This window comes from Pseudochaenichthys georgianus, chromosome 6, assembly GCF_902827115.2.
Source record: "Pseudochaenichthys georgianus chromosome 6, fPseGeo1.2, whole genome shotgun sequence".
NCBI lineage: Eukaryota > Metazoa > Chordata > Actinopteri > Perciformes > Channichthyidae > Pseudochaenichthys > Pseudochaenichthys georgianus.
In genome coordinates, this window is record NC_047508.1 from 15,464,019 (window position 1) to 15,585,119 (window position 121,101).

General features: G+C 42.1%; 1 protein-coding gene and 1 long non-coding RNA gene across 3 annotated transcripts; one reads left to right on the top strand and one right to left on the bottom strand.

Annotated features, from left to right (window-relative positions):
- Nucleotides 1–1,103: 1,103 nt before the first annotated feature.
- Nucleotides 1,104–62,249, top strand: kcng4a (potassium voltage-gated channel, subfamily G, member 4a). 2 transcript variants are annotated; one of them, XM_034084236.2, is made up of 4 exons: nt 1,104–1,355; nt 8,339–9,087; nt 9,188–9,829; nt 60,542–62,249. In XM_034084236.2, exons 2-4 carry the CDS (start codon nt 8,980–8,982, stop codon nt 61,427–61,429), a joined length of 1,638 nt encoding a protein of 545 aa, XP_033940127.1. In that variant the 5' UTR covers nt 1,104–1,355; nt 8,339–8,979; the 3' UTR covers nt 61,430–62,249. The 2 variants fall into 2 exon arrangements, with proteins under 2 accessions (XP_033940127.1, XP_033940128.1); XM_034084237.2 differs by having other exon boundaries at nt 8,342–9,087.
- A 30,920-nt stretch (nt 62,250–93,169) lies between these two features.
- On the bottom strand, nt 93,170–96,964 carry LOC117448398 (uncharacterized). The gene is made up of 4 exons (XR_004552331.2): nt 96,633–96,964; nt 96,367–96,474; nt 95,715–95,869; nt 93,170–93,249 (listed from the first exon to the last, which is right to left on the bottom strand). It is a non-coding gene; the product is annotated as an uncharacterized lncRNA (long non-coding RNA).
- Between the last annotated feature and the right edge of the window lie 24,137 nt (nt 96,965–121,101).

The following is a 121,101-nucleotide window of genomic DNA, read 5'->3' on the forward strand; positions in this document are numbered from 1 at the left end:
TTCCAGTGACAGTTGGCCAACTTCATAATCCCCGAATGTCGACAAGCGCTATGGTGCCAGCGGTGTGCATCACTTTTTAGTGTGCCCGTTTCCATTGTGTTTTGAGCTTCTTGCAGCGTTTTGTTTATACAGCACTTTTAGTATATCCCAGCGCATGTATCAGCAAGTCGGTGAATGTTTTCTAAATGCTGCACATCTCTCGTCTCTTCATTTGCATGTGTTTGCACATTTGTGTTTTTATATTTGCATCGTTGTTAATAGTGCAGTGTGTTTAATGGAATTGTTTTGGGTTGTTGTATGTGCCCCTGTCATCCAATGTATATTTTCTCCTCAGATAAGATAAAATAAGCCTTTACTGATTCACAGAGAGGAAATGCAGGTGTTGCAACAACAAATAAAGACAAGTAAAAACTTAAAAAGTATAATCACAAATGAAACACAAAGAAAACAAGAGCAATTCAACCCCATAATTTAAAGGGAGTTAATACATAGGACAGAACACATCTCATAGAGAATAACCAACTCAGTTTACAAAATCCATTTATTTTAGTACTGTGCAAGTCCCAGGGAAAATGACAATGTGGACACTTTATTACTGCATACTTTTTTCAGACTAACATATTAGAATTAAGTTTAAGAGTTATACAACGAGACATTAACTGACTGACTTTATGGTGTTTTTAGACATGTTTCCATTGTTTCTTTATATTTCTACTTTCAATTGTAAGTGTATGTAATGTAACACTTGCTTGGACGGTAATGGGGAGGTAACCGCGCCCCCTATTGCGCGTGAAGTGATCAGGGCAGGAAACTTGGTTGAGAGCATCTCCTCAGTGTCCTTGAATTTCAGATTATCTAAAAGGAAAGGAGAGAAATCGAGTGCACGCTCTCTGCCCATTTTTGGTAAAATGCCACCTTTGTCTAATCTGGAGCTCAGACATTCACATAGACTACTCTTGGTCATGTGTGTCACCTTTACGCAAACTTGAACTCTCCTGTGTTGTGCACCGCGGCTCCGGCTCCCCCCTCCCCTGCTCCTCCCCCTCCCCTGCTCCTCCTCCTCCTCCTCCTCCTGCAGCGCCACTAACCGAGCTGTACCGGGACACTTTTCAGCGCACCAGACCTGTACCCGCTTCCATCTCTGGTATGTTCAGACTCCGTGCGCGCCCTGCACCGGCTCGGATGATGGGGAAGCCGGAGAGGTATATCTGTTATTATCACAACATGTGGCGGTTGGAAATGATCGTTGACACCCTGATTTAGTGTAGAATGATCGGAGGGACTGCAAGGCGGCACAGGGATTTCACAGCGAGCTGATTTGGCCGTTATGAGGGACGTGTGCCGGGCTCAGGATGGTAAGATGCACTTCATAAGTTTCTGGGGGTTTGAAGGTATTTGTCTGAAGTTGTAATGTTGTCCCACTACTTAAAATAAGGAATGCTGTTTTCTTTTCATCTCCACAAATACAGTAGAATAATAAAGATACAGATAGACATTTGATTTAGCAAAATGAGAAAGCAATAATGGTAATAGGAAGGGGTTTAATGATGCCCTTTAATAACATGTGACTTTGAATTAAGGTGTACCATGTTATGTTTTCTATTCACTTCATCATAGAAACACAATGAGTTCATGAAAAGCACATTCATTGCCCATTATTAACCAATCGTATTAAGGTCCAAGCTTGATAAGGGAAAATAGTCCCTGTGTGTGTGTGTGTGTGTGTGTGTGTGTGTGTGTGTGTGTGTGTGTGTGTGTGTGTGTGTGTGTGTGTGCGCGTGTGTGCGTGCGTGTGCGTGTGTGTGTGTGTGTGTGTGTATATATGTGTGTGTTTATTTTTTCAAGTTGAGAGAGAGAGGGAGACGGAGAATCCATAAGAGACGCTCTCTACTAGCTTCTGACAAATGCAGTTTGCCTATGAATATAATATAAGCTCTCAGACTGAATGCATGATTCAATCACAAACTAAATATGTAGAAACATAAAGACATGTAGGAAAGAGAATTTATTTGATATTTGTATGTGCCCATACAAAACTTAAAATGTGATTTTATTTGAGATTCCAATCAAATTAATATAAACTGCTGAGGGGGCAATTTGCAGAGGACAGTATAATATAACAAACACATAATTAAAAAAGCAAAGAAGCAAAGTTTAGTTCCATACTATTTTGAATGGTTGCCCTGTATACTCAACTGTAAATGAAAAGTGGGCTGGGTGCTTTTGGAAAAAGTGGAAAAAGCAGGATGGCGATCAACAATGAGGATGGGTATTTAAAGAACCTTTATTTTAGTGGTTACAAGTCAACATCTTTCAACCACTCTTCTTCGCCAGGACTAACTGACAGTGTTGGGTGTAACGCGTTACAAAAGTAACGGAGTTACAGTAATATATTACTTTTTGCTGTAACGAAGTAATGTAACGCATTACTAATGCAATGTGGGTAATATATTACCCGTTACAATGCTCAGTAACGCAGTTACAACACATTTTAACCCGAAATTAAATGGTGTTTTGTTTTTTAACAATGTACTAACATAGCGAGACATTCCGACACCAGACAAATTGTGCGGGTAGATTAGTAAACCTGGTGTTTACTCTTCAGGCTTCGAGCCGGGATCTTCGGGCAGTTGCATGGTATGCAGTGCACCCTCTATTCCAAAAAGAGAACGGTGCGAAAAATACTAACAACAAATTGTGTCAGGTGCGCGTGACCTGCTCCGCTGCGCGTGCATCATTTCCAAAGTGCTTCCACAGCAGTGACACACATCTGTGGATAATCATTTATACGAAAATGGTTAAAGCAACCATCACTAAACGCCAGAAACACTGCATCTACTGCAGACAGTAGCAACGGGTCAGATGGGAACATCACGTTACCCTCCGCTGTGGACACTAGCTTACTCCCGCCTGACTCGCCGCCCTCAACCCCGGAGCAGCACTCTTCGTTGCCCGAAACTACGCCGCCCCTCTGCGGCCCGCAGGTGCCAGGATACCACGGCAAACCAGAGCCTGCCCAGGTATATCTAAACAAGTACCCGCCTGTACAGTGGGGTTAGGTGGTCATTTTGCAGCTCGTGGTATACAAATAGACAAGGGCTAGAATATGTGAAAATAGTGCCATATTCTGCCATGCCTGTAGAAATGTTGGGTCAAATATAATGCATACAATAGCACAGATGCCTTCACCACGAATGGCTACAAAACTATCTCATATCCCAAGCTTATCAACAAGCTAATGTTGCAGCTGAAATGATCTCCAGGTCACAAATTCAACCTCACATGATGATGTGATACCAGTTTTCAAGGACAGTAAATGTTCTCTTCCCAGAGTATATGATGGGACCAAAGTGATGATTTAATAGGCTACATGGTTTTAATAATACTTTTGCTTTTCAATGTTTGCCATTTCAAACCATGAGCTGGTTCAAATTATATTTGCCTTGATTTACAATATGTTCTCATTTGTTTTATCAGTACAGTTTTGAAGCTGTTGTGCTTTTCTTTGTCACAGTCCACTTTGGACTATATGAAATATTTCAGGATTGCACTAAAAGTGCACTCACTTGAAATGTTCTCACTTGCTTGGTTTCAAAACATAACAAATGCCATAATCTGTTCATTGGGGACCATCAATGCTATTTTTCATTGCTGTTGCCGGCCACTATTGCTCATGTAAACCTACTACTGCTGTAATCTCAGATTCACCCCGAGTCATTTTGTTCTGGAACCGGGCCTGTATGGCCATATGCTAAACACACTACAGAGCCCATTCCGTGTTCTGTTAGTGTTTACTTCCTCTCTGCCTTCTTCTGGTGATTTATCTGACGTCCAGCGCTCCGTCTTTTAACCTCTTTTCCTTTCTCTTTCTTGATCCTCCTTAGCAACCTTCATTATAGTCCTTGACAGTGGTCTGTACTGCTGGATTAACAACGTGTCACATGTTGAGAATTTACAATCAGAATCGAGTATTCAACTAACCCGTGTAATACAAGTTGTTAGTCGCCTTAAGGGCCTACACAGTTGTTATGCTAAACCACATCGCCCTTCATTGGATGTATAATGAGTTGCACTAAACTACATTTTAGCATTTAAAATACCGAGCCATTCTTTTGCGGTTATTTTTGGTGAAAGTAACTAGAAAAGTAACTAAAGTAGTGTAACTCATTACATTTCAGAGACAGTAATTTTGTAATGTAACTTATTACTTTCAAAAGAGAGTAATAAGTAATATGTAATATATTACATTTTGGAAGTAACTTGCCCAACACTGCTAACTGAGTACTTTTTAAATGTATATAGGTTCGAAGTAATGCATCTTGTAAAACGTTCCACCTTCACATGTTATTAAACTCTAAAAATAAAATAAAAAAGCAAGTTTACTCTCCACTTCCTCTGTTATCCTCGCTTCACAGTCTATTACTTGTGTCCAGCGGAAAACAGGGGGAGGTATAGCAAAGCTGATAACTCAATTAAATTTCCCACCGCGAAAAAACGGCCACATTCACGGGGAATACAAATCGATTAATACATTCTTTATCATGCTCTTTCCTCCACCCGGTGAGATGGAAATGAGGCACAGCCCTTGTGACAAAGGTGATGTATTGGTTCCTCCAGTACAGGATCCTATTCTCCTGGATCTGAATAAGTGAAGCCTGTTGGTGCGGCCCAATGCTTCAAACTGTCGCTGCTGTCCAGTCACACATTCAATAAGCCTGTGGGTACAACTGTAAATAGTCAATGAGCAGAATAATCGCAATACTGATGATAATATTCCTGCTCTATATAAGCTGTTGTGAACAGAATATGTAGTGCTACTGTACTTATGACACGCACATACTCTGTATTCGTCTTACAGGACATCTGTGAGTCACAGCTGGTCACAGTGACAGATGAGTGTTGTATGGGTGCCTGCCAGTGGTGGAATGTAACTTTACATTATATTCAAATACTCTACTTAGGTTCAATTGAGATGTGCTATGACTTTACTTGAGCATTTTATATGTTATACAACTTTTTACCACTATTCCACTACATCTTAAAGATTAATATTGTCCTTTTTACTCAACGCCATTGATCTTAATCAATTGATCAATAACATTTTGTTTATTTAGGCCACTATTACAAATTACACATTTGTCCGGAGGGGCTTTAAAAAGTGTACATATGTCACCCCCTGTCCTTAGATCCTTGCAGTGGACCAGGCAAAACTTCTACAGAAACCTAATTACTTAGGAAAAATGGAACATCGACATAGACAATTCAAATGAAAACAAAATAAAATGTGAATGTTATATTTACTTATTTAAAACTAAGGGCATTATGCTCTGGATGCTGAGTTAGTACAATTATTTTATGGAAAATAAGTGCTTATAAAAGCCGAGGTGGGAAAAGTACTCTGATTTTGTACTTTAGAAAAACTAGAAGTATCAAAGTGTAGGAATACTCTGTTACAAGTAAAAGTCCTGCATTCAAAATGTGACTTCAGTAAAAGTACAAAAGTATTGGCATCAAAATGTACTTAAAGTGGACCTATCATGCTATATTTTAATAATATATTGTAGGGCCATACCTATATAAAACATGTCTGTGAAGTTGTTTTTTTCAAAATACCAAACAGATCATGCATTTTAGCCATGCCTCATTTTGCTCTATTTGCTCTATTCCAGCCCTGTCTTCACAATGGCTTATTCTGTGGCAAATGAGCTGCAGCTGACCTCGCCCCCCTGCAAAGGAGGGGGGTGAGGCATGAGCGTCATGTTACCATGCTGTTACCATGCTGTTACCATGCCACACAACCTCTCATTCCCCTGATAGGTGGAGAGTTGCCCATATAGGCGGAGCTCCTTGTTTCTGACGTCAGAGATATTTCAAATCCGTATCAGTCTGTATCAGCTCCGTTTTTTTAGAGATTTGGGTATGGAGGAAAAGAGAGAGGGTTGTTTTTTCTGACACTTGGTGAGTTCCCTGACACACCGGGGACACATATTCATGTATAAAAGACCTACAAAAGTGCATTATGCATGATAGGCCCCCTTTAAAGTACCAAATGTAAAAGTACTCATTATGCAGATTAGCCCATTTCAGAATCATTTATATCATGTTTTTTTATTATAATTATTGATGCATCAATGCTGCTAGTTTTAATGACTTGGTATGCTGCAGGGAAGCTTTTGAATTTACTCCAGGTGGAACTAAAGTCTTATTTAAGTTTTGATTATATTTCACATAATAAATCCATATCTTCAAAATATAGCTATTAAATCAAGTTAAAGTACACGATTTACCTCTGAATTGTAGTGGGGTAGAAGTACAAAGTAGAAACAAATGGAAATACTCAAGTAAAGTACAAGTACCTCAAAATTGTACTTAAGTACAGTACTTGAGTAAATCTACTTAGTTACTTTACACCACTGATAAAGTAGAGAGGAGAAAGGTGAGCTTAAGCCTATAGCAGCACACAGCATAGGCATCATAACAAAGATGAAACTATGGCTGTATTTCTTAGCTCATGAAAAGTTAAATATTAAAGTTGGGGTAGGTCATTTTGGAGAAACCAGCTCGAGTGCGCTAGAATTTGAAAATACACAGCCGGGAAAAATCTGCCACTTCCTTACAGAGCCCCTTCTCCAACACACAGGAACACGCACATGACCAATGAGGGCACGAGATAAGTTTGTGCACAGATGGAAGGCTGACAGGCAGGTAGGCCATCCAGTTACTTTAGCCGGGCCGGCTCAGATGATTGGTCGTGCTTTTTACAGTACTACGGCTTCCACAGATGACATTTTTTTATGGATTTTTTGTCAAAGCACTTAAGATATTCATTGCTATCGGGATGTTAAGAGCGTTCCATGGAATATAACAAAAAGTGTATCTCGAGCCGGTTTCTCAAACTTACCTACCCCACCTTTAAGTGATATATGGTTCTCATTGGATTTTCTGACGATACAGAAATATGAGGATTTTTTTAGAATACGATACATGGCCGTAGATTTAACTCCTCAAAAATAACTACAGCAGCAACATTCAACAAAAACATGAATTCAGCAGTATTATTGCAAGAAAAACTCAATGACATACTTTTATATAAGTGAGGTTTTGAATGCAAGACTTTACATGTAAGTGGTGTATTTTCACAGTGTGATATTGGTACTTGGACCTTAGGTACCTGAATATGTATTTACAAACAAGTAGAAAAGTCTGTAATTGTCCTTAGAGATTCTTGTGTAGAAAATCTATCATTGCTTTTTTTTCACAAAAAAAGCTGGCAAGAGAAAATCACAGGGTAGACATCCAAATATTAGTCAGCTTTATCGGGAGAAGCTATATACAAGAAGAAAGGAACAATGAGTCTCTAAGGATAATTCCAGCTGTTTCAACTGGGGTCTTATTCTTTCATCCTTTGCCACCAAACCACTCAATACAAAACACATTCTCACCCACTGCCTCACAGAGTGGCTTTCATCTCAGATGGTTGTCGAGCTGGTTGATTGTACTGCCACTCGTACAAAGTATTATATCTATAGATCAAAACACACTTCAAAAAGGTATGCATTGACATGTCATAGCAGCCCAGACACAAGTGAAATTGATAGCATCAACAATGGCTTCCTGGAATGCAGCCTGTGCTTTTTCTACTATGACCATCACAATGTCAGCTGTGGAAAAGGTCTATTGTCCTTTTTTTGTTGTTGCAGTTCTTACTTCTTTATAAGCTGGTATTTTTGTATGTAACTCTGCAATAGGAACATAACGAACTATGAGTTATTCACATAATAAATGACAAATACTGTGATAAGAGGACCCAGCTTGATATTAGCAACAACTATTTAAGGCTTTGATACTCAGCGGACCATTCTGGGCAACTGTAACATCTAATGATGCCAAAAAGTTTCAGGGCAATTGTAGTGCCAAGAAAAATATTTTGGACCCTCTGTTGCTTGGATCTCTGCCCATTTACAGCGACCAAAACTCAGTCTGAGTGTGAATAACACCACAGACCTGAATGTTCTTTTCTGCTTAATCTTTAGACTTTTAAATACCCATACTAAATAAACCATCCATGCTGGCTGTCTTAGATGTTGAGTCTAAATACCATAACTATCTGATCAAGTTGTGTGCTGACCATACTGGCCATTTATAGCAGAAGAACTGATGTGTGACTGGGATGAAGTGAAAGTGGAGGGTGGAGCCTACAGTACTGCAGTCTCATTGAGGTGTACTCTCTCTTCCTCACCCTTTTTTGTCTTTGCACACATCTCTTTCCTAGTCTTTGTCACGTCTAAACCTCAGTCATTCTCATAGCTCCATTCTGACATTTCTCTTTCTCTCTCAGTAGCTGCGTGCTGCCACTACGTCTCCAGGTCCTCCCTAATCCTGCTGCAGCAACACTGAGGATCCTGCACAGTCCCAGGACACCTCATTGACTCATCCAGCTCATCCTCTGCAGCTTTCAGCCACTGATCAATCCTAACCCACTCTCTATCGGGGCTCTCCTTTTCCAGACACTCACTATAGACCGGGATTACCCACTGATCTGATGCTGAAACGTGATACGCTGTCTATTGAAGACCTCTGATGGAAATGTCAAAACTCACCCACGTTGAAATGTGACAAAAGGATTCCTGGTACTCTTCGTTCCTCTCCTTTTCTGTGTTTTTCCTTTTTTGGTTGGAAGCCAAAGCCATATCTTATATGTCATTGGAGAACATCTTGTTATGAAGGGCTCTGAGGCCAAAAGGACTGAAAGATACAGAAATGTTTATGATCTGCTCGTCTACAATAGACCTGGGCTGTGGCAGGATCTCTTTTCTCTTGTGCAAGCTTTGACGTGAGCTGTTGGAGGTTGTGATTAAGGAAAGGACTGCTGTTTCCTGAGGCCAGAAAGTTGGCCTGGAGCAATCTGTAGACTTGTTCTGCCGTCGTTACCTGGTCTGAGCTGCCCAGTCCGGAGCAGCGAGCTTTCCAGATGCTGCAATGCCCATCATCAGCAACGCCAACCATGACTTCAGTAATCTGTCCCTCAGTGATGACAGCAGTTTCGACCGGATCTTCACAGAGATCCCCGAGACTGAGACCATCAAGGTATGAGTACGACTTATACTACAATCAAATATTTAAAAAAATTGAAGAATTGTTTCAAATAAGTTGTCAAAATGTCACCTTTTCATTGTCCACTCTCCAGGGTGTGTACTACCAGAGGGCTCAATTAATCCGTCGGCCGGAGGACCTGGTGTCCATCGACCACGCCCTGTTGGCGGTGATCAACGTAGGGGGAAACCGCTACACCTTCCCCTGGACCACCCTGGAGCAGTTCCCCCTCACACGCCTTGGACGCCTCTGTGGCTGCCGGTCTCCTGAGGACATCGCCAGCGTCTGCGACGACTATGACGAAGCCTGCAAGGAGTTCTTCTTCGATCGCTCGCCATCTGCCTTCAGGGTCATCCTCAACTTCCTGGCTGCGGGTAAATTGCGCATTCTGCGGGAGATGTGTGTCCTCTCCTTGCACGATGAGCTCACCTACTGGGGGGTGGAATTGACGTACATGGAGCGCTGCTGCAAGAGGAAGATGTACACGCGCATTGAGGAGATGAACGAGCTGGAGCGCTACGAGGAGGAGTGCAGGCAGAGGAACGCCATGCAGCGTATACCGGTGGAAGAGACCAGATACCGGAAGGTGATGAACTGGCTGAGAGATATGGTGGAGAATCCGCAGTCTGGCATACCAGGAAAGATCTTTGCCTGCTTGTCGGTCATCATGGTCGCAGTGACGGTCATCAGCTTGTGTATCAGCACCATGCCGGACCTCAGAGAGGAGGAGGAAAGGGTGAGTGAAATAGTGTTTTAATGTTCTGAAAGGAGTACAGGGCTCTGAACCAAAGTCAAACAGATACTAAAAATGTAATTATAATCCTTAAACTGTAATAGGGCCTATAAATATAGGTTTCTTTACTGGGATGCCTACAGTGACTGTCAGCGAGATTTATCATGAGTGGTGTGACGGATTACAGCTGTCAATTCTTACAGTTCTCCCTTGCTCAAAGACAAAGTCACCATTAAGCAACAGAGGTGCTCATAACTTAACATGACAAACTGGATGCTCATCATCTCCAACACTAACTTTGTTTCCTGGAAATTAACATTGAATTGTATCACCCTTATGCCAGTGTTTGTTATGAGTTAGACAAAAAACAAATGTGTTAGAGTCATGTTTTATTCATTTCAGATCGTGGGAGACATTCTGATGCTGCAAAAATGTGGTCTTAAATATTCGCAAATATTAAACTCCTTGTTGTGTCACCCTCTTAAATATCCCTGTGGGATGCTGCTGCTGTGTGTGTGTGTGTGTTGTTGTTGTGCATGTCCTTTTCTTTCTCTACCCGTAGCAGCGTGGGATAATGAAGCCAGAACTGCTCACTGAGGCCTGTCCAGTATCTGTCAGTAAACACTGGGGAATAAGGAAACTGGCTTACTCTACCTCAAACCCAGTGGCGAGCCGTCAGGGCCCGACTAAGATATTCTACAAAATAATATTTAAAAACATTAAAACAAATATATATACTTTTATAAATATTTATTTATAAATATTTTTCATTAGTTTTAACAACAAAATAACTTGATTTAATTGTATTTACAATAACATTTCCAAATAAATAAATCCTTCGAATCTGCCTGTTCAGTTTCTGTTTGAATGTGAAGAGTTAAATGAAAGAAGCTCCTTTAGTCGTCTCTGCGAGTTACTGTGAAGACGAGAGAGCTTGGTGGTCCTGCTGTAAATTCACAGAGGGCTCACTATAGTAACTGAATGAGAGAGTAATGTCAAATGACAGTACAATTGACCAATCATATCTTCCCTCTAAATGGGTAGGTTTTGTTATCGCGGACTTTATGACAAGTTCCGCCCGCTGTGAAGCTTTTCTTGTTTCCTTAGCAACAACAACTTCCTGTCAACAGCGTAAACTCGCCTTCAAAATAAAAGCATGCCAAATTACACTTAAGACATACAACTGCAACGAAAGTAACAAACACTATGCAATATCCTTTTCAATTTCAAAGAACACAAATTGGGTTATTTACAGGTGTTGTTTTGTGTGGTAGAAGGTCGCTTTCATTGATGCGTTTTTCACCCCGGGCCGTTGTTTTTATATTCCACTGAAGTATATACTGTGACGTAATAACTATAATAATTTTTCGAGGGAAGGGGGTGGGGGTTCAGAGGGCCTAGGTATAAAAGTCACGGCTCGCCACTGCTCAAACCAAAAACGTGCGCACACACACAATTGTACAAAGCAGTCAGACGCACTCACACTCGCAATAAATTGCACACACATAGAAGCACTGGCAGTCACTTGCATACAATAGTAATGATCTCATCCACTATAACCGACATGGCTGTCTCAGAATTTTGCACACATTTACTATTTAGTTTTATTTATCTTTTGAACTAATATCTTACTTCAGAACAAACACTTTTCATTTATGATGCGTTTCCTTATTACTTTTTCACCTACAGGGGAACCTTTTATCTTCACACAACTAAAACGTTTTCCATCTTATCGAATTGTGCCCTTGAATAATAAATAGTATGTATATGTGTTCTATGTTTGTGGTGCATGAAAACTGCACATACCTGTTCAACAGATGTTGAGAAGTCATCAGCAGCAGCGCCCCTGTATTGATTTTATTATGAGTAGTCACAGTCAGCCAAAAGATATTGTGTAGGAGGGTGATGTTGGAGAGTTTAGTGAGGCTGAGGAGTGCCGGTTGCAGAATGCTTGATGAGTGGAGCTCGCTGTCAGGGGGGAGGCCAGCCATTGGTGTCAGTCAGAGGAACACAGATGGACAGGATTGGACAGAGACTCTGGTTCTGATTCATTCTGTCAACGTGCAGGACTTAGATATGGACATTTTACAGCCTTTATCATATCTCTAAGAATGGTCCTATAGTTACAGTGGAGTCAGAAGCTCCTGTAGATTTATGTTCTGTTTGCTGACAGCAGTGACAAGGTTCATAACAAAAGGATCAGATCTACAGCGGGAGGGAGAAAGCGCCCAGATATTCAGACAGAGACACAATACAAGTGTTGCGGGATTGCAAAGAGATTGTATTTCTTGATGGAAATGTGGCTTGTAAATCACCCAGGAACACTGTAGCAGCCATGGGACTCCTCTCACTTTTACACACACACACACACACACACACACACACACACACACACACACACACACACACACACACACACACACACACACACACACACACACACACACACACCACACACACACACACACACACACACACACACACACACACACACACACACACACACACACACACACACAAACAAAGTATATTTAACCAACATATTGTTGTTGCGTGGTCCTTGCTAGTGAACTAGTTATTATGTTTTGAATATTGCAAGGTAGCTAAATAGCTTTCCAGTAAGATGACTTCCCTATTTCCCCTTTTTCTAATCTGTGATGTTCACATAATGACCTTTGACATTTTAGTTTTGGTAATTCACTTGATGACATTCACGGAATACTACTCTATTCAACTGTGATTTTGAGGTCATAATGCTGTTTAAAATGTTAACACATGCTAACAACCTTTTAATCAGGAACATTACGCCAAACAATCTCCCCAGGCAGTTTCTAGCAGACGGCTTGGTGTGTGTGTGTGTGTGTGTGTGTGTGTGTGTGTGTGTGTGTGTGTGTGTATGTGTGTGTGTGTGTGTGTGTGTGTGTGTGTGTGTGTGTGTGTGTGTGTGTGTGTGTGTGTGTGTGTGTGCCAGTTGTCTCCCAACCTTTCGAGGACATTGCAGGTTGTAAGGACATTTGGGGTAATTCTTGGAAATAGGATGGCAGCTCCTTCGAAAAGTAAACAACTCCATCTGCTGTGTTCATGTGTTGTCTCTGCATGCTCCTGAGTGTCAGACCAGCCTTGTGTATTCGGCTCCTGAACTCCATCCACACTGTCTGGCTAGCCCAGCCATGCAGGAGCTGCAGGACTCCTGTCATTTTTAATTCACATGGCCCCTGTTTGTTTCTGTCTCTTATCGGTTTGTGCCAAAATCCCCTGGTCCACTCATCATTCATCTCCTCCTCTGCCTGCCTTGGATAGACTTCTGAGTGTTAAAGGAAAAACCAAATAAGTGGAAGACAGAGGAAGACAACACATACTGGATATGTCTGAGAGAGCATTAGAGATGAAGTGAAGTTAATGTTTTGGTAAGATAATTAAAAAGGGGAAATGGATGAGATGCTGGTGAAAAAAAAAGGCAAGAGATAAACAGTGCTTCATTTCCCCCTCCTCCTGCTCCCCTCTGTGTATATCTTTGTAATGTGTTTCTGCCGTCCTCAGTCGATCCTTACTATCCGCAGACCCATTCTCACAGCGTTAGAATATATCCTCACAGATAAGGATGTGGTAGGAAGGGGAATGGGTGAATAGAAGGGAAAAGGGAAGGGTGGTTTGTGAGAACTGGGACAAACGAGGCCGGATGTCTTGACGGTATCTTAGCAGGTGATGAGAGGTGTGGTTGAGGCGTGGCCCTGCTCCTGAAGTTAATTGTGAGAACAAAATAAAATTGCTGTGGAAAATATTTCTGCATGGCATCAATAATATGGAATAATACTGAAGTCAGATGTATGCAACTATCCACTGCTGTGATACCATTGACCTTGATTTAATTATTTCCATGTATTTTCCCTTTATAGTCAAGGCTTCTTAATGTAATCCCTCTGTGTGTGTGTGTGTGTGTGTGTGTGTGTGTGTGTGTGTGTGTGTGTGTGTGTGTGTGTGTGTGTGTGTGTGTGTGTGTTTTCTCTCTTTACCATGAACATCTCACATTGCGATAGCAATATCCAATAGTTGATGAGACACATTTCCACAGTGACTACTGTCCTGACCCAGCGCTGACCCTGGTAATCACTGGGAGGATAGCATCAGTGTTTAGATTGGAAAGAACATGGTATATACAGTATTTTAAATCTCTCCGGAAAGCAGCAGGTCTCAGCACACATTGGTACCCTGCCTGAGTCTACAGTACATACTGTTTCTGTTCCAATGACATACACCAAAGGACATTGACTTTCTATCTACATTATTTCAGATTATAACTTTTCAGCAAAGCAGACATTTTCTCTGAATTAATTTTCATGCATTTACTGCGGACACTATAAATCAAAGTGTCGCTCAGATTCATGCCTCTAATATATTCACGCCGGATGATGGAGTATTTTTAGAAAGCCTCATCAGATTTGCTCTCCCTTCCCTAATTCAGTCATAGTCTGGCCTGGGGAGTAATTCAAGTGGCCGTTTTATGCTCTTAATGCCATGAATTGGAGAGGGATTTGCTGTTCAATAATTACGTCCCAGGGCATCAATCACAAGTCACTAGAAAGCGACTGTCGAGTAGAAGATTGTATGACTTCAGCTTCAGTTTGTGGGTTTTGATACGTTTTCTGATTGACCTTGTTCTCAAGTATAGCCTTGACATCTAACTGCCTGGACAAGTGATTAAAGAGAGGGCTGATGGCTGTTCTTTTATGAGACAAAAAAAGTGAGTGAGACAGAGATAATGTGTCTCTTGTGATGCCTGAAGCGGAGATAAGGTGTTTCTTTATGCATTAGAGCGGTAGCATGAGAAGTCTGGGTCATGGAGAAGGAGTGTAAGATAACAAGAGAACACAGTAAGAGGGAAGGAAGTAAACGATAAACCAGCCTTGAGGACTCCTTTCTATCCTCCCTGTCCTTCATCTTTCCTCCCAGAGGAGATGCTCCAAGTTTTAAGATGAGGCAATATCACCTGGGTACAGAAGGAGGAGATGACTCACATACTGTACAGTAAGCAGAGCATACATGCATTCATAACTTATTTGAGAAACTAGTCATATTATTTTTAAAGACAGCAATTAGCACAGAATTATTGTTGAATAAATATACAGGATGTTATACAACTAAACAAAGAATTGACTATTAAATAGATTCATTATAACATTTATTTTCTCTTGGAGAGATCAAACTGTCTATTAATAATTATAAGGCCAGATAGATCATAAATAAAGATATCTTTTTTTAGATTTATCTTATTTTCATGTTTTTCCCTCATCTGAACAAATAAATAGATGCTAAGCAAAGCATGAGGAAAACAGTTTAATTCTGTGATCTTAACAAGCTGTAAAAACAACCTTTTTTGTTGTCACATTTTCTGCCGATCATTGGAAAACAAGGTTTTGTTGGATCAGGATTAAACCAAGCATGTTGTACTACGTGCATGTCTTCTGCTGCTGTCTAAACAACAGGCACAAGTCTCTTGCACTTTATGTATTGATGCTGCTGTATTGTATTGCCATGTCATAAATACTTGGGTATTCTACTCTTACTCTTGCGCTTTTCTTGCATTTTATGTATTTGTATTTGCTATGTTTGTAAATTTCATTTTCTTAATGTTTTATGTGAGGGACTGCGGATGGAAAGTAGCTCAAAGCTAAATCTGGCATATTTACGCTTGGCGCATTTATTGTTTTAAGTGTTCATTAATGTGCAATGTCCCTACCACATAAACGATTAAAATAAATAAATAAACAACATGAACACTGGGAAACCTAATAGTTATTTGTGATAGTGACAGCAAATTCACTGCAGAGGTTAAAGAGGATGGGTGAGATAAATTGTCCATGGCACAGCATACACCATATTACATTACAAAAGCTAATTTCATTAAGATAAAATCATTTTGTAATAATGTGTAACACCAAGTCCATCAAATGATCTTCAATCACCGTCTTGTTCAACAGAGCTGCGGTGATAATAATAACCCGAAACCAATCACTATCTGGAATCCAATTCTCAGTGTAATTGAAATGTAAAACTAAGGATAGTCATTAATGATATGATCACCGAGTTATTTATAAAGAATGGGGGCTGCAATTTTACTGGGTGTTTTGGACATAATACAATCTTTATTCACTCTCCATGTGAGGTCATTTACAGACAGACTGCAGAGCTGTTTAATAATAAAGATAATCTAATGACCCCAGGGAGTTTTCTCATTTGCCGCATACAGTATACATTATTCTGATAAAGGCAGGAAAACATTTTCCATTATAGTTCTGCTTGTCATATCTCCAGCACCCAAATTCAGGCAGAGTTTGTTCTCTTATCTGTTGTGTTACACTAATGTCCAGCTACAGAGAGATTCAGTTTGAAAAGATCAAAGTGTTGGTTGAGATAAAATCTCAGTAGAATTTCAGCTTATGCGTGTATGCTGCTTCTGAAACTGTGCAGAATTATATTATGTGAATCCACAAAGCAAGTGTCCACATTTTGTGTCTCTGAGGGGGAGTTGTGATTTGGTGTCCAACACTTTTTACTATCTGGATTTTGAAAACATGAATGAATTTCCCCTGCAGCTCAAAACAACACTGCCAACAGTATGAAATAAGTGAATACTATTGGCGTGATACAATTGTATTGTAGGTCCTCCCAGCATATCATTTTATTTATTCAATTCCTGGGATGTGTAGTGACATAACAGGAGATGCAAAGAACTGTGTGTGTGTGTGTGTGTGTGTGTGTGTGTGTGTGTGTGTGTGTGTGTGTGTGTGTGTGTGTGTGTGTGTGTGTGTGTGTGTGCGTGCGTGCGTGCGCGCGAGTGCTCTCTTTGTCTTTCCATACACAGAGTCAGCTGGCTACATCTGCTGAGCCGAAAAGACAAAGCACCATCATCAATCATGAGCCTCGTTGGAGTGTGTTACATCAGGGGCAAAATTAAAAATGCATTCTTCATCTGCCATCTTCCCCTCCTCATAATTTCACCTCCCTTTAAAGAACACAAAGGGAGCTACGTGTCCAAGTCTGTAAACGATGTTGGCTCAGCGGGGTGGGACTAAAGCTGGCAGTCGGTCAGAGCCACTACATGTATAAGTCAAATCAAGTAAATAGGATTTTAGGCATGCTGGCAGCTGGAGAGGGAGTGTAAAATGAGAGGAAAGATAATGCAGATGCATAAAGCAAGAGAGGGGTGGTGAACCCATTGGAGGCCATTGGGGTTTTCATAATGTCTCACAAACATAGTTAGGGGGCTGACCTTACAGCTGCATATGACCTTATCATCAGGAATGTGAAATAGACCATTCAAGGTGATCAAGAGTCATGAAAAAAGTCCAAGATGTTTAAAATTCTGCTCAGGATTCGACTGCATAGAAGAGATACCATCTTTAACAGCCTCAAACCACAAGAGGTTCTCTATGATTGAACTATATGCAATACCAATATCCATTAAATCACTAAATCCATGTGTGTGAATGTACATGCACTAATAATTAGTATTCACATGTATTTCCTGTGTTTATGTCTGTGGGCCGTTCGACCGTATCAGTGTGGAGCAGATACCATGCCTATTGCGGCCTATCTGGTTACAAGCTGTATTCCCTCTGTCCGATGTGCTGCATGGCTGCCAAGTGGGATTATGGGAGAGAACAGCAAAGTACGAGGCGTTTATCCGGACCTTGCCAGAAAGGGATTGAACAGCACAGCACAGCATAGAGGAGCACAATATGGAGGATAACCATCTTACATCTGAGGTTTTAGTGATGGCTGTTTGTGTTACAGTGAAATAGTGATTGCGCAGTTTACATTGTGGTTGATAAATTACCGTTATGACCTTTTAAGCAAAATGGACATACCCAAATATTCATCCTTTTTTTTTACAAGTTACTTTGTGCTTTTTTAAAGATCATCATTAAAAATAAAGCAAACATTTATCAAGGACACAAAGTTCCATACATTTCAGCCATCATTCGTAGTTGTGAAGTTCTGCCAAAAAGGAAAGAAAGGTGTAGGAAAAGTGTGTCTTTATAAGGACTTAAATAAACTTAAGGCCAGTGGGCTGAATCTGCGCCCTATTGGTGAAGCCAAAATAAGACTTAACACAATAAACCAGTGACGCTGTTCGCCCACAAAGAAAAACATTCAGTTGCATGCATTCGTCTAAATGTTGTGTGTATTTTATATTTGGCCAACGTTAATGTAGATATTGTGAATCTTAAAAGCTCAAGCATGCGGCATCCTCTTTGTTAACCTTTTATTACACCCTGGGCGTAAGTTATTCCATCAGTTAAAGTTTGAAGAAATGCTGTGTAACCGAAAATGTGCATAAAGAGCTCAGAATGCCTGCGACAGAATACCTTAAATCCCTCCATGTTTTGACAGTTGGACAGCCCCGATTTTTGAGGTCTCCAAGGCCCTTTCTCATTTCATCAAATCCCCCTCCTCGACTCCTCGACTCCTCGACTCCTCTGTCCTCCGGTAGTGACCCGGAAATGAATTTTAGCACGCCATGTTGAAGGACATCTAATTTCTCTAAATGCACGTCGAGGACCGAGCATCGAACATCGAGGAGCCTCTCTGGAGGAGCTATAACCGAGGATACACTGATGGGTCCTCCATGGTCCTCCACGGCTCCTTCGCGGATGCATTTCCGGGAACAGAGATGTTTCAAAGAGTCGTGACGCACGGCCGGACTTATCTCAGCCAATGACAGCTCTGCATGCATCCCCTGGATATTATTTTAGAAACTGCTTTCATCGCGACGCGATGTTTACAGAGAGAACAGCTGTGAGGTCCTTGCAGAAAGCAGAGCAGTGTGTATAATATATATCACTCAGTATAACAGGCCTACTCTCTTTATTTGCTTTAGTTTAGTAGATATCTACAAACAAAGAGTCGATATTTTTCTAAAACCATTCAGTGCTTCACAATAAAATACACAACGGCTGTAGCCTGATTATGTGTAGTGTGTGTGGTACAGTGTGTGTGTAGATGCAGCGGACAGACAGGTCTCAGTTGGTTTGGTGTCCTCTGCTTACTTGTAATACTTGTAAATACAACTTTTGGCCCGTAATTTATTTTCCTCATTGTAGCGACCAGAGAGGGGGGGGGGGGGGGGGGGGGGATATATCCAGTCTCTGATAGTGTTACGTTATTATGAGTGCTCTGTTTGATTCTGAAATTGTATATTTAGATAAATATATACATGTGTGTGTGTGTATGTTTGTGTGTCCGCATCTGTAGCCTGTTATTGTCTCATTATACCGCACTGTGAATGAATCAAAGTAAATATATAAGTCATCATGAACACATCTGTCCATCAGACAGAGGGCTGCTGTGCCTCCTGTCATCATTAATGGACGTCTCTTTAAAATGACCGCTCAGAGGAGAGGAGTTCTCATTTCTCTAACCGCCTGCTGCTTCCCCTCCTCTCTCCTCGGTTCCCCTCCTCGGCTCCTCCGCTCGCATCTCCTGTTGGCGGGACTAAGTCTCGAGGATAGGAGTCGAGGAGGGGAGTTAGAGAAATGAGAAAGGGCCCAAGTGTAGAGGTCCGTGATTGATGACATTTAGCTCTCTGTGGACACCAATGTGATTGGAAGCAGCTGTGGAGCAGTGGCGCCTCCATAAATTGTTCATAGGGGTGGCCAAATGGGGCCACTGAAAATCTTGGGGTGGCCCACCAAAACCAAGCATTTAATTGTTGTAAAAGTGTAGACTAGATGAAAACAATGGCAAAGAGAATCACCTACTGATATACTTTGGTTTCTTATTTTACATTTTCTGATACTATTCATCTGAAGTGAATATAATACGGATAGTTAACATTTGACTTCAAACAACATTTAAAAGAACCTTGTTTTGTGTTATGTATACATGTGATGGTGATTTATTGTTTTTTTATATATATGCTAGTTGTTCTTTTCTTTTAAAAAGACAAATACAGCTTAATTTAAATAAGTTCCTTTATTGTAAGGCACTACATGTTCAGCATTCTCAACATATACAATACACAACAGCAACACAACATGTTCTTCAGTTATATTATGTCTCTAGGTTATAAATTGTTTTAGACTGAACAAAGCTGTTTGTGTCACACTGGGATCAAAGATGATTGACATGACTTTATTAAATCAAGTTTTAAAACATGACTATTTTATTTCAACAGGACCCAAAAACACAAGGGGTATAAAATGGTAAATACATACTGTGATTGAACACAAAAACACCATCTATTATTGACTTTTATAGCTAATTCAAAACATTATAAATGATACAAAACGTTGGGTTACGTATTGTAACCCTTGTTATATTAGCACAGGCTCCGCCCTCTACTGTACTCTATGGGTACTACCTTACCCTGCGAGCATTCTCCCACTGAGACTTCTATAGACGTAGCCGGCCTTGGGCGGGCCTACCTGAATGCGCGTGCATCACACCGTATAAAAGGAGGCCTCGCCTCCTGACTATCATCCTACACCTCTCTTCAGCGAGCGGAATAGGACAGACAGTGCCCTGAGTAGAGGGCTCCGCCTGTGCTAATATGACAAGGGTTACAATACCTAACCCAACGTTATATCTCTCACAGGCTCCGCCCTCTACTGGACTCTATGGGTACAGTGGGTGGAGCCGCGATGTATATGCGCACTGTCGTCCAACAACAACATTCCACCCTACTGCCCCTGACCGGCTTTTACTGTCAGCAGCTGCTGCCCCACATTCTCCTTTAACCCGGGTGTAACCGAGGAGAAATCTGGGCTGTGGCTGACAGAGCACACCCTGCTGCGCTTACCTCGCAGAAAGTGTGCTAAAAAAACAGTGCCGGGGGACCCCCCCCCCCCCGCCCACAGACGGATGGGGAGAGCCCCCTCGGCCCCGAATGGGCTTACTATACGCCTGCCTCCCTGAATCCCTAAGGATAACCGGGAGAGCGCCAGAGCCCATGCCCCACACTCAAACACTGACCCTGTGCAGAGTGTGTGGAGGGCTACCCCCCTCCGGCCTTTCGGCAGGAGGAGAGCAGCCCTCCAGCCCTGTAAGGGCCCAGCATGCCCCTCGCCCATCCCGGGACCCTCAGAGGGCCCAAGAACAGCGAAGGCGCATTACGTCCGGGGAGGGGGTCAGATGCCAACTGACCCACAACCCCCCCCCCCTACCAGTCCTGTGTTGCCCCCGCCAGCACAGATGAGGAGAAAGAGCCGGACATGTCCAAGAGATAAAACCTTATGAAGGGGCCTGGCGTCGACCAAGACGCCGCTGTGCATATATCCTCCACACTCACACCGTTGAATAAGGCTGTCGACGCAGCCACAGCCCGTGTGGAGTGCGCACGAACCCCCGTGGGGCAGGCTCTCCCTGCCTGTCCGTAGGCATGTGCAATGCACTCGCAGAGCCAGCCTGCCAGGCGTTTCTTGGACAGCTTTCCCGATCACCCCGCCCCCGAAGCACACGAACAGCTGTTCGGTGCGTCTAAGGGCAGCCGTGCGCTCCACATAACATGCTAGCGCACGCACCGGGCAGAGGAGGTGCAGTTTAGCTTCCCTGTCCCCACCATGGGGGGGAAGACTAAAACCCCCTAACTAAATAGCTCTTGGCCTGAACGCACTCCTTAGGCTCTTGGGCACAAAGGAGGGGTTCGGTCTGAGTGTCGCGCCGCTCCGGTCACCCCGAATCCGTAAACAGCTCGGGTACGCCGACAGAGCAATTAACTCGGACACTCTTTTGGCTGACGTTAAGGCAAGAAGCAAAGCTGTTTTCCACGACAATGCTTTCAGAGAGGAGAGCTCCAGAGGCTCAAACGGCCCCGAGGTCAGAGCCTCGAGCACTACGGGCAGGTCCCACTGTGGGGTGGAGGCGTGCACTACTGGGCGCAGCCTCCTGACCCCCTGTAAAAACCGCGACATCAGTGGTTGACTAAAGGCTGACCTGCCGCCAAATCCCTCATGGCAGGACGAGATGGCTGCTGCATACACCTTCACTGTTGAATGCGCAAGCCCTCTGTCCACCAATAACTGTAAGAAGGATAAAATAGAGCCTAACTCACAAGATAGGGGCTCTATTCTCCGCTCCTCACATCATCGCTGGAATCCTAGCTACTTTGGCCTATAACAGGCTGTGGTGGATCCAGGCTGTGGTGGTCCATCCACTTTGATAGTACAGCTGAGTTTCCATTCCCCATAACACTGTGTTAAAGGGCATGCCCTCAGCTGTGGGGCCGCAGCTATAACGCTGTGGTATTCTCTGGCGACCTTTCCCGCCGCAAAACTCCCCATGAAGGGAAGATTCGCCCATGGAGGGTCGACACAGAAAGGACCAATTATTTACTGAGGACCCTGAACGCACCGCTGCACGCTCATGTGTGAGCGCGCGCTTCCCTATAATGCCGTTCTCACCTTTATGGTGGACATCATTAATCGGAGTCCATATAGGAGTAGTGCGTTCTACTAAGGCCCCTGAACGCACCGCCACGCGCTCTTCTGTGAGTGCGGGCGCTGCCATAATGCAACTCTTACAACTCTGGTAAATTGCATTAATTGGAGTCTTAGCCCCAGGCTTAGTGTGTTCCCTAAAAGCAATATGCCGGCCATAATGCCTCTGTACACGTATAGCACTACGATAGCTTTGCTTGCGTGTTATCACTCTCATCTGCGCACTCCCACTAGCCTCCCCTCTTACAGGAGCTACGGCTGGGGCGGCGAGTGGGGAATCTGTACAGACATCATGTGTAAGTGTAGCATTGTGGAAACAAAGGACACTTAGACTTGGATACAGATCAACTTTTTCTTTATTTTTAAAAGTTTTCATGGGAATCTGTGCATCCATGGAAAAGCGTGGAGGAGCGCGTAGCGGGGCCGGAGGAGGGGCCAGCGGTAGCATCCGGCTATGCTGGACCCTTTCCTCCTCCAGGCGGCTGAAGCGCTGGGTGACCGAGGAGATCGACCCAAAGAGCCCCTCCGTGGACACGGGAGCTCCGAGGAGATATTCTCGGTCCTTCTTAGATAGAGCCGTGAGTCCCAACCACACGTGACGAGATGCCACTGTGGTCAAGGAAATCACCCGCCCTGCTGCAGCGGCCACGCCATGAATCAGATTGTTCATCTGACCTATAGCGCGGTCCGGATAATCTTTCTCGTCTTGAGACAGGAGGGCGGGGGCGACTGCCTGAGGGGTGATCAGGAAGAAGCCCAACACGCCGAGATTATTTGCTGCAACCGCCATCTGCGTACCGAGCTTGAGCATCTTGTCCAGATATTCTAGTGTGTCTCGGTCCCGGGGCAGCGGGGGCAGGGGCCGCCAGGCTCTCATCAAAGGGGGGCACACCCGAACACGCTGTGTCCGAGCGGCCCTCCACCTTGATGATACCTGCCATAGCGGCTACTGGGGCCTTCGTTTTAAATGGCTGCTGCCATGTCGCCTCCACACACCGCCATATATCAGGCAGCTGGGGCGAAACGAAGGTCGGCTGCGCTGGATGCACCGGGCCGTAAAACCCCTGTCTCAGGCGGCTTACAGGCCTCGGTGGCAGCGGTGGGGGGAGCGGTAGGCCTACACGCTCCGCTGCCAGGGTCATCACTGCTGGGAAATCTATCCGCGCAGACCTGAGAGTCGGACCTCCAGACACCGAGGCATCCTCGTCCTCCTCCTCCGGAATCGGGGTTGACTGGCCCCACGGAAGGGAGAACCGGAACGGCACTTCCTCCTCTCCTGAATCGCCCATCTCGACGACGTCGAGCTCCGAATCCTCCACCTCCTCCTGTGGGGCCTCCGCCGACAGGAAATGCTGCCCACGATGCTCACGCGTGAGCCGAGGAAGCATCTGTCAGGCTGAGCATGCCGGCGCCGGGCCCATACCGCTCACGCCGTGGTCAGGCCCCATACACAAAAAGCAGAAGGGGTATGGATCCGCCCCCGCGATCAGGTTTGGAAATTTCGGGCAGGTCCTGTGGTCAAGAACTGACTCCATTACTCTCTATTTTTTGTCTTTTTTTAAGCTCTGTGAAAACACTTCCGCTGCTGAAGAGAAAAGGATGATAGTCAGGAGGCGAGGCCTCCTTTTATACGGTGTGATGCGCGCGCATTCAGGTAGGCCCGCCCAAGGCCGGCTACGTCTATAGAAGTCTCAGTGGGAGAATGCTCGCAGGGTAAGGTAGTACCCCTAGAGTCCAGTAGAGGGCGGAGCCTGTGAGAGATATAACACCACCTTTTAGTATTAGACAGAAAATAGGTGATGAGACATATTTCTATTTTTTTTAGATTAGGCCACTGAATGAATTCCATTTGTTTTGAAAATGTATATTTATATTTTATAAACAAACTGGTTACCCTTTTTTTAAATTAGCATACAGAAAATTATGAAAACAAACTTGACTAATGGGCGGCTCATAACCTCAGAACACAGAAGAGGAAAAACTGCGTAGATTCTCGTTTCATTTGAAAGGATCTGCAGACCTAAAGTGTGTCGAAGAGTTTAATGATTAAAAAGGTCACAATCACATTAATAAAACTGTATTTAGGCAGGTGAGGAATTACACAGACAGGGAAACCAAAAAACACCATAGAGAGAAGTACTGAGAGGAGGAAAACACACACGCCAAAGCAACGGCAGCTTTAAACCCCCGAGATTAAGTACTGAGCAGCAGGTGCCCCCCCTCCCCTGCAGAGCCCTCTCTGATCATTGCAGGGCATCTCAACCTATCCTGCCAGGAAAAATTCAAACACATTGCAGCTCCACCTCGACGCAGCGCACCCTCTGTACCGTACCACAGCATTCCCATAGTATGTGCAGCTTTAAGAGCCAGTGCCAGATCTGTGTTTGTGTGTGTGTACGTGTGTACTGTATGTGTGTGTGTGTGTGTGTGTGAATATTGGATGAGAAACTTTAACTATGCTGGATGCATTTTGTAGAAGAAACGCAGGGTCCTCGTTTAGTGCATTGTGTACGTGTTTGTGGGTAGTTTATGTATTTGTGTGTGTGTATGTGTGTGTAACCTCCTGACAGAGGCAGAATAGAGACTCATGGAGTGTGAAGGGAACCCTATTCTTCAGATGTCAGGTCATCTTTTCTTCATCAGCTGATCTTGTAATCTCTATCCTTCTACACCGCTCAGCCACCTACCAATTGTCCTCTTTTCTATCTATCTATCCTCCCCGCCATTCCTCAGTCATTTTTCTCCATTAGTGTGTTTGCGTGTGAACAGGCTGTTGGTCTTTGTCAGTGATAGGAAACTCAGCCTCATATGGAAATGAAACTACTCCACACTCTGCTCAGTGTACAGTGTCAGTGGAGTCATTGGACATGTCTTTAATCATGACACAGTACATATCAAGTTATTGAATGGCTGCAACTGAGCTCTTAAATAAATACTTTAAGGAATGCACCAAAATGATCCATTGTAAATGTTATTGTTTTTACATGTGTTTTAATAGAAAATCCAAGTCTTAATTATAGAGGCTTTTGCTCAATACGTACCAAAAACAGGAATTTTACTGAAACTTGAAACACAATCTACTAACGCACCCTACTTCTCTGGTTTTAGCAAAAATGTATGTGTTTATTAAGTAGTGAACACACAACTCTATAATTGAGTCTTTGATGATACTGCACGTTGTGTGAGAGTTTCATGTTTTGATATAGTTTTGCTGTTGTTTTTCACGATAGCGAATGGAAACCACTATGAATTCTGGGTCGCCGCGGCCATCTTTGGAGGATAGCGTCTATAGGCATCAGCCATCAATATCTATCAGTTTTCCCTGGTCATCTGTCAGCTGTTTTGAAAAAAAATATATAAATTCCCTTACCAAGAGAAGCTCTGGGCAAAAACACAGGAGCATTATTTAAAAAATAAATAAAGTTATTAATGACATCTGTACTTATGAATTAAGAGAACAATGTAAAGTACTGTTATTGATGTTGTCGCCTTTCTTGTGTCTACACCTGACAGAAATTTCAAATTACCCATGTCAAATTAACAAATGGTTTGATACAGGACCTTCAAATCTAAACGTTTATAATTGTATAGTCAACACACTCCCTAAGCGTCCTGGAGTGACATTTGGTCAGTGTCCGTGGCGTCCAGTTGTAACGCTCCGAGGCTCCTTCAGCGTCATAAAGGGACGCAAATAGCTTTCAACTGATTGCAATGTATTCCCATCTGCGGTGGGATTTGACGCTCATGGAAGCACGGCATTCGTTTGTGTCGGCTGCCCTTAAAGGCAATGTGAGCGTCCATTCCCATTGGATAACGGAGAATTGTACACCCAGAAGTAAGTATTCCTCTTAATGTCAATTGATTTTACAGTGATATCTGCACTACTCATCGACTAAAAAACACCAGATTATCCTTGTTAATTACACAACATTGATTGGTTTAAATTGTGTGCAATGCTTTTGTATTTTTCACCTTCGATTCGGAGAAACAAATATTTTTTCGGAGTAAAGGATGGCAGAAGACACTACACTACCCAGAATCCCCAGCTATCGTTTGGACTACACCATGTGCTCTGTTTGACAAACCCCGTTTTTGTTCACCATTCATTCCAATGGCTGGCGTCTATGTCACGTGATCTTCAAATTTCTCCCTGCAGAAAAAGAAAACATGGCCGAACTTCGTTTTATTCTCGGTGGAAAATGCCTATTTTAAAGTTAGTTTAGCCATTAAAATGCGTTTTGATGTAATTTGATGCGAGAAATAGGAGTTGTTATTTCAGATTATGTGTGCAGTGGATGTACATGATCTTTAGTTTGCTAGTTATTACGAAGATTACTTAAATCGCGACGTTTTCATTGTTACCAAGGTGGTTGCTAGGGACGCTGCTATCGATATTATTTCTGTTATGTTGTGTAACTGTTTAATGGTGTTATCTTTATTGCTACCCCCTTCCCCGTCAATGTATAGTATTGGTCCACAGCGCAAACATATTAGTTTTAACAAAATCCGCATCTAAAGATAGCCTACGTTATTTTCCCCTGTGCAATTCCAGTCTCACATCTCACAGCACATCGTCATTAACAAATACCGGAAACAGACCGAAAACATTTTTAAAAAAATACTTTATTCCGAGTGTGCTTGCTTTTCTCTTTGAAAGTCATCACATAACGGCATTGTAATACACGGTTTGGCTGCATTAAATATTACATATATGCCGTAGTTCTGTATTTATAGAGCCCTGAGGAGAAGACTTCTAGACAAACTGAAAACGTGACGTGGATCATAAATATATCAGCCATTAAACAACATCTTACATTTATTTTCACACAATACGTCTCCTTGCAGTATCAACACTAATTCGGCTGACTTTTATATTTGATCCAATTGGTAGATAGGCTGTATTTACACCATAAAGGTGCACCGCTGATATAAAGGGACACCTAGTGGTTAAAGCATGTTATTGAATTTCATTATTTTTATTATTAGATATTAATAGGATCCCTATAAAGCAGAGTCGGCGTCATGGGGGGTCATTTGCGGGCCATGCCCCCCCAAATGAGTCACTGTGCCCCCCAGTGGCGTAGCCAGGAATTATTGTGTGGGTGGGCCTGGAGAAATGTAGGTGGGCCAGGGGGAGACATTAAGTGTGGGGTCTGAGCTGAAACTTCATTAATGATTGTAATGATTGTTTAATGCACCAATAGAACTTAAGCATAAATTAGCAGTGAAAACAAAAACATAGGCACGGCGGCCTCAGAATGTGTGTAAAACTGACATCCACATAGGGATGGCTATCGTTAAGGCTTTAACGGTACTACTACTTTTATCGATAGCGCTTACGCTTATGCTCCAGGTTCAGTACCAACCACATCATAAAGTACGCGGACGAAACAGCAGTGGTGGGACTCATCAGGGACAACAACGAACAGGCCTACAGGGAGGAGGTGAAACATCTGACAGACTGGTGTAACACCAACAACCTGATCCTGAATGTCGATAAAACAAAAGAGATGATTGTCGACTTCAGGAACAAAAAGCACCCACCACTCCACATCAACGGCACAGCAAGTGAAGACTACAGGCAGCACCAAGTTCCTGGGGGTGCATATCACAAGCAGTCTGACCTGGTCCACTCACACTACATCACTATTTAAGAAGGCACAGCAGCGCCTACACTTCCTGCACAGCTCCCCCCTCCCATCCTCACCACGTTCTACAGAGGAACCACAGAGAGCGTGCTGACCAGCGGCATCTCCATCTGGTCGAGAGACTGCAACGCCAAAGACTGGAAGTCTCTGCAGAGAGTGGTCAGGACAGCAGAGAAGATCATCGGAGTTTCTCTCCCTCCCATCAGAGACACCGCTCAGAAACGCTGCCTAACAAAAGCCCAGAACATTTTAAAGACCCCACTCATCCTCACCATGCTCTGTTCTCCCTGCTGCCCTCCGGCAAGAGGCTCCGCAGCATTAAGAGCAGAACAGCCAGATTCTGCAATAGCTTTTTCCCCAAGCCATCAGACTGCTGAACAGCAACATAAAGATTACATTACGCTGTGTAAAGGGCACATATTTGTTATATAGTATGTCTATTTTATTTATATGTATAGTAAGTCTTTATATTTTAAACGCACACTTTATCTTTAATTGTATCAGCACCACGTCACTATTATTTATTTATATGTACAATTTTAGCACGTTTTTATATTGTCCTGTTCCTGTAAGCCAGTACAACGAAATTTCGTTTTAATAGTACACTCTGTGTCTTGTTGAAATGACAATAAAGTATGTCTATGTCTATGTCTTATCGATCCGGTCCTTTAACATTACTTTTATCGGTTCTTTTGGAGAAAAAAAGAAGGTAAACTATCTAAACAAATTGTGAACAAAACTAACATTGCTTTTTATTTAAATTAAATACATAATATTTCACATCAAAAGAAACAACAATGTTTTAACAAATCATATTAAATAATGTGATGACAGAACTGTAAACAGAATAGCTGAAACTTTAACAAAATAAATAACTCAATTTCCTCTAATCATTAACCCATGTTTGTATAATGTAGTTAACTCGGTGTGTCGCTGCTAGCAAACATAACACCTGACGTGGAAATGTTCCTCGTGGATGGGGCTACAGAGCTACTAGAAAGACAGTGGAACCCGGTGCATTCCTCCGTCTGGATGTGGAGCACTTTTGCTAAATGTTTAGACAAATTGCTCGTGTTACCGCCCTCACATGATAAACTCTTATTCCACTTTTGATAACGAGTATTGTCCACATAGACACGGCTATAGTTTAACCACACCTCGGAGCGCGTTCTCTCCGCCATCTCCTCCGTGTGTGTGTGCATGTTGTAGCAGCTGGTGTGTGTAAACTGCCCCGCCCCCTCTCACACAGACGGGGGCGAGATCTCTTAAACGGAGTTGGCGACACTTAAACTGCAATGTAATGTTTGTGTAGCAATAATACATACAACATATATCGGGGGCACAGGTTGTTTATCCTTGACAGTCGCACAATGGGCACACACTGAGTGTTCTCATATTCAGCAAATGTGTACACGCTAAACTGCAGACCTCAAGATGAAATAATACTTTCATTCACTCACGGCAAAAGTTACTTTACTTACTATAAAAACTCACGGTAAAAAAATGCACTCCCTATTCCATTGTCATGAAGGTGGAATCTAACTATATCCAGAATACGTTTTATTGGATTCAGGCAAGAAAGATGTTTATTTCTGCTGTAAAGTTGGGCATTTTAACATGGGGGTCTATGGGAATTGCTCCTTTTTGCATCCATCCCCTGTCGGCCACTAGATGAACTGCAGTTTGTGGCACTTCCTTCTGGGCTTCCCGGCTCTGCGCTATGAAGCGCTGATTGGCTGTGGGTGGGCCAGACGTGCATGTGGGTGGGCCCAGGCCCACCCGGGCCCACCCACAGCTACGCCGCTGGTGCCCCCCCAACGCAGGGTGGGCAAGCCTTGCCACTTTGCCGTTTTTAAAAAAAAATCATATAAGTGAAAACGTTTCCACTAAAGGTTTTTTTGTGTGAAATAGGTCAGAAATAAAGAATACAAATATAAAACACAGCCTTTGCTGTGCTCACTGCTGCTCTCTGATTGGTGTGTTGCTTGACCAATGACCCCCGACCTTTGTTTTGTTATCATTACGTGGCTGTGTGTTTAGATGAAAGCCCGGTGGCAATCTGTTCATCTGTTACACTGATTATACAGTAAAGCCATCGAAAATCATATGATATACAGTACAGTACAAGTAGCCTACTTCTGGGTCTCTGTGTTTCATTCAAGCTCGGCTCTGTGTGTGTGTGTGGCACGAGCGCATTTTGTGAGTGCGCAATCGGTAACGTGGAATGTTGATGTTAGCATCTGGTTAGCTAGCTATGCTAACAGATATAAAGAGCTGTTTATACACCAAGGTGGAGGAGAGTCCTCTCCTGTCAGACTGAGAGGCTCTTATAACGTCAGCTCAGTGAGGTAAGGACTCTCTCAGTGTTTAGATAGTTAATAGGTTGATCTCAGTGGGTCTCAAACGGTTTGGTCACTATTTATGTAAACCAGTATTTGCGAGGAATACTTTTATATGATCATTATAGTTATTAAAGAATAAGAGAATAAATAAAAAAACGGGTATGAAATACTATAGGACAGTAACACAAGAATACAGTTTAAAAGGGGAGTGATTAGTGTGAAGAAAACTTCTGTTCAGCAATGCGATGAAAGAATGGAAGCTGGAATCTGCTTAATCAACCACTGAAGTTTATTGAGAGTCAAACGGCCGGAGCATTTTCAAGGTATCTCAATCATTGAATTACCCTGGCAACACTGAGGACGCAATGCAGGAAAACCTCTATATATTAAAAGGGGGGGAGCTGGTAATCGCGCGCTTTCCCTAATTAGTACCAGACATGCTGAAAACAAAGAACGGCCTGTTAAAGCCAACGTGCCTGGTCCACACTTCCCCCACAGGAAAGGCAGAGCCTCTTGACCTTTGCCCTGTTCAAATTACAAACAGGACACAAAGGAGAAAAGACTAAAAGTCTCCAAATGCACAGATCACATTAAAATATTCTTTAACAGATCCTTTCTTTTTTATCAATTTATTGATAACCAATTAACATTAGTCTAAGAATATTTCAGTCACTACTTAAATCAAATAAAACGTCCTCAGAGTTGTGTGGGTTCCTATTACATTAATTACATCAAAAGCAGAATAAGATTGAAACATTCAACCACAATGGTTGATACAGACAACCACAATAGAAAAATCATCTCTCTTCAGTGTTTGACTTCTTTTGTCAAAAAGCACAATTATAACACACATGCAATACAAAAATATAATAGTAAAATATATGTTTCAAAAACAAGATCTTTTATCATTTACCACTCAGTTAATCTCATTCATCAAACACAAATTCAAAATCAGCTTACATCTCAAAGATTTACTTCAAGGCAATTACTTATTAAAACACAATTAAAATTTAGGATTATAAGAAATCCAATTCATTTCATTTCAAACCTTTATTTATACAGATAAAATCCCATTGAGATCATTGATCTCTTTTCCAAGGGAGACCTGTTCAAGTAGTTCCACATGAAACATAAAAGCATAAACAGAACAACAAAAGGACATCTTGCAGCATCATTTACAAAATTATCCACATAAACAGGTACCAATAGCTTCTGATTGACTAGCATCCAACCGAGCTTTAAAAACATTTAGTGGCACCAGATTGTTCAGTTTCCATTTAATTTGCAGACTATTCCAAGACAGAGGAGCTGCGCATCTAAAAGCTGTCTTCCCTAAGACAGTCCTAGCAGTTGGCACATTTAATAAATCCACAGCATTCGATCTCAGGCAGTAGCCACTTACAATTCTCCGTGAGATCAGGGAGCAGATATAAGATGGAAGTTTCCCTAGCATGGCTTTGTATATAAAAATGTACCAGTGACTGAGCCTCCGTACAGTTAGTGAAAGCAAACCAGCCCTTGCATACAGGGTACAGTGATGGGTTAATGCCTTACAGTTTGTCACAAATCTCAGTGCACTGTGATACGCAGCATCTAACTTGACCAGGCAATTGGCAGGTGCATTCATATAGACCAGATCCCCATAGTCCAGCACAGGTAAAAAGGTCACAGTGACTAGCCTTTTCCTGGCCTCAAGCGAGAAACAGGACTTGTTTCTGAAAAAGAACCCTAGCCTAACCCTCAGTTTTTTTAGCAGGTTATTGACATGAAGTTTAAAAGAGAGACAATCATCAAGCCAGATACCAAGGTATTTGTAACAGGCAACAACTTCAAGTTTTGTTCCTTGCGTAGTTACAATATCTAAAACAGGCTCTGGTGTCTTTTTTGCTTTTGAAAAGAGCATTACCTTGGTTTTATCCACATTTAAAAGAAGCTTTAATTCAGAGAACTGAGTCTGAATAATGTTAAAAACAGCCTGTAATTTAACAACAGCCTCCTTAATGGTGGGACCTGCACAATACATCACAGTATCATCCGCATAAAAATGTAAAGTAGCTTCATCCACATTATCACCTACGCTGTTAATATATATGGAGAATAAAAGTGGTCCTAAAACAGAACCTTGTGGTACACCATTATAAATGTTTAACCACTCAGAAGACAGTCCATCAAAATGAACACATTGGGACCTTTCAGAGAGGTAGTTCACAAACCACCCCACTGCAAGGCTGGATAGGCCAATACTGAGTAGCCTCTGCTTTAAGATGAGATGATCAACGGTGTCAATTGAGGTATAAAATCAGAATCATAAGAGATCCAGTTAAAATTCCCAGTTAAGGTATACATTCACAGTGATGAATCGATCAATCTGTAATCTGTAAAGCTACAGTGTCCTCAATCTTTAACATTACTTTGCGTGTACTTCAGTATGCTTATTCCAGAGTAAGGCACTTAGCAGTACATACATTTTATTCAAATACATTTGTTCAAAATCTGAAAAGGAAAAATCAGACATTTTATTGTAACAACCTGAGGAAGGAAAAATCAAAACATCTGTACTTTATTCAAGGAACAATCAAAACATCTGTTCTTTATTCAAGGAAAAATCAAAACATCTGTTCTTTAATCAATTTATCAATCGCTGAATGGGGTTACCCATGGCACAGGAACTGTGATGGAGACCCATGGGTCTGGAAGCTCGGCGTCGTACATCAACATTGTGTCATCTACAGTTGAATACCCCACTAGCCTCTGTGGGGCTTGGAGGGCAGTCTTGGCAACCCTGCGTATGGCTAATTTAACTACAGTGATCAAACAAATCACTAGGATTAGCTCAACCAAGATAAACACTGAAACAGTAACAACACATTTAACCAACCCCGCTCCCCAGGATCCAAGGGTTCCACTTAAATCCCCAAATGTAAACCCATGAGTTTCATGCAATTCTTTTATCCCGTTAGCAGTATCATGAACCATATCCATAACTTCAGGTGTAGCATCAGAGACAAAAGAACAGCACTCTGTTCCAATCACCTTACATGTGCCCCCCTGGGCAGCTAAGAGGAGGTCCAGCGCCATGCGATTCTGTAGTGCTACTGTCCTAACTTCCTGCAATTCTTTGTGTTCAGCTAACATCGCTGTGTTTGATACATTTAGATGATTTTCCACTACTTTGGATAACGCCATGATTTCCTGCTGACTAACATAAATGCCGTACCAAGGCAAAAATAGGCTCGCTATCTGTTGTCCTTTTGTAATGGACCTGCTGTTCCTGTGTAGAGAGGGAAGTATCGCTGCAATCTCATTAGCCTCTACTTTACGGATTAAAGGAATTAGGTAGGCTAGATAACAGGTGCCATAAAAAATGTCAAAGGGCACACAGCCATAGGCTCGGTCCCCACAAACTAAGTAAACTCTCTGTGGGAGGGGAATTCTGGCTAATTGTACCCTCACTATGGTATTACAGTCGCTGTGTCCCACATCTGGAGAGGTGTGAGATCCTGCTTCATTCTGGAAACAGATGGACACATTCTTCCATTCATGTACTACAATTGGGGGAACATATATTGAACAGTCACGTGTAGGGGGATTGCCTAGGGGTATTGGTTGCGTACAGTCATGTATTTTAACCTCAACGGAGTCCACTGTTCTGGAGCCAAACCAGGGCACAACTGTCACTAAAGCTTTAACCAACAAAGATGCCATGTGTGGTTGTTTTGTGCATGTTGGACTTGTGGAATTAACCGAACAATTAGTTTGGACCAGAGCTAACTGGAATCTGTATTCAAAAGCTAGGTTAATGTATTTCTTCACATATATTAGTTTTAAAAACATCAATCGTTTGAAACCGTCAGGCAGGTAATTTGTATTTACTGTATCAACAATGAGAGAGACTATACCCTCATATTGTAACGGTTTATCAGAGTCTATTGGGTAGGAAGGAGTGCAACAGTCCTCAGCCTCATTGCTAATTCTGGATGCTATGTCATTCCAGCTCACTAAATCATAGTCAGCTTTCGTGAAAGGAATTGGGCTAAACATAGGAGAATGCATAGATTCTGGCATATTTTGGCACAGCCAACAGTTGCTAATATTGCGTTCATGCGCGTAGTCTAACATTAAACTTACTGCAGAATTTGTTTTAGTTCGTTTAAAAGGAGTGATTAAGGCCTTTTTTGAAAAATCTACATCACCTCCTGAGTGTTTAAGTGGAGTGGATAGAAAATTTGTTTTTCTATCTGGTCCAGACATTTTGCATGCAGTAGCACCTGGATTGGGAACCTGGTAATCTGGTTTCCTCATTCTACATGTTGCCTTATCCCTTATCAGTGTCTTAAACTGTTCTACAGTGCTACACCACAGTTCTGGGGGCATTTCTTCAATGGTTGAGAGCTATTCTTACCCCCTCTGATGCAACCCCGTCCCCATGGTACTGGTCCCTTGGATATATCTCCCACGTTGAGTAAACTAAGGACACAGGAAATACAATAATACAGTTAGATGGATCACATATTGAAGCTGGATAGTTAAAAGAAACAGTCTCTGATTTATGATCAGGGAGGGAGACAATCCCCCTGATTCTCCCTCCTTTTCTCTCTCTTTGTGTCTCTTGCACCATACTGAATGTCTGTGTGGTGATTGGATACAACCTGTCCTTGTCGCTAGGCACTGATTTGCCCGTTGGTGTCGTTTTACCAAGTCGTCTGCGCTCTTAGATAAGAGCACCTTATTTTCTTCCTCAGACGGGCGAGATCCCTCGCCACCTGTCGTTGGGATTTCCACAGCTTCATCTAGCAGGGCGTCCTTGGCCAGGTACAGAAGACCCAGAATGACGATGATGATGACTGCCTTCACACGCCAGCATCCGGTAGAGGAGAGAGACGACATCTGGAAGCGTGAATCCACTCCGGTCTCCCTTGTACTCTCAGGGCTGTTCTGGTCACTATTAACACCTGGAAAGGACCTTTCCACCTGAGAGACAGAGCATCTTTTTCAAGAGATTTGATTAGTACATTATCACCAATCTGAAAGGGGTGGGTGGGCTCCTCTCCAGGCTGGGGGAGCCTGTCAGCCACTTGCCTGTGAAACTTTCTCAACATGTCAGTTAGATATTTGACATAGTTAGTCATGTAATCATCTGTCCACAAAAGAGTGAGTTTGTGGGGTGTTACTGGGGGGCTAGATCCTGCGAACATTACCCTTCCCATCAATACTTCGTGTGGGCTAAGCCCTGTCGTTGCATTTGGTGTGCTTCTAATGGAGCACAGAACTAGCGGCAGCGCATCTACCCATTTTAGTCCTGTGGTCAACATTGTTTTAGTGAGTTTCTCCTTTATAGTCAAGTTCATTCTCTCAACCTGGCCTGAGCTCTGTGGGTGATAGGGAACATGCAATTGCCATTTGAACCCTAACACTGTAGCTAGACTCTGGGTTATCTTAGAAATGAATGCTGGACCTCTGTGACTGTTAATTCCTGTGGGCACACCAAATCTAGGAATAACATCTTTGAGAAGACACTTTACAACTGTTCTAGCATCTTCTTTTCTGGTAGGGTAGGCCTCTACCCATTTGGAGAACTGGCACACTATTACCAAAAGATATTTGAATCCTTGGCATGGTGGCATATGTGAAAAGTTAATTTGCATATTTACAAAGGGCCCCGAGGGGGGCGGTAAGTGTTCATGCTGAACTTGACCACTTCTTCTTCTTGTCTGCTGGCATATCATGCATCTATTTACAAGGGTCTGTGTAGCTAGTGTAATGCCTGGAGCAAACCATTGTGACTTTATAATCCCATTCATCCCTCCTTTTCCTACATGTGATTTGCCATGTGCAACATGTGCCAAAACATGGAGGAACGAACGTGGACAAACCATCCGTCCGTCTGGGTGGAGCCACAAGCTGGACTCAGCGTCAAGTGTACAACCTCGTCTTAGCCATAAATCTTTCTCCCTAACATCAGCGCGGGCTTGCATGTCCGCGACATCATTAAAGGAAGGCAAACAAATGGGTTCTGCGGATTGTGTCAGGAAACTGCTGCTTGTTTAGCCGCAGTGTCGGCTAACGCATTTCCACGCGAAATAGGATCATTCGAATTTGTGTGAGCAGCACACTTAACTACTGCTAGCTGTGTAGGGAGCATGATAGCGTCTAATAGCTCAGCTACTAACGCATGATGTTGAATAGGCTTACCGGCCGATGTTAAGAAACCGCGCATTTTCCACAAGACACCAAAATCATGGCACACACCAAATGCATACCTGGAGTCTGTGAAAATGGTTGCAACTCTATCTTTAGCCAAAATACACGCCCTCAGCAGAGCATACAACTCTGCAGCCTGAGCCGACGTGCCATTTGGCAAGGCCCGGCTTTCTAAAACCTCCCAGTCGTTCACAACAGCATAGCCTGCTAAGTGTACTGTGTCAGACGGCCTGCTCGCAGACCCGTCTGTGTATTGAATCATATCTGAATTAGGGATAGGAGTTTGCAACATATCAGTTCTAGGGGAAGAAGACATGTCAATCGTTGTGACACAGTCATGTGTTATTTCAAAATCTGGAGTTGGCACCAGCGTAGCTGGGTTTAGAGGGGGGGAGCGTTTAAGTGTGATGTGTGGGCTTGAAAGAATTATTGCTTCATAACCAGATCGCCTTGCTGCTGTCATATGCTGAGTAGCAGAGGTGTTCAGAATATGCAAAACTGCATGTGGGACATGTACTACACAGTCACTGGCCAGTACAATGGGAGAGGATTGTTTGATAACAATTGCAACTGCAGCCACTGCACGCAGGCATGAAGGCATACCGAGTACCACAGGGGAGAGTCGAGATGAGTAGTATGCAACAGGCCGGAAATTAGAGCCATGTTTCTGTACCAAGATGCCCGTTGCAAAGCCCCCCTTTTCATGGACGTGCAGGTGAAACGGCTGATGGTAATCAGGGAGCCCCAGGGCAGGAGCTGATGTCAGGGCTCGCTTTAAGTCCTGAAAAGCTGTGTGCATGTCCTCAGACCATTGAACAATGTTAGGAGCAGCCTGCAGAGTGGCAGCACGCAGGACAGAGTCCATAGCAGCGTACTCGTATATCCAATGTCTGCAATAAATTGCCATGCCCAAAAAAGAAAGCATGTCCTTCTTTGTGCGGGGTGGTGCCACTTTGTTCAAAAGACAAATCCTTGCTGGCGAGAGGAGTCGGTGCCCATCCCTCAGAATGTGACCCAGGTATGTGACCTCAGTCTGGCAGTACTGCAACTTAGCCAGGGATGCTCTGTGTCCGCATTCAGAAAGTATTTTCATGAGCAGAATGGAGTCGATGCGACGTGCGTCCATGTTGGGAGAAGCTAACAACAGGTCATCTGCGTACTGAAGCAAGGTACTACCTCCTGTAAGGACCAAAGTGTCCAGATCTCTCTTAACAGCTGCTGCGTACACAGTAGGCGATTCAACATACCCCTGTGGGAGGCGCGTGTATGTGATTTGTTTACCTTTAAAAGTAAATGCAAACAGATACTGGCTGTCTGGATGCAGAGGAACAGAGAAAAATGCTGAACACAAATCAATGACGGTATAATATTTTGAATCTGGCGGCAATGATGCAAGGATCGAATTAGTGTCAGGCACTATAGGAGCTGTCGGAATGACAATAGCGTTAATAGCTTGCAAATCTTGGACAAAACGCCACTCATCAGGGCGATTGTGTTTAGGTATGGGCAGAATCGGAGTATTACACAGGCTGGACGTATAGATTAATACGCCTTGATCGAGCAGAGATTGGATGACTCCTTCAATTCCGAAAATGGCTCTATGGGGTAAATTGTACTGTCTGATAGCTGGCAATCTGGCATTGGCTTTAAGTGTGACTCTGTGTGGAGGGGCTGAACAAACAAACCCCACATGATTCTTGTGTTTAGCCCATAATGTGGCAGGAACCTCATAAAAATCTGAAGGGGGTCCATATTGTGTGAGTGCAGGTGGCACTTCAGCACTCACTGGATCGGTTCGCAACCGAGTGTGAAGCGGCTGGGATGAGGATCAGCACCTCCAAATCTGAGGCCATGGTTCTCAGCAGGAAACCGATGGACTGTCCACTCCAAGTAGGGAATGAGTCCTTACCCCAAGTGAAGGAGTTCAAGTATCTCGGGGTCTTGTTCTCGAGTGAGGGATCAATGGAGCGTGAGATGGGCCGGAGAATCGGAGCAGCGGGAGCGGTACTGCAGTCGCTTTACCGCACCGTTGTGACGAAAAGGGAGCTGAGCCAGAAGGCAAAGCTCTCTGTCTACCGGGCCATTTTCGTTCCTACCCTCACCTATGGTCATGAAGGATGGGTCATGACCGAAAGAACGAGATCGCGGATACAAGCGGCCGAGATGGGTTTCCTCCGCCGGGTGGCTGGTGTCTCCCTTAGAGATAAGGTGAGAAGTTCGGTCATCAGGGAGGGACTCGGAGTTGAGCCGCTCCTCCTTCGCGTCGAAAGAAGCCAGTTGAGGTGGTTCGGGCACCTAGTTAGGATGCCACCTGGGCGCCTCCCTAGGGAGGTGTTCCAGGCACGTCCAGCTGGGAAGAGACCAAGGGGTAGACCTAGGACCAGGTGGAGGGATTATATCTCTTCGCTGGCCTGGGAGCGCCTTGGGATCCCCCAGTCAGAGCTGGTTGATGTCGCCAGGGAAAAGAAAGTTTGGGGCTCTCTGCTGGAACTGCTACCCCCGCGACCCGACCACGGATAAGCGGGAGAAGATGGATGGATGGCTGGATGGTGTGTGTGTGTGTGTGTGTGTGTGTGCGTGTGTGTGTGTGTGTGTGTGTGTGTGTGTGTGTGTGTGTGTGTGTGTGTGTGTGTGTGTGTGTGTGTGTGTGTGTGTGTGTGTGTGTGTGTGTGTGTGTGTGTGTGTGTGTGTGTGTGTGTGAGAGGAGCTGTTGCAGCTTCCAGCAGAGCATGGTAGTGGGCTGTCATGGCCCCCACTACCTCAGGATCACTTCCTAAAGTGACCGCTAGTGTGAGGTGAGGAATCGTGTCTGCAGCATAAAGAGCCTGCTGTGTGGTTGTGAGCCTCAGGGGCAATGCGCACCCCTGGGGTCCTAAAAATAGAAACTGCTCACAGTCCAACTGATCTGAGCTGTTGCAAAAACCTCTTACTAATAGCGCATAGTCATCTGTTGGGTTAAAAGCAGCTGTGCAGTGACAATTCAAGTAAAATTGTGCGTTTAAATCGTGCATTAAAGAGAACAGCTGTCATTGAGCATTTTCTCTTTATGCGAACAGATTTAACGCGGCTCTGCCGTAACGCACCCACAGCGGACTCACGATCCTTGGATGAGGAGTCCAGTCTGCATAGAGTGGTGCACCTCTGGACAGTAGTTCTGTCCCGAGGTACATCACTCCTGGTACATGCGTCGCTCTCAGAGAGAGGAGACGTCTGCCGCTCCAAGGGATCAGTTTGTGTGCCAGTGTGTGTAACTGGAGACAACGCAGTTCATGGCGGTTCATACACGATACTGTAGTCGTGTTGGTGTCTTCTGAGAGAAGGCAGAAAGCGTTTTAGGGTGGGGAACACCGCTAAAAGCTCCGGGTGATTTACGTGCGCCCGCTGGAGGTCTCTGCTCCAGAGACCCCTCACCGGGCGACCTTCGTAAATACCCTATCAGCCTGTCAGACATGCGTCCGTGGTGACCACCTTCCGTGAAAGGACAGCACCCGTAGGCGCGTCCCGTACTAGAAAAGTCGGGTGCGGCCAGTGGCGTACTGCCACTACGCATTTCATAATAACCAATACTCTCCGCACGCCGTGGAGCGTGGGGTTTAGTTTTATTATGAGACCCATGTTGAGCAGGTGCTTTACGAGGACATTTGTCTGCGTAATCTGACTCTGCTCGGCGGGCATTATAGATAAAACCCTCCTTTCTAGAATATGGGTTGACTCTCCCCGGGCTTGTGAATACAGATAGCCCGAGAAGCGAGGGGGGGTGACGGTGAGAGTCTGTCGCTCTGTGTAACTGTCTTGAGAAACCCAAGCAGATGTCGTGAGCAGGCTTGGAATTTCGTCATTTTAGGGGCAAGGCCATTTGGCCTTCCCGTTCACATTTTTTTTAAGGGCACAAAGGCCACATGACAGGGCACAAAGGCCACATGACAGGGCACAAAGGCCACATGACAGGGCACAAAGGCCACATGACAGGGCACAAAGGCTGTTTGGTTAAATTACGCTGGTCAATCAACATGACTCAAAAGTGTAGCACTAACGTCAACACCAGTCGTTTTACAAACGGCTGAATAGCAATAGTGTTTCTTAAACGTATACGTTAAGTTCAGCCGTAAACCACATAAGTCAGTCAGGGGTAGACAGTAAGGGTAACATTGTATTGTCACTGGCCCCACCATTGTAACCACTGGCCCGGAGCATTCGTCCACCAAAAATAAATCGACTAATAATGAAGAAAATTAACACATTTGTTGCAATAATTTATGCACTAACTACATTACTACTTGTACTACAACATTTTAATCATCAGTTCTTCCTCATTTTCCTCAATTGTTGATATTTGGTTTATTAAAACAATGATATTGTGGTCATTGTTAAAAAATGTCTGCTATTATTATGAGTATTATTATTTGTATAATTCACTTTCTGCCTTCCTGTCATTAGGAGTTAGACATGTAATGGCTATATGTAATTGATTTGATTAGAACCTTCATTATCCTAAACTGCTGGGACATTTCGCCAATACCTTTATATTGTCTACTCTTCACTTACTTGTAAGCATAGGTCGGCATTGATGTACAGAGCCGACAGAAGACCTTGTTTATATTGGCATCATATTGAGAGGTGCAGTGACGCGTCCTGAAACCAGGAAGTAAGCTGCTGGTTCCCTCCACAAAAGGCAATGGAATTTCTCCACAGGGTTTTGGAAAATAGCTGGAAATAAGGTCTGTGGAAAACAAACCTGTTTGATGGTTAGGTGGCGCGATAGTCTGTAGTGAAGAAGGAGCGCTATGGAGTCAGATTTGGGTCAATATTCTAGCGCGTAAAACAAGCTACTCACGAGCTGAAAATGTGCTTTTACACGCGCATAAAATGACCCTCGCGCGCAGATTAAACCCCCGCGAGCGGCTCTGCGCCCGCGAGTGGCTCTGCGCTCGCTCGCGAGAGAAACAGCCTTCTTGCTCGCTCGCGGGAGTGTCAGCCTCGCGGAGTCTGTCTACGCGCGCGTGAAAAGTTTCTGGCACTTTGGGGCGGAGCCACTGGACTTTGATTGACAGCTGCAAGGAAACCCGGGGTTGCCAGGTTTGATAAATGCCTGAACTACCAAGAGCCGAGGAGAGACGGCAGCAAAATCAGTTGGACGAGATTGAATGGTAAAGTTGTCCATATGTGTATATATAATTGTTGCATTTAAGTGATATATTGGTTGTAAAAATGTATTTGCTTGATACAAAAGGACATTCTTTATAACCAATTGCTTTATTATCACGCATTTGTAATATTTGTATGCTAGAACTTTTTGTATTCTTTTTGAAAAATAAAAAATAAATAGCTCACTTGTCATTCATTTTAATCCTTAATTATCCATCCAACACTGAAAAGGTGGTCCTTGTGAAGAGTCTCATCACTATATTCCCTCAGCTGAAAGTCATTTACAACAATAGTTTGTTGAATAGTTGAATAGTTTGTTTTAACCAAGGTATAAGGTTTTTTTAGGTGTGATTTTATGAATGATCTATTCTGTCAACATTTGATGAATTAGAAAAATATTAATGTTTTTAAATGTTAACAATTATTTTCTTAATGACATATTGTGCTAATGAAATCCTTGTAAATAAATGTCCAATGAATTTATTCTTGCATTCAATTTTTTTGAATAAAAACCATATCCACCACCTGGTACTTCGTCATTGACACACAATGTGCAGATATAACACAATCAAATGTTAATTCTGGTTAAAGAAATATAACACAAAATGTGCAGAAATAACAAATGAGTGTGTTCATCTTGGTTACACATTTATGACACACAATGTGTAAAATGTGCACATTGTGTGTTAGGGGCATGTAACACATTTTGTGTGTAAAAATGATTTACACATAAATAAACACAACACGTGTTGTCCCTGAGCACACTCTGTAGGTGTGTTGAAATTCAACACATGTTGTGTCATATTTGACACATCCCTTCTAAGAGTGTTCAGCAGACAGTAGCTAGCAATTTTCGACAGATACAGCCCACTCAAAAATATATTGTTTTATATAAAATACATTTTTATATATATATATATATATATATATATATATATATATTAGCTGTACACTTTACGAATATAATAGTTTTTTATGGACAATTTTACCATTCAATCTCGTCCAACTGATTTTGCTGCCGTCACTCCTCGGCTCTTGGTAGTGCAGGCATTTATCAAACCTGGCAACTCCGGGTTTTCTTGCAGCTGTCAATCAAAGTCCAGTGGCTCCGCTCCAAAATCCCAGAAACTTTTCACGCGCGCGTAGACAGACTCCGCGAAACTGACACTCCCGCGAGCGAGCAAGAAGGCTGTCTCTCTCACGAGCGAGCGCAGAGCCACTCGCGGGCGCAGAGCCGCTCGCGGGGGTTTAATCTGCGCGCGAGGGTCATTTTATGCGCGTGTAAAAGCACATTTTCCGCTCGTGAGTAGCTTGTTTTACGCGCTAGAATATTGACCCAAATCTAACTCCATAGAGCGCCCTCCCGCTCACGGGAGCCTGCTCGCGCTGTGCTCCGCAGCAAACAGCTGTTTGCTGCGGAGCACATCGCGAGCAGCAAACAGCTGTTTGCCTTCCCCCCCAACAATGACAACCGACTCACGAAACGCTATGTTGTAGCGTTGATAAACGAAACAATTTAACTAAATTGCTAGTCAAAATACCAATACCACAGGACATTTTGTTTTACTTTTGACAGGGGCACAAAGGCCACTTTGGCCGTGAATTGCATTTTTTTTAACAGGGCATCACGGCCAAAGTGCGGGGCAACGACGGCCATGGCCGTCGTGGCCGTCGTGAAATTCCCACCCTGGTCGTGAGCATCTCCCGCTGTATGCTCCTTAGAGCCAGCTCCTAGAGGTCCACCCCCACCTAAAACATGTTCACATGGATAGGATACTAAATACATTTGCACCCTTTTTATATGGTGGCCTATGTCCATATGCTTCTGTTTTGGTGGTCGTGCCACAACCGTGCATGCATGCACAGGTCATAGGTGCCCTATACAATAGCACTACACCCTGCAATGTGTGTGAAAGACAATAATAATAATTCCTTACATTTATTATAGCGCTTTTTCAATGACTCAAAGCGCTTTACATATACACACATTACACATATATCATACATGCAATGGTCAGAAACTGTGGACAATACCCACAGGAGCAAGTTCAGGTGAAGTGTCTTGCCCAAGGACACACCGGCTTTACAGACGCAGCAGCGGTGGGTTTCACCCCTTGATCTGATGATCATTGCACAGCGCACTGCACCAAACCGTCCATCTTCACGCCTCTAGATCATCGAGGCGCTTTTACAAGTATACATTGGTATTATACATGTACTGTGGACAACACCCACAGAAGCAAATCCGGGTGAAGTGTCTTGCCCAAGGACACAACGGCCTGACGCAGTGGCAGCAGGAGCGGGTTTCGAACTGGAGTTCCCCAGCACTCCCCCTTGATTTGATGATCGGATGCACAAAACACTGCGCCACCCGTCCCAATAGACTTTACAGCATGTTTTTTGAAGTTGCATTGGTGTGTGTTGGTTGTTGACGGCAGTGTGTGCCCCCCCTTTGTAAATGATTGCCCCCCCATTCGACTTGTTCTAGAGCCGACCCTGCTATAAAGTATATTCATTACTCGTTATTCTCTACTAATAGTTAATTAAAGACTGTATGTAATGACTATTTTGCACATCCCTTTCAAGATTTCAAGATTTTCTAAGGTTTATTGACATATCATATAGGACTACACAACTATGGTGTAGTTCTGCACTGAATGAAAAACTTGGGTTGCAGGTTCCTCAATAGTGCATTACAAGACATCTATCAATATTTGTGCATACCTCCAGCAATGTTAACTATGTTGAAGTACTTATTTTAACTGATATTATACATAATGTATTATACTCTTATAAGATGTATGTAGATATTTCATCTCCGGCCTTGTCAGGTATTGAACAATCAAGAAATAAAGAACACAGAATTGTTAAATATAAAACACAGAATTTGTGTGATTATACTAAATGATTTACAAATAAACACCACTGCATATTTAACTGTTACACATGCTGATGTAACGCAAATGTTCCAACTTGGGATCAATAAAGTATATCTTATCTTAAGCTGATCGATGGCTACTGCCATATTTGCAACATTTGCCTCTGAACCTTGACAAGTGCATGTTTCAGGCTTATCAATTAATGTAATGTTATCAATTAACAACAGGGGTCACAAACATAAGTCCAGCTGTTAAATAAAGCTCTTCTGACCTTAGCTGGCATGTGTTTATATATATTAATGCTGCCCATTATGGGCACAAGCAATTTTCACCCATTAATTATATGTTTTAAATTTGAGTGTTTCCTGTCCCCTAAACCTCCAGGGATGTACACAGTTTAATAATGGCAACTTCTTATTATGGGATATACGAAAACGTCTTTTAAAACTACAACTCCCAGTAGAGACGTGCCATAGAGAACATGTTGCGAAACAGAATAGCCAGCATGTGTAGTTCTGGGGACGGGGTGGGGGAGGGGGGACGCGGTGGACCCGTTCAAATCCAGTTTTGGACAGTCTGCCGTGGTTCCATCCCATTTCAAGTGCTGTTCGAGAATCGGCGTAACCCTCGGAGCACACTCTCCAATCACAGAGCTTGAGGATTTTACGGGGTTTGTCAAACAGAGCACATGGTGTAGTCCAAACGATAGCTGGGGATTCTGGGTAGTGTATTGTCTTCTGCCATCCTTTACTCAGAAAAATTATTTGTTTCTCCGAATCGAAGGGGAGAAATACAAAAGCATTGCACACAATTTAAACCAATCAATGTTGTGTAATTAACAAGGACAATCTGGTGTTTTTGAGTTGATGAGTAGTGCAGATATCACTGTAAAATCAATCGACAGTAAGAGGAATACTTACTTCCGGGTGTACAATTCTCCGTTATCCAATGGGAATGGACGCTCACATTGCCTTTAAGGGCAGCCGACACAAACGAATGCCGTGCTTCCATGAGCGTCAAATCCCGCCGCAGATGGGAATACATTGCAATCAGTTGAAAGCTATTTGCGTCCCTTTATGACGCTGAAGGAGCCTAGGAGCGTCACAACTGCACGCCACGGATCCTGACCAAACGTCGCTCCTGGACGTTTAGGGAGTGAGAGTGTGTTGGTATAGTATATGATAATATTTAGAGTCATCCAGACAGAGGTAACATGAACTGAATGCTGACAAAAGGTCAGCCTATCATTCATAATAAGTCTACCACTATATTCATATAAACTACAATATTTAATGCTTTAAATCCTTTCACTACCGTGGTTTGCATAAATGTAAATAAGCAAATCTCTGCACCTGCAGTAAACAGTCAGCAGATGTTTGCCATTCAACACATTCAGCGTCTATTGCTGATGTTTGCTACGTCTACTTCGTTTCCATGTTAGCATAACATAATTAAATGTAATCCCATGGACCTTTATTTGTTTTCCTCGTTGTTTATAGGAGTGGCTGTAAAAGCCAGCGACATGACAGTGCCTACCCACAATGTTTAAAAAGTTTAAAGTGGAAAAGTTTGTCGCTAGTCGAACAGGTAATTGTTTGCGGTCGCTGGTATCCTCCAATGATGGTCAACTTGCTGTTCATGATGTCTTACATAATTCCCATTCCCTATTCTCATTTACTTAAATTCATCAAGATTTGTTTTGTGTTTGGCATTGTTCGGAGTGTGGAGGCATGCAAGACAAACATAGTTTTCTTCCCAAACATAGAATGAGTAATTGATACAAATGGTCATATTGTGACTGAAGTATGTACTTTTTCAACATGCACTGAGCAATCGTGCATACATTCATCCATCAGGTTACAGGAGACTGTCTTAATGATGGATGAAAGTGTGAAATGATACGACCCCTTTAATAATCCATGACTAGTGAACACACTGCTGGATGTACAGTATTTCAGCGAAGGCCATGGCGTTCATCCACACCCCCTGAGTCTTTCTCCGGGTTCCTTTGTCTCTGTCACTGCCAGCCGCCCCTTCACTCCTCCCTCTCCTCTTTTTCCTAGAAGCTTAAAAGTGAGTGCAAGGTCAGTGCAGCAGCATTGAGAATCAGACATTAGTTGTGGAAAGTATGTTGAAGGTCTACTGCAAGGTAAAGCTTATTGATGGGCTGAATCTTTTGTTCCCTTTTCTACCCAAACCCTCTCTTGCGGTAGGATCATCATGGGGGGCTTTTTTTTTTACCTGATTGGGAGAGAGATGATAGACAGCTGTTGAGTTAGAAACATGCTGAGACGGAGCGAGGGACTGAAATAAAAAGTTAGAACGAAACCCCAGGGAGCATTTTTCTAAAGTACGATAACAACATTTTGCATATACTGGGGTTTATAGTCATATAGGGGTTAGAAAAGCACACATCCACATCCTGCATATACTGAGAGTCATCCTAATTACCAGACAGTGAGAAGAAGAGCTTTATCTGATCCAGAAGTAGAACAAAAACACATTCGTAATTCAGAGTTTTAGAAGCCTTATCTTGTCTAACAATAAAGTGACACATTTACACTTCAAACCCCTGGAACACAGTGACCCTGCTGTGGAAGCATCAAGCAGCTGTTAGTAATGGGTCACTCTCACAGGGTGGATGGGAGGCTGTCAACAACAATGTTAAACTCAATTAGTTCTGGAAAAAACGCAAGATGCAAGTATGCTCGGATAATAATAATTTTAAAGACACCGAAAAAAGCTGTGCATTTATTTCTTTGTCAGCACTGAATTATGAATTGCTACATCAGTAAAGTCATGTTTTTGTTTATGTTTCAATAGATGTTATTGTAATCCAATTGTATAGAAGTCTATGGGGAAATGACCCTAAGTCACACTTGATTCATGACCTCAGCAAATATTTTTCGAATGAGTTTGGTTTCTCCATCATTATTTTAAATAATGGTCCCCTTTAGAGTAAAATAGTCAATTACTATTAAGGAAGTGGTTACCTTTTGTTTGAAAATGGACATTTACAATGTAGTCTAGTCTTTGTGTTGTCAGTATTTTTGCCTGCGTTTCATCCTCTCCCGTGACTTCTAGTTTCAGAAAAACAAGATGGCGGGTTTTGTGTCAGTTTGTGTGTGTTTGTGTGTGAAAGACAAGTATACTTTGAGGCACTAATTTCATCGCTCTGACCATCTGCCCAGCCATTAACGCAAACATCAATGTAACACCCTGAAAAGGATCCTAATCATGCAAATAATGCCAGATGGTTAATCAGGGTGGTGACTGCAAAAAAACATCCAATTACACTGCAGAGCTAGAGCCAACATTAGCTTGTCAATATGGGGATTCTTCAGTGTCTGCTGCAATACTGTAAACTGCAAACTGGAGGTATATACATCTTTCTGTGTGTGTGTGTGTGTGTGTGTGTGTGTGTGTGTGTGTGTGTGTGTGTGTGTGTGTGTGTGTGTGTGTGTGTGTGTGTGTGTGTGTGTGTGTGTGTGTGTGTGTGTGTGTGTGTGTGTGTGTGTGTGTGTGTGTGTGTGTGTGTGTGTGTGTGTGTGTATCAGTTGTCCTTTATGGTCTTGCTTGGTCACATTTTTTAAATAGGTTGTCAGCCTGTTTAATTATTCTGGCTTGAGGTTTCGTTGACTTACAGGCAGGTTAATGGTAGATTGACCACCTCCCTTTTTGTGGGATTCTGCAGTAGTAGTTTTTTGGCATGGGTCACTTCATATGTCCCTAGAAAGCTCTGTATGCTCGCTCCTTGTCTTAATGTGTCCTAATTTGACATTGAGAGGTGTTAATGCACGGCCGGTAATGTGAAACACCATGTGAGACAGCTGCTTGGGTGAACAGTTGAAATGAGCTTCGCTGACTTTGGTTCCAGAGGGAGTCGTACAGAGAAGATAAGGTCATGGAGATGGTGGGTATTGTTGGAAGTGTTGTGTGAATCTGTGTGTGTCTGAAAGAGTGAGAGACAGAAGTCGAAATCTAAAAGAAATGGCCTATCAAGCAGAGGGGAAGGATGGTGTCGCAATGCCCTGATGGGGCTAATGTCAGAGAAAGAGCAGGAGGAAGGTCATAAATGAGATAGCGCACGTGAGAGACAGAACATGTGAGCTATGGGGAGGAACTGTCTGAAAGATTGATACAGGATAAACTAGAATACTCAGCAGGACTGGACATCAGAGAAAAAAGGAAAGATTATGGCGTGATAGCAGTGTAAAGGGTCATTTTGAGTCACAGATTTATTTTAGTGGTAATTCTAAGGGAGAGATCCTTTAACTATTGCTTTGTCCTTTTGTAAAGATCATCTGCTTGAGGAACAAATTCCCCAGTCTCTATTTCAGGTTATTTGGAGAACATGTGGATCCTAGGTTTTACTTTGTAGGCTGCTGCACTGCTGTCCTGGAGCCAAATTCAATGATTTAACTTTAATACGCATTACAAACAAGTGATGACAAGAGTGAGTGATGAATTCATAACATTGATATTTCCTCTTTTATTATCATGTCAAACTGAATGTGGAATCTTTAGAAATTGATTTGTCTTTAGTGTGTTTGTTTTAAAGCTGTACTAACCAATATTTGTTGTATATAATATACTGTATAAATCCCTATTTTTCATTTGCCATGTCCCTTGAGAGAATTATCTTTTGACTCTGCCATTAGCCTACAATTTATTTATAGCCATTTATAGCTTATGTTCGGCTGTTTTAAACCCTGTTTTCAGGTGCTGCCAGCCGCTGTTATTAGTTAAAAAAGCTGATAAAATCACTGTTTGTAACCTTCACTGCATCAAGTGGTAGAGGGTGGAAATAGTGGAGCACTTAGCAGACAAACAGCCTGTTATTTCCCTCAGGAGTCAGTGGATGGGAGGATTAAAAGAGTTTAAGAACCTGAACGTGAGTGGATTTACCTTCATATGTCAGGTGGTCAGAAGCATGACTCCAAAGGAATGCTAATGTTGCTTCAAGACTGCCGAATCTTAACAACTTCAATACTGTATAATGTCAGATGTGCAAGAGTGAGACTAGTTTGTAGTATTCCTTGCCTGTATGGCAAGGAATTACACAAGACATATATTTTTCAAATATAGTTCTTTATCATTAACTTTTAGAATGTTAGCCATTTACAAGTGTTCATTTACAAGAGTTTGTTGTAATGATGGATTAGAAACTGAGTTGGTGCTGATTCATGAAACCCTTTGTGTAGCAGCACAAACCACACCTTATTATTTTAATTGACCTTTCTCTTACCCTAACCCAATTAGAAGGATGAAAAAAATGTAATGAAGCACTGAGAAATATCTGCTTTGTTTGCTTGTGTTCAACATTTAGCTCACACCGCATACTTCAGGGGCAAATACAACACTTGTGCACTTTAATTGACCTTTTTATGATTACCACAAAGTTTTTTTGTTTGGTCATAAAAAGGCACTTGGAATATTATTATGCAAAATGGTAGCCACATTTGAGACATGTACATTAGCTTTTATGTTGTGTTCCAGTCAATACAAAGACTTGCTGTTTAGCAGAGTATATTCCAAATTGAAATACTAATGAAGATCCAAAGTGTTGCATATGCAAGGCAGACTATTTAGAAAATGTGAAAAAAATGATGCACATAACTGAATATTTCCGGGAGATGGATTGTATAGATATAGAACCAGGGGCCTTGGGTTTGAATATTTATCTAAAAATCATATAAATCTTCATGCTTTCATAAAAACTGTTTCAAGATGGAGAAGGTTCAGGTTCAGGTTCAGGTTATTTATTTGTACCCGTAGGTAGATTCTGTTTGCAGAGAAAAAGACACTTCCATCCTGACACTAAAAACAAACACAAACAACAGACACATCTCTAATAAAGGACTAGCAAAAGTACAAGTATACCCTGCTCAACCAAATCTCAAAATATTTAAAAAACATTTTAAGAAGGAAAACACTAGTACAAACATGGACATTCAAAATTCACAATTAAATAAATAAATAGAAATAGGCATCTGTGTAACGCTCCTATGATGTGTTAATTTGTGCAAAAGCTGCTGGGATAAAACTGTTTTTATACCGCTTCGCTCTACTCTTTGGGACAAGTAACCCCCGGCCCGAAGGAAGAAGCTTGAATTCTGAGTGCAGAGGGTGGGAGTCATCGTCTAATATGCACTCTAAAAACAAATGCCTTGGCTCAACAAAGAAAATCAACGCAACGGTTTGCATCAATGTTTATTGAGTTAAGACAACTTCTAATGAAATTGTCTTAACGCAACAAAGTTATTTGAGTTAGGGGAGAAGGCTTTCCCTCTACAATCAGAGGTGTTTTTAATTACCACTTACTTAATAATTGGTATTATAAACACAAGTTTTTAAGTTGATTGCTCCAAAAATTAAGTTGCTCCAACTTGTTTTACCACATGATTTAAAAGGAATTTAAAATTGTATGTACTTAATTACCATCATTGTGAACACACGTTTTTAAGTTGACAACCATTTATAAATGAAGTTGCTCCAAATATATTGTATTCAATAGTTTTTTTTCTTAGCTTTTTCATGTTTTTGCCTTTTTAAAGAAAGAAATTAATTGATTCCACAACAAAGATATTAGGCAATTCACTTTTTATTTTGAACTGCAGTTGTTTATTTCAACACGTGATGTTTCAATCAGGAGAGAATTCATTTAGTTTGAACATTTATTGACACATGCCATATGCCATATGATAAGGTGCATGAACACCTGAAATCACAGCTGACTGCAGGAGAGAGGAGAACCATTTTATAGTTTGGCTGCAGCACGGTGATTGGCTGCTGGAGAATGAGGTGAAATGTAATAGGTTAAAGAGAACGCCTGTGATGAGCTGATTATATGCAGCTGCGGAGTGGATGTATATACACCCAGTCTTCCTGAAAGAACTTGCGCTGAGCTTCATTTAAATCTTGAAAAAAAAGATAAATAACACAAATTTAAATTGCCCCACAAATGATAAATAAACACATTAGCCACATTACCATGGGAAATGGGGACACGGCAAATACATGCTGCCATCACAACGAAGTTAGAGGCCTTTGCATATTTAAAACCAGTGCCAAATATGTCAAATCAAACAAACTCTGCAGATCACACACATCAATTTTACAAAAGATGTAACAAAGATGTTTGCACTGCCGACAGTCATTAGTTCAAACAGTATGAACACATTTAACGCAGAATGCTTGCTCATTCATTTGTTTCCCTCGACCACGATGGTTGCCATCGTATGGTCAGATCCTGGGGTGGACCGGTCACTGATGAAGGCGATATTCATGTCCTTTTGAAGCACATTAAATAATAGGTTAGCGCATAAGAGTTAATGAATTAGGTAATGCATACTTTTTAAACTGTCACTCTTAGCGAATTCAGAGCCATTATTACCAGCTGCTAAAGCAACGCTGGTATTGTTTTCACCTATTAAGTCTGCATGTGTGTGTCATCATGGCAACGTGGTCCTGAAGACACACAGTGGTGCTTTTGAGTACTTTGCCTAGTGTTTAAATGCATGTGAACAGATTTTGTCAATCACAACCTTGCAAGTTTTAGTGTATCTTCTCGTCTTTTTTGCAGGTTCCATACAATATGTGAACTGGTTAAGTGAAGAGCAGAAGCCACTTTTCAAATGTTACACAATCCTTTTCCCATGCCATTGCTGTCAACACCTATCCATGCTGAACATTGCTAAGATATTATTGATTGGGGTGTGGCCAAAAGTGCAATATGCTTCAAAATGTAACTGACAGAGAGCAGTGCTTTTGTCCTGTGCTCATGGATTTTATTTTATTTCAAGATTTTTAATTACGCCGCTAAACTCCTTGAAAAGGTCCTCTTCCTTTTCTCCAAGGTACACGACAAGGCAGTGGATGGCTATAGTTCTCTGCGTATTTCAATTGTATTGTGCTATTTTTGAAAAAGGAAAAAAAGAGAAATGACCTAAATGAATATATTCTGAATGGGTGACTGCCAACAACTTGCATTTCAATGACAACTCTAAATAGCGATCATACCTCAAGAAGCATGTCCTTGATCTGCTTCACCGAGATTCATTTTGAATAAAAAGCGATATCACAATAGTAACCAAAGTATTTTTACTCTCACAGTAGCCTCTACTACTTTGTATCCTCTCACAGAACTATTCACAGTTCAAAGGCTGCTAAGTTTGCCTATACAGTGCAACTACAAGGCTATTTACTGTATTTGAATGACAAAATATGACACTCACCTTAAAATGTCCTTTGTATATTTCTATTTGTCTTAACTGTGGGAACTTGTTCAGGCATGTTAAGTGGGAGTGGACTTAACTCAAGGTGTAGAACAATTAAGTTACCAAGCCAATTGCATAACTTACTACAACTTGAATTTAGTTTTAAGTCAATTAACACAGAAATCAGAGTTCAAATTACACACAATATTAAGTTGATGTAATTACCAACATTATTACGTCAACACAACTTATAAATTCATGTTTGCAACTTAAAATGTTTATCTAAATCAATTAACTCACATTTTTATCTTGCAACCATGCATTTAATTAAGTGGAGGTGAAAGGTCACCTGAATTCGTTTTTAGAGTGTGGAGCTGGATAACCGCTGTAACTGCCTGAGGTACAGGGTCTCCAGGTTTAGCTGTGGCTCACCAATCAGTCTGCTGGACCACTTTATGATCTGACTGTTAGGGCTGTACAAGGGCGTGGAATCAAATGCACGATGCAGAGACAAACAAAGTATCAAAATAAAGTGTTTTAATGTAGACAGGTCATAACACACTGAATACATAAAGCAACAACTAATACACTAATCTAACTCTATGGACGATAACTCTATGGACAATGACAAAATGATCTTACGCTGGAAGGCTTGGAACACACAAGACAATCTGGTAACGAGACAGGGGAAGACGAGAACTATATATACTAGACAGACAACACCAGGGGGGTATACTGCGAAGCAGGATTTTCGCTTAGCCGGCTAAATTCAGGGAAAACTCCGGCTTTCCGGTCATCCGAAGCTGGTTCTCTTTTTAGCAGGCTAGATCTCCATGGTAATATATGCTAAGCAGCTAACCTGGTCGGGACCAGGTTAGGTTGCAGGCTAAGAGCTCAACTCAGTGAAAGCACCGCCTGCTGACCAATCAGAGCTCAGTGTGCGGAGTTTAAAGCGATCAAGTCATATTACAGGAGAAAGGAAATACAGAAAAAATCACCGACTGTGTGAACGTGAACATTAATAGAATATCACCTCCATCTTCAGAGCAATCTGACTATTATAACATTAGCGTTAAGAAAGCTTACTTAAATATCTGCCACAACATAAGTAACCGGATCAGAGTACATTAAGTACAGTCCGCGGCATATCACTTCATAATGTATCATATATCTCCTTATCTGAGTCAGCTGAGCCGTATCTGGCCGTTCAACACTCACAGTGTCACATACTGTATGCAGTAAGTATTATTTTAAGCAACACATTAATTTGACGAAACACTCGAGACAAATGTAATTGAAGTCAGATCGTGTTTTAGACGGGGCAGCAGTGGCGAGCGGTCAGGGCCCTCTAGGCCCTCTGTGAGGGCCTAAGATATTCTAAAAAATAATATTTAAAAACATTTAAAAAATATATCTTTTTTTTAAATATATATTTTTTAAATATTATTTTTGTTATATTTTTCATTAGTTTTACCGAAAAAACTTGATTTAATTGTATTTAAAATAACATTTCCAAAGAAATAAATCCTTCGAATCTGCCTGTTCAGTTTCTGTTTGAATGTGAAGGGTTAGCTTAACCGTTACATGAAAAAAGCTCGTCTGGCCCTCTCTGCGATTCACAGAGGGCCCGCTATAGTAAACTCAACGAGAGAGTAATGTCAAGTGACAGTCCAATTGACCAATCATATCTCCCCTCTAAATGGGAGGGCTTTATTATCGCGGACTTTATGACAGGTTCCGCCCGCTGCGCTGCCAAGTTTATGCATGTGATATATCAACGGGTCAAGCTAGGAATTAGATAATTAGCATACGTTCATTCACGATGGCTCACGTTAGTGATAGTGATGACATCGTTGCGAAACTACTAACTGAGTCTTTTTCAAGAATGAGTTACACGGATAAATTGGAGTTAATTACCAAAGGGCGACCAACACCACAGCTTATTTTGGTTCAAAAAACCAAACGGTTCGAGAGGCATTTTAATATCGGCAATTACGCCAGATACAACTGGATGACCGGATCAACCAGGGAACAAAAGCTGTACTGCTGGGATTGCTTGCTTTTTGGAGCGGACAGTGGGTCATGGGCCAAAGATTTATATTCTGATTTAGGAAGTTTATCCAAATCAGCACATCGCCATCAGAATGCTTCAGGTCACCTCAGAGCTACTATTCGGCTTAAAACATTTGGGGACACCAGGATAGAGCTCCAGCTGGATGAGCAACAACGCCGGGGTGTCATCATTCATAATGAAAAGGTGAAGAGGAACCGAGGAATTTTGAAACGCCTCATAAATTGTGTGGTGTACTTGGGCAAGCAGGAGTTGCCGTTCCGAGGTCACGATGAGAGTGTAACTTCATCAAACAAGGGGAATTACATAGAGTTGCTGGATTTAGTGGCAGAATATGACAGCGACCTGCACACACACCTCGCCACATCAACAGTCTTTACCGGCACATCTTCAAGGATTCAGAATGACCTGATCAGCGCTGTCGCAAGTGTAATGACGGATAGCATGAAAGAGTATTATTTACGTTAACGAGGTAAATAGGCTAAAAGAAAAACATGTTTTCCAAATGAACTACGCATCTCTTGAGTGACAATATGCCTGCGCTGCACCTCCAAGGTGCGCAATACATTATTGCGCAATCTATGTCTGTCTGTGTGTGTGCTGCGCGAGCCGAGATGATGTGTGTGTGCGTCGTCTTTTTTTTTAAGTTTGTAGCAAGTAGAAGGCTGTGTGTGTGTGTGTGTGTGTGTGTGTGTGTGTGTGTGTGTGTGTGTGTGTGTGTGTGTGTGTGTGTGTGTGTGTGTGTGTGTGTGTGTGTGTGTGTGTGTGTGTGTGTGTGTGTGTGTGTGTGTGTGGGTGCGCACGCGTTAATTTGCGTATTGCACCCTGGGCCGCTGTTTTGATATTCCGCTGAAGAAGTATACTATAGGCTGTGACGTAATAACATTTTTTTTTTTCAAGGGAAGAGGGGGGTGGGGTCAGAGGGCCTAGGTAGAAAAGTCACGGCTCGCCACTGCGGGGCAGTGATATCATAAACCTGTTAATGTACGCATTCAAACACTTGTTCTGTTACCAGCTGTATTCACCTTGCAGGTGCAGCTATGTGGCTTTTATCCTGGATAAAGTGTTTAAGTCATGGATGTTTAAAGTTCAACTTCTTCATTTTTGACTAGTATTAAAGTTCACTTTTCATTCAGGAAGTATGACGCTGCGCTGTCAGTACGCTTCTCCATGTTTGTGATTGGTCGAATGCTCCAAATACCACCCCTTTCATGTGAACGCGCACCTAACTAGATAGGACACGGCTGGCTTGAGCGATCCACTTGATAACCAGCGTCGTAGTACAGTTTAGCGAGAGCGCGTATGTTTTGGATTAGGCCAACCGGCTAACTCAAACATATCCAGGTTAGGTTGAACCAGGTTCGTAGTATAGGCCCCAGGTGAAGACAATTAGTCAATCACAACAGCGGGAAAACAGACAAGGCAGGAAACGGACTTTAGACACATGAGGGTAGACAAGACTATCAAAATAAAACAGGAACCTATCTAAACACATAACATGAAACCTAAACTAGGGAACAATCTTAGCAGAGCCGTCTACGCACAACACTGACTCAGAGAGTGTCTGCTCTTTAAAGTCAGGTTCCCAAACCATGACATTAGTGAAAAAGACAGAATTGACTCGATAAAAGCACGATAAAACATAATCATCATGGTTTTGTCAATGTTAAAATAGGACAATTTCCTAAGACAGTACAAACGCTGGTGCCCCCTTTTGCACACAGCTTCACAGTTTGGATCAGAGCTCAATTTTGAGTCAATAATTGTCCCGAGATATTTGTATGATTGCACACATTCTACTTTCTAATTCTGGATTGTTAAGACTTCATGTATGTGGGGATGTCTTCTAAAATCAATGATCATGTCCTTGATTTTACTTATGTTCAGTTGTAAAAAGGACTCCTCACACCACCTGACAAAGTCGTCAATGACAGGGCCCTGGCTGGTGCATTGTCCTGGAGCCTACTAACAATTACAGAGTCATCTGCATACTTTAAAATAGTCCTATTTTCCCACCTACTTTGACACATATTAGTGTAAAGTATACATAATAGTGGTGAAAGGACACATCCTTGTGGGGAGCCAGTGGAGGAGCTGACTTGATCAGATAAGGTCCCATTCACCCTCACTCTTTGTGTCCTATTGGTTAAAAAAAAAAATCAAAAATCCAGCCCATAAGATTATTGCTTATTTCAAATTGTTCTAAAAGTCTGCCAATTAGAATATGAGGTTGAATTGTGTTAAAAGCAGAGGAAAAATCAACAAATAAAAGTCTAGCATGAGATCCAATTCCCTCCAAGTGTTTATTGTAAGTCAGATAAGGTGACCGTGGCATCCTCCACTCCTCTGTGTGGCCTGTAAGCAAACTGCATGGGATCGAGTGCATGCTCAGTCTTCCTTAAGATTTCTGCTCTGACTAGTTTTTCCAATATCTTCATTAGAATTGATGTAAGTGCAACTGGTCTAAAATCGTTAAGAGTTTTGGGGCCTCTGGATTTGGGAACAGGGACTACCAAAAAAAGTGATTTAGGGCATTTGCAAACTCAACATCTGAATTAAAGCCATCCAGAGTCACATGGCAGCTATTCTTTGTTTCCCGGAGGCCTGTTATGGTTTTCATGCTACTCCAGACTGAGCCAAGGTTGTTTGCAGCCATTTTGTTTTGTAGTTCAGATTTAAAATTCTGTTTAGCTTTCAGAATTTCTATTTTAAGTTCCCTATTAGCATCAAGATCAGAGGCACTTCCCTGTTTAAAAGCTTGTTTCTTTTTCTGAATACTGGACTTAACCGCCTTGGTCACCCATGGTTTGTTTGAGGGTATATTATTTTTATATATATATAAAGGTCAATGTTTTGTAGCACAAAAGTTCTGAAAAAACCTCTGAACCCTCAGAACCGTCAATCTTACAAAGTTAATAACCCACTGTTGACTGAGTGGAGCTTTTAGCATCTTTAGAGCGAGATATTTTCTTCAAGAGTTGGTGGATTGCAAAACAGAATTAACGGTGCTTTTTCCCCTGACCTGTTCGCCTCACTTAAGAAAAAACTCTGTTGCGGACCACACAAAAGAAACGATGGTGCCCCAAAAGGTCGGTTTTGCTTTCAAGCGGACTCTGTTTGGGTTTGTTTGTGGTGTGAAAGTAAACAAACCAACCAGGCTTCTTTAATAGCAGTAATACTTTTGGCAGAGTCTATAATGGGCTATAAAAGATGCTGCCATGACCAGTGCAGTTGGAATACTGTAAATATGGATGCAGAGTATATACAGCCAGTACTTCTGCTATTATCACTACTTCCGGCATCACCTTAAACTCGCAAACAGTGGAAAAAAGCAATTTATTTAAAAAAGAAAATGTTCTTAATCTTCTAAAGTCTACAGTAAATGTCAAATCTAACTTAATAAAAGGAGAGCATATACTCTGCAACCCTATAAATAACGCAGATACACATCAATCCGTAAGAATTAAGTGAAGGCTAAGAGTCACACTGGGAGGAGAGTCAGTGAGGAAGTCAGAGGACACGAGTGATAAATGAGAGTGTGAGGAATAGGACACCTGTGTGAAGGATGCATCATGCATAGAGGGACAATGGAGGGGGATGTGTTTCACTTAGAGGAATGCTGGCTGAATGAAGGAATTCAAGTAGAAAGAGAGCAGGGTGGGGGCCAAGTACAAAAAGAAAGAAGGATGAGAGGGAAGGAGTTCAGGGAGGGTGATGAAGGAGGAAACAGAATGAGTGATGAGAAGGTGGAGACAGAGGCAGGTAGTGGAAAAGAAGGGGTGGAGGAGAGAGAATAGATAAGAACGGAAAATAGATGAGTGGCAGTGGCTTAGAGATAAAGGAAGAGTGAACGATGAGGAAATGGGGAGAAGCTAGATAATGAAAGAAGAAGCCCTAAATCAAACTTGAATAATGTTCATCTTAATGATACATCAAGGCATCTGGTCTCATATTCATTTTTAGAGGAATAATATGTAAAAACATTCTTGATACGACTGAGAGAAATGCACATGTACTGGGTGTTGACTGAAATGAGGTTCTAACCAAGAAAAATTACAGCATCAGTTATTTAAGCAATAATGAAATACCTCTAAGTCAGGGGTGTCAAACTCAAGGCCCGCGGGCCAAAACCGGCCTGCAACTTCATTTTATGTGGCCCGCAAGAGCTTGCAAAGAATATAATACGTTTATTATACGGTTACATGCCGCTTTACAGAAACACGTTGTCCATAAACTACATGTCCCACAATGCATCTCATTTGCAATTATTTTCCCTAGACTTCTGCTTTCAGACGTAGTTAATTATTAAGTTATTACCTTATCCGATAATAATCCAATGCAGAGGCAATAATGTATAATACATTATTTTATATATATAATATATTTATGTATATTTATATAATCTTAAAGTCACAACCGGCCCTTTGAGTGCAACCATAATGCTGATGTGGCCCGCAATGAAATTGAGTTTGACACCCCTGCTCTGAGTGATAAAGACCCCCAGCAGATCTGACAATTATGACCCCTCTATATCAGAATCAAAAGAGGGGAAGATGAAAGTGGACGGGGCCGACCTGACACTAGTATCTGGACACAACTGATCTTAGTTTTTGCACTGACCTTCTATTAATCATCAGTCAGCGCTGGGTTCTGTTAACCATGTCAGCAACTAGTCATCAGCCTTAGCCAAGTAATTATCATTTTTAACACAACAAGAAAATTCATTTTTTACCAAACCACAATGTTACCGTACAACCCCAACGATTGAAATTATTTGTCCTTAGTGCTCTCTCATGTCGCGGCATCATATTATAAAAGCTTATATGTGTTATTCTGGAGACAAGTGGGAATAAAATGTTGTTAAATTTGGAGGAAACTGAATCTCAGACCTCCTTCTCTATGATAAAAGTTTTAGACCATCCTTTCAGTATTGCTTTTTGAAACAGCTATAAGCTATTTGAGTTGTCGAATGGCAAACTAGTTTATTTCAAGCACAACCAGGCCTTAAGAGATTAAGTAAAATTCTGTAAACATTTTGTCAAGTCCTTTCTAAGCCTGGGTGTTCCTTTAATGGCAACCCAATTAAATATTGACAACAATACACACAAAAGAAGAATTATATTATACAACAAGTTTTGGAATACATTTTGTTTTCTGAAGGATTTTTCCCCACTGAGTTTTCTTGGGTGTAATTATTTGTGAAAATGTCTATTAAAGCACTTTGTATTTGCTTCAGTGCTAGTCTCCAGTAATAGTTACTGCTTTATAGAAACTCAATCTTTTTTCTTAAGTATGAAAAAGACTCAATAATACATTCAGTGATTGCAGCAAGATTTGAAATGTGAGGTGGAATAAAGGCCTAATTTGTCAAAAAAAATCATTATGTTTACAGCAAACTTTTCAGCTCCTAAATCTCTTTTGTATATGTTGCGTTGCTTTTCCTTGATATTGTAGTTAGAGGGCATGCAAACCTGATTGCTTTCTGTCACGGTTCCCACAAAGTGTCACATTAGTCTTTGAAACCTGCCCTAATGAAATAATTGATTTATAGTGTCAGTGCATTATCTGTCTGTGCTGCTGCAGTAGCTTCATCCAAATGAGTGTCTGTAACTCATGATTTATGAATGATTACAAAGGGTGATTATCTGACCTCAGGATTTTTGTCTTCTCTCCATCTCACCCGATCTGTCTTGCCCCCTGTCAAACTCCATCTCTCATCCTCAATCTCTCTGTCTCTCGCTTTCCCTCTTTCTCCTCACTCTCTCTACCTCAGGGTGAGTGTTCGTCTAAGTGCTACAACATGTTCATCATAGAGACGGTGTGTGTGGCCTGGTTCTCCCTGGAGTTCTGCCTGCGCTTCATCCAGGCCCCCAGCAAGCTGGACTTCCTCCGTGGGCCGCTCAACATCATCGACGCCATGGCCATCCTTCCCTACTACGTCTCCCTGGTGGTGACGGAGGAGGACCCCAACCTGGACCACGAGAGGCCTGGAGGAGGTAAGGGTTACTTGGACAAGCTGGGCCTTGTGTTGAGAATCCTGCGGGCGCTGAGGATTCTCTACGTGATGCGGCTGGCTCGTCACTCCCTCGGCCTGCAGACGCTGGGGCTGACGGTCAGGCGCAGCACCCGTGAGTTTGGCCTCCTCTTGCTTTTTCTCTGCGTGGGCGTCACCCTCTTCTCCCCGCTGGTCCACTTTGCTGAGAGCGAACTCACAGGCACCCATGACTTCAGCAGCATCCCTGCCTCCTACTGGTGGGCCATCATCTCTATGACGACAGTGGGCTACGGCGACATGGTCCCCAGGTCCATTCCAGGACAGGTTGTAGCGCTGAGCAGCATCCTCAGTGGCATCCTCATTATGGCCTTTCCTGCTACCTCCATCTTCCACATGTTCTCCCGCTCCTACCAAGAGCTGAAAATGGAGCACGACCGGTTGTTCAAAGAGGAGTGTGCGGCCGCGGCCGCTGCGGCTGCTGCTGCTGCCTCAGGGGAACAGCAGGAGGCAGGAGGGGGTGAATGGAAGGAGAACCCTGCTCCACCTGGGCTGGGGTTACATCCAGACAAGGAGAGTGTGCACTCACTGGAGCCCCTCACTCTGTTAGGGAAAGGTGGTGACGCTGCAGGAAATAACAACCACAGCCTGCCAGCAGCAGCTTTCTGAACAGAACTCACACTAACTGACTCAATCCTAAACTTCCAAGAAGATACCAGCCCACTAATCTCTGTGTTTCACACAAAAATAACTGCAAATTAATTTTGCTCCAAAGGATAGATAAGAAGATATACATTGTATTGGTTAAGGGAGATTAAACAGACAGCCTTTCTTTTGCTCTTTGGTCTGCTGGTAAGGAGCTCAAATGTGCACATTATAGACTGCACGGAAACTGATAGACTTAAAACCCTTTAACTTGGACGGTCCAGTTTGTTTGACCGGAAAGCCTCTGCAGCAATATTAGTAACCCGCTGCTTCCATGAACATGCAATATTCAATCCAAAGTTGCTTTTCCTTCCACTGTGAAAATACTTAGAAACCCAACTGCAACTCCTTAGTTTCATTCTCATTCAATTATTTAAAATAAGTTGCCTACAGTATGCCCTGGAAAAGTGTCTCATACTGAATACTCTACTTTACTGTCATGAATTCAAAGAAGTACTCCTCCTAAGTTTATTTTTTGATAAGCTTCAAATTCATGTTCTGAGAAGAAATATAAGCAAACATATAGTTTGGCCCATATATATGATATATGCTTGGACATGCTCGGTTTCTCCCTACTCTTCCTTGACTTCCAGGATAACTGTGTGCAAATATTATAGAAGTATGATCCAACTTGTTTGTTTTTTTAATCAGATGAGGAAGTGAAAGCATGAAGAGAAAGAAAAGTGTTTGTGGTGGGGAGAAAGAGTATGAGTGAGAGAGAGAATGAGCGCTAACTACCATGACTTGTACTTTGCATCGCTCCAAATAAAAGCTCTCCGAGTAATCCATTTTCTGGGCTGCAGTTTTTTGGTTGGTTCTGAGTATGAAAGTATAATCTCCTTGGCTAGTTCGGGATGCTCAGTCAGAGTCCTGTCGCTGAATCTCTCTGAGAGAAGAAGAGAGAGAAACAGCTGTGCCAGCCAAAACGACAGATAAATACTCTGTGAACAAACATTCTCTGACAATCCGCTTCTTACATCACTTCCTTGTTACACCACCCTGGCAAGGAGCCTGGCTACAAATCTTAGTTATGGAATCCTGGGATAAACAGGTTGTCTCATCCTCTCAGTTTCCTTCCCAAATGGTCGGATCATTCTCCCTTTTCTGAGAAAAGTGGTCAGCTGCTTGGGGTCCAACAATGATGTGGAAGCATGCAGGGACATGCCAGATGTGGATGTAATCTAGATTAAAGTTGGGATTAAAAAACCCAGCGGCCACTAAACTTCATCCAGTTACTTCGGATTTGATTTTGGCATATTGTGGCATCTCACTCCCATATGGCATCCCACCGGCTGTAGGTCTAGTAAGATTTATGGTAATAGGAATTTGTAATCGGAGCTGCCGTGAAAATATATGGCATACCAATGCACATCAGGTAGTAAATGTGTTTTTAGTGTTAAAATGGTAGAATTGCCTCAGTGGGTTTATTGATGAAAATCCACAGGAATAAAAAAAGGTCTGTCACCTATCATTTCAATGCTGATGTAAAAGGAAGTGAACAAAGCACCCCTTTATTGTCATTCTCGGAAGTAGCACAAAGAATATCATTATATATTATTTTGCTTTTGTCAAATTGTGGCAAAATGTAGGACCCAACTAGCTTGGCTTAGTAAGACTGAAAGCAGTGGGACTCAGCTTGCCTGTCTGTTAAACGTTAAAAAGTACTTTTAAAGCTCAGAAAGGATCCAATATGATTGTATTTTTTTAGTTGTACACAAAGAGAAATGTATAAACAACGAGTTGTGCTTTTACCAGTATCAGGTCAGGGTCAGACTTTTTGACCAAAAGAGTGAGGCCATAACTTAGAGGAAAAATCAGTAAGATGAGAAAATCGGACTACCTGAATCACAATGCCATTTAAGTCATAACCCTTTTTCTCAATGTAACACTTTAACACTGTGATAAAATACTCATCATGAATACAAATCATTTCCCCACAAACCTCTTATTATAGGCTGGATAAATGACTCACATTAATTGTGTTAATTGACTATTCTCGAACTGCAGCTCCTGGAAATAAATTGAGTTTTTAAGGCACTTCTTCAGTCCATTGTTGCTTTTTAGAAACTAATAAAGTGATATCAGTGACGAGACCATTAAACAAAACCACTGGATGCTAAAATGTTGGGATTGTTTTCCAAATTACCAAAACAGCCAAAGACCAGAAAAGCCGGAACATTTACATGCACTTTTAAATGATACTAGGATAATTCCCTATTGTTTAAGTAAAGATTTACGAGCTTATAGTAAATTGAGCTTTCCGAAACATATACATTATTTTACTTCGCACTGACTTTCAGCATCTTGCAGGCAGGTAAAGCAGAGGTTGTTTCTCAGGATCTCATTTGGATGGATCTCCTGCCTGGTCCCTCTTTCAGTCCTCTCTTTGCATCGTGTCTGCATGCTCATCTTATACTTTGTTTGTGCCAAAGAAATCTGCATTTGCCCGTTTTCAATGCATGACCAGCATATGGCCCCTTTACCTGTGGAGTCAGCACAATACTTGATTCTTTGCTTCTGTACAGTTATTTTTCTTTTCTTTTCTTTGTTTCATCTTTCTTCATTCTCTCCTTTATCAAATTGACTTTTTAACGGTATTGACGTGACTGCTCGGCTGAAACAATAGGACCCCACCATTGCGTTTTGCCTACTGTAAAAAGCTTTTAATGAGATCTGGCAATTCTCTCTCACTCATATACACATAAACACAGACAATGCTCTCTCGCGCACGCCTACTCACGTTGCAGACTGAGTATTTAGTGGGTGTTTTACTTGCTCAATGAGAGTCTTAAGGTTGAAGGGGTCACCGCATGCATTCATTGTTCCCATAATGTAGGCATTGGGAAGTCCTTCGAGACTTTGACTGTGATTAAGAAGCAGGAACAAATAAACTTAACTTGCAAATGTGTGTGTCTTGCTGCTGTAAGGAGGGAGGTTCTGATGGATAGGGTGGAAAAGTGCTATGTGTTTTGATGGTATAAGGGGATGAGGAAGACTCGGCAGACACACCAGATGGATCGACTGACATGTATGTCATCTGCCTCCCTGCTAGCCCTTTGATGTTAAAGAAAATCCTCGCAATCCTCATAACAAATATGGTAAGAAACAGTTTAATGGTATTCTCACATTATTATTCTCTCTCCTGCCTCTCTGATTTCGCACAAAAAACTATTCATCTTGGGGGAAAATGTTTCAAGTAGTGAGTGACTCAGTACTTTTTAAAACTCAAATATTAATGAAATTACAATGTTTCTCTCATCAGAGGATTCCTGAGGCAATGTGAGTCAAAGACTATATACTGGCCTTTTAAAGGAAATGTACTCTCATCTGGTGAGCCATATACTTTAGGTAAATAACGTTTTTGAGTTATTCCGTGGTCCATTTCATTTTTTTGAATAGGGACAATGCACATTAATGAATACTGAAGACGAATAATGCTTCAAGTGTAAATATGCCAGATTTGAGCTTTGAGCTAATTTCCATCTGACATACAACATATAAGAACATGACATTTATAAAGCAACAAATAAATACATGATATGCAAAAGAGCAAGAGCAGCATACACAAGTATTTACCACATGGCAGTACAATAGCAGCAACGACACATAAAGTGCAAGAGAAGATAAAAGAGCTACATAAAGTGCAGGAGGAGATACCCCTGTATTAAGGTGCATTTAGTGGTGAATGCACGTCTGTTTGTTTCTCAACCATTCTTTGAGTTGACCTTTGAAGCTATTGAGGGTGGGACAATCCCGTATCTCAGTTGGGAGGCTATTCCACAATGAGCTGCCTTTAATGGAGAGGACATTTTGTCCAAAAGTGGTCCGTCTACGGCAGACTTCACAGTCTCCTCTGGTGTCTGACCTAGTGCAGCGTCCAGTGTGTTTTTTGTGGATGAATTCCCCTAAGGGAGAGGGGGGGGGGGGGGGGCAGTCCATGTAAACATTTATAAATAAAACACATACTTTTAAAAGATTTAAAATTGTCAAAACTCAATACATTGTGTTTATCAAGGATGGTACAGTGGTGGTATGAATTTGGCTTTCTGTCAAACACCTTGATAGCTCTCTTGTACAGCTGTTCTATGGGTTTCAGGCTTGAAACGACCAGTTTGTAACAGTATTCAATGCGGGATAGAATCATACAGTGGAGGTATGACTTTACTTTACAGCATTGAAAGTTAAGAAGGGTCTGATTTGTTTAACATTTTGCAAGTTGAATTTAATGGTATTGGATACTTTCTTGATATGTTTCTTAAAATTCAAATTTGAGTCCAATATGACTCCAAGATACTTGAACTGGGATACTAGTTCTATTTCTGCTCCGTTTAAAAACACATTGGATCCTTCGATTTTCACTGGTCGTTTACTGAACATCATGCATACTGTTTTTTTTTACGTTTAACTCTATAAGGAAATGTTGTTCAGCCAGTGTTGAACCTTGTCCAAAGCATTTGAGAGACAAGATGAGATTATTTCTGTATTTTTCCCATGTATAAAGATGACCGCATCATCGGCATACATTTGCACATTCAACTCAGGACATACCCGATGTTTTGGTATGTTTACCTAATACAAGTCATTAATGTACAGTGAAAAAAGTAACGGTCCAAGAATGGAACCCCAACAGGGTTGACAAGGTAGGGTGATTTTGCACCGTTGACCCGAACACACTGTTTTCTGTTCGATAAGTACTTGAGCCAATGTATAGAAACTGCAGAAAAATTGAAATAAGTCAGCTTTGGAAGGAGCACTTTGTGGTCAACAGTGTCAAATGCATTCCTGAGATCAAGGAAGATAGCACCTACATATGGGCTCGTGTCCAACATACATTTAACCTTTTCCACAAAGACACAGTTAGCTGTCTCAGTGGAGTGGTGAGCACGAAAACCAAACTGCATTGGGTGGAGTGGAGCGAAACCTTTATCTAAATGTTTGGTGATTAGTTTTGACACCCATTTCTCAGCTATCTTAGAGACACCGGGGAGGATGCTGATAGGTCTATAATAGGATATCATTGCCTTATTCCCAGATTTAAAAATCGGTGTCACCGTGGCCACCTTCCAGGATGATGGGACTTCCCTCTTGCTAATAGATTGATTCACTAGCATAGTAATTGGTTTTATTAGACCGTCGATATGTGTCTTTATAAAGTTGGTGTCGAAATCATATGCATCCCTATAGCCTTAGAACCTCTTAACCCTAAGATTATATTTTTTATATCAGCCCCTGTCATTTCCTTCAAAAACGGGGTGTTTTTATGCACAGTCGGGCTACGTGAGACCTCAGATGGCGGGAAGATCTTTGTAATGTCCAAAGCACTAGTTAAGAAATACTCATTGAGAGAGCTGGCCAACACTGCAGGGTCTTTTATCAGGGCATCATTTATTTTTAATTCTAGTACATTATTTTCCTGTTTGGTATGTTTACCTAATAGTTTATTTTTATTTGCCAAACGTTTTTACCGTTACCTAATACCTTGTTACGAGCATGAGTGAATTTCTGTCTATCAGTGGATAGTCTGGATTTCAAGCTCTGCTTCAATAGTTGGTCTCTAGATTTCATAAAATTCCTGCATTGTAGATTCAGCCAGGGAAGATGATGTTCCTTCCTGTCCCCAATGCACCCTCTTCTTGAGAAGGAAGACATTGTATCAATAATTTTAGATATAAACAGATTACTATTTTCACCAATATCTTCAGAGGACAGAGTGTCCCCCCAATCAATCATTTTCACTGCATCCATAAAACATTGTTGCAGGTTTTTGGGGATGAAGCGAGAAACCAAGGCAGGGGTTTTAGGTGTGGCCATGAACCTTTTTTGAAGGTTTTACCTCAGTGCCGTTGTTGACAGTGGAGCAGTAAAAGCTAGCTGATGGTTTATGGATCCATAAAGAGCAGAGTTGCCAACTTTGGGTACCTGGCTGGAGTGAGGTTTTGATACCATGGGTTTAATTACACATATGCACACAAAATGACTGCTATCGTGTCAGTAGCGGGACCTTAGCATATATATAGGATATATATACAAATACACAATATTATACACAGACTATAAAGGGCACACAGTTTCATTCACTAATGAAAGTCAAACACATTTGTTTTCACAGTTTTAATGTGTGCATAGGCCTGTCGCGATAAGCAATTAATTGACTTATCGTATGATAAATAAAAATGAACTCGATACATTGCCATTTCCATGAGGATGTGACTAGCAGTTTGAAAGGATGTACTTGAATTATTATTATATATTATCATTGTGTCAGTGGTCTAAAATGGTCATACAACGTTGCCGACAATATTATCGTTTATCGCAATAATTTCTGGGAAAATGTATCCAACTAAATTAATTATCGTGAGAGGCCTATACATGAAACACACACACACAAACAAATCTACAGACTTACTCCAAAGTGCCAAATATATTAATTAACACACTCTCACTCTCATATACTCTTTGACTCTATGTTGGCCTAGTAGAACAATAAGCAGCAGACTTTTACTTCTTTATCATTTCTACTGGATCTTAGATCTGCGCATGCGCAGTACGGGTCGGGGATTAACCAACCGACTCCCACTGCTCTGCTGTCTGTTAATGTTGTTAAGAGTGGTGGGGGCGGGAAGGGAGCAGATCGACAGCTTGAGCAGCTGTCAACTCAATATTGTAAATAACCAACCAAAAACGATCGCCGGATCATCTTGTTGTTGGCGTGAGAATAGTTTGGGCAGCGTTAGAGCGTGAGATTGAGAGTGAAAGCGTGTGTCACACGCAGTGGCGACTGGTCATTAGGGGCAGGTGGGGCACAGCCCCACCTAGTGTCAGCAGAAAGTATTAAAAATAATGATTACAACAAAATGCAAAAAATAAATTAAAAAATATATAAAATATATTTTAAGATCATGTTTAATCATCTGATTCGTCTGTACATTGCTGTTTTAGTATGTGTTCTTCTAATTAGTGTCTACAGTGTGTGCCTATTGAGCTGTTTAGAGCCATGTGGGACAAAACCTGATCCTGCCCCTCCCTCTGACTGTCTAAGTGAACGGTGACTGCAAAAACTACACTGCGCATGCTCAGAGTATTTTCCTATTTAATGTGTGTGGCAAAAAATAATGACCATAGGGGCAAAGTGCTGCCCATCCCCACCATACGTCATCTCACATAATTCAGAGCTGATTGGCTGTAAGTACGTGTGCCGCGAAAAGTGTGGTGTGTGAAGAGGAGGAGAGAGAGCTGCAGTGAGGCGTCCTAAAACCAGGAAGTAAGCTGCGCATGGCTTCCCTCCACAAAAAAGCAACGAGATTTCTCCAAAGGATTTTAGAAAATAGCTCAAAATAAGATCTGTGGGAAACGTAGCTGTTAGATAAATCTACGTTTTGTTCAGCCGGATAATATCCACATGTCTACCCTACTTTTATCATTTTCGAATCAAAAATCTATTGATTAGATTAGATTTATGATACACTTTTGAAACTACAAGAAGATAAGGAGGACTTTTACAAAAAAGTAATAGAGATTTTTGTCCAGAGGGATAGGCAAATGGACTTAATCTTCAAGTCAAGGTAAGACTGCAATTTTATTGAAAATGGAATCTTACTAAAGAGAGAACAATTCAATATTTAAATGATAAAATTACATTTTTTTGGGTATCCTTCTGTTGAACTGTCTGTTTAAATGTAATTGAAGCATCAGACAAAAAAAGCTTTTGAAAATAATATTATATTTTTAAACCTGAAGAGTCAGTGCCAGTGCCTCACCAGCCATGAACCTCTCTGCAGAAGCTTATATATAGACATCTGAGTTTTTTGTGCCCCACCACTTTTGTACATATAGAAACGCCACTGGTCACACGCCAGATGCGTGAGAGTTGGCAACCCTGATAAAGAGATCCTCCGGCGGAGCTAGCTGTACAGCTAGCCGGCCTAGTCTGAAGCTAGCCGATGATGCGTGGATCGCCGCTGCTATGCCTTTAGCCTCCGTTGCGGGCCCCCCGTCCTCCGATGGTGTGGATGTTGGTCCTGCTGCTAGGCCAGCAGCCGTCAGCGTGATACCACCGAGACCCGCGGGCAGACCCCAGTGAGATGATAGTGAACTGTTCATGAACTTGTCATGAAAAGTTCATGAAATATCAGTGAACCATATTCATGAACAGCTCATAAACAGCTCATAACAAAGTTGATGAACTGTTCATGAAAGTGACATGAACATTAAATGGCACTAGGGCAGTTCATGGACTACTCATGAAACTCCTGTGCTGGAATGGTTCATGAACAATTCATGAAATTGAGTTTTCAGTGAGTGTGTCGGGATATTCAGTTTTCAACCAAGAACATATCAAGAACTCTTCATAACAACTTCATGCACCATTCATGAACAGTTCACACCCAGTCACTGAATATAATTCAATGGCTGGCTATGAACTGTTCATGAACTATTCATGAACCATTGACTGTGGGTCAATTGGCAACCATAGAAAACAACAATTATGTCAATCACAATAGAACTTTACTCAAATTAACAAACAAACAAACATACATGTATACAGGTGGAGCACTACAATTAATCCTATCACTATTTTAAGCAGTTCTTGATACTCAGCTGCACACATTTTTTTGTTACGGGTCCCAAAAGCTTGGGTACCACAGCAACAATAAATGATTTCTGTAGAAAACAGAAAAGTGCAGCATCAATAATTATACACAGGATCCGGTTGATCGTCTGGATTGCTTCTTATTCAAAATTCAAAGTACACAGTTACATTAAAATAGCTGAACTTTACAAACATCACATTTCTTCATTTAAGTTATCTGTCTGTCACAGTCAATTACTGTATCTCAAGGAGAAATTCAACATAGTCAATATAAATTATTACATTACATTGCATTTAGCTGACGCTTTTATCCAAAGCGACTTACAATAAGTGCGTTCGACCAACAAAATACAAACTTGAAGAAAACATGGGAACATGATGGGAACTTGGGTCCCCCTTCGCAGTGCGGGTGCAGCGAGCCGTTTGGTTGATGCAGAGCGGAGTGCACGTGCTGGGGTGTACGGTTTAACCATGTCCTGGATGTAGGAAGGGCCAGATCCATTCGCAGCATGGTACGCAAGTACCAGGGTCTTGAAGTGGATTCTAGCAGTTACCGGAAGCCAGTGGAGGGGGCGGAGGAGCGGCGTGGTGTGGGAGAATTTAGGAAGGTTGAAGACCAGACGAGCCGCTGCATTCTGGATGAGCTGCAGAGGTCGGATGGCACATGCAGGTAGAGCCAGGAGGGAGTTGCAGTAGTCTAGGCGTGAGGTGACGAGAGCCTGGACCAGAACCTGCGTGGCTTTCTCAGGGTTCTTACACCTTTTCCAAAGTCAAATTCAAGCACTTTTCAAGCATTTTCAAGGTGCATTTTCCAGCTTTTCAAGCATCTTACAGCCGTTGTAAATTACATATTTATATACACATACTCAAATGATTATTTCCCTACCTCACATTAAATCAGATGTTCTTTATGCTATAAACAACCAAATGTGTGTTTCGTGATAGCATTCTACACAAGGATGAAAAATTAAAGAAAAGAAAACTAAGTTTAATATTTCAAAATTAGTGATCTGTACGTAGACTAGGCCTCCCATATAACCTGTCTGAGCCAATATAAAACAATCAGCCAAATAACTTTTCAATACATTATTGATTACTATTTTTGAGGTACTTTTAGGTTGGCAGTAAACATAAGTCGGAGGTAAATGGTGTACTTTTGCTCCACTACATGTATTTAATACCTTTAGTTACTTCACAGATGTGGATGAATGATGTGAAATATAACCAAGTGTTGAATCAGACTTTAGTTCCACCTGGAGTAAATCCACAAGCTACCCTGCAGTCTACAAAGTACTTCAGACTAGCTGCACCTTCACCAGCTACCCTGCAGTATACAAAGCCATTCAAACTAGCTGCACCTTTACCAGCTTTGAGAACACTTTGATGATCAATCTTTATAAAATATATCATATATATTATTCTGAAATGGACCAATCTGCACAACGACTACTTTCACTGTCTTTCACTATATTTTGATGAGAATACTTTTCTACTTTTACTTGAGGAACATTTTGAATGCAGGACTTTTACTGTGACAGAGTATTACACTCTGGTACTTCTACTTTTACTCAAGTACAAGATCTGAGTACTTATAATTTCACTACAAGATCTGAGTACTTGTACTTTTACTCAAGTACAATATTCCACCTCTGGTAGCATATTAGTTTGAATTGTAGCCACAAAATCACGCAGAGCTGCATACAAATAGACTCACAATGGTAACAAGTGGAAAATAATATTTACAAATGTGTACAATTATTTGTAGATAATTGTGACTACTCAAGACACCCGTCTTATAAATCTTCAAAGGAAGACTGTGTTCATTCTACAATTACATGGGATTAAAGCAAAATGTAGTTTTACTTGTATAATACTTCAATTTTATATACAAGACAGTTTGTTTTCATCTGTTTTCAAATAAACAAAGTCTTGGCTTTCAGAATATTAAACTTGTTTCGGCAAATTCAGATGATAAATACAACTTTGAAGCTTCGGCATAATTACAAGCGGAGAACGGACTAATGTAACATCACAGCAAGCAAAACAACAGCCGGTGTTTCTTGTAAGTGTTTCCCCGGTACACAAACGCAAAAATACACAAACACATTCGCGAGCTTCCCCCAGAACAGAAATACAAACGAAAATGTGTCTTCGGGTCAATGTGACTAATTTCGATAGAGAAAGTCACATTTGGTTTAGGCACGAAACATACTAGGCCTACCAGTAGAAATACATTGCTTTCAAAATCGCACTGTGTCGAATCAATAGATTATATTTCGTGACTATAACACGAAATGCCGTGAGAGCTTCATCCTCTGAAAACCACAGGATGGCGACTGTAACGCACATAACTTAGGTACGCTCCTCTGAAATGATTGTCCCCTCCTGCAATTATTATTATCCCTCATCGAGTTCGCTATTCAGCTCGCTAACGTTAGCTTAAACAAACGTAACATGCAACGTTAGCCTAATATAAAATGCTCTACTACGGCGTACCTTTCATGTGGCTCGTCAGCGCAGACTCTCGCATCGTTATTTTTGCAAACTTTGCAGGAGGCTACTCGTGGGCTTGACCCTCGTCTTATATTGTATTTGTCTTCTGCTAGCCAACGCTCGTTGAAACGGCAACCTCCTGGCACACAGTCATCTATCACTCATCGGAATGCCCAGGTCACACGTAACACAAACACTTGCCAGTCGCGCGCATCGCGCGGGAGGCCGCAGTGGAGCTGTTTTATGTAGAAGCGAAGCAATTCTTTTCTTTTAATCTAAAAAGCGAACTATTCAGTCAGACAGCAATTTATTGTAAAAGTAAAGCATTTACATTTTCAAGCACTTTATCTCAATTTCAAACACCATTCCCAAAATTCAAGCACTTTCCCAACCTTGAAAACACCACGTCAAATTTCAAGCATTTTCAAGCACCCGTACGAACCCTGCTTTCTGGGTCAGCTGGGGACGCATCCTTCTGATGTTGTAAAGCGTGTATCTGCAGCAGCGGGTTGTAGCAGCTAAATTTGCAGTGAAGGACAGGTTATCTATAAACACATACCGCTATCAAATAATACTTTCTATCAATATATCTATCTTTACCAAATATAACATATTATGGAGATCACAAAAATACACTGTCAATGTTAATAAACAAAAAACAAGGCAATGTGCCGGCAAGACCTCACTCAGGTAAACATAACATATTACCCGTGCGCAGCAGCTAACCTGCCTGCGAGCCTTCGCTCAGGTCATATTTACCCAGGCGCGGCTGAAGCCCGCGAAAATGGCATCTATTGTTGCCGACAGTTTAGTATTTTTAAAATACCGTTACTATGTCAAACATGCTCAAAACTTTCTGAGACACTCTCCTAAACATCTCCAACATCATATCTAATTCACACAAGTTAACATCGATCATTTTCATCATGTACTGACCTGTAGAAAAGAGAAAAGTACGCAGCAATAATTATACACAGGATCCGGTTGATCGTCTGGATTGCTTCTGAGGAGGGGGCGGAAGTGTCCCCCCTAAAATAACCCAGATGTCACCGCTCACCTGCCAAAGGTTCCACCTTGGTGCTACTTACTCGTACTGCTGCTCAAACAGTACAGATAAACCATAAAATGATATGAATGTCACCAAAATAAATACAGATAATGTTCAGTTTCAAATTCACTATTGTTTTGTTTTAAGATTAAAAGTTTTTAAAAATAAATAAATGTTCAAATAGTAGATGAATATTCAAGAGGACTTTAAAATCATCACACTGATCATCACAAGTTCATAAAATGCTCATGAATATTCAAAAATATGCTGAACTTGCCACAATCATCCAAAATTCATGAAATGCTAATAGTCATGAAAAGTTCATGAAATACTCATGCAAACTTTGTGGGGTTTTAATTATAAGGATGTGATTGGCTGGATCATGAAAAGTTCATAAATTGCTCATAAAAGTCTGTCATGAGCAAAACAGGAACTTTATATGAATGAACAATGTTCATAAACATTTCATGAACTGCTCTTTAAAATGGTTCATGAGCATTTTAAGAATGTTGGTTCATGAACATGACAAGTGAACATATAATGAGTTGTTCATGAATGTTTCATGAGTGCTCATGAACAGCTCATAAAGTCATGAACTCCATCTCGCAGGGGTAGGGAGGTGTTCCAGGCACGTCCAGCTGGGAAGAGACCAAGGGGTAGACCTAGGACCAGGTGGAGAGATTATATCTCTTCGCTGGCCTGGGAGCGCCTTGGGATCCCCCAGTCAGAGCTGGTTAATGTCGCCAGGGAAAAGAATGTTTGGGGCTCTCTGCTGGAACTGCTACCCCCGCGACCCGACCACGGATAAGCGGGAGAAGATGGATGGATGGACTTCAGGAAATTGTGTCCATACAACGTTTTCATTGTTACCAAGGTGGTTGCTAGGGACACTGCTATCGATATTATTTCTGTTATGTTGTGTAACTGTTTAATGGTGTTATCTGTATTGCTACCCCCTTCCCAGTCAATGTATAGTGTTGGTCCACAGTGCAAACGTATTAGTTTAACAAAATCTGCATCTAAAATTGTGGCATAGATACATTATTGAATATTGAATTGAATAAATACTCAAATGGCTTGCCATAAACTAGTGTAGGCCACAGCCGTCTGATATCAAGGAAATTGAATAAATACTCAAATGGCTTGCCATATAGGCAACTGTATGAACTAGTTAGATATTGATTCAACATGTATGGCTTTTTCCTAAACTAGTGGATATTTACAGCCCACTAGTTGTGGTTTCTTCTCTCTAGTTCAACACAATTACTCACTAGTTGACATGTACGTGAAACTAGTTTACTAGTGATGTGTCAAAAAATGCACTATGTATGACTTTGAAACAATTCACTAGTTAACTAGTTGCACGTACATGTCAACTAGTAAGTCGGTCGGCATGTTATCCATAGTTCATTCATCTGGCACTCCTGGCAGACTCTCTGTTACGTGCTCTCCTCCTTGTTGTCTTTTCTGTCTCCCTGCTGCGCACAAATGCTTGGTATTCTTTGACGTTGCTGGTGTAGATAATGATGTATCCTTAACATGTTGTTTTACCAAGGGGGAAATATTAGTGGTGTAGCTAAACAGAGGCAAGAAGTGGTGTAGCTAAACGGAGAGCATGCAGAGACAACACAAATGCAAGGTAGCAAAAGCAATTGTTTGACACCAGTTGATATGTCAAACTATAGGATTTTGTTACCTTAAGAAGGAGCCAGGCTTGCCGTTATCCACCACCTCCAATATGTATGCTAAACTGAGAAACCCATCAGATAGCTTTAGCTTGATATTTCCACTACAGATATTTGGTATCACTCTTCTCATGGCACTCAGAATGCATATATCTCCAAAGGTCAAAAGTACCCCCTTTAATATTGTGTGTGCATTGCATATGTGAGCACACATTTGCATCTAAACTCTGTTAGTGAACTGAGTGATGTTATAGAGGCAGGTCTGATATATTTCTGGTTTGACACCCAGCAGTCTTTAAAAACCCAAACAGCCAAAAGATATCAAAGCTGGCTTTACTTTCATCCTTCATATATACTGGAAGCTCTGGGGTTCATAAAAACATGTTCTTACTCAATATCAAGCCACAATTATTGTTTTTATTTTAAATCGTATAATGTCTGACTTTTTGGGCTCAGAGCCTCAGAATACTGAAATCTGTATTTTTTAAATCTTTTTTTCCTTCTAATTTGTTATTCTTTTCTAAATAACACACTGTTATTTACTCAACAATAACACACAATTATCCTTGTTTTTATTTATTTGTTTAATTCCATAATCTCTGGCTTTTTTGCCATCTGTCAGGAAGTGCATTTCAAAATAAAGTAACAGGAAACAGACGTAGGCCTATATGGGACATTTTAAGCATCATAGCGATACACACCCACTGAACTGATTACCAAAGATCCTCAGCTATGGTTTAAGCTCTGTGATTGGATGTTTAAGCCGCAATACACGTTGGGATATGGTGTTAATGCGATATGAAATCCGAAAAACATTTCGGAGTCTAGGATGGCCGAAGACACTACATAAACTACCCATAATCCTCAGCTATCGTTTGGGACTACAGTCCCTTTGCTTGACAAACCCCGTGATTAATAGTCAAGCTCTGAGATTGCATATTGGAGTGGCAGTGCGCCAAGGTTACGCCGAGCGTCAAATAGCACTTTGACGCTCGTCATCAAAGTGCTGTTCCCCCCCAGAACTACACATGCTGGCTATTGTGTTTCTCAAAATGTTCTATGGGACGTCTCTACTGAACATTTTCGTTTTTCCCACAATTAGAAGTTGCCAGTATTAAACACATTGGTGTTATCAAATTTAAAACATATAATTAATAAATGGGGGAAAATCGCTTGTGTCCATAATGGGCAGCATTAATATATACCCACATGACAGCTCATTGTTACTTTGTATTTTTACTCCACTACATTTATTTTAGTTACTTTACAGATTATGATGATGTGAAATATAAACAACCCTTAAATCAGACCGTAGTTACACCTGAGTAAAATTCAGGGAAGGTGATTGTCAAGTGCCAACAACGCTCCTGCCGCCTGCTTGTGGCAGACCACACTTCCACGCTCACCGGCAGGCACCGACTGGCCATCGGGAGGACCGGGAGGGTGTGTGCATGTGTGGCCCGAGCGAGCGAGAGAGATACCTTACTTGCATTGTTGTTGTTAGCATCGGGTGCTAGCTAGCTGCGCTAACGGATATAAGGAGCTGTTTAAATGAAAACAGAGGAGCGCTCTATCCACACAACTGCGTTGAGCACTTGACTTTATGCAGGAAGCCAGACAGTGGGACATTGTACGAAAAGTCAGCACACTCATGATTGCAGCAACATGATTGCAGCGTCCAGGCAGCTCCCGTTCGAGCATATGCCTTGAGTTGCACATAGCTCCAACGATCACACACACACACACACACACACACACACACACACACACACACACACACACACACACACACACACACACACACACACACACACACACACACACACACACACACACACACACACACACACACACACACACACACACACACACACACACACACACACACACACACACACACACACACACGTCCAGGGGAAGCCATCAGTCTGTCAAGTTCTAATAAGTGTGGGAAATAGCTGTACTTGTGACGACAGTGTCTCCTGCTGTATGAGAGAGGTTCCAGGTTGAATTGAGGCGAATATTTGTAATGTCCAGAGGTTGTTGTGTTTAATATTCATGAGAATATTTGTCATTGTTCAAATGATAATAAACATTAGCATAAAGCATATTTGTCCACCTCACGCTCCATTGGAGCGTGAGATGGGCCGGAGAATCGGAGCAGCGGGAGCGGTACTGCAGTCGCTTTACCGCACCGTTGTGACGAAAAGGGAGCTGAGCCAGAAGGCAAAACTCTCTGTCTACCGGGCCATTTTCGTTCCTACCCTCACCTATGGTCATGAAGGATGGGTCATGACCGAAAGAACGAGATCGCGGATACAAGCGGCCGAGATGGGTTTCCTCCGCCGGGTGGCTGGTGTCTCCCTTAGAGATAAGGTGAGAAGTTCGGTCATCAGGGAGGGACTCGGAGTTGAGCCGCTCCTCCTTCGCGTCGAAAGAAGCCAGTTGAGGTGGTTCGGGCACCTAGTTAGGATGCCACCTGGGCGCCTCCCTAGGGAGGTGTTCCAGGCACGTCCAGCTGGGAAGAGACCAAGGGGTAGACCTATGACCAGGTGGAGGGATTATATCTCTTCGCTGGCCTGGGAGCGCCTTGGGATCCCCCAGTCAGAGCTGGTTGATGTCGCCAGGGAAAAGAAAGTTTGGGGCTCTCTGCTGGAACTGCTACCCCCGCGACCCGACCACGGATAAGCGGGAGAAGATGGGATGGATGGATATTTGTCCACTCATATGTTGATAAGAGTATTAAAAACTTGAAAAATATTCCTCGAAGGTACATTTAGAACAGATCAAAAATGTGCGATTAATTTGCGATTAATCGCGATTAACTATGGACAATCATGCGATTAATCGCCATTAAATATTTTAATCGACTGACAGCCCTAATATAAACACTAGATGACTCACCCGCGCTGCTGGCCAATGGAGACCGACGTTGCCACTTGGCCGCCATCTTGCTACAGGGAGTTCTCTCATTCATTACATTATGGTTTACTATTTAAATAACCATAGCTTGCTCAATTTTCAACCAATTTTCAAACGGTTTGGTTTTTATAAACATCAAAGATGTAGTTATGATACTGCATACTTATAATCATGGACTTTCATATGAAAATAACATTAATCAGATAAAGCAATAGCTATACAAACACACACAAGGTATTTATATTAAATATTTGCCGGTGTATATATATTTCCATTTATTTTATTATATTGTTAATATTTAAAATAAATTATAAAATTAAAATACATTTATATTTTATATATAAAAATCGGTCTCATGTTACCACTCTGTAAGCCAAGAGTTGTTAATTTAGCAATGCCTTAGCTTTAAGAACAGGGACACAACTAATGACAATAGCATATTTTGGTATATTATTTAGATATTCACACCTTTATCAGAAGAACCATACCAACATAAAATGTGCTCACAGACAGGCCAGTTCTGTCTAATTTATCACAATTATTTTTGACATGAGATCTTCATATCATCCTAGTTTTGTATTTAGTTTCTAGATTTGTAAACAAATCCAGAACCTTTGAAATATGTTATTGAAAAAAGACCAAGAATAATATAAACTGTACCATGTGTCCTTTTGTGTCCTTCTGTAGTCCATTTGTGGTTTGTCTTATCTCACCCCGGATGATATATCACAAAATCCACTGTTTAAATTGTTCCCTATATTGCCCCTATGCAATATAGGGAACAATTTAAACATAAACTATCCTATGTGTCCTTGGGTGTTATGAAAGGCGGCCCCCCAAAATAAATGTATTATTATTATTAAGAAGAACAACTTGGTGTGGTGTGGAGGGGATGTAGGAAGCAGGAGCAGGTGGGGAGAGATGGGACTTCAAGGTTATTTGTTTTAAATGTGTCTTGGAGATAAGGACCAGCTGCACACAATAAAATACAGTATAACACAAAACCAATAAGACACACGGTGACACATGGCACACCAACAATCAATCATCGTCCAGCCTCAGCTTTGGTATTCTTTCACAACCATGTTATGGGTTTATTAGACTGAGCAAACATAAACATATGTGGTGATCCCACGGGTTCTTGTTTGCAGACAGCGGCGATTGGAGCATGCGTAGGCTGCACAAAAGTCCGGAATAGTCAGGTACTTCTGTAAACACAAAGCCAGCAAATTCCTGTATCATAATGCAAGATGTTTTTAACAAGCCAAACCACTTGGAAGAAATCATGTGTAACTTAAGTTGTGTTGAAAAGAAAGAGCAGTTCTGCCTCTCCCACTGGTGTAAATTTGCTGGGTCAACTTTGTAATACTAGGTCTCACTGACAGCCTCTTGTTATTAGCCAGCTAATAAATACAACCACATACACAAAGAAAAGCTGCAATTTCAACATGTCCAAGCATCCTGTATCATAGCCATGCTAATCATGTTTATAATAAACCAAACCGTTTGTAAATCAGTCAAGATTTCAGTGAGTTAAGAGTATTTTTGTGCAGATCACTCACCTTACAACAGCTACCATAACGCGAATCAGAGTAACTGTTAACTGTAGCAAGATGGCGGCCGGTCAGCTATGCTGGAAAATCTCCCATGAGCCATCTAGTGTTTATATATATCTATGGTGTATCTGTTTCCGGTTATTTTATTTTGAAATTCAGTTCCTGACAGACGGCAAAAAAGCCATAGATTATAGAATCAAACAAATAAATAAAAACAAGGATAATTGAGTGTTATTGTTGAGTAAGAAGAATAACAAATTAGGAGGAACAATTTGAAGGAAAAAAAGATTTAAAAAATACAGATTTCAGTATTCTGAGGCTCTGAGCCCCATTTATTTTCCTCACGGACGGCAAAAAAAGTCCGACATTATACGATTTAAAATTAAAAACAATAATCGTGGCTTGATATTGAGTAAGAACATGTTTTTATGAACCCCACAGCTTCCGGTCTTCCAAGACCCCACCGGACAAAAATACTGGGGCTGGATTAATCAATTGGACATGTTCATGGACAAATAGATGAAGTTTTCACAAGTCATCAGTATCTGTATGTTGCAATGCTGTGCTAATCAGATCATGGGTGAACTCTTGCAAAACATAATATGCTATATTACATAAGGGCATACACGTTCTGTATGTCTATAGTTTTACATAACCAAAATAACATCAAAACCAAAGTGATTCTATCTCAAACGACTATGGGGGGTTATTGTGATTGCACTTGCACATGTTTTAAACATCAAATGATTTATATTGTATTGTATTACAGTTGTCAAGGTTGAAACACATTTAGCTGAATTGTGCTTCCGTCTGATCACAAACTTAAGTTTCTCTATATGTCCAATATAATACACCATGTCCTTCTTTGGTTTTTACAAATAATTGGTTCACAAGGTTGTGTAATTTATTTTGTATCACTTGAACTTGAAAGTATTGCTAGAAAAGCTGTTTACAATCAACTATATTCAAGTTCCAACTGCTGAACAGATACAACATATTTTCAACTCACTGCTAAGGGAAACATAATTTGCTTATTATATAAACAACATGTTCCGCATGTTGTATTGGCATTGTCATTACAAGTGAATCCAAATTGGATGTCACTCATTTTTTTACGCAATGAATTGTATTCCCATGTGACCGTATGTTCTTCTGCACTCTCTCCCATTACTGTCCGTCTTTTTTTGTCATTCTGGAAAATGCCACCATCTAGCATTTATTTCCCCTTTGTTATAACAAATGTCTTCTTGAATTCCTTCTTCATCATCAGATTGATCAGTTCATGTTTGCTCCCTTCTGTACCCCGTCAAGGTGGATGCACACCACAGGATTTTGATAAGACGCGGATCCAATTAAACCACACAGAATATCGGGATAGAAAGCCCAAAAGAGGCTGCATCCCACCATCAAGATCCAGAGACCGTGGCTCAGACTGCAAATGTTGAATTTAATCAGCTGAACGAGTCGTCAGGGAGTCCCGGAGTGTCTTCTCCTCCCTAATTTAAAGGAATGAAATGAAAAAGTGAAGAAAATCTGTGCTGCCAACACTGCTTCACTGTTGGGACACTAGAACCAATCACCTAAAAATGTGTATGTCAATGAAAAGTTAATTTGTTTTGGATTTCTTTCAGATTTTAAATGTAAAAGTTGGTTTAGCAGAGCGTAGGGGAAAATCAAAAAAGTGTGGGGGTTTGATATAAATGTAAAACTATTAGAAAAGCAGAACACCTTTTTGGTGAAAGAATGAGGAGAGGCAGAAAGACAGCGAGCAGTGAGATATCAAAGATAGAGAGAGGGGGCGGATCGAGAGGAAGGGAGTCTCTTTATACCTGCCTTGTGAAGCCGAGAACAGTTTTCAGCCTCGTAATGAGCCGGACTACAGTATGTGCTCAGACTTGGAATGAGCCCTTGATATTTTTTCAATATTGCTCTAATGATCCACTCATGCTCATCACCTCTTTAAAAAAAAAACTCTTATTAGCATATACACACTTGCATAAAGAGAGTAAAATAAACAACTGCACTTACACACAGAAAACACCGAACGCACAGCACGAGGGCAGCTAAAACAGCTTATATTGAGCCTGTTAGGAAAACAATAGTTTTTCACACAGGAGGCTTTTCACACTTAATCTCTATCCAGGAGCACCAAAAGAGTATCTCAGTGGGAAACATAACACCATTTCATTAAGATTGTGTTTCACTAGGTCATGTTGCTCAATTGTTTACAGTCACTATATGACTCCAGGATCAATCAATCAATCAATGTTTATTTATATAGCCCAATATCACAAATGTTACATTTGTCTCAGTGGACTTCACAGTTTGTACAGAATATCAGTATGACAATACGACACCCTCTGTCCTTAGACCCTCACACTGTACAAGGAAAAACTTCCGGAGAAAACCCACAGTTAGAAGGGAAAAATGGGAGAAACCTCAGGGAGAGTAACAGAGGAGGGATTCCTCTCCCAGGACGGACAGATGTGCAATAGATGCCGTGTGTAAATTGAAAAGATAATACATTTGCAACATAGGATGAATGCAGCAGATTTCTTAGAGATCGTCCCGGTTACCATTCCCATTATCTAATAGAGGATTGTCCCAAATAATATCTGTGTATGGTAAAGTATAAGCCCACAAATGTTCCGCTGATGTTATTGTAATCATTTATGTAACCATCATTTTTGCATTTGACAATGTCCATTAATACTATACTACGGTGATAGAAAAAAGCTACTGTTTCCCAAAGCTGCTTGGAGAAGTTGATTTGTTTACTGTCTTCCTAAGTTTGACTCCTATTTTCACTACAGAAAGCGTGTTGGATATGGGACAGACATTTATTTATTTTTGGCTGTATGGGAGCCTGTGCATGTCTAAGTATGCCAGACTAGATAGCAACATATGGCTTTGCAGACAGTGCAAGTATCTGACCTACTATTTTAACAATATTTGTTTGTTTTTTACTTGGCATCAACATGCTTTTTCAGCCTTATTGTTTATGTATTGCTGTGAGAACTTGTTATAGTTGTGTGAGGATTTCATAACGTTTTGGAATCTCACAAGTTCATACCTTACTACAGTTTACTTAGAGTTCGGTCTTTTGAGATTAACCACATCTGTATTGTATATCAATTTAATGTTTTGTCCACAGGGTGTACGTACAACAGGTACTTCTGTTATTCCCTGTTATTCCAGAAACCACAAACACTGCCTTCTCGACCTGAGCATAATCACAACAACTGTACCTTGCTCACAAAATCATCTTCTGGTTTCACTCTACAAGAATACATATTATATTGAGCCATGAATTATCCCCCATTGCACAATTTTGCAGCAGATACAGAGCTATTGCCTTGTTGGTCAGACTGCCATTGTTATCACTTTTGCCATGGCTTACTGTACTAAATGCACACAGATCACAAACTCTTGTTTTTGGTTGGATTCTTAGTATTTATATATTTGTTCAGATTTACAAATAAACATCCCTGTTGACTTGAACACCACTACTATTACATTCCTGGATTAAGTGAGAATCTGACATTGCCAAAATACCTAATTTTGTTTACATAAAAATACATTATCTGATTGTAATTGTAAATGTTGTTGATTTTCTTTTACAGTCACATAGATGTGTGTTCCTTCGATTTCTTAATTATATACTCAACTAATTAAAACAATTTACCAGATACTCATAAAATAAATATGATATAGCTCAAACTCGTCAATGTATGAAGGAATACCAACACCCAAAACCTTTTATTGTAAGACTGAAATGATCAGACTCAGCATATCCAGCTTTTGCTAAAAGAAAACCCTCCTTCATTCGTTTATATGATTTTCTTGCAATATCTTTGTTTTACAATTGAGGAAGGGGGGATGTTAACAAGGGAGGTATTCCCTTGTGAAATCTTTATTTTAAAATAAATGATCCGACAGCAGCTGATCCCACTCACTAAGCCCCAGCCATTGCTCCCTCTTGCATCTATCTGTAAACACCCCTGCATTTCCTGGAAACAACCTCCTGAGTCAACACCTTTCACCTGGAGACCAGAGCTTCACCTCAGCCGGTAAACCATGTGTACTTGTGCTGTGCCTGCTTTTTGTTTTCAGTATATTTTGTGCACGTTGAAACACAAACAGCTCTAATTTTTTGTTAAACCATTTTTATTGCAAGTGAATGCGGACAAGGTGATGTGCTGTTTGCTTCTATTGTTTGTTGTAATAGTGACAGGAGGCCCAACCAGGGATGGTTGGGCCTGCTCCCCGGGCGCCGTTCAAAATGGCAGCACACTGCTCCTAACACTAGGATGGGTCAAATGCAGAGAAACAATTTCCCCACGAGGGATTAATAAAAGTCCATCTTATCTTATCTTATGTATCTCAATTTGGCAGTCATTGATTTGGAAATAATATTGTGTCTCTCAGTGTATAACACGGACATCAGACATCCAACAATATCAGCAAAATGTATTTATTTTCCTCATACTACCTGTGCTGCAGCACCTCTCTTCACCCTTTGTCTGAAACAAGAGCCCAGTCTGCTCTGATTGGTTAGCTTTCTGGCTTGGTTGTTATAGGTTAACCACTTAGAGATGTCCCGCCCCTTAGCTCACCTACAATATTTTTGGAGCACTAGCCAATAGAAGTGTGAGTATTACAAAGTTATGTCACTATGTTACGGAAAAAACAAACTGCGTTTCAGTCAGTGTGTGGGAGAGAAACTCCCTTTGGAGGGAACTTTGGGATTTTAGCCTTTGCAGACCATTTACATGCACAAAAACCCATATAACACACTACAGAGAAGGGAAACCCCAAATAAACATATAGGAAGGCCGCTTTAAATGAACCTAATTTATTTTTTGAAATGAAATAGTAGGCTATATTAACTCTGTGGAAATTAAAAAAATTTTTTTTAATTTAAAATATTTTAAATTAAAAAAAATTAATTTAATTTCTTTGACATACTTTGACATACTTTGTGGCGATTAGACAAACAGGATCTAATATTACTTCAATCAGGAGAGACGGTTTTGATGTAAGAATACATATGTATTGCCAGGAATACACAAATAAATGTAATGCAGTTCTCATTCATAACACTCCGTTCGATGTCTCACTATGGGATGCGCCTCATCGCGGAGCAAACAGAAGCATCAATCTCATTACGCCAATCCTGATTGGCTGGTGATCTTGACGTCAGTGTCAGGGAATTCACCCCCTATAAGTAGCTTGCGCCACAACGCATGCGTCATTCAAATACCTCTTCTCGCTTCAGAGCACATCTCTACAGTAGCCGGACAGGCTTAACGGTCCACAGTCTGAAACCAAATACCCATTTCGGTCGACGGGCGCTCGCCGGCTACTCCTTCTGCTTCGCAGGAAGACGGTAATACTAACGCCAGTTAGTATTAAAATCGACCTCGCCCTTCTCTTCCCGGGAAAGTAAGGTAGGTCTGATTTTTTAAGCTAGCAACACACCTGTTGCTAGCTCGCTCCCTCTCTATCGACACCACGGTAGCGAGGAAGTTTTTTATTTTCTCTTCTCCACGGACGAAGAAAGGATTAAAGGAGCATACTGTCACACTAGTCAGTATTCTCCGGGAATAAAAGACCCACACCGTACTTTTCTCCGGATTAAGGACAGGGTGGTAACATCTTTTTTCTCCCATCTTACCTGTCGAGAGCGGGCCCTCTCCACGCCACGAGGCGAACAAGATGGACGCCCCTCTCCCTCACACCAGAGGAGTCAGGGACTCGGTGGCTCGACTCTGCAGCTGCGGGTTGAAGATCTCGGGCACAGACACACACCAGGTCTGCTCGTCCTGACTCGGGCTGGAACACGCCCGAGGCGCTATCGACAACCCCGGCTCGTGCGGACATTGTGTCCGCTTCACCGTAAAGAGCCTCCGCCGACGGTTAGCACGACAAGCTAGCCTGTCGGAGCAGGACCCCCCCATGTCCACTGACCCTCCGGCCGGCAGTCAAGACACGGGGGCGTCCGCCGCAGAGAGTGAACCCCTTTCCGTGTCGGTCTGGGGCTCATTATCTGCGATGGCTACAGAACCAGAATCCCGCGCCCTGGCAGGCTGGGAACCGGTAAGACACGCGGGAACGGAACCCCACGCTTTACCGAGCTGGGGCTCCTGGTTAGACCTCACCATGGTCTCACCCGCGGAGGATGTCCTCGAGCTGGACTACGATGAGGATGAAGAGGCCTTGGCATTCCTCCTGTCCGAGTCGGATGAACAGGAAGAGGACACCTTCATGTCATCGGCTCAGGCTGCTCTCCCGGGCGATAGCACACCAGCTTCGCCCTGTCTGAGCATGGACCTGCAGGCCGTGTGTAAACGCGCTGCAGCCAGACTCGACATTCCGTGGCCTGAAATGGCCAAAGAGACCTCCAGGTCCTGCTACGAAGGGAAACATTTTCCCCAAGCAGCGCGGACGAAGAGGCAACTCCTTCCGGTCTTCCCGGAGATGTTGGATGAGGTGTCGGTCTCATGGAGAGACCGGCCCTTCAGCAACAAGGTCCCAATCCAGGGTGCCTCCTCCCTAGACTGTGACGGAATGGAGAAGCTCGGCCTGCTCCGCATACCGCCCATGGAACCGCTGGTAGCGGCCCACCTCCTACAGAGGATGGGCCCATCAGGAACCCCACGCTGCCAGCAAAGTCGGACCGTTTTCAGTCGACAATGACTGAACGGTCCTACAAAGCTGCAGCGTTGTCCGCCAGGGCCCTGAATGTGTCCTCGCTGCTAACCGCTTACCAAGCGGAGCTCTGCGAGGACCTGTCGGGTAACCCGGGGGCAGCCACTCTCGACGAGATGGCAGCGGTCACGGACATTTGTCTCCGTGTCCAACGCTGCGCCGTCCAGGCAATGGGGATCATGGTGGTGCAGGAAAGAGCGAAATGGCTCAACCTCACCAACCTCCCAGACCGGGAAAGGAGGATGTGCTGGATATGCCCATCGTTCCCGAGGGAATTTTCGGCTCCGCTCTCGCCTCTGCTCTCGCCTCCATGCAAAGGAGTTGTGAGTCGAAAAAGAAGGAGGACGAGGCACTCCACCTCTGCCTCTCTCGAAGGGTCCAGCCGCTGCCTTCGCAGCAGCAGTCCTTCGCAGCAGCAGTCCTTCGCAGCAGCAGTCCTTCGCAGCAGCAGTCCTTCGCCCAAGCTGCCTCGAACCCTGCTCGGTTTAAAGCACCGAAGACGCAGAGGTCGCAGCCCGCCCCGAGTCCCCAGCCCAGGCTGGAGACGAGGGCGAACTGGCCTAGAAAATCTCCGGTTCCGGCTGCAGCTCAGGCGCAGCCAACCCAGAATTTCGGCCAGCAGTCGAGGAAGAAGAAGCGAGCGGCGTGACAGCCCCTCCTTCTCCCCTCCGTGACAGAGCTGGAAGTCCACGGTTCCCCAGCTCTAAATGTGTTCCCGCCGCCTCGAGAGATGCCTCAACACCATCCTCAAGTCCGTACAAACACATGTCACACATTTGTTGATTTTTCTGTTATAAAACATTTGCCGCTGACGCATCAAGGCTTCAGGCCGAGGGCACAGCTCAAAAAAATGAAAAGAAAAACAATAAAACCAATAAACAGCCCGTCAACTGTTCCCCTTCTGAGAGCAGCTACGGCATCTCTCAAAAGGCGGATTACAGACGGGTCTGTGAAGGCGCCACGCGCATGTGCAGTGCCGGCTGGGGCTTTAAGGGCACCACCGTCACGCGCATGTGCAGTGTCGGTGGGGACTGTCGAAAAGGGGCACCACTGTGTTCAGACACTAGAGGGCCCCATAACACAACAAATAGAGACTCAGAGGGGAAGAGATGTGACATCTCCACTGACTCTAACGGGGAGGGAACGGAATTCGGCCAATACTTGATTTGAGGGCTCTGAACAAATATCTTAAAAGATATAAGTTCAGAATGCTCACATCTCTGCTGCAGCTCGTGCGACAAAACGACTGGTTTACATCAGTCGACCTGAAAGATGCGTAGTTTCACATCCCAGTATATTACCCACACAGGAAATATCTGAGATTCGCATTTCAGGGGATCTGTTATGAATACAGAGTACTCCCCTTCGGTCTGTCTCTCAGTCCAAGGGTGTTTGTACGATGTAAGGAAGCCGCAATAGCCCCGTTAAGACAACAGGGTATTCGCCTGGCGACCTACCTGGACGACTGGCTGCTTCTCGCACAGTCGGAGCAGGAGGCTGTTACGCAGACAAATGTCCTCGTAAAGCACCTGCTCAACCTGGGTGTCATAATAAACACAGAGAAGAGCATGTTGTGCCCAGCACAGACTATACTCTTCCTGGGTTTACGCCTGAACTCGGTGCCCTTTTCAGCTCGCTTGTCAGCAGAAAGAGTGAAAGCTTTCAGAGCTTGTCTCGCTCTTTTCCAGCTGCGCAAACATGTTCTCTTCAGATCATGCCTGCGATTGCTGGGGCTCATGGCGTCAGCCATCCTGGTCGTACGACTGGGACGCTTACACATGAGGGAGTTTCAGCGCTGGGTGGCCGCCCTAAAACTAAACTAAGAGTGATGGTTACTGTGGAATGCGTAATGGCACTGCGCCACTGGCTGCACCCGACTTTTCTAGTACGAGGTGTGCCTATGGGTGCTGTCCTTTCACGGAAAGTGGTCACCACAGACGCATGTCTGACAGGTTGGGGAGGTATTTATGAAGGTCACCCGGTGAGGGGTCTCTGGAGCAGAGACCTACAGCGGGCGCACATAAATTACCTGGAGCTTTTAGCAGTGTTTCTCACCCTAAAACGCTTTCTGCCTTTCCTCAGGGGACATCACGTCCTCGTGAGGACAGACAATACGACCACAATATCGTATATTAACCGCCAAGGGGGCTTGCGTTCTCTCCAGTTACACACACTGGCGCTCAAACTTATCCTATGGAGCGGTAGACATCTCCTCTCCCTGAGAGCGACGCACGTACCGGGAGTGATGAACCTCGGGGCAGAGCTACTGTCCAGAGGCACCACTTTATGCAGACTGGACTCTACATCCAAGGATTGTGAGCCAGCTGTGGGTGCGTTACGGCAGAGCCGCGGTGGATCTGTTCGCATCGAAAGACAACGCTCAGTGTCAGCTGTTCTTTTCGATGCGTGATCTAAATGCACCGTTAGGCGTGGATGCACTCGCGCACGATTGGCCCCCGGGCCTTCTGTACGCGTTCCCACCCCTGGCTCTGATACCTCCAACTCTGGCCAGAGTGAGAGAGCAACGCCACACACTTATTCTGATAGCTCCGCACTGGCCAGCTATGTACTGGCTAGCGGAGATATATCAGCTGCTGTGCGGGCAGCCATGGCAGCTCCCACTACGCAGGGACATACTGTCCCAAGCGGGGGGGGGGGGCGATCTTTCACCCACACCCAGAGCGCTTGGCTCTATGGGCCTGACCCGTGAGTGGTACAATCTGAATACAGTGTGACATGAAGCTGACCCTGGCAGCTGCCAAAGCGAGCCAGTGGCACTCATGCGCTATCTGTACAGTCTTCAGGCACTCGGTTCGCCCCAGGGCAAACAGAGTGTGGTTGAAGTCCAACCCTGCCTTTATTTTAAGGCGGTTGGTTCAGGTACCATATTTGAAATTGAGGCATCCTCCCCGCCACTGTATTCCTCCGGGGAACAGCGGCCGGATTTGCCGTGTCCAGCCCGTGCTTTACGCACGTACAGGAACAGATCAAGGGTGCTTCGTCATAATGACCAAACCCCTTGTGTCCTGGGCTAACCCTTATATGGGCAAGCCTGTTACTAAACAACGGCTCTCCCACTGGTTTGTGGAAGCAATTGTTTTGGGGCCCATACGAGTCAGAGTTCGCAGGCACCCTCGGGTCCACGAGTTCTTTTGACTCAGGGTCTGGCTGCATCCTGGGCTCTGTCCAGGATGTCTACTCCCAGTGTGACTCAAGCAGTGCTGGGCACCTGGTTGAGTCAGAGCTCTACCTGTTAAAGTTCTGGTTGGTTTGGTGATTTTCGAGATAAGCTCGTCTGGCAATACGGGAGCTACAATTTCCCATAGTGAGACATCGAACTGAGTGTTATGAATGAGAACTATACGTTACTTACGTAACCCCAGTTTTCAGAGTAACATGAAGTGAGATGTCTCACCAGACGGCCCTCCTTGCTATGGTGAAGCGAGAAGAGGTGCTTATTTTGAATGACGCATGCGTCGTGGCGCAAGCTACTTATAGGGGGTGAATTCCCTGACGCTGACGTCAAGATCACCAGCCAATCAGGATTGGCGTAATGAGATTGATGCTTCTGTGTGCTCCGCGATGAGGCGCATCCCATAGTGAGACATCTCACTTCATGTTACTCTGAGTACTGAGGTTACGTAAGTAACCTATAGTTTTGGGGATTAGGCCCCGTTGTGCAGGAGTATCATTCTGGAGGGGAGAACCGATCCGATTAAACCCCCCGGGGTCTAGACACTGGTGGTGGTGAATGGATAGTTGGGTCGGTCTGAAGAGGAGTGGCTTAGCTTGACCCTGGATTCAGATGGACAAAAGGGGTGGAGGAGGGTTGCGTTGAGTCACCTGAAATGACAGCTGTCAGACGGGAGAGCAGAATTAAAAGGTTTAGCGGAGCGCGATGATAGGCTTGTGAGAATAGAGCGATGTGATTTGTTGGGGAGTGATGCCCCCGATCACTTATTGAGAGTAGTAACATGTAAATAGTAAATGAATGAGTAAAGAAGGTCTTCCTGGTTGAACTTCCGCTGAGCATAGTGTTTTATTTTATTTGTATTAACTGGGTTTTCTTCCTCTACAGTAAGATGTGCCAAGCAGCCCACAGACGTGTGGAAACATTTCTGATTAAAGTTTGTATCTAGTGTTAGAAAAGGTTGGATGACCTGCATGCAATCGTGTAGTTGGCTGCTTCCACTCTGCATCAGCAACATCGCCATCTGGTTAAGCCCACACACACACCTGTGCTTTCTGGGAGTGAGCCACAGAGAGCAAGGGCTGAAGCACTGAGGCAGAGGTGGAGGGCAGGAGACAGGATGCAGGGCTGCACAAAGACAGGTGGTGCAGGGACAGACTGCATCAACTTCGCCATATATGGTTTTTAAAAGTCCCAATTGGAATGCTTCAATCAGCTTGTAGAGTAAGAGAATAAGAGTTCAGCTAGTGTGGGACAGTTGTTTTAAAATAGGTAAAATGTGGATTGAGCAAATAAAATATGATGTGACCCTGCTATCCCTGATTATTTTCAAAATCCTCCTCCCTTGAACAGTATAGTTAGTTCCCATTGATAAGGACAATCAAGCTTTACAGGGAAACTGATCTCACACACTCATTAACTTTGTCGGCATAATTCCTACAAATATAGCTTGGGGAAAAGAGCAGGAGGGGTTAGCAACACACCTGTTCCCCGCCTTTTTGGCACAATACAGCCGGATTAATGATTATCCACGTCAAAAAGGTTAAATATTTTTCCCCTCGAGCTTGCAGCAAGGGTTTGCTGGGTTTGCATGTGTCTGCAATATTTCTGACAAGGCTGTCAGCACTGAAAAAATTGTTATGTTGGATTTACTTAATTTTATTTAGGTAAGTGGTTGCACGAAACAAATTTATCTAAATCCAGATATATTTTTTAAGTTCACTGTACTTATTAGTTTTGAGTAATTTCAACTTAATCATACTGATAATTTTCAGCTCAACTATTTTGAGTAATTGCATCTTATTCATACTGATAATTTTCAGCTCAACTATTTTGAGTAGAATTTACTCACTAAACCCATGTTAAGTGTACTAAAATGGATTATGTAATGTAACCTTTTTTCTTTTTGTACATTCAGATCAATTCTATAGTTTAATTCCTACATACAAAAATGAAGTTGAATTTAATCAAACATTTTTACTTTCAATATATTAAAAATAAAACAAACATCATATTTGATACATACTCTTACTTTATTATCTTGTACAAAATGACGTAACATGAAGCATGTGTCTTAAACATCTTCTGATTCGATAAAAACAACATGCAACTATCATGGCACCTCGTGTGTGTGCGTGTCAGGCTGCCAGGTGTCCACAATCCAATCACCTCTGCTATAAGACTCAAGCCCTGACTCCTCCACTTCGCCATATCGTAGACTCTGTAACCACAGTCAGTCTCTAGCTTTGGAAAGTCTTCGATTGCGATTCCCTGTTTGACCTGTTTTCTCCTGTGCCGGCAGCTTCAAGCCAGCCTGACACCAATCTCCTGTTTCCAGACCACCGCCAACATTGGACCCTGTCCCGCTCCTCCTGGCTCTTCTTCCTGGTCAGACCTCCGTTCCCCTCTCCCTTGGACTCCGTCTATCTTCCCTGGCCCAGACCCCCCTGCCCAGTATTATTCAATAAACGTTATTATTGTGCTTGAAACTCTTTCCTCCAGTCTCTGCTCTGCTCCTGGGTTCCCTGCTAGCCTTAACAGTACAATCTCGCCACTGTTAAGGCTAGCAGGGAACCCAGGAGCAGAGCAGAGACTGGAGGAAAGAGTTTCAAGCACAATAATAACGTTTATTGAATAATACTGGGCTGTAGGCAGGGGAGGGGGTTCTGGGCCAGGGAAGCTAGACGGAGTCCAAGGGAGAGGGGAACGGAGGTCTGACCAGGTTGGGGAGCGCCTGGAGAAGAGCCAGGAGGAACGGGACAGGGTCCAACGTTGGAGGTGGTCTGGAGACAGGAGATTGGAGTCAGGCTGGCTTGAAGCTGCCGGCACAGGAGAAAACAGGTCAAACAGGGAATCGCAATCGAAGACTTTCCAAAGCTAGAGACTGACTGTGGTTACAGAGTCTACGATATGGCGAAGTGGAGGAGTCAGGACTTGAGTCTCATAGCAGAGGTGATTGGATTGTGGACACCTGGCAACCTGGCACACACACACACACACACACGGCAGAGGTGGAGGCCATCAGAGCAACAAAATGCAGTGGAAACAGACAGCGAATAAATCCTGACATGTGACTGAAACAGCTGAGGAGAATGTAACATTCCTCACATTAATACATGAAATATATTCACATTCTTCTCCAGAACTAGATGTAAATGGCCCATATACAAATAAAAAATTAAATGTTTTACGCTTGGCTAAAGTAGAAAAAGTTGCCGTTTCGATAGTATATGCTTAATGGCATCGGTTCACAAGAGCGGCTGAAGAAATCCTACAGTCCAGCATTTATCTTGTTCTTCAGTCCAAGGACTTTGGGGGAAAGCCTTTCACCATCCATTTGCAAGAGCACTTTCTGGACGAATTCATAGTAGTACCTTAGCTCTTTGGGGTAAGCCATGTTTAGTGAATAGATGAGTCCCAGCATGATGGCACAAGCTCGGGCTACAGATCCAATTTTGTCCAGAATGATTAGTCCAACAAAAATTCCAACGTCGTCATAATGTCCAGGTTCTCCACCCTACTTGTTGATGACATATATGCCCATGGTACATTTCTGCAGGTCTCTGGTGACGTCATCTCCTGCGATGTCCTGTATATTTAATGAAAAAACATGCATGTATTCAATATATGTAATTTTAATTACATACTTTATCGAATACATTTTTTGTAATATTGCTCACATACCTATTAATCCCTGAAAACAAAGCTGGTCATACTGTATATATTTCTGAATCAAACTAAATATGTGTGAGGTGTTTTTAAAGATTTACATAGGACCCAATAAGCTTGGTGATGAGTGTCAGAAGTCAGAGAGGATTGACAGATGGATTAAGACATTGTTGATTATGGTCTTTCCATTGGACAATAAGAAAAACAATGAATAAAGCCAACCTCATTGTATAAAGAACCAAGCTGATGGTTTGAAATGCTTTAGGGTGAATATGAATATCAACATTCATACATATAAATATTCTCAACCTTCATGCTCCTTATAAGGTAAAACATAATTATCTAAAATTGATGCCTGACACTAGGATCTTAAAACAGGGTTTCCCACACAGACTATACTTGGGCGGGCCGCCCAGGTATATTAACGGCCGCCCAAGTATATTTCGCGACCCATTTAGTTTTGTTTTTTTTAAAGTTTTTTTTTAATAATTTTTTTTTTTTTATTCGTCCGTGACCACGACGCCATCTGCGATCGATTAACTTGTGGACAATGATCCCTCGCTCCCTTGCACTGATCTCGCCTCCTTCTGACCTGTTAAGTGGCCTGCCTCACACTGGGGGACTGGCTGTCCACATGATGTGGCCTGCCGACATGGCCACTGTCATACAGATCACAAATCAAAGCCCTTGATTGGTCTCTGTGTGTCATTCAAGCTTGGGATAAGCTCAGCTCAGGTGAGGTAAAGGACTCTCTGAGTGTTTAGATAGTTAACTTAGTCTAAGTTCTCAGTGGGTCTCAAACGGTGTGGTCACCAGTTATGTAAACACATATTTCCATTTGAGAGGGTAGTGATTGGTCTAATGGATAGTGAGGTGGGCTGAAGATCGGAAGGCTGTGAGTTCAAATCCTGCGAGGAACACCACCACTAGTGTGCCCTTGAGTAAGGCACTTAGCCCTTAGTTACTCCAGGGAGAATGTCCTGTAATCGGTCATTATAAGTCGCTTTGGATAAAAGCGTCAGCTAAATGAAATGTAATGTGATTAGTAAAATATGCATGAATAAATAAATAAAAAGTTAACTAGGTGAAAAAAGGTAAGACACTTTTAAAACTTGTTGAGAGAAAACTAGTCTTTGCTGCTGCCTCAAAGAGGAACAGGGGGAGAGGAGAGGAGGGAGAGGGAGACAGGAGAGGCTGATTCAGGAGCACAGACACACTCACAACTATAAATGAACCACAAATTAATTAATAAACAAGTTTCAGTGTTTTTTTCATATTGGAAATGGTATGTTATTGGTTATGGCCATGATTTTATGATTATTGAAATGTATACAGTTATGTTTAATATAGGTGTTTCCATAGATCTAGTCTCTATATTTTCCCCTCAAAATGCACCAGATTGATGCATTTAACTCCAAAATAAAATCTTACCGGGGGGGGGGGGCATGCCCCTGGACCCCCATAGAGGATTTGAGGTCGACCCCCACTAAAAATCACATGGATAGGTTCCTAAATACATTTATTTTTTTAAATAGTAACCCATTTCCATATGTTCATGTGTGGGTAGTAGATTTAAACTATAGGGCTATCATTATGGGCCCTGCCTGTACCTGCTCGCTCTGCCATCGCGTGAAGGGTCTGCTAACAAGCGACCAACAGAAAGGTTAATGTTGTTGCACGTCACCTCACCCCCCCCGCTACCACCACCCCCCAAGTATATTTCAGATATTTGGGAAACAGATCTGTGGGAAACACTGGCAGTTAATGGACCAGCACCAGAGGTGTTAGTGTTCCCATACACACAGGCGTTGGAGCTGTTCTTCATGAAATCCCAGAAGGATGAAGTGCTCTGACAAACAGTGCCATCTTTGCGCAAAATGATTATACAGGACTGAAAAGTCAATAAATAAACATGTTGTTAAAACTTTTTTTTTTCCGGGCACTTCCAGGGACTTTTTACCAAGAGCAATGCTCTGTTCTTCACAGTTCACACCTGGAATCTGCCTCGTACAACCACAGTCTGATCTGTTGGCAATTGAGGATTAAGTGACTTGCTCAAGGCAGGTTCTGCTTTTTTACTTTCCCCACCTGGGGATTGAATTTGCACCTTTCCAGTCACAAGCCTGCTTCTCTAACCAGTATGCCACTATTGCCTTATTAAGATCAGATATCCTTAGAAATGTGTGTTGCATTCTTGCACCTGGCAAGTAATCCAGGCTGTTGTGAGGCAAATCATAATAATAATAAATTATATTTCTATAGCACTTTTCTTGAACCCAAAGACGCTTTACATTTGGAAATGGGGCTCTATACAGTACATTTCATAAAATTGCTCTACAGAGTATATAACAATTTGTATAAAACAGTGTATATACACACATTTACCTTTTGCAAGATCGCCAGATGTTTGGCTAGTTTCTGGCCAACAACTCCTCCCTTCTTCTGGAAGACAGATGTCAGCTGAGGTAGATGGCTGTCCAACTGCGCCATGAAGGCTGTTTCAAGTGGGATAGTCGTTATGCGCAGGAATTCAGCAGTATCTGTTATGCAAAAACAAAACGACAGAAGACAAAGAGCACATTCAGCCATTGGTGTAATGATATTTTGTATCTACTATATAATTAAAGGATATATTCTAATTTTGACCTCATTAACCAATCCTTGATAAGATGTGTATTGGTGTACAGTGTGTTCTAAGCAAAGTATTTCTATTAATCTAAGGTCATTTTTTTTTATTGACAATGGGTAAAATGTTGAGGAATAAAGTGAAAACCCCAATTCCAGCAGCAGCTGTTTTCTTCAGACAATCAAACCGACTGTTATAGAATAGCTGGTGAAGACAGCGGAACATTGAGCAGCTAAAGAGCCAAATACTTTACTAAGGAGTTGGTGGAAAGCAAAAACAGAGCTAAAAGATAATTATCAGATGGACAGAAACACCATTTCAAATGTATGATCATGTTGCTTTGTATCAGCTCAATGTGTACAGTAAATAGGCATTTCACCATACATTCACCATGTGAAATATATAACTTACCTCATCAATATGGAAAAGTGCAGGCCATCTGACTTTGAACTCTCCAGCAGATAGATTTCCCTTCACCACCTCTTTTCTTCCGCCACAGTCTTTACATTGCCACATAAACTAGACAAACAACAAAGAGAGAAATGGGGGGGGGAATTAAACATTAGTGATGGTGTTTCACAGTCACCTTTGGGTCTAAGCAGAGTGAACCAAACGAAAATCCTAATAGTTTGCTGAAAAGTTGAAGATTAAGGAATTTGTTTGATAAATTGACTTACCAAAACAACATGAGGTCCCCAAAGAGTAAGGTTCTGTTCCACATCACACCAACATCAGATATAAAAACCTGCAATAAAAATAAAGACGAGCAGAAATTAAAAATAATAATGGTAAATGAAAAAAGGTAATTGATTGCCAATGATTACTAACTTGTGTTGGGCCAATGACTCGAAATCCTACAAAATCCTGTGTGACTAACACATTTTTTTTTTCAAATAGAGCCTAAATATTACTGGATGTGGTGCACTTTTGCTAAATGTTTAGACAAATTGCTTGTGTTACCGCCCTTACATGCTAAACTGTTATTGCACTTGATGGCACCTTTTAAAAAAGGGAGAAGCTTTTCTTGCTTTCATTGTACAATGACATTACATGATTATATTCTATTCAATAGCAATACATTATTTCTCACTTTTGGCAAAGAGCATTGTCGACCTCAAGACGGGTAATTTAATTTAACCACATCTCGGAGCGCTTAGTTCTCTCTCCGCCGTGTGTGTGTGTTGCATGCATGCATGCATGTAGCAGCCGCATGTGTAACTGCCCGTCCCCTCACACACAGACCGGGGAGAGAAAGATCTCTTGTCTGGAATGGAAAGATCGAAAATACATCACAAACGCATTATGTCTTATTGCATATTATAAACGGTGTTGCGAAACTCAGACTGCAATATAATGTTTAAGTAGCAATAATACATATGACGTGTATTTTTTTTTTTAAATGTCTCAATTACCGATAAACAGACCGTCCTGCTAGAGAGGTGGTACTCTGCTGGGGAGAAAAGGTGTGTGGGTGTGTCGGCCACACTAAGAATTTCTGATTGGCTGGGCGAATATTAAACCACCCCCGTGAAACTCTGAAAAGTTTTGTGAAGACGCCATTTTATTTGCTCGCATTATTAGCATTAGACCAGCGCACCAACGGAGAGAGAATAACTTATGGCAACACAAAAGAAAACATGGGAGCGGTGGAGTGATGAGGAGGTGTCGGCGTTCTGGCGATTTACTCTCCCCCCTCCCCATCAGCCTAGTTCGGGGGGAAAAGTACTCCGGTGTGAAAGCGCCTATAAGACCAAGATATGAACGTTAACCGCGGTAACATTAACCCCTTGCCGCCAGAGAGTAACGTTACCAAAAGCACACTTACCATCGTGATTTCACATGTTTAGTTGTGTCCTAATATTACCACAGTGATAAGAATAAAAAACAAAACTTACAGTCGGTTAGGAACACAGCACGGCCAGTGGGGGCAGCAGGGAAGATGAAGCTACAAAAAAAGCCATAGTAACAGGCAGTTAACATTCAACTTATATTGGCCACAAACTAATAAGCAAGTCTAACAAGACAGATTGCATTTATCACGTATTTAAATTGAGAGTAGTATCAAGTTATCTTATAATGATGCAAGTTGCACTTCAATTAGGTTACTTAAACATTACTACACAACTAAGCTAGGTTAACAGTAGGCTAACAGTTAGCTAGCTGCTGTAGGCCTATATTAACGTTTGCTAATGTTAATCTATCAAAACAAACCGTCAATAGCGTTAATGTTAGTTATTAAGCTACCTGTTTAAGTATAATATAATACACCAAAGGCTATAAATGAGCTACTTACTTAAAATGGAGAGCCGTGGAGAACGTTCACCTCACGACAGCGGACCTATACTACGCAGGCAGTCCGGTGACTGTCTTTCCGAATGGAAAAGCTGCTTGTCGCACATGCGCAGACAGGACAGTATATGTGGTAATTAAATTGTACATATTTTTTTCTAATTACTTTTAAATGAATGAAATGAGCTTGTTTTAAACAGTGACAATATATGTTAAGATTAATTAAAAAACATAAGAAGGATGCAATAACACATTACAATCTATTAAAAAAGGCTAGATTAAAACATGTAACATCTAAAAGGGGTCATAATCAGTTTTTTCAGTGAGCCAAAAGGAGCCTGCTCCACTCTCCTATTCATTCACCAGAATAATTCACACTCAGCTAAAAATCAAGACGTCCGCTGAACATTCTTTGGGGCTGAGGAAAGTGTGAAGATGGATGAAAGGATATCTGTAAGCTACAGGGTTGTGCAGATGTGTTGCTGCAGCGCAGGACAGGCAGTGTGTGTGTGTGGGTTGGTGTGAGTTAGGGTGCATACATGCGTTGGTTTTTAAGCAGGGCTGAATCCTAAATTATTATTGACTAAGCCGTTTTTCGGTGAAGACAGAGTGAGGAAGGTTCCCGGGGCCAGTTTTACAGAACATGACTTGCCTTAAAATTAGCCAGCAAAGATATCTTGAAACTTTCTTCAGCTCAGGAACCAGCTTGACAGAGTTTACAACCTCACTGTTCTCTCTAATTAAAACACAAGAGGCCAATCAATCTGTTATGCTGCATACATGAATATGTATGGGAGGCCTTAGAACCACATGGCTTCTCGACAGCAGAGTTTATATAGAACAGAGGCCCACAACAAGTGCATGAAGACTTATAGCTTGGGTTGGCCAGTTTTGTTAGCATAATATCCATAATAGCCTTTAAGTGTATTGTAATTCAATTGATCTGAGAGAAAACTAGACTTCAGAACCTCCTCCTGGCTCAGTGTTCAGGCTTTAGACAAAGTTGCCAGATACATTGGCGTTCCTGTTCTACAAATGAACTTCCCTTCAGATGGTGAAAGCCTTATTCACAGGAGAATATAATACAGGAAAATAGCTTTTCCAGGATGGACAACAACTGCCTACAGAACAAAGCAACCTCAAAAGACACAAACAAAGAGTCTGACAATATTTAAGGACTTTCAGAATGGCGGTTAAAAGACTCACGACTGCAGCTAGCTCAAGGCAGATAACGGCAATAATTACAGGAAGGCTAATCTATTAGCAAACTTTTTTTTCCATCTCTATATCGCTTTTCCAATGTTCTGTAATGCTAAACCTTTGAACCGCAGTATTTCATCTGAAAGGGCTGTATAGGCCAATAAAACTGCAAAGAAAACCAGACAGTGATTCTCATAGAATTGCTGTTGACAACAGTATTGCGATGATGATCATAATGTTGATCACAAATGACTACTAACAGAATAGTCTACAGGTTACAATATGAGTTGCATTTGTCCATGCTCTTTTCTTGGGATGGGATTAGGGGTGATGCAAAAGCTTAATGCTGAATGCTGTATTTTAAAATGATGGCTTCTATGGTGTCTTTTCAGGGAACAGCCACAGGGGTATCACATGAATTACAATATGCTGAAAGGTTATAATGGATTTTTCCCCAATGACGACAGAAATAAACTCCCTACCTCAACTTTAAATCACTAAGTCAAATCCTTGATCAGGCGCATGTGTGTGTGTATGTGTGTGTGTGTGTGTGTGTGTGTGTGTGTGTGTGTGTGTGTGTGTGTGTGTGTGTGTGTGTGTGTGTGTGTGTGTGTGTGTGTGTGTGTGTGTGTGTGTGTGTGTCAAATACACATAGATGAGTAGTATGAGTATTAAAGAGAGATTTGCCAGACTTTTGGCTTCAATAATCACAGAGTACGACATGCCTGCAGACTCTCTCCCGCTGGCCTATGATTACCAGCGCATTGTTCTTTTACAATGACCTTGGCTCATCACACAATCAAGTTTCTGATTGCAACACACACACACACACACACACACACACACACACACACACACACACACACACACACACACACACACACACACACACACACACACACACACACACACACACACACACACACACACACACACACACACACACACACACACACACACACACACACACACACACACCCTGGCTGGCTTGTTAGCTTTTATAGAAATTACTCTGGTGGTGCATGTGTGAGTTGGACACATTCAAGCTGCATCAGTAATCAGAGAAGTGTTGACTTGTGTTACATTGCTGGGGCTTTCTACTGGCTGTGTTCACAAATCTTTCTGGTTGTAAACAGAAATATTACTGGAGGCCATTGTTTCTTTGGGTTGGATCGTGGTGAATGAAGGACATTTATTTAGATTTTCTTTGATGAGTTAGCTAGGGCTTCTAATCCCCACAGGCTCCAGAGTGATCTTATAAGGAGGTGAAGCACTTGTAACACATCAACACTTGATAACTACATCAATATACAACCATTGAAGGTGTATTTATGCACAGGGGAGCTGTGAGTAAAATGCTAACAACAGAATGCTAACCTGCTCTCAATGGAAAGGCTAAATTTACATTACATTGCATTTAGCTGATACTTTTATCCAAAGCGACTTACAATAAGCAAAATGCTGATGTATATCAGGTGTAACGCTTACTGTGTTAACCCTTATTTTCTGTATTGGCAAGCTAAAACAGCTGGGGCTGATGGGGATGTCATAAACCAAAGGATTGGACAGAGATGTTCATTTGATGTTGGCGCAAATGAACGGATCATCTACATTTAATTTGAACCTAAATGTCTGTGACAAATGTCACGATAATCTGTTCAATAGTAATCTACACTTCAGGAAATGTCTGAAGATCACCAAAGGCATTAGGGTTAATCCTCTGACAGCTAAAAGGGGCAGTAGTTACAATCTTTCAGTGTTGGACAAACAAACAATGTTACAGTACCATCCCTAGAACCACCAGTGCTGCTAGGGTGGCTAAAAAAATACACACACACTTAGCAACAAATAAACCCCAGTAAATTCCACACATATAGGTAGAAAGAGGAAACCGGCTATATGGACAGACTTTCTTTCAAAGACCTGGTTAGACTCTATTTCAGAGCTATTGCATCACTAACTTACTGAATTGCTGGAGTCTTTAACCATTCTCAATAAATTAATAAACAACAACAAAGATTTAGTCAATGTTTCCATTGAAATTGGTATGCTGAAATTCTCAGAAATACCTGCCTATTTTGTATTTTTTCATATTAAATTCAGATATTACTTGGAAATGACTCAACACATGAAGGCAATACTGACCATGTGCATGTGCAACATGAACCCTGATAAAACGTTAATGATCTTAGGTAAGACCAGCACCATGTTGTCTGCTATTCCAACCCAGTCTCACAGTATTACGTGTTCACCAACACGATTTTTAATCTATTGATATGTGTTCACCAACACGATTTGCCCCTTTTTTTCGAGTTGCACAGCACGATTTTAAAAGCAATGTATTTCTACTGCCTGCAACACGTCTTTTTCTCCGGTCGGGTCGAGGAAGACCGGAAGCTGTGTGGTTCATAAAAACATGTTCTTACTCAATATCAAGCCACAGTTATTGCTTTTATTTTAAATCGTATAATTTCGGACTTTTGTTGCCGTCTGTGAGGAAAATAAATGGGGCTCAGAGCCTTAGGATACTGAAATCTGTATTTTTTTAATCTTTTTTTCCTTCTAATTTGTTACTCTTTTCAAAATAACACACTGTTATTTACTCACCAATAACACTCAATTATCCTTGCTTTTATTTATTGGTTTAATTCCATAATCTCGGGCTTTTTTGGCGTCCGTCAGGAACTGAATTTCAAAATAAAAATAACCGGAAACAGACGTAGGCATTTCGAGCGATTACCCAAGATCCTCAGCTATGGTTTTAAGCTCGCTTATTGGATGTTTTAGCCGCAATGCATGCTGGGATTTGGTGTTTATATGATATGAAATCCGGAAAACATTTTAAAAGAATAAAATAATACTTAATTCCGAGTGTTCTTGCTTTTGTCTTTGAAAGTCATCACATAACGGCATTGTAATACACGGTTCGGCTGCATTGTATATTACAGATCTGCCGTAGTTCTTTATTTATAGAGCCCTGATGAGAAGACCTTTGGAAAAACTGAGAAAATGCCGCCGAAACTGAATACTTGACGTGGATCATAAATATATTCAACAATTAAACAACATCTTCAATTTCTCTTCACACAGTGGAGTAGAATTACAAAGTAACAATGAGCTGTCATGTGGGTATATATTAATGCTATATATTAATGCTGCGCATTATGGACACAAGCGATTTTCACCCATTTATTAATTATATGTTTTACATTTGATAACACCAATGTGTTTATTACTGGCAACTTCTAATTATGGGAAAAACGAAAACGTTCAGTAGAGACGTCCCATAGAACATTTTGCGAAACACAATAGCCAGCATGTGTAGTTCTGGGGGGGCGTTTGATTCCAGTTTTGGATAGTCTGGCGTGGTTTCGTTCCATTTCACACAGCTGTTTGACGCTCTGCGTAACCTTACGGGGACTGTAGTCCTAAACGATAGCTGGGGATTATGGGTAGTGTAGTGTCTTCGGCCATCCTAAACTCAGAAATGTTGACAATCGCAATGATGCTCGAAATGTCCCTTATGCGTCTATTGTTATTCCAACCCAGTTTAGATTTAACCACGCCCACTTCCGCATTACGCAAGAACGTAGCTCTACGCGATAGCGTCATAGACTTCTTCTTCGGCAGTTATAGCGGTCGCGGTAAAGCAGGATATTGAATAGTTGTTTTTTGTCTTTCCAAAGGATTTGTTGACTGAAAGTAAACGATCCTGTAATCAAAGCCATATCGAAGAGTCCTGAGATTGTATTACTGGTGTTTTATCATCTATAAATAGCCTGTGTGTATTCTCAAATGTTGTTTTCAGGCCAAACAAAAGACGTTTTAAATATCTTATCAGCTGGTGTAAGTGCAGAAATATTGAATATAACCTTGACTATTACTGTGTACTTCATTTATCTGACAGCATTATTTAATGATACTATTTTATATATATATATACACACATTTATTCATTTATACCTGTTTGTATATGTGTATGCCTTTCTTTCTCATTTGTTTTTCACCTTATGTCTTTGTCATATCTTATCCCATTTATGGCCTGTACCTTGTCGTGGTAAGTGGGCTTTTTACCAAATCAGGCCTCAAGCTGTATCTCAAATGCTGAAATATAACCTCCCTGTTAATACAAACGGATTACCCTACATCACAGTATTACATGACTAAAGGTCAAAGTAAATAACAGTGTGTTATTTTGAAAAGAATAACGAATTAGAAGGAAAAAAATATTTAAAAATACAGATTTCCGTATTCTGAGGCTCTGAGCCCCATTTATTGTCTGAGCCCCATTTATTTTCCTCACAGACGGCAACAAAAGTCCGAAAATATACGATTTAAAATAAAAGCAATAATTGTGGCTTGATATTGAGTAAGAACATGTTTTTATGAACCACACAGCTTCTGGTCTCCCTCGACCCGACCGGAGAAAAAGACGTGCTGCAGGCAGTAGAAATACATTGCTTTTAAAATCGTGCTGTGCAACACGAAAAAAAGGGGCAAATCGTGTTGGTGAACACGAATCAATAGATTAAAAATCGTGTTGTGAGACTGGGTTGCTCTATAACAACAGACCATATCGCCTTACTGCCATCCCACAGAGCTGTAATAATGGATATATTGCACATGTTTGCTGTAATTCATCATTTGTAAAATATTATACTACATGGGCTGTATGATGTAAATCTTGTACCGTAAATGTTGCCCGTGGCATTAGTTTATCATTACCGGGCGCCGTGCAAGGAGCCCCCGAGCCAAACAGCAGCAACCAGCACGTTGCAAAAGTCTCATACATAATAATAAAGAAACATAATTTCAGCCAATCAGCGCCGTCAAATATGTTGGTCACGAGGGCGCTCACGTTGGCGCCCACGTTGCTTACGTGTGTTGACGTGAGTTGTTTTTTAGACTCATGAGTGACCAAGGTGACGCAGTAGTTGGATGAGAATGGCTTCGTGTGCAGGTGGAGTCGTGCAAGAGCTACTCTCTAATCCTTTCGAAAGGAGAAGTTTGGGACATAAACTGTTGCTTAAAGACCTTGGACCGGACCAACCCGATTTGTATATATCGCAGCAAGCTCGTGAAAAGACAAAACGTATCAACGAGGCTTCTCACGTAGCTGGTACACCAGAAAGGCATGGCTAGCTGGATGCAAACAGGTAAATTCTGTCTTTTGTTTCCCATGCTTGCTCCTCAAACAGCCGGGGACAGATACGATGTGCCCGTGGACTGTGACGGGGGTAAACGATATGAAGCATTTGTCCGAAAAAATTTAAAAGCACGAGTGCACGAAGTAACATATGACAAGTACCTTCAAGCTAGCCATAGGCAAAGCTAACATAGCATAACAACACAGCCGTTAGCTCTTATCACTCAGAGCTCACAGTTCTTCATATCTGTTCAGAAACTAGACAAAAGTTAAACAAGTACAAACCACAGACAGCCTGTGTCATGGAGAATACAGTCGCTGGTTTATTTATGTCTGTATAGGCCGTTGTTGAGTGTGGACGGTCGGAGCATATATAACGTTAGCTTAGCCAAGCTCCATTTAGAAAACACGCATTTTAAAAGGTTTTTTCGCCTGCCGTCTGTCTGCAGACTTGTCAAAGCATTAATTCATGGTTTTTACTAACCGGTATCAGTATGTTGTTACTTCGGCATCATTTTGAAACGTGTATTACAATTAAATCACGGTCAAATATGTTCATCTTGTTGTAGTTGTAGCTCCCTTGCCAGCGATTCTCTCTCTAGTTTAGCATACTCAGCCTGGTTGTTCCTGGCCCTAGAACCACGATTTTATGGGGCCAGAAAAACTGTGAATTAGGACCTGCTAGCTGGTACTAGGCCAAGTGGAAACGCAACCAAAAACGGGCCCCGCACAGCTCGGCACGCTTAAAGCGAGCGGGTTTCACAAATCCAGCGCTCCCTAACTCATGCCTGGCTGTGACGTAAATGGTGTGCGGCCGTGAAGCCAGGACAGTAAACAAACATGTCATCGGTAGTATGGGACTATTTCAAAGTTTCAGAGTTAGATAGTTCGCTTGCTACCAGGGATTTTACCTATCGACGAGGCTTTTGAAAAAGGTAAATAAATATGGTCACTTTGAAGAGTCAAAACTGTTCTTGGCTTTGTTTTGTTCATAGTAGTAATGCTCATGTCATTTGCTCACTACTAGTCTTTTTTTACCACCAGGTGTGCAAAAACTACAGGTACATTTAATATATATATATATATATTATATTATTATCGGTTATCGGTATCGGTATTGAGAAGCAGGAAGTTATCGGTCGGTTTCAAAAAACCAATATCGTGCATCCCTAATTTGCACACATCTTGTGTCCATATCTTTCTGTTTTGGTGGTCACGCCACACCGTGCACGTGCATGCATACGCGAGTCATGGTGAGATATCTGGATTAAGAGGTTGCTTTTTCTTTGCACAGAATGAAATGAATGGGCTGTGATTTTAGTTTTTTTAAGCAGAGGTCAATAATTTGTACGGCCCTCTGAGGATATTGTAAAAATTGAAATGGCCCTGAGAGGACAAAGGTTCCCCACCCCTGCCATAGTGAGACATCGAACGGAGTGTTACTGTATGAATGAGAACAGCTTTTCCGTTGCTTGATATCAGAGCAGCGATATTTCGCCCCTCTGCTGCAAGCTAGCATGCGCGGAGAGGCTACCTTTTTTTTAACATGAGTGTGTGCGGGACGATTTCCCTTGGATTCTATTGGGGCCAGAAAGAGATGTCACATGTCAAAATTGAACAAAGGGGGGCCAGAGATATGGAAAATCCACCCAAATGGCCCCAGAAGGTTTATTTTGCTAAATCTGTCTAAAAAGGTCAAATATCACTTGTTTTGCATCAATCTTGATACAGGGTACTTATTATATGTTGTACTTTGGATTCCTAAAGCTTTTAGTCTACTAACCCATCATCCAAGGTTAGTTTTCACTATAAGTACAACATATCTTTTGGACGGACACTATAATTTACAGTTTTTTACCATGTTCAATCTGAAATGTCTTTAAAATAAAAAACATCTATATTGATTCTGACTTTTCTACATCCAACTCACAGGTTTATCATTACTTTGAGAAAAAAGATTATTAATTTAACCCTTTTAGAAGGGAATATATGGTCATTTGTTCTGGGAATGTCATTTTTGAGCCTGAAACCTGAAAAACAGGCTTGGTTACGATTTTTGGTCGAGCCAAAGTGCTGTACACAAAAATACCCAACAGTAAAGACACTTTGCAGCAAATACAACAGCACAGTTTGTGCAGAATATCAGTATGAGAAAACGACACCCTCTGTCCTTAGACCCTCACATCGTACTAGGAAATACTTCCGGAGAAAAACCCACAGTTTAAAGGGAAAAATGGGAGAAAACTTCAGGGAGAGCAACAGAGGAGGGATCCCTCTCCCAGGACGGACAGACGTGCAATAGATGCAAGCCCGCCTTAACCTGCCATCAGGCCCTGGGGCTGATAGTTTTTGTAGGCCCCCATTTAAACAAAAGGACGCGTGGAGGCAGAGGGGGGCCTTAGAGCCCCCACCAAAGAATGACTCTGCCGCAACAAGTACTGACCCCGACGTGGGTGAAAAGGGTTGTTTAGAGGAAAACACTAGAGGCCAGTGGACGGAGGGAGATGCCTGGAATGATCTCTGACAACTAAGGATCCTACAACTGAAAGGTAAAACGGACGCCTGTTTCTATCGAAAGTCTGTAATTGGCTCAAGCTAAATTTTAGAGTTGTCAAAGATATTTCCAAGTGTCATTTACGGTAAAGAATGCAATACATATTTTAGCATAGGTAGGTAAGTTATACAATAAATAAAGCAACGAGGTGTTAAGAGTACGGTGAAAGGCCCCGTAGGTTTTTCAGAATCATACGGCTAAACTCGTTAACTACAGGTGAAGCGATGAGGTGTGTAACACCGGGTGAAAAACCCAGTGGATTTTTTCAGAAATCAATATTACGACATACTCATCGGGGAAGTTCAGTGGTTTCCTAAAGACTCCATCCAGAACAAACTAGAATAATGCTTTCCAGTGTCATAGGTCGCTGCAGTTGTGTTATATGAAAAAAATCCAAGAGTAGAAACGTCAACTTCAAAAGCCATTGAAATTGACAGATTTCTCACTATCTTGTTCTGTTGGGTTTAACGCCCATTCTGTTGAAAGAAATATCGCATCTTAAAAGCTGAACAGACAGCGTGGAGGATATATGTATGTGCTTATGAATTAATAGAGTATAATATTGAACATAGAATGGCCAGATAAAGAAATGCGAAGTCATAATGGAAGGATACCATGGGTTCAAGAAAGTCCCCCTTTCTACACAGCTTTGCTCTAATTGCTGTGCAGCAGCCCGGAGCCAGACTGCTTGCTCTCTTCTCCAATGCCTGAAAAATGGCTGCTGAGCATTGAATTTAAAACAAGGAGTGAATAATCAACGACTGATCTGAAGTTGGAGTGAATAACATTGAAAATTAATAGATCAATGTATGATTTGAGGTGGTAGATATTTAAATAAATAAGAAACTATAATTTGTTGTTTTTAACATAGTTTTTGAGGGATACAGTTACGTCACATTGTGGTTTTTATGAGAAGTTTTGAGAACTGATTGTTACTATTGCATTGCATTGTGAATTTCGTGGTATTTGTCATTAACTGAGAATTGTACTTAATTATATTTCAGAGGAATTTAATTACATACAGTAACGTTGAGGAAAGTAAAAAGAGGTTTTACCGAGTATGAAGTACATTGAGGTTAAGGTTCGATTCAAATTAAATATAGTGGATTATTCCACCTAGATTGGACATAGAAAGAGGAGAATTTGTTAAACATTAGATAACAAACTCACTGTAACAAATATATATTGTAATGTTATTTACAACAGTGAAGTTCAGCTCTAAGTGTTATGAACTGGCCTTGGCTGGTTACATTTTTTATTGAAGCCAGACTACAAGTCGTATGGTTTAATTTTTATTGAACTCAGTCTCCAAGCAGTGTGGTTTTTATCGCATGTGTTGAGTGTTCCCCTCCCCCTTCCCCCAGTCACATGGGGCCAGTGCCATAAAGCTAAGCTAGTTGGCCAGCCAGTTGGTGAAATAGTTGGAGTAAAGACAGGGGCGGCGGGTGCTGTAGGCTAGGGAAGGCTAAGCCTTCCCAAATATTTGTGTCACTGCATCCTGGTAAAATACAAATATAATGTATAATGTCTGTGTCTTTGACATTAGCGCTGCTATCCACCTGTGCCCTGTACTTTGAAGCCAGTTCAACATACCCTGGATATGTTTGAGTAACAAACTAACAACAACAAACTAACAAACCAGATCTCGCTAAGCGGTCCTACGACGCTGGTTATCAACTAGGTAAATCAAGCCAGGGTTTCTCTCACCAGCTGAGAGCGCGTTCACGTGAAAGGGGTGGGGTTAGCTACATTTGACCAATCACAAACAGGGACAAGTGTACTGACAGCGCAGCATCACACTTCATTAATGAAAAGTAAACTAATATTAGACAAATATGAGCTTTAAACATCCATGACTTAAACATATACTCCAGGATACAAGCCACAGAGTTGCACCTGCAAGGTGAATACAGAACAACTGGTTAAAAAATAACTAGGCCTACCGAGTGTTTGAAAGCGTATAGTTTTATGATATCACTGCCCCATCTAAGACACGAGTGGATCTGACTTTAATTACTCGAGTGTTTCGTCAACATAATGTGTTGCTTAAAATAATACTTCTGCATACAGTGCTATGTGACACTGTAAGTGTTGCACGGCCATACGGCTCGAGAAGCTGACTCAGATAAGGAAATATATGATATATTATGATATTATATGATTGATGATCTGATTGATGATGTAATATGAATGATAAGTGCGATACGTCTGCGTCTTCTCTGCATACGGCAGTTTAAACTGTATTTCCTTTATCCTGTAATATGACTTGAGAGATTTAAACTCCGCACACTGAGTTGATCTCTTTTCTATAGACGCCGGAGGCGGGCAGCGTCAAGTAAAAAAAGTTATTTAGCCTTCCCAAACCTGAGCCTCACGCGCCGCCTATGAGTAAAGATGTACACGAACAATGACTGTAGATTAAGTTGTTAGTGTCTTATCACAGAAATTATGTTTCTGATTTAAAAATAAATAAATAAATAATTGGTGTTATATTTCTAAAACTATAATGTACCCACACGCATGTGGTTTATTTGTCACAGTTCATTTTAAAAGTCAGCCACCTCATGGCTAGATCTCATCTCTGAGAGTCCATTGTGTTAATGAGTAAGAGGTCCTTTTGTTCTTCAGGCCACATGTTAAGGATGATCAGCATCCAATTTATTTGACCCCATGAGGTCAAGAGTCATTCTGTTAGACCACAATTTTGTGTAAGACAAATCATTGTTCTTTTGTCACATTTTGAATTACATAAGATTTAATTTTGCTAAATCAGTTTATCTATAAATGTTGTAGTTGGAGTTTGGTGTTTGCTAACATTTTTAGGAATGACATAGGCCTAGACTTGGGTCAAATGACATTACTGTTTACATTACACATCGCGCAGAAAACCCTGAAGAATTATCACTGCACCCGCCTGAGGAATGTTCTGATTATGGGAGACATATGAGACATACAGAGGAGTCTGTATTACCCCCGCTCCTCAACGACGCCCACCAAAATCACCGCGGAGACGCGCACCATCTCCTCCGTCTTCATCACCGCGCCTACGTCAACCACCTCCCCACCCTGGCAGCATGTCCTCTACCCCCGCAGAATCTCCCCCATCTCCATCACCGTGCCTACGTCAACCACCTCCCCTCCCTTCAAGAAAGCATCTGCTGTCTCCGAAGCCTGATAAGGATGTGTGTGTACAAAACACAACAAACTCTCACTGATATGTGTGGGGTCCAGGCTCAAGGGCGTATGGCACTCTCAACTCTTTCCAGGACATGCCGGGGCCCTGCCTGCCAGTAGCTTTGCCGATATCTGTGTTGATAGGTAATAGATTAAGAGCGGTGAATCATCTTAGAAACAGGAAGCGCCCAAACGTTTGTGTGAGTTTATCTAATTTAGCAGTGATTCCATGTCAGCCACAGCTTGTTACAAAAAACATGACTGATAGTGTGTTTAACAAACTTAAACTAGCTTTATTAAATGTCAGGTCTTTGGCAGGAAAAACATTTTTAATCAATGATTTTATCACTGAGCACAATCTCGATTTTATGTTTTTAACAGAAACTTGGATTGAACAAAATAACAGTGCAGCTGTTCTTATCGAATCAACCCCTCCCAACTTTAGTGTTATGAGTCAGGAAAGAATGCAGAAGAAAGGGGGGGGAGTTGCTATTCTGTTCAATGATTCCCTTCAATGCAGGAAGACATCGTATGGAAACTTTGATTCTTTTGAATATGTGGCCCTTCAGCTGAAATGCTCCTCTTGAGCTCTGTTCCTAAATATCTATAGACCACCCAAATACTGTGCAAGCTTTTTTGATGATTTTACCGAACTGCTGTCCATAGTGTGTATTGACTTTGACCGTCTAGTCATTGTTGGTGATTTTAACATCCATGTTGACAACCCTCAGGACAGAGGGGCTAAAGAACTTTTTTGTGTTCTCGATAACTATGGACTGACTCAGCATGTGACGGAGCCCACGCACAATAAGGGGCACACTCTGGACTTAATTATCTCAAAGGGTCTGAATATATCTAAGGTTGTGGTGACTGATGTTGCACTTTCTGACCATTCCTGTGTTTTCTTTGAGAGCTCTATTTCTGTTCACAAAAATGTTCAAAAAGAGATAACCACAAAGCGATATTTAACTGAAAATACTAGGGAAATGTTTACTCAGAATTTTTCTTCCACACTTGTCCCTGCTAACACCTCAGTAAATGAGCTAGTAGATCATTTTGATTCAAAAATGTAAAATGTTATAGATGCCATTGCTCCAATTAAGGTAAAGGAAGTGACTGGGAAGAAAATATCTCCATGGAGAAAGGCCATGACCGTTAAAACAGAAAAAAGAAAATGTCGAAAAGCTGAACGCAGGTGGCGAAAAACAAATCTCCAGGTTCACTTTGACATTTATAAAGAGAGACTTGGCCTTTATAATTTGGAATTGAAAAACGCACAACAATCGTTCTTCTCTGACATCATTACCAAAAACAACGCACGTGCCTTGTTTGCTACCGTCGACAGACTAACTAACCCCCCAGTGTCAGTAGCCTCTGAATTTCTGTCCACCAGGGCGTGCAATGATTTTGCCTCCTTTTTCACTGACAAAATTCAGAAAATCAGACAAGCAGTCAGTGCCTCTGCATCAGGAACAGCAAATGTGTTGTCTCTGTGTCCACTTAACATCAATTCAGACATCATGACACAATTCCATCAGATTAATGATAAAAACCTAGAGGACATTATACAACTTCTGAAATCCTCCTCCTGCTGCCTTGATATTATTCCAACAGGATTTTTCAAAGATGTTTTGCCTTGCATGGCCTCAGAACTACTTCATATAGTAAACAAATCTCTTTACTCAGGTATTTTTCCACAGGCCCTGAAAACTGCAGTCATTAAACCGCTCTTAAAAAAGAATAATCTAGATGCTTCAGTAATGAACAATTACAGGCCCATATCAAACCTCCCATTTCTAGGTAAAATCATTGAAAAAGTTGTTTTTCAACAGTTGAGTAATCTCTTGCACTTAAATAACTGTTTCGATGTGTTCCAGTCAGGCTTTTGTCCAAACCACAGCATTGAGACTGCTCTTGTAAAGGTCTTTAATGACATCCACTTAAACACAGACAGTGGCAGAACTTCAGTGTTAGTATTATTAGATCTCAGTGCTGCGTTTGACACTGTTGACCACAGCATATTACTAGACCGACTGGAAAACTGGGTGGGACTTTCGGAAACAGTTCTAAATTGGTTTGAATCCTACTTAAAGGATAGAAACAACTTTGTTTATATAGGTAAATACACATCTGAGTTGACAAATATGACATGTGGGGTTCCTCAAGGCTCCATCTTGGGGCCTCTTCTCTTTAACATCTACATGCTACCACTGGCTCAGATAATGAAGAACAACAAAATAAGTTACCATAGCTATGCAGATGACACACAAATGTATGTAACAATTTCACCAGGAGACTATGCTCCAATTCAAACACTGAGTAAGTGCATTGAACAAATCAATGACTGGATGTGTCAGAACTTTCTCCAATTAAACAAAGATAAAACTGAGGTAATGGTTTTTGGAGCCAAGGCAGAACGTTTAAAAGTTAGCGCTGAGCTTCAGTCTGCAATGTGCAAACCAACAGATAAAGCCAGAAATCTAGGTGTAGTCATGGACTCTGACCTGAGTTTCAACAGTCACATTAAAACAGTTACTAAATCAGCCTACTATCACCTAAAGAATATATATAGGATTAAAAGACTAATGTCACAGCAGGATTTGGAAAAACTTGTCCATGCCTTTATCTTCAGTAGACTCGACTACTGCAATGGTGTCTTCACAAGTCTCACTAAAAAATCTATTAGAAAGCTGCAGCTGATTCAGAACGCCGCTGCTCGAGTCCTCACTAACACTAAGAAAGTGGATCACATCACTCCAGTTCTGAAGTCTTTACACTGGCTTCCTGTGTGTCAAAGAATAGATTTCAAAATATTGCTGCTGGTTTATAAAGCACTGAATGGTTTAGGCCCAAAATACATTTCTGACCTCCTGCTAAATTATGAACCATCCAGATCTCTCAGGTCTTCAGGGACTGGTCAGCTTTCTGTCCCCAGATTCAGAACTAAACATGGTAAAGCAGCGTTCAGTTATTATGCTCCAAATATCTGGAACAAACTCCCAGAAACCTGCAGGTCCGCTGCAACTCTTACTACTTTTAAATCCAGGCTGAAGACTTTTATTTTTGTCGCTGCTTTTAATTGAACTATTCATATCTTAGAATGCACTGTAACTTTTATCCATGTACTTTTTCTTTTAATGTTTAATTGAACTATTCATATTTTAGACTGCACTGTAACTTTTATCCATGTATTTTTCCTTTTAATGTTTATTTTATTAGCTTTTCTTTTTTAATGCTTAATGTCTTTCATTTTTTGTAAAGCACTTTGAATTGCCTTGCGTTGAAAAGTGCTATATAAATAAACTTGCCTTGCCTTGCCTTACTGTGATCTGATTAGTGTGCTCTGCAGGTTTAATGAAGCTTAGCGCAAGTTCAGACAGGAAGACCTAACACTCCGTATTGCTCGTCATGGCAATACTTGCTCCCTGCATCTAAATGACAGGGAGCGCCTCTCCTCAGCTAAACCTATCACGCCCCTCCATTTACAAGCCTAAATGATTGCACCTGTTAATCTCTCTATATATGCTCTCCCCTGTTCTATCAGCTGTCTTCCAGGTGTCAACGCGCAAGCAGCAGCAGGGCTTCGTCCCAGCTCCAGACATTATTCATCAGCTCCGTAGTCTGGCGGATTAAGCTACAGGCGGCGTTCCCCAGTCGGCTAGCGGTTCCAGCCGGCCGCCCCGCAAACCTGGACGCGGGAGGAAAAGACAAGGAAATCGGGCTCCACGGAAGTTCCTCCGGCTTAATGGAAACGGGCTTCTTCACCCAAACAATTGACACACGCCTTCAGTCTCTCAAGAGGGTATCACTGGCTTCAGGGCCGCTCAAATGCGGCGCTTCCGGCTTCACGCGGAACGGGTCCTCATCGCATGCGAAGCTTTACCCATTCTGGCTTCAAACCACAACCCCTCCTGCAGGCAGGCAGGGCTCAAGCTACTTCCCATTGAAGCTACTTCCCCCTGCGCCTCACTCTAAAAATAGGCGTTTGAGTAGCGCTGGCAAGAGGGGTAAGGTGAGTTCCAGGCAGTGTTGGGTGAAACGTGTTACAGTATGGAGTTTCAGTAACGTATTACTTGCATTACTAATGCAGTCGGGTAATTACTACCCATTACAATGCTCAGTAACTAACGCAGTTTCAAGCTTCAACACAGCGTTACCTGAAATGAATGGTGCCAACTCATTTCTAATATGCAAAAGACAAACAAATGCGTCTATGATGTATTTTCGATCAGACGAGATCTCTCTCCCGGTCTGCGTGCGAGGGGGCGGGGCAGTTTACACACACGCAGCTGCTACATGCAGCGGAGCACTCTGCGTAGGTGGCGGAGAGAACGCGCTCCGAGGTGTGGTTAAACTTTACCCGTCTCGACGTGGAGAATGCTCGTTGCCAAAAGTGCAATAAGAGTTTAGCTTTTGTCTAAACATTTATCAAAGTGCAGCACATTCAGACAGAGGAATGCACCGTTTTCGACTGTCTAGCAGCTCTGTAGCCCCATCCACGAGTAACGTTTCCACGTCAGGTGTCATGTATGCTGGCAGCAATACACAGAGTTCACTAAATTATACAAACATGGGTTAATGATTAGAGGTAACTGAGTATTTTATTTTGTTGGGCTAGAGTCTTTCCCATGCTGTTTTCCGGGAATAATAGTCAAAGCCGTCAGGTGCAGCATAGGCAAGACGACAAGATTTGTCATAACTTTAACGAAAACGTCTGCTACCACCCATATCGTACATTCCTCCACATCTGCAGTCCTGCAAGGACGCTCATCCGAGGTCTGTATGCCCCAAGCGCAACGCAGCTTTGCCAGTACCTCGCGCCAGGAATCACATGGAAAATAATCTTTCAACCCCCCCCCCACCCGCATTAACGCTACACATTAGCAGCGGCCGTATCTACTCACTCAGACACTCAATGAGTCTTCGTTTTTATTCACGGATGCTGCCCATCCGTGGGGTTTTTGGGGAGTTTCTTCAGGGAGAAAGAGAAGTTCACGTAATATGATAGAAGACAGTCTAATCACCCAATCAAGTGCATCCATGTCTCACCATGGCGTAATTAAACTGCTAATTAAGCTAGTCCCATATCATGGGTCATGTTTCAGTATTTACCTAAGCATACATCATTTTATGCTGCGCATATTGTCTCATTTATATTGGTTCATGCTCACATGGCTTACGATAAGCCAGGATATAACATTCATGTCTCATTGTACTCAAGCTAACAGCTGCATTACATTGTCTACATCTCCCTCTTCCCCCGGACATCGACTCGTGCCGGCAATCCTAGATCTCTCAGTTTACCTATGGTAAACATGCATATAACTGGTGGTGGTGTCTTAATAGCATTTCAGGGCTTCGTCCAGGATAGGTGCAGCAACCCTGCCGCAATCAAGGTAATTATTCCTCATCCCTACAACAACCAGACGGCCATCCAAGATCTCTCTTTCCTGGTATTTATACATTTAGTGGTAGTGTTCATCTGTGCATGTTTAACCCTGCATCGCAGGTCATCGACCATCGTGTCGGCAAGGTTTAGTGGTAGTGTTCACGTAAGCCCGGCGCTGATTCCGGCCATCGACTCCCGAGTCAGCATCCTATGATGTACAGTAAGCCCGGCAGCGATTCCGGCCGTTGTTTAGTGGTAGTACGTAAGCCCGGCCTGATTCCGGCCGGTGGCTCTCGGGTCAAGCATCTTATGATGTACAGTAAGCCCAGCAGAGAACAGTAAGCCCGGCAGCGACTCCGGCCGTCGTTTAGTGGTAATGTTCTCGTAAGTCCGGCGCTGATTCCGGCCGTCGACCTTCGGGTCAGCATCTTATGATGTACAGTAAGCCCGGCAGTGATTCCGGCAGATTGTTTAATCCACATGTTAATCTCTCATTTCATCCATAGATCACCGCAGTCAGCCCACAAGACGTTCCGGAACCTCTGCCCAGGAGCCAGCGCTCAACCCGTCAGGATTCCTCCCCTGCATCTCCTCTCTCTCTCTTAAATAGAAGCCCCCTAGAAAGGCACCTCGAATCAGCAGGTTTATGAGGAAGGGCTTAGCGCGTCCACCCTCAAAACATATGATTCGCTTGGAGAACGTTTGCGACGTTTTGCTTTCCGTAGGCTTCACACTTAAAACTGTTCTCATCTCCACCGTGTGTGCCTTCATGTGCTACTGCGCCACTGATCACCACCTCAAACCTCAATACATCCGGGGCCTCTTAGCGGGAATTCAGTTTAACGTTCGCTGTTCCGATCCCGGCTTTCCCAGCCTGTTCACAAACCAGTCAGTCAAACTCATCCTCAAGCCGTGCTGGCTATCCAAAGGTCTCTCCAACCTTAAACAAATTGGTACGTATGCATATAACTGGTGGTGGTTCTTAGTATGTCAGCACGCATGTCGCCCCACGGCTCATGTTTATTTCTGCATATTTAAACCTGTATGTCCAGGTTGTAAAACCTTCGGGTCTGTATAACGTGTCCCTGCTAAAGCAGGTTGCCCCGCAAGAGAAAAGGTTCGGGAAGCCTCGCACGTTCCGGGCACCCGGGGCACTGGTCGGGTCGCTCGGTGCGTCCGGGTAGTCCCCGCTCACCCGGGATGCCCCGTACGTCCGGGACGCCCTGTACGGCCAGGATGCCCCCTCCGGGATGCCCCGTACGTCCGGGAAGCCCTGTGTGGATGCCCTGTACGATCCAGGATGCCCTGTACGGCCAGGATGCCCCGTATGTCCGGGTTGCCCTGTACGTCCAGGATGCCCCGTACGTCCGAGAAGCCCCGTATGTCCGGGTTGCCCTGTACGTCCAGGATGCCCCGTACGTCCGGGAAGCCCCGTATGTCCGGGTCGTGAAACCTCCGGTCCGTATAATGTTTCCCTGCTAAAGTCAGGTTACCCCGCACATTCGGGAAGCCTCGCACGTTCCGGGCACCCGGGGCACTGGTCGGGTCGCTCGGTGCGTCCGGGTAGTCCCCGCTCACCCGGGATGCCCCGTACGTCCGGGACGCCCTGTACGGCCAGGATGCCCCCTCCGGGATGCCCCGTACGTCCGGGACGCCCTGTATGTCCAGGAAGCCCCATCCGGGATGCCCCGTCTGTCCGGGATGCCCCTTACGGCCGGGAAGCCCTGTACGTCCAGGAAGGATGCCCGGGAGGCAACAGTCGCTTAAATCCTCACATGTATTAACCTCTCCTTTCCATCCATAGATTTCCGCTGCATCCCACAAGGTAAGATTATTCACATTCAGTACTTCATACTTCATTCTTTTGGGAGTTCATCGGAAACGGTTCTTCCCTTCCCGATTGATATCCTACTAAAACCTGGGCCTAATCGCCAAAACAACATTCATTCATTTGTGATGAACTGTCATCATTATGTTTCATTGATATAATGTGACCGATAATAAATATGTATTCCATACATCATGTCTCTCCTGATTGAAATGAAGCTTAGCGCAAGTTCAGACAGGAAGACCTAACACTCCGTATTGCTCGTCATGGCAATACTTGCTCCCTGCATCTAAATGACAGGGAGCGCCTCTCCTCAGCTAAACCTATCACGCCCCTCCATTTATAAGCCTAAATGATTGCACCTGTTAATCTCTCTATATATGCTCTCCCCTGTTCTATCAGCTGTCTTCCAGGTGTCAACGTGCAACCCTCCTCCACCCCTTCGCCTCCTGCTTTCAACTCCATGCATGCACACACATGCATTTCCAAACATTTGGACTACCTATGTTGCAAATGTATTATCTTTTCAATTTACACACGGCATCTATTGCACGTCTGTCCGTCCTGGGAGAGGGATCCCTCCTCTGTTGCTCTCCCTGAGGTTTCTCCCATTTTTCCCTTTAAACTGGGTTTTCTTCGGAAGTTTTTCCTTGTACGATGTGAGGGTCTAAGGACAGAGGGTGTCGTATTGTCATACTGATATTCTGTACAAACTGTGAAGACCACTGAGACAAATGTAACATTCGTGATATTGGGCTATATGACTAAACATTGATTGATCGATTGATTGAACTCAGGACCAAGCTTAACCTTCCCCCTTCCAACCGGACCTAACCACTTATCACCACCACCAGTGTCTAGACCAGCGTTTCTCAAAGTGTGGGGCGCAGAGATGTGATAGGTGGGTCGCGAAAAAAAAAAACTATTTAAAAAAAAAGAAGAGAAATTCAAAAAAAATATTTACATTTTTTTTCTCACATTTATTTATTATTTATACACTGGTGGAATATCAAAACAACAGCCCGCCCGGGGTGCAAAACGTATCAATGAAAAGCGACCCTCTACCACACAAAACAACACCTGTAGATAACCCAATTTGTGTTCTTTGAAATTGAAAAGGGTATTGCATTGTGTTTGTTACTTTCGTTGCAGTTGTATGTCTTAAGTGTAATTTGGCATGCTTTTATTTTGAAGGCAAGTTTACGCTGTTGACAGTTGTTGTTGCTATGGAAAAAAGAAACGTTTCACAGCGGGCGGAACTTGTCATAAAGTCCGCGATAATAAAGCCCACCCATTTAGAAGGAAGATACGATTGGTCAATTGTACTGTCATTTGACATTACTCTCGTTCAGTTACTATAGCTGGCCCTCTGTGAATTCATAGCTGGACGTCCAATCAGCTCCTGTCTTCACCTCGCAGAGAGGAGCTTCTTTCATTTAACCCTTCACATTCAAACAGAAACTGAATAGGCAGATTCAAAGGATTTATTTCTTTGGAAATATTATTTTAAATACAATTTAATAGAGTTATTTTTGGTAAAACTATTGACAAATATTACTAAAAACATATTTAAAAAAAATATATAAAGAAAAATATAATTTGTTTTAATGTTTTTAAATATTATTTTGTAGAATATGTTAGGCCCTCAGAGACAGGCTCGCCACTGGTAAAAATCTCTCATACACACGTGTGAAACGCTCTCACAGACACACACAACAGCGTTGCAGTCGGGAAGAAAAGCAATGTGGAGCGAGAGAGCGAGAGAGCAAGAGAGAGAGCACACCTTTATCTATTTAATAAAGTTGTACAAAATAAAGTAAGAAATCATTCCAATGTGTACTATAGGACAGTAAAAAGTTTAAAAGGGGAGTGATTAGTCAAATATGCATAAATAAAAAGAAAGAATGCTAACTAGGTAACATAAGATAAGAATAAACAAGTTTAAATGATTTGTTGTGATCATATTCTAAAGATGTTTGGATTATTGAAAAGTATACAGCTCCCTTTCATCTGAGTGTTGAGAGCTGTATCCATAAATTCATGTTGGGCTCAAAGTAGGGCTGCTCGATTATGGCAAAAATCATAATCTCGATTATTTGGGTCAATAATTGATATCACGATTATTAAAAACGATTAACCATTTACTTTGAAAAACATCAATTTATTGAAGAAAATAATTTGAAAAGTATGTTTTTAACAGTTGATTACCCTGAACTTTAAGTTTAATTCAACTGAAAAACCTATTTAAAAAATAAATAAAATCGTTTTATTTCGATTATGTTGTTTTCATATTCGTTGCAAGCCAAAATCGTAATTGCGATTAAAATACTATTTAATTGAGCAGCCCTAGCTCAAAGTGCACCAGATTGATGCATTCAACTTCAACATTTAAAAAAAAATCTTCCTGGGGGTGCATGCCCCCGGACCCTCGAGGATATGACGTCCACCACCAAATAAAGCAGGTTAAAATAATTAAATTGCATACATTTTATTTTAGTAAACACTGAAAACGGGTCCCACAGACCCAAACAGCACTCAAAGGTTAAAGGTAGCATATAATAATGTTAAAATGTGCTAAATATATACACTGCAAAAAAACAAAAAGAGGAGTAAAAGTAGCTCACGACTTGTTTTATTTTTTGAAAGTAACCCTCATCCTAAAAAAAGTTGGAGAACCCTGTTATAGAACGATACATTTGACAATTTTAAGCTTGGCCTACCATTTTATTGGAGCGATGAGGAACAGGTGGGGCTTGAAAAGGCCCACCTGTTCAAAGTGGGGAATGACAGAAAAAGTTTGAGAACCACTGGTCTAGACCCAGGGGAGTTCATCGGAAACGGTTCTTCCCTTCCCGATTGATATCCTACTAAAACCTGGGCCTAATCGCCAAAACAACATTCATTCATTTGTGATGAACTGTCATCATTATGTTTCATTGATATAATGTGACCGATAATAAATATGTATTCCATACATCATGTCTCTCCTGATTGAACTATTGTTCTGACCAAGCAGTGGTATTTTTAAGTACAGGGGGGTTCTTTCATAGTGTGTGAAATATGCGATGCTGGAAACATGTGGCTGTTGAAAAACTTAGTTTGGGTAAATATGTCACAATGGACGAAACGATTATTAGAGGGAGTTTTTGTAATATCATTAGTAGACATTAATGGTGTTGTTTAGATGGCAGTTAACTACTAAGACAAATAGTATGATTAGAAAGAGACAGAATGGAAAGGGTTGGATTTATTTAACCTCAGTGTGCTAGAATTTCTATAGGTAATGCATCCCGAGACCTGGACTCTCTCTCTCTGCCTGTCAGACGGCTAAGACCCCGACCCTCCAAGCAGACAGAAGACCTATCCCAACCAGGACACTCCTCCTTCTCCATCGAACGGACAGAGAACCAGAGCTGAACCAACAACAACAATAAGAACTGCAGCCAGAACTATCTTCACCTGTGGCATCCAGAACCAAACAGCTTGCTGACAGGCGGAGATCTGCTCTTATCAGTCCCTCAGGCAGGGGATGAGGTTCCAAGCTGAGCCACGAGATTTGGCACAAG

Bases quoted from the DNA above. Each gene is read 5' to 3' on its own strand.
- kcng4a (XM_034084236.2), top strand. From the start codon at position 8,980: ATGCCCATCATCAGCAACGCCAACCATGACTTCAGTAATCTGTCCCTC. The intron at 9,088-9,187 runs GTATGAGTACGA...TCCACTCTCCAG, and splicing joins CCGAGACTGAGACCATCAAG to GGTGTGTACTACCAGAGGGC. The intron at 9,830-60,541 runs GTGAGTGAAATA...TCTCTACCTCAG, and splicing joins TCAGAGAGGAGGAGGAAAGG to GGTGAGTGTTCGTCTAAGTG.